Genomic DNA, 144,179 nt, shown 5'->3' on the forward strand with positions numbered 1-144,179 from the left:
CTCTCACCGCCTTCCAGAGGAGTGTGTCGTGTTTCTGGCGCACCTGTAATCAAATCGCTCGTCAGATGAGAGTAGAAGAGGAGCAGACTGCCAGGACCTCGACGCCTGAGTGTTTTACCAGTAACGGTACCTCTGAGCCCTCTCTGAGCCAATCTCAGTGTTTTCTTGTCATTGTTGGATATCAAGTGACGCTGCCCTGTCGTTCCTTGCTTTCAGATCTCTCTCCCGAGGCGTTCTGGAACCTCCTGGTGAAATTGTGGAACCATCCACAAGCTGTCCGAGCACCCAGACTCACCTGCTCCATTTGCATCATAAATCCTCCTGGGAATCCCTGACCGGCAGTCGTATCGCTCCTCCGTCCTGCTCTCCGCCTGGTCTTGCCTGTCCACCCTCCGACCCACTCCTCTCTGGTTTCCTGGCCTCTGGTGACGGAGCTCTGATCCCTCAGAACCCGGAAGGAATTACACCCTGGACACTTAAGTTATCCCCTCCATGCCACAAACCATCTCACGACAAGTAAGACCTTTCCAATATTCAGCCAACTCTCCCGTCGCCTATGATTCCTGAACTCATCATTTCTCCACCGTCTTTCCTCCCAGTGAGTGACCGGTTCCGTGAACCCAATCTCCCTCCTGCACGAGAACCGCTGTTTTCTTTCTTTGCACTGTTTTTCATTACTGTAGATAAACCACCGTTCACTTTAACATCCGCTCCTGTGTTGTGTTCTGCATGTGGGCTAGACATTTAACTCCCGACATGACAAGAGGAAGTAAGTTTTCAGCTTGCAGATTTATAAAAATAGCTGAGTCTATTCCTTGTTTCAAAGCATAAAAGTTTTAAAGGATGAAATCTAAACATTTTGAGTATTTAGATAAGATTTAAAGTAAAGTACTGATATTAATATTGGTTTACTTATAACAATACTTACACTTGTGGGAAAACTTCCAAGTAAAACAAGATACTTCTAAGACCTTTTGTCCTGATGGATGAACTGTCCAAACAAGTTACCCTATAAAGCAAGCACAGCAACAGTGTTAGCCAATGCAAATGCACCAAAAGCGGGTATAAACCCTATATAAGGGGAGAGAGAGAGAGAGATGTTTGGTTGGATCCTCCAGGTCGCATTGAGCCAAAACCGAGATGGACAAAGAACTCTGCAGCTGAAGAAGAGCCGGGGCCACAGAGCCAAAGACTGTCCTGCGCACGGGGACCAACCCATCAGCCCCGCAACATGTGGCTTCAAATCACACTTCTCTCATCGGCTGGTTTCAGACCCCAAGGACAAAAATGAAGACCCCAAAGGAAAAGATGAAGACCAAGGAAAAGATGAAGACCAGGGGTGCTCAGTACGTCGATCGTGATCTACCGGTCGATCGCGGGAAGATTTTGAGTGGATCTCGGCAGCAGGTGACAAACTGAAGGCCTCCAGGACGCTGAGACCAGAACTTCCTCCTCTGACAGGCTTATCAAAATATTCACTAAGATCCAAAACCATTGTACCTTCATTACAGAATAATAATAATTTTAAAAAAGTCAATGAAACGTGTTAAAATTAATATTCTCAGTAATTATTGTTAAGTTGCGTTCCAGATCCATTAACAAACAAAAAGGGACTCAAAAGACTGACTGATTGGCAGAGAAAGAGTTTAAATTAACTAATCAACCACCGCTGTGTTCATGAGAGGCTCATTAATAATCGATAACTAATTATCAAGCTTAGAAACCTGTCTGTAGTTTCTCATATTGACGTCATCAAACCAAACTTCTGATCTACCAGAACAGACCAGCACCTGCAGGCCTCAGGTTTGCAACCAGCTTCTGACTGAGAAACCAGTAACCTGCTCCCAGTGTCAGAATCTCACTGAGGGAGAAACTGCATCAGGTTTTCTATCACTTTATCATTTCTGATATAACTGATGTATATTTGTATAGAGAATGAGTCAATAAGGTTTAATTTACAATTTGTATGTCTTCGTGTCATGCGGCAAATCTCAGCCGGCTGGCGAGAGAAAAAGTAGATCTTGGTCTCAAAAAGTTTGAGCACCCTTGATGAAGACCAAGGCAAAGACAAAGACCCAAGTCCTGTGTGACCTCATCATCCATGCAGAGATGACAGCTCATCAGACCAACAGAGATCCCTGCCTTCATCAATCAACCTCCTCCGCCTGCTGCAACACCTTCTTCATCATCGATCCAGTTCTGGGGTTTGAAACACCAAACTTCGTCCATCTCTCTCAAAGGTTCCCTTTTTAGTTCCTAGTATCTGCGTTAGGGAAAGATAAGCTAGATTATTGATTTTACTTATTTGATTATTTCTGCTACTTAATTAAGCTGTACTGACCCTTGCAAAATTGCTTTACTAATAAAATATTTAGCATAAAGAAAATCTAAAAGATGTTGTGAACATTCAATTAATGAGTCACCTCAAAGTTCTTTGATGGTAGTAAAATAGCTGTGATGTTTGATTCTTGGGAAGAAAAGTAGGTCATGTTTTATAGGTTGTTTTAGCCCAAATTTAACACAACATCCTTGGGACTCGCCCGAGTCACTAAAACTAACCTGATTCAGTAACAAGTGCAAGTTGTAAAAAAAGAGAAAGAGCGACCGTTAACAGATGTAGCGGCAACGACAGCCTTCATTGCAAATTTGATGAGGCTGTGGAAAACCGCCCTTTAAGCCAACTGCAAACCACTTGCACAAGCGTCCATCAAATGTGGCATATACCAAGGAGATCCTCTGTCCCTGCTACTGTTCTGCATAGGCCTGAACCCCCTCAGCCAAATTATCAACAAGACTGGATACGGATACCGACTCAAAAATGGGGCCAACATCAGTCACTTTCTCTACATGGATGACATCAAGCTTTATGCCAAGAGTGAGCGAGACATCGACTCACTGATCCACACCACCAGGATCTACAGCACGGACATTGGGATGTCATTCGGACTAGAGAAGTGTGGTCAGCTGGTCACAAAGAGGGGGAAGGTGATCCACACAGAAAGGGTCTCACTCCCAGAAGGAACAATAGCAGACATAGAGGACAGTTACAAGTACCTAGGTATACCACAAGCAAATGGCAACCTCGATGAGGCCATAAGGAAAAGAGCCACAGCTAAATACCTCCAACGAATAAGGCAAGTCCTGAGAAGCCAGCTCAATGGCAAGAACAAAATCTGTGCGATAAACAGCTATGCCCTGCCAGTAATCAGATACCCTGCTGGAATAATTAGCTGGTCAAAGGAGGAGATAAAAGCCACAGATATTAAGACTCAAAAACTACTAACAATGCCAGGAAGGAGGCAGAGGACTAGTGAGTGTGAGAACCACTGTCCAGGACGAAACAACTAAGATCCATAAATACATCAGGGACAAAGCCTCAACAGACAATGTGCTCAGTGAATGTCTCAGACAACAGGGAACGGAGGTTGAGGTGTCAGAGATACCATCATGGGAGGACAAACCCCTACATAGGATGTACCACCAGCAAATAACCCAAGTGGCTGATATCAGTAAATCCTACCAATGGCTGGAAAAAGCTGGACTCAAGGACAGCACAGAGGCCCTCATCCTGGCCGCCCAGGAACAGGCCCTAAACACCAGAGCAATAGAGGCCCAGATCTACCACACCAGACAAGACCCAAGGTGTAGGTTGTGCAAGGAGGCCCCTGAGACAGTCCAGCACATCACAGCAGGGTGCAAGATACTGGCAGGGAAAGCGTACATGGAACGACATAACCAAGTGGCAGGCATAGTGTACAGAAACATCTGTGCAGAATTTGGACTGGACACCCCGAGATCAAAGTGGGAAACACCCCCAAAGGTGGTGGAGAACGCCAGAGCTAAGATCCTGTGGGACTTCCAGATCCAGACAGACAAAATGGAAATGGCGAACCAACCAGACATTGTCGTAGTGGATAAACATCAGAGGAAAGCCGTTGTGGTAGATGTAGCAATACCAAGAGACTGCAACATCAGGAAAAAGGAGCACGAGAAACTGGAGAAATACCAGGGCCTCAGGGAAGAACTGGAGAGGACCTGGAAGGTGAAGACCACAGTGGTGCCTGTGGTCATCGGGGCCCTCGGGGCAGTAACCCCCAAACTGGAGCAGTGGCTACAACAGATCCCAGGAACAACATCAGACATCTCAGTCCAGAAATGTGCAGCAGTCCTTGGCACAGCCAAGGTACTGCAGGACCCTCAAGCTCCCAGGCCTCTGGTAGAGGACCCGAGCTCAGAGGATAAGAACCACCCGCGGTGGGTGAGAAGGGAATTTCTAATAGTCCACTGGACTCACAGTTGCCATGTCAACTGTTTGGGATTCCCTCCGTTCTTACGTCACTGCTGCACTTTCTGATTTGCTACCTGCTGTGTTTGCTTTCTTTGTGGGTTTCTTTTCTGTTGCCACTCACCGTCCAGCCACCAGATAGCGCCAGACTCACCTTCCCGACGCTTTGCCGGCACCCTGCACACCTGAGTCGTATCAGCTCATCAGGCAGGGAGTAGAAGAGGAGCTGACTGCCAGTACTTTGGCCTGAGAGTTAGTCAGTAACGGTACCGCTGAGCCTCCTAGAGTTAGTCTCTGTTTCTCCTCGTTGATTTGATCTCCTATTGATTTCCCTTGTTGTTTCCTGTGTTATGGCCCAAGGCCTTTCTTCTGGGGTTTAACATCCCTATTCTATAACTTCTGATTGGTGCTGATTGGAAGTGGAGGCAGCTGGCCAGTGTCTCCAGAAGGACGTCAAATCCAGATTAAGGTGCACCATCCCTTCTCACACCAGTTAATTTCTTCTTTTGTCTCTCTGCCATCCTCTCCCCTTTTCTCCCCAGTAAGTTATGAATTTTGTTAAATAAATCCTATTTAAGTTATCCCATGTGTTGCTTCCTTTTAATTTGTTACGGTTCTAGAGCCAGGCCATAACAAATTGGGGGCTTGTTCAAATTTGTTATATTTTTGTGTTACAGTTTTTTTTTATTTATTTTTTTAGTTTGTTAATGTTAGTGTGGAAATCTTAAGTTTCGTTTTGGAGTAGTGGTTTTTCCTTTTTCTTTTTTTTTCTCTGATTTGGGGTAAGTTGTTTTTCATTTCAACTGATGGTAAGTGTTGATTGTGTGTGCAATTAGATATGGCTGATCTGAACCAAATCCTCTTTAGGCCTTAGCGTGTCTCCCCTTTGGGATCCATGCGCTCAAGATCATATGTTTGGATCATTTGTCTCGGGGGCACAGCCATAGTGTTAGGGGGGTTGCCAGTTTTCTGGTCGCCTTTTTCCACTCTACTGGTATTTACTGTATAAGTACCCACTGTCCCTGATCTATGAAAACTAGGGTTGAACTATTTAGTTTCAGATAGGCAGTCAGAGGGTAGGTTCGGGTTGGTTATTTTTTGTTGCACAGATTGTCAGCAATTTCCTTTAAACTTTGAAAAAAGAGGGAAAAAAAAAACTTGGTATTTTATTCTATGTTGCATGCCTTTGTGTTTTGTGTTTATGATGTAAAGCACTTTGAAATGCCTTGTTGCTGAAATGTGCTATACAAATAAAATTTGATTGATTGATTGATTGACACACTGTTTTGTGATTAGGAATTTAGTAATGTCTGTTGAAGACTTTAATAAATCTCCATCAGTAGAATTTTTGGAGCAGTGTTCTAGAGAACAGTTGGTATAAATTGCTGAGCACTATAAAATAAGTGTTGGTGACAAACAGTTGAAAGAAAATGTTAAAGCAATTGTAAGGGAGAATTTAATTGAAATGGGTGTTTTTTCTTTGCCTTCAGGGCCTGAAGATTTGGGTTCTCAAATTGTAAAACCTAAACTTTTGGATTTTGAACAACAAGAAAGCAACTGGAAAAGGAAAAGGAATTGGCTTGAAGAGTTTATGATAGCAAGCAGATTTGGATAAGGTTCTTGCTTTGGAAAAGATAAGACAGGAAGCTGAATTAGCAAGAATTAATTTAGTAAGTGAGAAATTAAATCTGATGAAAGAAGAAAAATTGTCTGTGGAATTTTGTGTTATGGACTCAAAATGTAAGGCCTCTGATATTTTAAGTGACTTGCGTTTGGTGCCTAAGTTTAGTGAAAAAGATGTTGAAACTTTTTCCACTTTGTTTGAAAGGGTTGCAGAGACAAGAGACTGGTCTGATTCAGACCGCATAGTTTTGCTTCAGTGTGTTTTGGCTGGTCGTGCTCAAGAAGCTTTCTTTATGTTTAGCTTAAATGATGGCCAGGATTATGCCAAGGTTAAAGCTGCAATACTGAAAGCATATGAATTTGTCCCTGAAGCATACAGGCAAAAGTTTAGAAACTGGAAAAAAGGTGACAAAACTTATGTAGAGTTTGCAAGGGATTTGGAGATTCATTTCAATCGTTGGTGCACTTCCTCTGAGGTTAAAACACTTGGTGACCTCTGTAATTTAATGGTTCTTGAACAATTTAAGAACTCTGTTTCTCAAGGCATTGCAATGTACATTAATGAACAGAAGGTAAAGCTGCAGTGTTGGCAGATGATTTTGTCTTGACACATAAAGATACTGGTGGAGAACACACAGATGGGATGAGTGCTCCAAACTGGCGTTCAACACGTTCTGGAGGGTTTTTTTCAGACCGCGGTAACGGTGATCTGGACAAAATTTGTAATTATTGTCACAGGAAGGGTCATTAGAAGAAATACTGTGCTTTCCTGAAATCCAAAAATAAAAATGGAACTCAGGTTAAACCAGCAGCACTCGCTGCATCAGTTTTTTAACGCGTTCCTAACAAAATGACTGAAGTGCCATTTGTCGGAAAACCTGATTTGGGTTCTTACAAACGATTTCTTACGGAAGGACAAGTTTGTTGAGTCGTGAGTGACGTCAGGGTGCCAGTTACCATCTTAAGAGATACTGGTGCATACGATTCATTCATTCTGGCATCAGTGTTGTCTTTTTCAGATGAGTGACCCTGGATTATCAATACCTGTGTTAGGTATGGGCATGTCTGTGGTTTGTGTTCCAGTACCTAAGCTCATGCTTCATTCAGAGTTGTTTGAATGAAGGTAGTGTTGGACCTGCACTACCTGTGTTGGGTGTTACTGTTATTCTGGGGAACAATATAGCTGGAAGGAAAGTCTGGCCTGATCAACCAGAGTCTCCAGTTGTTTCAGTGTCTTTGATCAGCAGTGATCAGTTAAATAAATCTTATTTAAGTTATCCCATGCGTGGCTTCCCTTTAATTTGTTATTGTTCTAGAGCCAGGGCATAACGCCTATCTTCAGGTGTTTCCCTCGAGACGCCCTTGATCCTCCTTGTGACGATCTGACCTGGTTTTCTGGACAAGACCTTCCTCGTGACGCTGTGGAACCTACCCACTCTTTGCCCGAGTTTCCAAATTCACCTCTTCGATCTGATTGCATGTTCCTCCTAGATTCCTCGGCTGGCAGTTGTGCCGCTCCTCTGTTTCCGCTCCACCTGAACTTACCTGTCTGCCCTCCGTCGCAGTCCATCGTGGCCTTTTGGATTCCTGTGGCTTAATGCTAGACCTCCTGGACCCACAAGGAGACAGACCCTGGACATTTCAGCAAACCCTCTCTAAACTACATACCTCATCTCCACAAGTAAGATCTCTCCAACTAACCTGTTAGCACTCCCTTCTCTGATGGCTTTGCTTCCGCCCTTGGGTAAAGTACAATTCACTATTTCCTGCTGTGCTTCTCATAGTGCGCCTACCGCTCTGTGAGCCCGTCCCTCCCCAGGACCGACCCTCCTTTGCTGTGAACATACTGTCATGTTTATATATCAATAAGGAGCACACCCTGGTCTAAATCACAGCATCTATAGAGGATAAATCTGCACTTTATCATTACATTAATATTGACTGGGGACTGCTTTAAATGAAGAGCTACATGCAAAATTAGAAAAATAAAGTTTTGTTTTATGCAATGGCATTCAGTAGTTGAACATTGTAAACAAAGCTTTTCATGAACAGGCAGTTATAGTTGAGGTCTTTGATCTTTTGGACAAATGTTTAACTCTTAAGCCAAATAAAGAGGAAAGAGGTTTTATTAAGAAGGAAAGTGACAAGATCAGGGTAGTTCAAATTCATCTTAAAGCAGACATCATGACCTTAGATCAGAAATATCCTCTCCAGAGAACCCTGCTGTCACTTCCTTAACACAAGGGGAAGAATTCTTCAAGATAAATTACACACACTTTACAAAAGGTGGAGCAACCAAACAGAACTTTCCTCAAGATGACAGATTTTATATAAGCACCTCTTTGAACAAAGATGTCAATGTGTTTTTTCTTTGCCAGTTAGGGTTTGGCTGTTCACTATATTGTTGCATAAAGGCATACATCTAACAACATCAATTTAAAGTCTGTTTAGCACTTTAATTCTTGTTAACACAAGAGAGAAAATTAGATTTTTGAAATACATGGTGAACATTGATTAGTTGTTCAGCCCAAGATTCTCATGTGTTGGTGTGTGTATCTTTCAAGGTTGAGATGGTTGATTTTATTTTGAAACGGTACAGGAAACAAAAGCAAGATTAACTCAGGTAACTTGCTTCCTGCTATTGCTACTTTATATAATCAAGGCAGTTAGGACATGCCTATAGACAAATACAGTTAGGGCCAGAAATATTTGGACAGTGACACAGGTTTTGTTATTTTAGCTGTTGACAAAAATATGTTCAGAAATACAATTTATATATAATATGGGCTGAAAGTGCACACTCCCAGCTGCAATATGAGAGTTTCCACATCCAAATCGGAGAAAGGATTTAGGAATCATAGCTCTGTAATACAGAGCCTCCTCTTTTTCAAGGGAACAAAAGTAATTGGACAATGGACTCCAAAGGCTGCAAGTAACTCAAAAGGCCTTTCCCTCGTTAACCTGTAATCAAGTAAGTAGTTAAAAGGTCTGGGGTTGTTTCCAGGTGTGTGGTTTTGCATTTGGAAGCTGTTGCTGTGACCAGACAATATGCGGTCAAAGGAGCTCTCAATTGAGGTGAAGCAGAACATCCTGAGGCTGAAAAAAAAAAAAAAATCCATCAGAGAGATAGCAGACATGCTTGGAGTAGCAAAATCAACAGTCTGGTACATTCTGAGGAAAAAGGAATTGACTGGTGAGCTTGGGAACTCAAAAAGGCCTGGGCGTCCACGGAAGACAACAGTGGTGGATGATCGCCGCATACTTTCTTTGGTGAAGAAGGACCCGTTCACAACATCAACTGAGGTCCAGAACACTCTCAGAAGAGATGTATCTGTCTCTAAGTCAACAGTAAAGAGAAGACTCCATGAAAGCAAATACAAAGGGTTCACATGTAGATGCAAACCATTCATCAATTCCAAAAGTAGACAGGCCAGAGTTAAATTTGCCCAAAAACCTCAAGAAGCCAGCCCAGTTCTGGAAAAGTATTCTATGGACAGATGAGACAAAGATCAACCTGTACCAGAATGATGGGAAGAAAAAAGTTTGGAGAAGAAAGGGAACAGCACATGATCCAAGGCACACCACATCCTCTGTAAAACATGGTGGAGGCAACGTGATGGCATGGGCATGCATGGCTTTCAATGGCACTGGGTCACTTGTGTTTATTGATGACATAACAGCAGACAAGAGTAGCCGGATGAATTCTGAAGTGTACCGGGATATACTGTCAGCCCAGATTCAGCCAAATGCTGCAAAGTTGATCGGACGGCGCTTCACAGTACAGATGGATAATGACCCCAAGCATACAGCCAAAGCTACCCAGGAGTTCATGAGAGCAAAAAGGTGGAATATTCTGCAATGGCCAAGTCAATCACCAGATCTTAACCCAATTGAGCATGCATTTCACTTGCTCAAATCCAGACTTCAGACGGAAAGACCCACTAACAAGCAAGACCTGAAGGCTGCGGCTATAAAGGCCTGGCAAAGCATTAAGAAGGAGGAAACCCAGCGTTTGGTGATGTCCATGGGTTCCAGACTTAAGGCAGTGATTGCCTCCAAAGGATTCGCAACAAAATATTGACAAAAAACTTTTTTGTTTGGGTTATGTTTATATGTCAAATTACTTTTGAGCTCCTAAAATGTGGAGTGTTTGTAAACAAATGTGTACAATTCCTACATTTTCTATCAGATATTTTTGTTCAACCCTTTAAATTAAACGTTACAATCTGCACTTGAATTCTGTTGTAGAGGTTTCATTTCAAATCCAATGCGGTGGCATGCAGAGCCCAACTCACAAATATTGTGTTACTGTCCAAATATTTCTGGCCCTAATTGTAACTGTTTGGGAGGGAATAACTGTTTCTGAGTTTGGCTATGTCCACACAGCAGGCCTCAATGCTCAATTCCGATTTTTTCCTTTTGTCTAATCAGTGTAGAATGTTGATAAAAATTCCAAGCAAGGTGGCCAAAAGAAAGGCCTTCAGTTTGTTAGAAAATGACATGCAGTTTCATAGAAGAAACACATGCTTAAAAGGCAGAGTAAACTAATTCAAATTAATAATAAAACTACAAATTGAGGCTTGTGTGTTTGTGTTATCATCAAATACCTTAAAAAGGCCACCATGACGTCTAAGACCTTGCTGTCAGTCAGTGTTTTTGTTACCCCTCCAGGGGTTTTGTTGAAGACAGACTGGGGTTGTAGATCATACTTTCCCATGATTGACCATGGCAAAGTATGCAGAAAACAGGGTTGTGAACTGTTATATGTTCTCAGGACACCAGAATGGAGACTTTGTTGTGGTTGAGAAATTGAAATGATATCAAGCAGTCATGTTGACTGTGAGTAATGACGGCAGCAGATCCTGCTGTCACGTTTGTTGAGTGAACCCAAAAGCAGCAGGCATGTAAAGAAGAGTTGAATTTCTCTTGTGAATTTCAATGAAAAGACGAACAAACCTGCAGCACAATTCAAAAAGGTAACAAAAAACAGAACCATGAAACCTGGAGGCAAGGGGGATGATGACAGGGAATGAACGAGAAAGGTGACGAGAGGATCCAGCGAATAGTGGGTAAGAAAGATAAGCTTATTTACTGGAGGTAGAATACTGAGACAAAGGATTTAGACTGATGAGATAACAAGTTGCAGGTGAGCGTGATAAGGAGGCAGACTGAGGATAGGAAAAGAGTAAGTGGCACTTAGAGTAAGGAAGAGTACACAAGAGAAGAGGAAATAAATGTAACACTAAAGAATGGCTACACTAACGACAAAAAATTAGAGCAACAAAGACTAACTAACAAAGAAACAAAACTAGAAACATCCAGAAGAATGAACTAAAGGAAAAGAGGAACAAGACAGACCTAACTAAAATAGGAAAGTAACACAAAATAATAAAACTAGAATGAAATCAAGCTACTAAAACAACTCAACAACCTGGAATTCCAACAGAGACAAGGAAATTAAAAAACAAAAAACACATGCATGAGGAAAAGGAAAGTCATGTCTGCTTTTATTTTTTAATTACGACAGTTTTGGTCCAAGATAACAAAGTTATATCCTTTACAGATGAGGTGCTTGCTCAACTGCTATTAGCGAACACACCCACCCTTATTCCACTCCTTCCAGCCATTTCCTTCACTGCAGCCAGACTGCTGCTTCATTTGTGTAGACTGTCCAGAGTCCACAAATACCGCTCTGCTTTTCTTCACCCTCAGCACTAATTCGAGTGACGACCTTGCATACTAAAGGTAAACAAAGTATTACTTTTCATTGATTTAAGCAGCAATACCAGGAGACCTTTTGTTTTATGCTTTCCATTTCCTGAAAAGGGCAAGATCAAAGTATAATTCCATCTGAAGCTTGTTTGGAGTAATCTGACATAAGAACATTGTTTACTTAGGTTATTGAAAACCCAGCAAAGGGTACTTGAACCAGATATTTAGTATCTTCCAGAACATAAAACATTTCAAATGTAAACTTTATCTCTGTGATTTAACAGTTTTTACCACTTGAACTACAGTGCTTATCACTGACCAACAGATGCATTTATGTTACATTTCTCTTTGTGTGAACACTATTTCGTAAAGACAAACTTATCTTAAGGCCATGGATCACTTTGCAACATAGGTGAAGAAGTCTGCCAGTGAAATCAACAAAATAAACTGCGCTTGGGTGTTGGACTAGAAGGTGGTGTATATATTTTAAATGCATGCAATGAAAAGTTTTGCTTCTTGAGTCATGTTCTTCCTATAGACAACAAATAAAGAGGCTGTTTGCTTGTTTTTAAAAAATATATTTTCTTAAACTAAACAGTAGTTGTTTTTCTTCAGCAGCACATCTGCAAAACAGCCACATTCCAACAGCCTCTCCTGGTCCTGCTCAGACATGTCGCTCCATAGCTTTGGGCTTGAGCCACTCTCCTGCCACGCCTGGAACAAAGACAGGACTCGTACGTGAAACTGCATTCATACCAACATTTAACCATTTTTGTGGGATAAAATGTTTCTACCCTTGATATTTTTTCACTATACACTGTTGGCTTATTTAAAAAACAAAAAGGCCAGTTCAATTCCTGTGTGCCTATGCATTCTTCCTGTCCTTATTGTGGTAATGTTACCAGGACAACCACATGGAATCCAATTATCAATAGAGGAAATGGAGTGAAAGAGCTTTAATGCAGACATGTAGCTGCATTTCAGCTGTGGGATATTATTACAAAAGCTTCCACTATAGAATCAATACCCAATGGCTTGCTCTACAGCTCACTCCTGTGTTAGTTGGAATAACATAAAATTGCTATTTCTGATTGCTGTTACTTTTATTGACATTATCAAATACTGTAAGTTTGTGAATCTTTGTTTGAAATTCATGTGCCGGTCTTGCTAGATTTTAAAAGTATATTTCAGCAATGGACTATTTGTCACTGGATGCTTAACAGAATGTTCACAGAGAACATATTTTTCATGCTTGCTATATTCAGTTTAACATGATAATAATGGGCAACTGGACTTTATCACATAGAACAACTTAGGAATAATTTATTCATAAAGAACAGTCATTATTTAACCATTAGCTGTAAGCTCTTAGGCTCTATCATCTAAAAGTCACAAGCTGACGTTTAGGCTTTGTTTATGATAACGGGGTAATTTTTTACTTCACATGTTTACTGCCTCATCAATCCAATGAGAACCAGCAAGAATCTACAATGAAAAAAGAGATTTCTTACAGGCCTGGTCACTCTGGTTGCGGAACAAGTCATTAATAGTTTCAAGCAGAACTAACTAAATGAAAATATAAAATATTTAAAATATTTATATTTTTCTTTGTCTAAGTAGAAGTATTTTTGAACAGAATTGAACAGAAAGTAATGCAGTACAAACTCTAAAAGCCCACATCTGCCAACCAGAAATAGTAAGATAAGAAAAATAATCAAAACAACAGTAAGCAGATTGATTAGAACTGAAGAAAATTGTGGTTTCACCACAGCTGCCTGTGGTTTTCTCGATAATACATTTCAGTGTTTCTTTGTATTAACATTACAAGTTTGAACATGCATTCTTGCAGAAATTGCTGTAAGTCCTAACAACAATGTGGTGAACATTTATGAGAAGAAAGGCAAAGACTGGCATAAGATTCACGAGCTGACTGAGCACAGTGGACGCATCACAGGTACTGTTACGCCACCTGAGGAGTACTGCATTTCACTGGTTTACACGTGTTGTGCTATAAGATGTGGACCTATTGTGTATGTAAAGGAGACAATAAATACCTTTTTAGAACCTCTGTTCAAGAAAAAGTTTGATGAAGGACATTACACAGATGTGTAATATTAACGTAATAAATCTAGTTTTCCTCCAGATAACTGGCAATTTAAGACTTACAGTGAAGTGTTTTTGCTAACAGGAGGATCTGCTGTCCACAGGTGTTGATTGGGCGCCTGTGTCCAACCGTATTGTGACCTGCGCCTCTGATCGTAATGCCTATGTGTGGACTCTGAAAGATGGTGTGTGGAAGCCCACTCTCGTCCTGGTGCGCATCAATCGTGCTGCCACCTGTGTGAAATGGTCCCCGCTGGAGAACAAGTTTGCCTTGGGCAGTGGAGCTCGGCTCATCTCTGTCTGCTACTTTGAAAAGGAGAATGACTGGTGAGCAGGCTTAGGATGATTATGATGACACCAAACAGAGGTTACGCGAGATTTTTTGTTGTCTTGCATTTTTGATGCTGTCAGTCCTAATGACTGACAGCAGTTGTATGTGATAAAGTCCAGTTACCCATTATTATCATGTTAAACTGAATATAGTACTTTTCAGGATTTCTGTCAGTCAGAATGACTGACAGCATCAAAAATAATTCCATCATATTAAATTTATACACACCAATCAATCCAAACCAATCACATGCTTGCTATATTCAAGCATGTGATTGAATATAGCAATCACATAACTCTTCCATATGTTGTCAGCAAGATGTATTTAATTCACTGTGTGAAAAGATGAAAAGGAAACAAATATATATACAGTGGAAAATGGAAAAAAGTTATGTTACAGTAGTACTATTGGAAAGACTAAACATTAATTTATGCCACAAAGTGTAATCAAATACATTGGGAAAGACCTTTTTCATGTACTATTTGCACATTGACCTTACAAAGCTGTTTATTTCCATATTTATTGCCAGTCTTGACATGATTTGTACTCCATAATCTTTTAAGTGTGGAGCATTATTTGACAAGCAGATTGTTAGGATTTTCAGCAGATCAAATCAGAGTTTTGTCTATCTCAGGTGGCTGAGCAAGCACATAAAGAAGTCCATCCGTTCAACAGTTCTCAGTCTGGACTGGCATCCCAACAACATTCTACTGGCAGCTGGGTCTGCAGATCTTCACTGCAGGTAAGACCAGACTCCTACCTTTATATATTAGCTAAGAAACAAAAACATTCACATTTTTTGTGACGACCCTTTCTAACTTTTTAAAAATTAGTGTTGCGATCTGAAAATGTTCATTTAATTACCGGAGATCAGTGTAGCTGTTAAAGCTGCTGCAAAACTGCTATAAATCAACAGATACTATAGCAGCTCTCTGTACTTCTCAGGATTTTCTCAACCTACATCAAGGACATTGAGGACAAACCAGGCCCCACAGCATGGGGGGCCAAGATGCCTTTTGGGGAGGTGCTGCTGGAGCATAAAGACTGTGGTGGGTGGGTGCACAGTGTCTCTTTCTCCCCTAGTGGGGACCAATTGGCCTTGGTGGCTCACAACAGCAGCCTCTCTGTGGTTGATGCAGCACAGGGGAAGGAGTGAGTATAGTTGTTACTTCATCTGAAAGACCAATGAGTGTTAAATAATGCAGTCAATGTTGTATTACAGCCTATCCCATCCTTGTACTCAGGGTTACCCAGCTCACCACAGACCTTCTGCCACTGCTGAGTGTTCTTTACGTCAACCCTACAGATATTGTTGCTGCGGTAAATTATACCTGCTCACTGCTTGTATGGATTGTGTAATACAGAAACATGTCAGTGTTTGAGATATTCAAATACTGGAGAAAATCAAAAAACTTACTAACCTGGGATCCTGACAACTACCAGTAATTTAAAACTTTAAAAATGCATTATGAACGCAAACATATTTTACCTGGTGGCTTTGACTGGATTTGTTCTTTGTCTATTTCAGGGCCACGACTGTTGCCCTTACCTGTTTACCTACACAGGTCCACATGCCCTGGAGTGTGTGAAGAAGCTGGATATCCCAAAGGAGACATCAAAGGGCAGTTTGTCAGCCATGCAGCACTTCCGTAACCTGGACAAGAAGGCCACTGAGGAGGATAACAATGAGTTGGAAACTCTTCATCAGAACAGCATCATGTAGGAAACACTGCCTCTTTCTCTCTCTCTCCCTCTCCGTTCTACTATCGTCATCAAACTTTAGTTAAACTATTTATATTTAGATAGATTGAATTCAATTTATCTGGCCAAAATTTAAAATATATACATATCCTCTAAAGGCACTTTGCAAAAAAATAGTTAATTCAATCCAATCATACAGGCAGATTCACAGTTAATTTCATACATTCCAATTTGAATGTATGAAATTAAATTAAATTAAATACAATTTCAGTTAATTATTTGAATTGGTCAAGTTATCTAAGAAAAGCCATCAAGTCAGTGACTTGCAATGTGAACACTTGGACAAAACCCATCGAGGCCTGATGTTCTCTTGCAGTGCAAAGGTTACTTCTTCAATGGATAGTGGTTGGTCCAGCATGCTTGATGCAACTTGACAGTGTTGGAAATCTTAATGCATCCTTAAAGTTATGCATGTCAGTGTCATGAGAAAAACAGACTTGTATAATGAGGACTAAAATAATCCAAAAACCAAATTGATAGGACCTGCTCACATCTCATCTCACATCTCCTTTCATAAAGGCGATGCAATATAATTAGTGTGCATGCAGCCTACCAGCCTTATTACCATGCTCTTAATATGTAGATCTAGTAAGTAAGAGGAGACGCATTTTGCCAAGATCTGCGGTTGTTTGTGTTTGATTTTAGGTTTTGTCATTTGTGCTCCTTAGGTTTTTCTATTAGTTCTCCCTCATTTACATTTTCACTTACTTCTTTAGTCTAATTTATTTCTTGTTTCTAGTTATTCTTTGTCTCTCTAGTTCACTCGTCTTTCTATGTTTTGGTTATTCCTTACATTAGATTAAATTCCTGTTCCCTGTGCATTCTCCCTCACCCTCCTGTGCCAGATCTTTCTTTCCCTCTTGTCAGTCTGCCTCCTGCTTCCATTACTCACACTTGCAACCTGTTAGCAATCAGCTCAGTTCCTTTGTTCCAGCAGTCAATCTCCCAGTATTTGATCACATCTTTGTCAGTCTATACTCACTGGTTCGTCTTGTCAACTCCCATCTCTTCCCTGTGGTCTCCCCATGTCTCCTGTCTTTGCTTTGGATTTCTTTTGTGCATTCCAGAATTTTGCATATTTGTAAGTTGGTTTCTTTATTTTCCCTTCCTTATTAAATCTACTACTAAACTTCAGGTGTCTCACCTGCTGCTATTGGATCCGCTTTAAAACACACCATGACAGTTTTGAGGTCAAACACAGTCTGTAAATCAGCCCTGCATTTTAAGGGATTGGCAGAAGCTTTATGCTGCCAAGTATAAAGAAACTTCTGCATCTTAACCAACCTGAACCACTTATAAGTGAGGAGAGAAAGAGATGATCTGATCTTGATGAAAAGCTTTTAAAGATTTTCACAAGAATTTGAGATGGGGCTAGAATCAGACTGGCTTCAAGTGATGGTGTCATCAATTGCCTTTGATGAAATTTAGCATCTGGTAAGAATGATGTATTGTCAATTTATTAAGCACTCCAAGACATAATGGCACCAAGCAGTTTTGGTTTTCAGTATTCTTAAAACTGTAAATTGTGTATACAAACTTAAAAAAGCATGGCACTAATATTACATTTTATTTAAGATAACAGGCACAGATCTGTAATTTCACTCCTTTTTGACTGACAGAACATCATGGAAGAACAGAGTTCATGAGGTGAAGCCTTGTATTGTATGAACCAAGGAAACGGTATAAGTTGAGGTAACTCAGCATCACTGAGTTACTTGGCATCACTTTGGATTCTTACAATGCATACCTTCTGCTCTGGCGCAACGCAAAGCCACTCCTTGACAGTTTTCCTGTAGTTCATGTCAGTCAGCTTTGGGTCAAACTGCCGAGCAGCAGTTGAAAAACATGAAAATAAGAGTGAGGAAGGCACCTGTTTGGACCTGTTAGAAAGACAATAAACATTTGAAAAATATTTAAACATGCTAAAATATTATGTACTGGTTATAGGTCTGAGAACAAACATAGAAACCGTACAGTTCTACTTGAACACTAACCGTTGAATTAATAACAGTTAGTGTTCATAAATATGCATCTTATGTTAGTTGACATATCACATTCTATCACATTCACCTAATAGGTCAATGTGATAGTTATTTTGCATCTAAGTTTTTCTATAATTTTAGACTTTCAACATTTGGTCAGTATTTGGGAGGTACGACTGGTTTGACTTTTGAAAGCATTTCTCACAACTGTAATGTTTTGACCTGCAGGCATCTGTGTGTTGTATCAGAGGAGAAAGCCAAAGTGGAAAAGTACAGCAGTGTAGGCCTGGATGGAGCTATGGTGATCTGGGATTTGAAGGTACAAAGTCAAGTTAAAGCTTAAGCAGCAATGGGCAGCCCTTGCTGCTCAGTGCCATTCCAACCTCAACTGCTGGAGCTCTCGAACCTCTTCCACCATCCTGTCACCTATGTGAACACTCACATCATGACATCTTCAAGAACCTGGGGGAAGTCCTTGCCGATCATTCGCCATAAAACACCCTTCCCATTTACTGGAAGGGTGGTTTTCAACCCAACTTTAAAGACTTGCCGCTAGATTTGTATTAAACTGGACGGAAGGTGAATTGTAAGATTCACCAAATGTGCTACTTCTCAAAGAACTTTGAAAATGATGTGTGTTTGCATAGGTGACAGGATGGTGGTGCTAGAGTTTTATTTTGAAAGCCTCCCCGGATGGAAAGTCTCCCTGGATGGGGGGAAAAGAGAATGTTCTAAGTGGGGGACAGCTGAGTTCGGTAACAGCTTATTGAAAGCGGAAAAGAAATAAAATGTCTGACACAGAAAGATTATTCTACAAAGGAGAATCACAGTATCTGGACGCCCACAAGTCTAACACAAGTACAAAGTGTTCTAAAACTACGAGTCCAATGTGTTCCACTATTGTTCGTTTTAGCTCAAGGCTTGAGGCAAAATTAAAACTATTAATGACTCTGTTGTTACAGTATTTGACATTATTATAACACTTTATGATAAAATTTATAACTGGTGCTACATTACAGTTTACCTGACAAAATGGAACATATTAATGACAATTATGGTCTCCTTTATGTTCATGACAGGTGTTATGCCATGTTTATGACAGTGTCATGTCAGTCTTATGCACGCCCCTTCAAAAACGTTACCACGTCCTGTTGTATGATGGTGTGTTGGGCTGGAAGCATCTCCAAGGCTGACGTTTTCAGGCTGGAGAAACAAATCAGGCAGTTCAGTTGGCACAAGGCTGGACTGTCTGGCAACAGTGGCAAAGAGGAGATTATTGTAGAAACTCTTGATTATTATGGATAATGCTTGCCAACCTCTCCACACTGTTATTAACAGCCAGAAAAGTGGGTTCTGTGGCAAAATGGCAAAGTCCAATCCTTTGTAATTAGATGATTAGTTTGGTGCATCAACTTTGTACCAAACTGGATATGAATGACCTTTATTAACCTCTAAGAGGCAAATAGAATTATACTGGAATTTGACTCCAGTGGGGCCCATGGAATACTCCAACAGTCATTTCAATCTGGAGAGACTCAGGCGGAGAAAAGGGAAACAATTAGAAGAGTTTATTCTAATTCTGTATTCTGTATGCTGAAAGGAACGCCCCCCCCCCCCCCCCCCCCCAAAAAAAAAGAGGTCGATGCTGGGGCCGAGGCTGGAGAATCACAGACAGAAAGCACTAAAGGAGAAGAGGTGCGCTGGCTTAGCTTGCATTGTTAAGGCCCAAAACTGAAGGAGGTGACGTTATGATGACAGGAGGGAAGAGAGAGAAGGGAAGGCAAAGATCAGCGGGAATGTAGCGGGGCAAGGGATGGTCGAACGCACAGCGCACATGGCATAGGGATTCACAGAACGCGGGGCAGGGCATGGGTTGGCCAGAACGCAGGGCAGGGCATGGGTTGGCCAGAACAGGGCATGGGTTGGCCAGAACGCAGGGCAGGGCTTGGGTTGGCCAGAATGCAGGGCAGGGCTTGGGATGGCCAGAATGCAGGGCTGGGCATGAAATGCACAGAATGCAGGGCAGGGCATAGGATGGCCAGAACATGGGGCTTGGGATGGCCAGAACATGGGGCTTGGGATGGCCAGAATGCAGGGCCTGGGATGGCCAGAATGCAGGGCCTGCGATGGCCAGAACGCAGGGCAGGGCTTGGGATGGCCAGAATGCAGGGCCTGGGATGGCCAGTACACAGGGCAGGGCTTGGGATGGCCAGAATGCAGGGCTGGGCATAAAATGCACAGAATGCAGGGCAGGGCATAGAATGGCCAGAACATGGGGCTTGGGATGGCCAGAACATGGGGCTTGGGATGGCCAGAACACAGGGCTTGGGATGGCCAGAATGCAAGGCATGGGATGGTCAGAACGCAGGGCCTGGGATGGCCAGAATGCAGGGCATGGGATGGCCAGAACGCAGGGCAGGGCTTGGGATGGCCAAAACACACGGCAAGGCATGGGATACATGGGAGACAGGACATAAAGTATGGGATGCTGGTAGATGAGAACTAGCTGGGGATACTGGAGGACGAGAGAGGAAGGAACGCCAGTGGAAGACCAGTTGGGGATGTGGTGGGGTATAGGAAGGAGGGATGAGCAGTGAGGGGATGGTGGGATGATGGGAGATAGGCTGGAGGCCGATTGGGGATGCTTCAAGGCGCGAGGTAGAGGGACACTGAGAAGGAAAGATAAAGCTAGAAGTTAACGTGAGAAGCAAGAGGTAGATTCTAACTAGGCTTTCTTGAGGTTAGAAGGAAGAGATTAGAAGGGGAACCCTAAGAGCAATGGACTGCTCTTTCAAGAAGAAAGGATACAGCGAAGGAGAAGATGGATTAAAGATGCGGGCAATAGATGGGTTGCTCTTGGAAGAAACCTGAAGACAGAAATGTGGAAGTCAAAGAGGAAGGTAGCATCGCAATATGGGGAAGGAGCACATGCTCGGATAAGGTAAACCAACCACCACCAGTGAATTGCACCACCAGGACCATTTATACGAGCTATGGCGATGGAGCGTGCAGCTTTAAATTTTGAGTGTGCAATTCACTAGTGGTGTTTGGTTCACCGGTGGTGGTGAGAGGGCTGGACAAATATAAGATGAATATGCTGAAGATGACCAGCATCCAAGCTGCTACAGGGTTGAGGAGGGAATTTCCTGGATGGCTGCAGATATAGCTGCTCCTATTCTAAATGACTTCCCAGAGAAATGGCTGTGGGGAGATTGTTTGTGACAAGGAGCAGTCTGAGGTGTCTAAGGAGCTAAGTAGCAGTCATAGGTGAGCCTTCCGGGGTGTGGAAGAGGGATTCAGAGAGGAAGCTTAACTTGCGTCTAAGAAGAGCGAATTCAAACATAGCCAGAAAGGGGCAAAAAGGACCATTTATAAGAGCTATGGCGATGGAGCGTGCACCTTTAAATTTTGAGTGCTTCAGGGCTAGACTGTAGAAATCTGGGTGGAACTTCAGATCTGCGACAGCTAGGTCACTAGAGGGGATGAAGCGATAAGTAGTTGTACATTTCCACAAACGAAGGAGTCTGTAAAAAGCTAGGAGGAAGGAGCTATACAGGCCTGCGCAAAGAGTGACGAGCAATTTTTTTAAGATAGGGAAGGTGATAGGTTTGTGGTCGTCAGGGAGCGTCAGAAGCTGATTAGCAAAGCCTTTCAGCAGAAGTTTAATGACAAGGTTCGAAAAGAGACTAAGAGAAGGGGCGGGGGCTGGGGGGCTCGTGAGGTTGATAGAACTCGGTGAAGTTGATAGAAGAAATTAATGAGCTAAGAAACTGCATATATAAGAGTGCTTGGAACGAAGATGAACGAAACCGTAAGTCATAAAGGTGACAACGGTGCTAATGAAGACAGGGAAGAGAGGGATGCCGTGAGATGAGCAAAATGTACTAAATTTGCACCAGGCGAAGTAGTAGAATTTAAGCGTGGAGGGGGCTAGACCACTTTTAATGTAAAATTGAGGAGATTGGAGCAGAGGTTGGAGACTGGAGGGGCGTCATTCAGGGAGAGATCCTCGAAGGGAGGAACAGGAGTCGGGAGGAGGTCGGCTGATGGGCAAAGGCGACAAAAGATCTGAAACTGAAGGCGAGAGAAAGTGCCAGCGATGGTGTTAGAGTGACCTGGAATGTGGCACGCCGATGGAATGAAATTCTTAATGACAGAATGCCAGGTGATGCAATGTAAAAAAGGCATGATAGATATGGAGAAGGAGCGACCTTTATTAATAGCTTCCACAATGGCTGCGTTGTCGCAGAACGCAACAATCTGCTTTCGTGCCCAAAAGCTGCCCCAGAGCCGGCAAGGCATGGCGATGGGGGCTGAAGAAGGCCGAAGACTCAGTTTGGGGAATCAAAGAGGGCCATTTCTCGGCGAACAACCTACCCTAAAAATACTCTCCGAACACTGCGGATGGAGCAGCATCTGTGTAAAAGTCAGCAAATAGAATGACGACATCATGGAAAAACGAAATACCATTCCAATGGCTGAGTAGTTTGGACCAGAAGGAGAGATCGGAGCGACAGCCGTCGTCTAATGAGACTTGATCGAGTAAGGAAGAGACCGAATTAGCTAAGTCCAGCTGTCTGGAAATAAATGAAAGCCCTTGGGGAATGATGCACATGGCAAAGTTGAGATGCTCGAGCAAGGATAAAAGCTCGCATTTAGAAAGTACTGGGGACAAGAGGTGGGACTGGGAAATTTCACGTATGTGGGATAATTTATCTAATTTATTCATTACAAGATGCAGGTAATGAAACCTGCACCTTCTCAGAGTCCAGGGAAATGCCGAGAAATTCTAACTTCTTGGATGGACCGACGGTTTTCTCCTCGGAGAGGGGGACGCCGACGCGATAGAACAGCTCCTTGAGTTTCTGAAGGTACGGGGACGTTTTGAGGGGTGGGTTGAAAAGGAGGTGAAGCACGGAGGGAAGCCTAACAATGTTAAGAAGAATCCAGCAAAGGGCTTCTGATAACATGTTAAATAGGCGGGGGCTGCGCCTGCATCCAAATGTTAGACGCACAAAGAAATAAAATTTGATGTCCCACTTAGCGCCTTGAAGGTGCCACTGAGAGGGATGGACACGCAAGATCTTATAGGCGTTGGTAATGTTGGCTTTGGCCAGCCACGTGCCCTGCCCATTGGATTCAATGAGGGTGATGGTGTGATCCATCACCCTATAGAGAAAATGGAGGCTTAGGGATAAAGAGAAAACTGAGGCTTAGGGATAAACTGAGGCATCTGTGGTAAATTGGCATTGATGAAGGAAAGCACAAATGGGAAATGATCAGATGCCTTCGTTAAAATTATTGCAGGTGGGAATGTTATTAAATACCTGCACTTTTCTCCTTTAATGGGGGGCCGAGATTGAGGAGAGGCTGCGGAGGTGCGGTGACGGAGAGACTGGGTTTGAAAGGGAAAGGGGGACAAAGCACTCTGATGTCCGATGGACCCGCACTGAAAGCATGAAATGGATTGCATGAGCATGAGAATTTTCATATCCAGGACAGACCAATTAGAGCTTAGACAAGAGTGGGAGAGGACTGCGGCAGCTTTTGTTGCAAAAGCTTTATGATATTGATCGAACAGCGAACGGGCATATATCATGATTGGCAATAAGAGCTAAATAAGCGTCTAATTCGACTCTGTTTAGGAGTAGGTGGAACAGATGACATCTCTACACACCCTGAAAGTTGCTAGGAACTGGCCAATAGAATGATCCTTCGAGAGGTGGGGATCGGAGGACTTGAAAAATTTTCGGATGAAACGACGCGTTGGTCGACTTTAGGGGAAGATAAAAGAATGGAAGCCAGATGAATGTTCTGTCCTTGAAGTATCTTAGAACATAGCTTGGGAGAAATGTTTGAACGTTGAGGCATGTAGGGTGTTCTGAGAGGGGGCGCCGGATGGTCCTCCAAGGGGGGAAGCTGAGGGGCAGACCGAGAGTTGGCGAGTATGGAAGTGGAGGAAGCTGAGGATGGGTAGCTGGTGTCCAGAGCATTGTGATGGAGGAGAGCTGACAGGGAAGAAATGGAACGCTGAAGAGAATCCATGGAGTTAATGAGCGCTGATGTGAGGAGGTGGGTCTGGTCAGAAGGAGGAAAGGACAGAGAGCGATGACCTGAAGACGGGCCTGGGATGTCTGGTGTTGGATCTGAAGCGTGAGTGGATGGGACCTGGAGCCGGAGGTGTAGGAGGCTCTAGTGACTGAGAAAGGGGGAGGCGGCTCTCTTCCCGCTGACTAGTAGAGGCGAAGGGGTGGGGGTGGACAAAGGGACGGAGAAGAGTCACCGAATGGCAGGAGAGTGGTGAATGAAGCTACTTGAGAGGACCGGAGGCCAGGGGTGAGAGCAATGCCTTTAGCTTGGAGGATGGAAGTTGGGGATAAAGGATTTGGACGTGAGGCCAGACGAACACTGTGGCGAATCAGGGAAGAGGTAGAGGAGCCGGGGGCCCCAGAGAGGCCACTGGATTATCCGGTAGAAGATCGGACTCGAATTCGGACATAGAGATTGCGTGCTGCTTGAGCTCTACTGGAAAGTGGAAGACGCCAAGGATGGAGGTCCTTATCAGCTGGGACTTGGACAGTGATTGGACGTGACATATCTTGGACCAACGTTGATTAATGTGATGACCAGGTGGCACCGGTTGGATGATGAAGGTGGGGTTAGAAGAGTCTTCCAGTTTGAATTTGCGCCTAGGCTTCATATTTCCCTGATATGTCATCTGTATCGGATTGTTTGTGCATTATAGGAATACTGGTACACATATTGGTGTGGTAGTTTCATGACATCACTTATGCGCCTTTCTCTCAAAGTAGAAACTGGGGATTATTAGGTGACTCCTCCAGCTTCTCCCTGTGTATAAGGTTGAAACTGTATACACTAACCCATGATAACCACTCATGATGCATTCAGAAGCCTATAGGATGTCCTCACCATGAAACAGGAAGTGAGAATAACTCCTTTGCACAATATCAGTTTTTAGCCAAACCTTAGAGATTTTTTGCTGGGTTTATACTGAACTGGACTGATTGTCATTTTCAAGATTCATCAAGTGCATCTCCAAGGGAACAAATGAGAGCATTTCTGACAGCAATGAATGGCAAGGCAGGAAAACCTACAGCCACCACAATCTCATAGCAGCTGTTTGCTGCTGTAATGATCATTATTATTGCTGATAGATAATCAAAACACTATTTTAGTATCATTTGACATGTTTTCTTCCTTGTTTTGCAGGATTGAATCAAGACAGGACTACTTTTTTCTAAAGGATCTGCAGAACCAATTCATTGTTTTCATAAACAGTTCGCAGTCTTTTGTTTTTCCTTTGAAGAACTGGAAAATACTATCATCACCAGGAGAGCTGTATTTTTATGTGGATGAAAAGAATAATAAATAAAGCTTTCTTCCTATTTTATATTGTAGCATCATTCTGTGGAAACAATCCTTCAGAAATGTATACATCAATTACATAACATTCAGTTTCTCATTGGAGACAAGACAATGTACACAGTGTCATTTATCATGTCTATGGGTAAAGAGTTTTTTTTTAAATCCAAGTTGACAAAAGTCAGCCAGCAACTTTTCAGGAATTTCTCTTCCAGACAGAGAATTTAGCAACCATGGAAATAACTCCTTACCTGGAAGAAACCATAACCTTGTTCAAAAAACACAGATGCATGATGATCCAGGACTTCTATGTAAAACAAAACATGCAGAGTTAATTACAGTAATTTGTTCTTTTTCCTTTGTTTAGTAATGAGATTATGTAGAAGATGGAAATCAAAATTGGTGGAAAAATAACTTTGTAGTACAAACCACTGGGTGAATATAGCAACTGAAACAATTTTATTTATTATTACTATTATTTTAACCCTCACTATATGGTACTGCTCTGTTTCCACATTTACAAGCACCATTTAAAAGCAGCCCTTGGCAACTCGCACACCTCCTTTGTAATCCAGGGTTTCTAATTGACCATGTTTCGATAATCTTGGTTCCAAGGACGTCCTCCATACACTTCAACATATATGCACAGATTACAAGTAATGCTGTCAATTTCTCAGTTACAAGCCAAGACAGAATGTCTCCATTCTACTGTCCTTGCGGGGAGGGTGTTTCATTTTTCTGGGTGCAGGTGTCCCTTTGACCACTAGATGTCCTTATTCAATCAGTTTTCACTGGACAGACGCTGCTTCGGGGGTCGGGTGAAGTGGGGGGTGGGGCGAGGGAAGGAAAGGAGGTTCTACTGTTCGTGGCTCGGACCAAAGCGCAGTCAGTGTGTTAACCACGCCCCTCTCATGAATAATAGCACACCTCCCGTTGAACAGGAGAAGGATGCGAGTGCCAGAAGGAAGTCTCCAGACGTCAGCGCTTGCTCACTCGTGGAGGGAGATTAACGGTTATAATATCACCATCCGTGAAGGATTAGGATACCCTTTATCTCCGGTGATGAAATGGGCGTAGGAAGACACTGGAATCCGCCTTGTGCTTCGACTCCGCTGGTATTTACGGAGGAGGATTCACTAAGGGGAGGAAAAGAGCACAGACGGCCGTGACCAGTCAGTCTACCAGTCAGACGTCGTTTTCATCGCACGTGTATTGAGGAAAGACAATAGTTGAGGTGGGTTCACTGTGTCTGCAAGGGTTATTTCAGTGTGTGTGTTTTGGGAAACGGAAGTGTGACCGATGTGCTTTGTGCCTGTGATTTATCACTGAGCGCCTGCGTTTGTTCTGCATGTTCGTGTGAACAAATTCTTCGCCATCACACCTTCCAAATTTATCAAAAAAAAAAAAAAAAAAAAAAAAATGCAGCCAAGCCTTTGTAATAATTCTACTCAAATCAAAAATTCTAAGTGAACTGAGGTTGATGTGCTGAACAGAATGATCTGGGTGTTTAATTTGAGATCAGTAATGTTGCTTGTGTTGATGAATATTATAGTAGTCACTTTGTGCTGATCTCAGCAGATCAGTGCGGAATGACCACAGGGAGTACATATCCCTTTAAAATGTGCAATGAATACATGAAGGTAATGCAACTATTTTCATATACTGTCCGTGATGCTAGAGTCTCTTTTCTGTGACATGGTGCCTGTAGTGTGTGTGAAAAAAAACAACAACACTGTAGTTGTTTTGGCTACTGGAAATAGACTAATGGTGTACTGGGCTGATGTTGGTGAGGCAGCTGGAGATTTGAAGTTGTTTTGACAGGAAACACAAATCCTTTGTTTGGATACTTCAGGAATAACTTTCACACTTGGAACATTTCTGGCACTGTAGAATTTCACAGTGTAGGTGATATGAACCTGAATTCATATCAAGTTCTTCTTATGTACCATGTTCATGGAGAATCTGACACTTGAACAAATTGTTTATTGAGGTCCTTTGTATTCCCCACCTTGTCTTGTTGGACACTAGTAATTCAAATGGATGTAATCCCATAGTAATCTCCTTCATCCTGCACTTCATTGTTGGCGTTTAACCCTGCTTTAACTTCCCCCCAAATATCCCTATGTTTAGTACTAGTTTAATTAGCTGACTCATACACCCCCCTTAAACAAATGAACAGACTACAATAGCTATTAGGTTGACTAGATTGAGTGATGTCCTTTCAATTTAGTTTGCAACTAAACTGAAAGTACATTGCAACATGTGTAATCTGAAAGCCCTTCTTAAGTAGAAAACTGCCAATTTATTCAAATCAAATTTTATTTGTATAGCACATTTCAGCAGCAAGGCATTTCAAAGTTCTTTACATCATAAACATAAAAACACAAAGTCATGCATTATGGAATAAACAATACATTGTTCCATATTACATTTCAAATACAATTCTAAACAGGTGTGTTTTTAGTTGAGATTTAAAGGAAGTCAGGGTTTCTGCTGTTTTACAGTTTTCTGGAAGTTTGTTCCAGATTTTTGGTGCATAGATGCTGAAAGCTGCTTCTCCTCTCTTGGTTCTGGTTCTGGGGATGCAGAGCAGAACCAGAACCAGAAGACCTGAGAGTCTGTAAGGTTGATACAACAACAGCAGATCTTTAATGTATTGTGGTACTAAACCGTTCAGTGATTTATAAACTAACAACAGTATTTTAAAGTCTATTCTTTGAGCTACAGGGAGCCAGTGGAGGGACTTTAAAACTGCTGTTATGTCTCTATCTTCCTGGTTTTAGTGAGAACAGGAGCAGCAGCTTCTGGATCAGCTGCAGCTGCAGGATTGATTTGTTGGACAGGCCTGTGAAGACGCTGTTGCAATAATCAATGCAACTAAAGATAAACGTATGGAGGAGTTTCTCTAGATCTGGCTGAGACATTAGTGCTCTAATCCTGGAGATGTTCTTCAGGTGATAGAAGGCCGATTTTGTAACTGTCTTAATGTGCCTCTGAAGGTTCAGGTCCGAGTCCATCACTACTCCCAGGTTTCGGGCCTGATCGCTAGTTTTTAGTTGTAATAACTGAAGCTGTGCATTGACTCAAGATCGTTCCTCTTTAGGTCCAAAAATAATGACTTCAGTTTCGTTTCTGTTCATCTGGAGAAAGTTTTGGCACATCCACACATTTATTGAAACAAAAAAATCCCTGTTGTTTATGTAAGATTCAAACCAGTTGAAAACTGAACCGGAGAGTCCAACCCAACTCTCCAGTCGATTCAGTAATATGTCAAAAGCTGCACTGAGGTCCAACAGAACCAGCACTGTGGTTCTCCCACACTCCGTATTTATATGGACGTCATTGAATACTTTGACTAGTCCAGTCTCCGTGCTGTGGTGAGCACAAAAACCAGATTGGAAAGAGTCAAAGCAGTTGGTCATCATGAGGAAACTATATAATTGTTTACACACAGTTTTTTCAATAACTTTGCTGATGAATGGGAGGTCAGAGGTCAGAGGTCGGCCTGTAATTCTGCAGTAGTGATTTGTCCAGATTGTTCTTTTTTAGCAGTGGTTTGATAACTGCTGTTTTCAAAGCCTGGGGGCTTGTATAAGTATCAATGCACTTATGAACAGCAGTACATTGATACACAGTTCAATCTGATTTATATGTAATTCTATGGTTGTTCATTCCAACACAACCAAACATGCTCTACATGTTCAATTCAATTTCAGTCCAATTCGGTTTATTTTTGGAGAGTCAATTTACCACAGATGTTATCTCAATGCACTTTACAAAAATGTGTTATTTATGCTGTGAACACACCCAAAACATTATCTTCTTATAAGAAACATTATTTATAAGTTGTATACTTCTTTGTATATTCCCCCAGTTGTTTTTCTAACAAGAGGTAGTTTGCATTTGCTTGTAGAATTAAATATCTGTTTTGAACTTTTCACATTTTTTAACTGTTTAAAACAAATCTATATTGCAGTCCAATTTATTTACGACAAAAAGCTACAATTATTTTTATGAGAAAAATAGTTTCTTTTATTACAGCTTTTAGAATGTAATTTATATAACTTATATAATTTATAATAAGCTATCTATATAACTTATTATTTCAACCTCGATGTATAGATTAAGACAAGAATACAGAATTAATACCTATCCAAAATTTTGGAGTACAATGTTTGGAGCTGGTGTCTAGAATTCAAATGATTCTGTCACGTGGCTTTACACGTAATTTTTTATCACTGCATTGTAAATGACACAAGCATGGAAGTGTTAGGATGCTAAAATTGTACATTGCCCAAAACCTTTTAAAACATCAAAAAGAAATACTCAGGAGAAGAACGGTGACCCACATGGTGCAGGCGAAGGTAGCCAGCTTGCTCTTGCCTACTTTACAGAAGTACTACCCAGATTTTGACGACTTGCTATTTCAAATACAGTCGTCAGACTACAGTTAGTTTTCGAAATTATTTTGCATTAATGAGCATTACTATTTTCTTTTGTACTTTAATTGTATTTCCTCTGTGCGTTTTGGGGAGTGACCGGCGTTCCTATGTGACAGTATCAGCAGCAAGATGCGCATTTTGTTGCTGGAAAAACAGAACCTATTTTGAGTTTCGCTCACCAGGTCCGATTATAGGAAGCTTTGGGTTTGTTTTTTTGCTAAAGTGGCTTGCGGATTTAATGAATCGAGAGTTGCTGTTTTGGGACTTGCAAATAAACAGACATAAGTGTTTTTTGAGTGTGCAGTGTCTTTGATGATCCACTACACTTTTCCGAATAATGAACCAGAGTCTAATATTATTTTAAAGTAGACTAATGCTCTCTGTCAGGATGCCCCCAGTGATGGAGTGTCTGCTTGTGTGCTTGTGTTACCTAGCTGTACTCCTTTCTAACTTTCTTTTGATGATGGCAATCAGGAATCGGCTGGTATAAGATTCTGATGGCATGAAAAATCAGCTTGTTAAAAAGAATAACCATTCTATTAAATCTGACAAGAACTCCTGACATTCTACAAACAAATTATGCAGAATATTCAGTGTTTGATGCTTTTTACTGCTCTGTTTTACAAATAATCTTTAAGAATTTGTTTGTCAATCAACTTTGCTGATGTTAAAATGTATTTATAACACATTTACTGCCCAGTACAGTTTCTTAGCAGAAACAAAGAAAGATTAGGAGGAAGTATTTGCCAAACAGTTTCTGTGTGTTGATGCAGTATTTATGTAAATTCATGTAAGTTAAATGTGAGGCCAAAAGAACAGATAGTTTCAGGGGGACACATTGGCCATCGGTTGAACATGCGTCCCATATGGGAACCCTAGTCTGGAGTTGCAGTCCTGACCTCAGGACATTTGATAAACATGTCTTTCCCCATTCTCTCTCTGCTTCTTTCATATCTCAATAGGGGTGCACTGTTCACTAGGCCAGCTGATAAATTGGCCATGATTTCCTCAATTTTGGGAGATGATTTATTAGCCAGTACTTACTTGTGAAACCGATCTTTTTCACCGATCTTATTTACCGCAGCAAAGTTTAAATATCAACCACTGTACTCTTTTACCCTGCCATGAGAGAGCTTGATTGACAGACCCAGCCACCATGTCATATCTGCACGCTTGTAGTTAAGAATAGTGCTCCCACTGTGTTCAACTCAGCAACTTTCTTGCTATATATAGCAACATTTCAGAAACACAAAAAGTTAGTATCAGCCAAAATTAGAATTGGCAGGTCAGGCTTTTTAAAGATTGCTGACCTCTCTCTGTCTCTCACATTGTGGTGGAAGATCATATCTGTGTTGTGAGGCAAAGACACAACACAAGTTTCCAAGTTTCTCACATCTGATGGACTTGATGGTTATATTTGCATCTTAAGTTTGATTGTCTTTGTAAATTAGATGCTGAAATATATACACTTAGTACATTAGTACATGTACTTGGGCAACATAATTTTATATGATTGTGTTCAATCACCTGAAAATATTTCTGAAAACAGAGTATTCATTACAATGTGTGGCTTTCTTTAACTTTCCAGGAGCTTTAATGTCTCTAAGCTTTGTTGATTTGATCCCCTCTCAGCATTTGCATTACAACTTTCCTTCAAACACAACAGCTGCATGACAGATGTTCAGAAAAAAGAAAAAAACTCAAATGAGACCAACTTTATACTAATTACCCACAGTCAAACACATAAAAGCTGTATGGTGACTGAGAAAGTGGAGCTTTTAGCAGCCAAAACCCATCATCACAAGGACAAATCAGAAACCCTGGTTGACAAAGGAGGTGTGTAAGATTATGTAAGCATGAAATTCTGCTTTTAAATGTGGGGACAGAAAAGTGCTCAGGTCAGCCCGAGCCAACTAGAGCATGCTAACCGAGTTCAAAAACATGCCTTTGGTCAGAATTTTTTTTTTTTAAATAAATCGGCAAACCCCAGGTCCATGTGGCAAGGCCATTCAAATGCACGGAAGCGAAGCTGGTGAGGCAGGCAGGAGCAAGCTGAGCCTCACCTTGGATTGTGCAACCTTTTGCTAACTGTGCTGGCTGCCATTCAATGGGAGAATGTTTCTGTCTGAATGTCCCAAAAAACTTGCTGAGCCCAGTGGTCCACTGTGTTTTTGTATTAAAAGATGCTAAATAGACAGGAAAAGTAAAAATATTACTGGGTAGTTATGGGAAAACATTGTCAGTAAAATGCTATGTAAACCCACAACTGGTTTTAAGAACAACTAATCAAAAACTACAATTAAATTGAATATCAATGATTTGCACTTCCATTTACAGGGACCCATAAATGCTAATATTTTAACACAGACCACAGATATGTAAAAGTAACATTTGTTTATTGAGATTATCAATTTGATTTGCTTTCAGCATACATCAGTTACTGGGTAATTATGTTTTGGGATGACATCGCCTTTGGGATACAATTTAAACCCACGACTATAGAGTCTGAAAACCAAAACAAACAAAAAAAGCAATTAAAATGAATATCAATTATTTGCTCTTTCCAATTTCCAAATCCAAATTTTTTTATTGAGAACATCAATACATTTGATGTAATTATTTCAGCATACAAAATGAAAAAAAATGTAATTGTTTAATATTTAAATCTAAGATTTTAAGGAGCTGGCAAGTTTGCTTTGTAAAAGTTCAAATAGTTGAGATTGTTTTGTTACTATGGCAACAATTTAATGACAAATTGAACCTTTGAGTTTGAGTTCAGTTTGTTCACAAATATATCTGTGAACTACTCCCATGTACAGTGGAATATACTAAATCCATGGTGAAATGCTGTGAAAGTTAGTGATGATTTTAGCAGCAAGTCAAATTCTGCTCAAGGCTTCATACTGGCCCTGCATGATGGGCTAAATCCGCTGCACTATGCATCTATGCTGGATACAAAGGGACAAACAGGAGATTTAATTTATGTGGCTCTGAGTTTTTAATAAGCACCACAGTAAATGTTTTGGTTGCCTGAGCAATATGGGAGGAGTTTGTCTGATCTCCTTGCGGCCTCCTTCCAACATCAGTTCTCCTCAGTAGGCAGAACAGCTTTACCACTAACCCACTGGCCAACCGGGACCACATACATGTTATTTATGTATGTGCAGTCGCAGCATGTTGAGATGTAAACATACATGCCACACATAGTTCTGTGTTCACCAAGACAAATCACTTTAACAGCTTGCTCATCGCACACCACTGAAAACGCAGATAAAGCCTGGTGGATTTATAATACACTTAGCGAAACTGTGGGTATTAATGAAATATCTTCTCTTCAGATCTTCTATCTAAAGGTTTGTCTTTACTGGTTGTGCAGAACCCCAAACTATAATACACATTTGCGTAATGGAAATGTAAATTCTTGAGCCCAATCAGCTGGAAAGCAAACTGTTTTCTTTTTGTCCTTTTTCCCCAGGGACGATCAGCACGACATATATTAATTTGCACCTATGTTCCGAAGCAGCCTGAAGATGCTGCTTGGAAGCAGGAGTCGCAAGCTGAACAACGGTCTGTACATCCATCATCTTTTACTTTGTTCAGATGTTGCTGTCTGTCACAATTTCCAGTGACTGTTGTTTTTAGGTAGTTGTCTGTTAACTAAGAAGATTTGGAAACCAAACCATCTATGCTAAACAACTTGAGCTCAGTCAAATTGGAACTTCTTTATTCCACACCTGCCTGCTGTTTTCTCTGGTCTTTTTGAAGCCTAATTGTGCACACCACTATATAGTTCTGTTCCTCTTTGGTATAAATCTGTCAGGAGTTGGCATCTCCAGTCTTCAAGTGCCAGTCTTCTGACACTTTTGAATGCATCCCTACTCATTCACACCTGAATCAAATGAACGTTTTTTGCAAAACTCGCAGACATTCCAAAGTGGTAATTCAGCTGTTTTTTAAAGCGTGTTGGGGCAGGGATTCTTTGTCTAAATCTTCAAATTTTTATCTAGCTGATTGTGCTTCCTTTCTGACTGATTTTTTGCTCACTAACAGATAACAGCAGCATTGATTCGGACACCTCAGACATCAGGATGACGAAGGGCTTCACTCGCTCACTGCCCTCCTCGCCCCTTCTCAATCTTCGCCTGGACAAGACAAATGGTAGGACTGGTTTTTCTGTCGATCAGCAGCAAAGACATACTCTCAACATTAAGTCAAACAGCCTCTGATAGAAATCTGTCTTAGCCCAATCAAAGGGGCTTACAATCAAACTATAATCAAACTTATAGCGGTTTAAACAATTTATATCATGATGGAGTATATTTCTGAGTACACCAGCAGAGACATAATAGAACAGCTCTGCAGTGTATGTGCATCCTTTTGTGTTTGCTGTTGGATTTAGAGCTGCACCCTCCATAAAAACCTGATGACCTTGAACCCTTCCTTCGATCATCTTTGTGCCCATTAGTGAGAGAGTAATCAATGAAATTTAACTCCTGTCCTGCCTTATCTCTTCTTTCTTTCCAGGGTTGATTTGAGACACTTTTTCTAAACATTACCATGTGGAGTTTTTGCGCTTTGGCCATAGAGGCACAGATTTATCCCACCAATACCAGACCCCCTCACCATAGTCCCGGTGACTGATCAACATGGAGGCATAAACTGAGTCATTATTAGATCGAGAGCAGCCAGACTAGTTTATTTAGCTAAACTATTATATTTTGCTAAATGTTATTGCTAAGTGGCACAAACAGGCCTTCTGATACACATTTAAAAATGTAAAAATAAAAATTGAAAACAATTAAAAAAAACCCAAAAAACTGAAAAAGCGCTCTAGGGACGTCAAGGATAAAAGGGGCGGGGGCTCAAGCCCACTTCCCCACGTGCCTGACCTTGGTGATTAGTTCATCCATCCATCCATCCATCTTCTGCAGCTTATCCGGGGTCGGGTCGGGTCGTGAGGGTAGCAGCTTAAGAAGGGGGGCCCAGACTTCCCTCTCCCCAGCCCTTCCTCCAGCTCCTCCGGGGGAATCCCGAGGCGTTCCCAAGCCAGCTGGGAGACATAGTCCCTCCAGCGTGTCCTGGGTCTTTCCAGGGTCCTCCTCCCGGTGGGACGTGCCTGAAACACATCAGCAGGGATTTGGTTAATTTTGTACTTGTTTGTTCTTTTGTTATGTTGTGTCTCCCTCATGTGGTAGATTTAAGTTACTCCACCCCTATTTTAGCAGCCTTTTGTTCTTTGTGTTTGGTTTGAGTTCAGTTGACCTCAGTTAAATTAGTTCCAAATTTGTTACTTATCTTTTTGTATGGAATCTTTCATCTTTGTTTACCTTTTTTTTTTTTTTTAAGAATTAAATTGAAATTTTTCTATTTTGAACACCTTTTTGTCCTCTTTTGAGTTTGGTCCCTCACAACCATCAATCCGCCCCATGACACTTCACTGCTGTCCGACCGTAACATTTGATGTGCTCCTCCAAAGCATTTCAATAAGACTGCAGGAAGGTTAAGAAAAATTGTCCAATTGGACTCAGCAAGCCGTAACTTGTCCGTGTAATGGGTAACAGAGTAGGTAGATAAAAAAATCTCTCCCACTCTATCATTGACTAACCAGACGTACACAAACCCTTCCATGAGTGTGAACATATGCACATACACACACATGTTTATGACTTCTTATCTTTTATCTTATGTTTGTGTGTGTATACTATACTAAATGTATCATAATATTTACCAACAAAGAGAGGTCATTTGTGGGAACCATTTCCTGGTCCTCACTTTTTTGAGTTTTAGGTTTATATGAAGAATGAAGTTTTTGGCTAGGAACAGAGGAGTAATGGATAGAGAAACTGAGTTAGGTATAAATTCAGCAAACTATATCCCATCCTTCTCCTCTTCAGAAAAGTATATTGCTGTTTATTTTTATAGATATTTACAGAATGTCTTAACTTTCATGGCAGCAATCCATTCTCTTTAGCTTCATCCATCCATCTCTCTGATTTCCTGTTCATTCCTGCTGTTTGCACTAACCTTGTGAATTTGCTGGTTAGGCTACTGCAGGTGGCAGTGCTCTTTCAAGGCTAGTGACATAATTCAGTTTGGAGAGGCAGAATAATTATTTTTTTCAAGTATTATATGTTAATTTACAAGACATTGTGACATTAGAATATTCCTTAAAGTACTGGCAAATAGGCTAAATAAACATATTTTGTTTATTGTTCACCCAGACCAAATGGGCTTTGTCCCAAAAAGGTTTTCATTTTTTAATATCAGGCGGTCAGAGAAGATTATGTATCATAAATATGACAGTAAGTTTAAGGGAGCTGTTCTTTACCTGGATGCTAAAAAGGCATTTGACCAATTGGCGTGGCCTTCCATCCTGACTGTACTTGAGGAATTTGGGTTTGATAGTAAATTTGTGTCTTGGATTAAAACAATGTATACTCAACCATCTGCCTCTGTCCTCACAAACCAGGACAAGTCAGAACCCTTTCTTCTACATTGGGGAACCCGTCAGGGTTGCCCCCTTTGTCCTTTGCTTTTTGTGGTCACTAGGGAGCCCCTCACCATTAGAAAACACTCCTTAATCAAACCAATTCAATTGAGAAACATTGACCATCACATTTCACTGTATGCTAATGATGTTGTCAGTCCCAATTCTCCTAGACCTTACTCGGTCATTTAGTGAGATTTCAGGTTATACTATTAATTGGCAGAAGAGTGAATTTATGTCATTAGGTGCAAGCCTTACTTCTGAATTCTTAGATAACCTGTTATTTAACATAATTGACTAAATGAAATATCTTGGAGTTATTTTGCCAAAAGACTCCAAACTAAATTTCAAATTGTACTTTTTCAAAAAAGTGGATAATCTTGGGAAAGATGTTGATAAATGGAAAACACCCACTCTTAATGATGGGCCACATAAATACAATTAAAATGGTGTCCTTGCCTATATTTTTATATCTTTTTCCGGGACTGCCTATTTTTTTTAACAGTCCTTTTTTAAATTGTTGGACTCAATAATTTTGCCTTTTGTCTGGGGCTTTAAAGCCTATAGAATATCAAAAACTCACTTATATAAACCAGGAGAGATGGGGGATTAGGACTACCCTGCTTTCAGCACTCTTACTGGACCGTGAATGCAAGGGCCTTGGTATACTGGCAGTAAGGTGATGCTCAAGAACTGTCTGCAAATTTTTTCCTTGTGGGTGGCTATTGAAAGAAGTACGTTGTTATAAACAGTTCTCTTTCGGCACTTCTTTTCTCAGCACCAATATCTCCTACAAAGAGTGGAATAAATAATTTGATTGTTTTAAATTGTTTGAAAATATGGAAACAAATTAAGGTATAATGTAACTTACCACAGTTCATGCCCAATTGACCATAACCATGGTTTTCCCCCATCTCTATCTGATATATCATTTAAAAATTGGAGTCTAAAAGGCCTAACTGCACTTAAAAAATTGAAAAACGTTTGCTTCATTTGCAATGTTGAGGGACTGTTTCTCTCTTTCGGATGCAAATTTTTCAGATATTTTCAAATGAGAAATTATGTTTGAATTGGCATCCCAAACTCTTCTGGAAGAAAATAAGATATGCTAAATGCTGTTGGGCTCTCCAGAATAAAAACAAAAAATCTCAAATTTTATTGACATCTCTGCAGAGCGAATTAATTTTACCACAAATTCCTTGAGAGCTGAGTGGGAGGAGGTGCTGGGTTTGCAGATTGGGAGTGAGGTCTGGGAGGAGGGTCTTGGGAGGATTCGATCATGTTCTATCAATGTAAAGCACCAGTTAATTCAGTTCAAGGTGTTTCATAGACTCCACTATTCTAAAATGAAATTGCACAGAATATTCCCCTCAATATCTTCAAAATTTGATAAATGTAAGTCTGGTGATGGCTCCCGGTCACATCTATTCTGGTCATGTCACAAACACAATATTGGTGTGACATTTTCAAAATGGTTTCTGAAGTATATAAGTGCACGTTGGCTTCAGACCCTCAGGTTACATTGTTTGGATATTCTTTTTCATTTAGGAACCGCAACATATCTATGCAAACCACTGTGGTGTATGGATTGGAAATAGCTAAGAAAGTAATATTAAGATTGTAAAAAACTGACAAGGTTCCTCAGTTTAAAATGTGGTTAAGTGATTTTACTGAGATTCTTCATTTGGAGAAACTATGGTATGATGTTTTGGGCTCCACTAATAAGTTTGTAGCATCTGGCAGCTGTTTTTGGACCATGTCCCCGACTCTCGCTCAGCCTCTTAGTATACCACCCATTATAGACTGCTAGTACTTTCCTAAAGTGCAAATGGCAATCAGTGCAGTGTAACTAGATATTTAGATAATTTCCTAGAGTTGTTTTTATTTTTAGTTATTATATGTTTTTATTTTCATTGTCGTATTGTTGTACTGTATATTTTCTTATATACATAAATATGTTTCATACTCTTGTGTATGATTTATATGTGCTTGATTTTGAAAACTTAATAAATATATATTTAAAAAATACTCATAAATTAAAATATAATTAATACACAATTTAGGACACCTGAAAGGGGGTAAATATGGTGATTCCTGGCCACAACAGAAGATTTGAAAGCAATGGGATAGGCCAGATATGAAAATCATGCCCTTTAACCTCTCTCATCTGAATCTCTCATCATTGAATCTGAGGAATCCTGGTGTTTTGGAACATTCTTGTGCTATTGGGGAAGAAAAAAAATATGCTACCAGAACATATGGTATTATTGTATTTATTCTTTTTATTCAATTAGTTATTAAAATATGGTACAAATTTTCAGGTGTCATTCTGATGTCATTCTTTAAGCACATAATTGCTGCACCTAGATCTGACAGATCATAGCTTATACAGATCTGACAGATCATAGCTTATACAGATCTGACAGATCATAGCTTATACAGATCTGACAGATCATAGCTTATACAGATCTGACAGATCATAGCTTATACAGCAGACAGTTGGGATGATGTGTGCGTCACTTCATCTGTCTTCTTACCTGATGAGCGCATCAGGATGGACCCATATCATGAGTCCAGACTACATATACTCATCAGACCATGTGACCTTTTTCTGTTGCTCCAGAATCATGTCTTTAGTCTTCTTCATAGATTTAATTTTTTTTTTACAAATAGACTCAATAGCTGTGTCTGCATTACCCATAAAATTGTGCAAATTGAAATTACAAATAAAAAATAACAATAAAAATTATAAAAATATTTTTTGCTGGGATGAGGTGATTTTTCAGCCATATCAAAAATAGATATATTTTACAGATGAATGAAAACTTTTTTTGTGCCACACAAATCAAGCGAAAACCACGAGGAAGACAACGGGAAGTATTCTTCTTTGTGGTTTGTATTTTGCCCTTGTTTTATTTGGACATTGCAGCTGGCTCCACCAGAGCTCCCACAGCATCACACAGTTCATTGAAAGTTGTCATTCAAAATGTGATTGAATGTGTGAGATTCCCAAATTTAATCCATAAAAGGTCAACGTCTCCTCTGATGGCTGATTATGAGCGCTAACACCATGGCTGAATTATGAATACAATCTCCTGGAACTGTTTATATTTGTCACTGCCATGATGTTCAATGACTTATTAAAAGTTTATACATGTGTGAGAGACACTGAATTTATTAGTTTATTAGGTACCCCACCCACTCTGTTTTGTTTATGATAAGTTCATTCATTGTTCATTGTAGTTTCTTAATTCCTTCTGAACTTGGTTTTGTGTCTGTCTTATGTATTAATCTTTGGTACTCATATTTCTGTTATTGTCAGTGAATGCGTCGCTGTGAGGTGTGTTCCTGGAACGTGCCGTTTGCTCGGCAGTATACTGTTTTTCCCGTTCTGCTGGGTAGCGTTAGGCACCGAGTGTTGACAGGCAGACTTTTGTATAAAGGTAAATAAAACTCTTTTTGTAATTCGCAAAGACAACTCTGGATGTCATCTGTGCTTGAGCCCAGCAACACATACATGATTTTAATTTTATTTTATATTTAATAGAAACCACAATTGGAAAAATCTGTTTTTTGACATTACCAGAATAAAACCGGATATTTGCTCACATTTGTAACTGAAACACTCTCATTGATCTGTGCATCTGAACACAACTGTTTAGTCTCAGATCTCTGAAGGTCCCTTTGCATTGAACACTTTCCTCTTTACCCATCGAAAATAACAAGTGTGCTGCATATTTAAAAATCCCACGACTTCCCCAAAGATCAAGATACTTCAGGTTCTTTCCAGTTCTTCATAATATGTTGAGCAATTTTTTTAACCCAATTCTTGTAGCTCCAATAATCTCCTGAGATGTTTTTGGTTTAATGAACTTTAATTTGAATTTCATAAAGCACATTAGCCTAATTTCTTCAACACGGTGTGTATTCCAACAGGGTAATTTAAGAAGTTAGTTGGAATTAAATGACTTGTCCTCAACCGAAACAAAATCATTAAGCCTTATTTAGCTGGATGCTTTTAGCCACTTGCTTTATTAAGTCCATTTGGACAGGCAATGTAGCATGTTGACTATGTTTTATTCTTACCAACCTATTTTTAGACTAAGAAATTATTTCATAAAAGCTTATCAGGAAGGAAAGACTTAATATATATTAAAAAAAAAAATCTGTGGCATCTACAACGGGTAGAAATAGAATGGCAGTGGTTGAAACTGCTGAAGGAGTACAATACTGATTTGTCTCCAAGAGTTTGGAGGCTTTGAGTTAAAGGATTTTTGACAGCAGAGATCACATAATTATTTTCTAATTTTTGTTCAAATGAGTGAGAATCCATTTCCCCTCCTGTGCTGTTTGTTGCTCCTCAGATGAGGCAGAGGAGTTGGGACCACCACCTTCAGCAGACGAAGCGGCTGATGCTCTGAGGACCCGGCTGGGCTTCCTCCTTGGGGAGAAGGTCACAGTTGTAGAGTCGTGTTTACCTTATGACAGCCCAAATGATGGACAGGTATGTATGTAACCCCAAACTTTTTCTTTCACATATTGTCATGATATTGGGATCGTCGCTCCCTCCCTTCCTCCCTTCTGCTTATACGGGGTTAGAGTGGTGGTCATACCCTGATATGGCAGCAGTCCAGTGACAAAATTTAGGGTGATATGAGACCGAGGACATAAGAATGGAAGTCCAGTGGGAGGACAATGTAAGGGTTTGAAAAAAGAATACATACTCACCTGTTAGGTGTTTAGAAAAGTCTTATAAAAATGTTATTTTTATAAGACTTTTCTGAAAATACATAATATCTGACACAACTAAACAACCGGCTTAATGTCATCACAAATTGACTGTGTCAATATGTGATGTTTGTACCAAGGCTACATTAATATCAGGTGAGTATGTATTCTTAGATGTCCTTATGCATGGAAGGCCACCTGAAATGGTGAGAAATGAGGGCAGTGATTCTACTGGTGCCATGGTGAGCAAAAAACTTTGAATGCAACCAGTGAATGAGACGGGAATGGACTGGAGATAAAGATGAAAGTTCTGTTTAGTGGACCATTACTGAGTTCTGGTTCATTCTGGAGTCCTTGATTTTTGGGAAAAAACCTTGGTCTTTGGGAAAGACAGCTCAAATGCTCTTTCCCAAAGACAGCATTTGAGCTGTCTTTTGTTGTAATGCATTTGTTGTAAATGCATTACAACAAATGCATTTGAGCGTCTTTCCCAATACTGGGGTCAGTGTTGTGCCCTCCAGTGGTCAAGATAAATGAGGGATGCCAACGCTTCCATCGCTGGATGGTACTTGTCACTGCAGTCCAGTACAAGCCAGGGAAGTCCAATGAAGTTGCTGATTGTTTATCTAGAATAGCAGAGGACTGAGGTACTGTGTTCTTAAGAGAGGAAATGTAATGAAGAGATCTTCATTGATGGAATTATTTTTTACCTTAGTCACTGTGTAGCACTTTAAGAGCACTTCACTAAAAACTAAAACTAGCATTTTATTTAGCACTGCACCTTAAGCATAGATTTGTGCATCAATAACAATTTGCACACAAGATGTTTTAACTGTATTTATTGAGTATTTGTAGTGACTAGCATGTAGCCTTTTGTTCTGCGCTGTGCACAGCTGCTCCTCATTGAGAAGTGAGGTGGTTGCCTGTGAAGGGACGATCATTGTTACTGAGAGCAAGAAGCTACTGGTTTGTAAAATTTGAGCAAATGTTTGTGCATAATAAGTAAAGTGTGGAGGTGCTAGGATGGAGTGACTCACCTGTCTTTTCTGTGTCCTCTCCAGGGTGATTGGACAAATGCTTCCCTGGGGTCCAGACACCAATCAAAGGTTCCAGAAGAGGCCATGGAAAAGTGGGAGGTGGGGAATTGTTTGTAGGTTTTGTTATGGTGTAAGGCTAAAACATAAAATCTTTATAAAAAGTAAATAGAATTGTGCTTGTATTTGGTAAAAGGCATTTTATATATTTACATAGGTGAAAATTGGTAAATTGATATCCCCTGTGATTTGAAAGTGGTGTGATCCTTCACAGCTAGAACTACTTAAGGCTGCAATTGTGCCTGTGCTGTTTTGTTCTTGATTCTGTGTTTTGGAAGAATAAACTGTTGTTGTTTCCATCTTATTCTGCCTCGACTTTCATCTCCACTATAAAACCAGCTGCAAAAGGCCACCTGTTACATGGACATAGATCCCAACATATATACAGTATAAGACTTCGCAGTATAAAAGCAATTATTGTGAATTAATACACGTATTGGTCAGTGTCTTTCCTTCCCCACAGAGGATGTCTCCTTCCTCCAGTCTGGCAAGCAGCAACTCCTCCCCCTGCACCACTCCTCAGCCTCACGCTAGGATGGAGGGTAACAATAATGGCAAACATGCCTCAGTCACCTCCCCCTCCTCCACACTGGAAAGCAGAGACAGTGGAATCATAGGTGAGTGTGACGGAGGAGCCGTCACGAGCTGAGACCTAATTAAAGAGTCTGTGTTAGCACGTCCGCGCACACGTACACAAACATGTACAACCGCTAACTTACTTTTTGTTGCAACTTAAACTGACGCAGTTCATCCTGATCTGTTATTTTCAGTCTCACATTTTCCCGGTTTTATTTTCAACTGGCTTTATTGTTTCCGGATTGTGGCGCACCAGGAGAGAGTAACGTGATGTGGTGATGTCATCAGAATGTGCTGGGTATTTTCTATTAAATTGACAATTGTATTTTGATAAGTTCATGTATTTTTCCCCCCTATTATTGTTTTGTATACTTTAAGAGTTTATTTGAGTTAGTTTTTTGGGTTGATTTGCTTGATTGGACTTTCTGTGGGTGGAGTCTGTGGCTTTAAAAGCAGAGAGCTCTGCTCCAGGGAAGTAGTCTGCAGCTAGACACTGAAGGTGATACACTCTGACCTGGAAGGTATTGCTGTTTTGATTTTAACCTGCCTTGGACGTCTTTTTGTAAATATTCTGCATCTGCCATCTTTGTTCACCGTATTAATCGATAATACATTCCACTGAAGTGATCTTCGGCCTTGGCCAGTCTTTTTTGGGGGGGTTGCTCAAGTCATAAGAGAACCATGTCACAGTGAGACATAAAAGGATTAAAAGGACTCCTGGAGCATCACCCGTAGCAGATGAATTACTCATTTTGAGAATTTCTGTAGTCTGCACGATCTTCATTTATGCATGAAATAGAAGTTGGAAATCAGTTTGGCAAGAGTGGGGTGCATTCTTAAATGTTTCATATCAGAGCATGTTTCACTCTTTAATGTTAACTTAAAGCAGTAAAACTAGTGTTTCTTAGCTTCTACAGTTCTTTGACAGGCCACCAGAGTCAACGGCGTAAACAAAATGACACTTAATTAAAACCTTTTTATATGACTAACAAGCATGCTCTGTAAGGACAAATAAACCATCATCGCCCAATTATACAGATTAAAAATAAACTGTTCTTATTTTATACATGTCAGTGACATGCAGTTTCACATAATCATCTATCCAGCCATCCATTGGCTTTATCCACATAAAGTGGACATTAGGCAATATACGAGGTACAACCTGGACAGGTTGCTCAACACAGACACACAGGACAACAAAGGTTTACATCAAGGCCGAAGGAGAATTTAGACACTGTGAGAGTAAGGCAGAGTACCCATGACCTCATTCAGTCAACTAAACTAATATGTATGTAACTTTTTGATATTATTGTGAAGTTTTTCATTTCTCAATGATATGAAGTGTCACATAAAATCCCTATAAAAGACATTCAAATTTGTGACATAATAAGAAAAGTTTATAAAAACTTTCACAAGACTTTGTGCTAAATTGATTACTGTTTTAAGGTTTTCACGTACATTTTTACAGTCATGCTGACCAGCTATTCTGCTGACTCTGCTGTAGAGCGGGAGGACGGCACCAAGTGTTCTAGTAACAGTCACCACGGCAGCACCCTCAGCATCTGCCAGCAGGAAGACCTGCCAGTGGTGGCGTCCACTTTGTCCTCGAGCGTGAGATCTACAAGTCGCACCAACGGCAGCTCGATGTACAGAATAGAAGACAGCCTGTATGCTTCTACTTACAGCCTGAACAAGCTCCACCCAAACCGAGGATCCAGCTGTTCACGCTCCTCTGGATCCAGCCACTTCATAGCCCTCAACCTCATTCCACGCCCCAATTCAGTCGCTGGTAAGATGTGTTGTAGTGTGTTCCAGTGTGTTCATGCACACATGCATATGCATCCCCTTCCCTCACACACACACACTCACACACACACACACACACACACACACACACACACACACACACACACACACACACACACACACACACACACACACACACACACACACACACACACACACACACACGCAGGAAGGAACTTCAGCACTTTTTCTCACAGGCAGCAGTCAGGAAAGTATTACTTCATTACCAGTTGCATTCAAAACAAAATTTATTTTGTTAGATATACTCACCAGAGCTGTGAAGCAAAGAGGATTGTTATCTGTCATTTTTAAAGCATCTACCTAAAATCAGAAGGCTCAGGTCTGAGTGACATTGTTTGTGCAGCACAGTCACAACACATTCTCCCTCTTGTCTTTTCCTCTAGAGCAAAAGAAGGAAATGACATTTGTACCATTTCTCTAACTCATGCTTGCAGGTGACAACACACAGCCAGTTCTTTAGACTGTAGGTAGGCTGACTGACTGGAGAAGATACATGTTTTCTATTTCCAGACACTATTACTTATTGCATTTTCTGAATTCTAAACATCCACATTTCTAATAATAATGTAAGCTTTTCCTTGGTGCACAAAGTTACATGCAAAAGTATTGATATCCTCTTGCTTGTATATGAGCAAAAGTATTTGGAGGACAAAGCTCTGCTAAAGTTTAGATCGAACCCAAAAACATCCTGTTCAACCCAGACCTAGCCAGACATTTTGTCTGAGCCTGATTCAACCCGATTGATTAACTTACAACTCAGTGTGCCATGTGTGCATTTAATTGTGCAGTGCACTGCGCTTGTTACAGTCAAATTAACTCATTACTTTCTTTTTTAACAAGATAAACTGTCTACTCTTCCATTAAAATATTTAATGCACCACGTCCTTCAAAGTTTGGAATGTTACTTTGAACCAGACATGCGTCAATGAATGTTATCAGATATTAGCCACTAATTACAGGTAGAATTTGACGTTGCCTGTTCTGAGCTCTGGCAAACATTTGACTCTGATCCCTGGTGTCTCCATCTCTCGTGCCACATTTCTGACTATGGTGCTACCAATTACCAGAGTCAACTTCTCAACTAGTGCGTCCGCATGGGAAAAATCTGTTAGAAACACGGACAAGTTGGTGATAATGCAATAGCTAGGTTCTGGGAATAGGCTATGCTAGAAGTCAGAGCACCAAAAGTCCACATGATTTATTGTTTGAATTTGGAAACACAAAATCTTTGAAATGAAATGAGTTTTGTAATTTTTTGTTTTTACTTGAAAAATATCTAGTTATACTTCCAGAACAGAACTGCTCTTATCTGTTTACACCTAAACACAAAATTAATTTGCTTGCTTTTCCAGCCACAAGTTCAGCCCACATTGAAGACCTAGCCTTTCTGGATGACCAGCAGAGACATTTAGCCTCAAAGATGTCCCTCAGAATGGCTGGAGAGAATTCTGGGAGTCGTAATCAGCAGGACCACGGCGGTAAAGAGTAGCAAATATGTTTGGAAATAATGTAAAATAGCAGTAATTGTACAATTTTCCTTTCTTCCATACTGCAGTTGATTTTACTCCTGTCCTCAACCTGAAACCACTCCATTTTGAGGTTCCTGGTCTGTTGTCTGATTGGCTGTTCATGGGCAGAGAGTGGCTCTTCCAGGAAGTTGACACCCATCTGCACGGCAATGACCCGACAACTAACAGAGGCATATTAATTACTGGCAACATTGGCTATGGAAAGACGGCTATCATTGCAAGGCTGGTGGCGCTCAGTTGTCATGGACACTACATGTGGCCAAGCACCACTAGCAAGCAGATCATACCCAAATGTAAGCATATTCAGATCTCCTTGGCTTTTGATCTTCTGTTGTCAATTTATTTAAAATTTTATAAAATTGCTTTAAAGTTTGGTCTGAAACAAACTGACCACAATGAATTTAAGCACCCAAATGGAAGAGTAGGAATTATGTCCAGCAATTACTCATGTGCACAGCAGGGACATCTACAATACGTCCACTTACAATGATGTTACTAAATCTTTTCACACTTCGTGTGCACATCATGAATATAATGTGTAACTTCAAGATTAATTACTGATTATTGTGACAAGGTGGTTCAGTTTGTGTTCACCACTTGTCCCTTATTCTTATTTCTGATTCATTTACTTTCTGTAGCTGATCATAATGCTTAAATTTAAACATTACTTTGCAACTTTGCTTCACTTACTATCCCGGGTTTGTTTGTGTTAGCATTATGTTGCAGTTTACATCTATTTATATATTTAGGTTAAAATGATTACTTTTTTTTGTTTTGTTTATTTTGTTTCACAGTATATTCATGGTATTTGGTTTCTTTTTTACTCACCATTGTTTATCCCTTGTCGCTCTGCAGCAGAGCAGGAGTAAGGGAGGGGCCAGCCCAGTGTTTCCTGCTTGATGACATCATTAATTATCTTGCTGGGTTCAACCAATTAGAGGGTTTTCTTTGAAGGATCACTTTGTTTTTTCTTTGAAGTAACTTTTTGAATTATCTTCGACTACATGGCTTATTTTTCAGACCATTTCATTGTGTAGATGAGTTTTCAAATTAGATTAATAATGTTCTTGTTTTTCTGTTGAGATTTTTTTTTAGCTTGTTTAATTGTGGCTTGGTCCACTCAGCTGCATGTGTGTCGCCAATTGGCTATAAAAACACTGAGTTCTTAGAAGCTCAGGATGGATGTCTGAGGCAAATGTACAGAGTAAAAGTCATCAGAAGAATTTGAAACCGGTGACTGATGCTGTTTGTTTGTTCACCTTGAAGACCTTTGACCACACTATTTTACAATTATGAAGGGACCACTGTCATATTCAGTTTTTGTCTTATGACTATAGTATCACTGTAATGACATGACCATCTCATTGCTGCTTCTGACATTCAGCATCTTGTCTTTTGAGGCATAAATCATAGAATAACAGAAAATACTGTGTAACTGTGAGGTTGTAGAAAAAATTATGCATGTTTTTGAACAAGATGTGACCTGCATTTTTACTCAGTCTGCAGGAGTTGATTTTAGAATCATCTTTTTGGTTCAAATAGATTTATAACTATTTTAGTGTATGTCTGTACCAGTTTTACCTACCTAGAGTCTGAAAATATGTTCTTACTTTGAAAAATAACTAAGGCTTTGTCAGTATGAATGGAGTGTCTATAAAATCCATCAGATATGAAGAGCCATAAACCAGAGACGAAATTTAATCCAACATTTTTATTGACATTACAGATGGAGAATCGGTTTCTCTCTCAACTATCTCTTCTGAAGGAGGAGGACGAGGAAGAGAAAGAGGAAGAGGAGGAGGAGGAGGAGGAGGAGGAGGAAGTCCAGGAACTCCAGAGAAGAAGAGAAAACAACAGGAGGCATTGTGGAGACTAGCTGGACAGGTTGCATTTCCAGTTCTGTGTCAAACTGTACTTGAAGTTACTCATTTACTTTTGTAAAGTAGTAACTGTTTCACTATTGGTTTTCTACTTTAACCCCTGCAACAAAGTAAAACGTTATACATACTCACAGCACTTGAATCTTTGTGCTATTTCAATCTAAAGGTTCTAATATACAAAGAAGGGCTACATTGCATATCCTAGCAAATAAAACATTTCTCTGCAAAATGTTCATGTTCTATTACCCTATATTTAACACTATCTTTCTTCCCATCAGTTTCAACCAGCTTCTCTGTCCCTTCAAGCTTCATGTTTCACAGTGACAATGGTGTTTCCGGGTGATTTTCCTGAATGCATTACATAGCGTTTTCCTGTCAACACATTCTTCCACCTGCGCTGTGGTTCTTTGCAGTTCCTCTAGGCCTCTTCATTGTTTTTCAGAATTTATGTCCAGACTCTCATTTTAGATATTATGGCCTCAAAGAACAGTTATATTGCTACTGAGATTCTTTTTACTAATTAGTCTCGGAACAAGTTAGCGACTATGACAATTGGCTTTGAGTGGAGACCACGAACCAAGTTTTCTTGTCCAATATCAGTGCACCTCACAAATGCACTTCAGAAAAAATACTACAATTTCATAAATACACTCATGCATATTGTGCAAAGCTTTCAAAGCTCACTTTAACCTTCTATGACTGCAGCAGGTTGGCAAACATTCTGTGAAGCAATGTACACTGAGAATGGCATGATACTAGAATTCAATAGTACACACACAAACATGTTTCACCAACCTCCTGTCAATGGGCACAATGCCATGTTGATTAGGTGACTGAGTCAGATGTGGACCTTTCAAAGTAAAACACTGACCTTTCTATTTCCGGGGGCATGGCTTCAATGATATCAGGATTTGACCATTGATCTCTTCAATCCCTGAAGGTTTGGTGTCTCAGTGAGTTATTGTGTACGATATTTTTGTATTTTATGGCAAGATTTATGGCAAGATGTATTTTATGGTTGAACCTTGAGGTCAGGCCACGCCCACTTAAGCATGAGTGATCAAAGTCATGAGAAGGAGTTCAATCAAATATAATGGCTGTAAATGGCCAAAAATTGGATCAAAATTGAAATTTCAATCTAAGACGTCCAGCTTCCTGTTTGACGTAAAACATTGGTTCAAAACCATCCATTCTGAGTGAAAGGTGTTGTGAGCAATCTGGACCAAAAACTTTGGACGTGCACAACCAGCCACTCACCCTCTTGCTAAGTTTAACTCATCACCTATAAAGAGCCATAGTTTGAGAACGAGCCGTCAGTAGCCGAGCAGCTCCCACATCAAAACAGGAGAGGCTCATGATGTGCTCTTATTTAGATAAGCTGATAAAATAATTGGCCTTGACTGTGAACATGTCACATACTTTGATGTGTTCACAGTGCGACTACATGTGATCTTCTTGGGGGCAGATGGTCTTGTTGTAGATTGTCACCGAAGGAGTTCTCCAGTTCAGCAATAACTTCATACATAGGGTGGGAGACACTGTCCAACAGTGATGTTGTCTTAGCCACTCCTGCTGTCTTCCATCACTTTCTCTGGGAAGGAGGCATCCTGGCACAGAACTGGCCTTCCTAGCAAGCTTATCCAACTGTAGCTTATCTCAGCTGGAGATAACTGCAGTTCCAACAGCATAGATGATATTTGAAGCTAAAGTTCATGTGTGAAACCAAATAAAAGAATACATTTGACAATATAGTAAATACTAAAGTTTGTGACTGTAAGTTAAGAAAATGTGAAACAGATTAAGCAGAGTGAATTAGAATGATTTACACAATGATTTCAATGTGTACTGAGCCCACCAGTACATGTCGGTCAATATGTGCATTTTAAGTATACAATTGGATGACAATAAAATCTGTCTTGGGTTGTTCTGTTGCATTTCTTTAGCAAGGGACAAGAAAAGACAGTCAAACTTGTGTTTGCTGATCTGTTTTGCAGGTAGTGTCCTATCACTTCTGTCAAGCTGATAACTGTTACACCTGCCTTGTTCCTGAGTTCGTCCACAACATGGCAGCCATGCTGATCACTGCCCCTCAACTGACCGCCTATCAAAAACTGTTGCAGCATTCGCCTCATTTGCAGAGCATCCTGAGTCTGCGCTCCTGCATTCAGGATCCAAGCTTAGCCCTTCAGAAAGGAATACTAGACCCCCTGGATGCACTCCACAAAGGTACATTATACAACGCATGAAAAGTCTGAACCAGATATTAATGGTTCAGACATGTTAGACTGAACCAGTCTGAACTGTTAAACCAACTCAAGGAGTTAGGGTTAGGGTTATTATAGGGTCATTATTTGCTAAAGTCATAAGGGGGGTACCATATATTTCAGCCTGAAATAATCTGTTCCCCCTCTATAACATAGGAACAAATTACTTTACCAGCAAGGATACAACTTATACACACACACCTTGATTATTTATTTATTTATTTTACAATTTTGTTAGCAGCCGATTAAACTGAAAGTTACAACCTTGACATGATTATGAGTTGTTTTACTGAGAAATTGATCAGAAGTGGCATGGAAATGAATGGATCCAGCTCTCTGGCTGCAGTGTGTGCTGCGTTTTCCTCAGTGTTACCTGATAAAGGCAAAAGAGACTCAAAAAATGTATAGGGCAAAGCATTGAGTTTAACTACCTCTGCCATAATAACACTGTTTGTTGGGGTTTGCAGTTCTTCCGCATGGGGGTAAGCTGCCATCATTTGTTATTTTTTACCTTTCAGAGAGAAAGCTTGAGATTGATGTGGATGGACTCATTGTACTGATTGATGGACTAAACGAGGCTGAGTTCCACCGGCCCGATTACGGAGATACACTGACTTCCTTTCTCTCTCGAAACATTCAAAAATTTCCTTCATGGTTGAAGGTCATTTCTACTGTCAGGACCAGCGAGCAGGTATGCATGCTCACTAAAAAGTACTGTACAAATATAATTCAAATAGGATCTATTTAATACATTCTTCAAGCTATGAAGTTTCTGAAAGTGCATACGCTCTTTTGTAAAACCATGCTGTACAATAGCTGAAGCTCCATTTGAATCTTTTTTTAAAGTTCAAATCAAAAAGTTCCTCAATTGCAATCATAATGAATAAAAAGTTCTTGCTGTTATCACTCTAGTGCTCTGCATGTCAGCTAACTGGTCTTCTTGAGGTTTAGGGGAACCATTTTATTTTTAATTTACCTGCACAGTGACGCAAGTTCCCGGCCCGGGGTCTTTCTGCACAGGGTTTGCATGTTCTCCCTGTGCATGCTTGGGTTCTCTCCGGGTTCTCCGGTTTCTGTGGAAACATGACTGTCAGGTTAATTGGTCTCTCTAAATTCTCCTTAGGTGTGAGTGTGTGTGTGCATGGTCGTTTGTCTGCCTGTCTCTGTATTGCCCTGCGACAGAGTGGCGACCTGTCCAGGGTGAACTCTGTGTCTCGCCTGCAACATTAGCTGGAGAGGCACCAGCATCTCCTGACCGCACTAGGGACAAGGGTGTAAAGAAAATGGATGCATGAATCACCTTAAGTGCATAAACGGTGATCCATGAGCTTTTCTGTTTGTGTTCTCAGAGATTCTGTCTTTCAGTTTCCCTGCTAATTCTGAAGTAATTAAAAGGGAATTTGCTATTTGTGGTTAATTAGCGGTAATTAACCACAAATACCAGATAAAGAACAAAATGTGCATTTGATTAATTGTATTTTATCTATTTTAACTTTTTGCAGTCATCTTAAATAATTTTTGTGCTTACATTTTTTTAGTAGGAATAGTTATCTGCTTTTTCCTTCATTCCTTTGTCATTTTTGAAGTGCTATGATTAAAATAAATGCAGATGTTTAATTAAACAATCAACCCGGAGGCGGCCATGATTGTGGCGGGGGACTTTAACCACGTGGAACTGAAGGCTGTGTTTCCCAAATTCCACAAGTTCATAAACTTTCCCACCAGAGACAATAACATTTTGGATCAGGTTTACTGCAATACCCCCGGAGCCTACAAGGCTGTAGCAGGTCCACATCTGGGCATGTCTGACCACATCTCAGTGGAGCTGATTCCTGTCTACAAGCCTCTGGCCTGCAGAACTAAGCCGACCACCAGAATAGTTCAGGTCTGGACTGAGGAGGCCTCCTCTGCACTTCAGGACTGCTTTGAGCACACAGACTGGAGTGTGTTCAGCAGACTTGGAGGAATACTCATCGTCCGTTCTGTCCTATATTCAGTTCTGCACCGATGCTGTCCTCCCGGTTAAGACCATAAAAGTGTTTCCAAACCAGAAACCATGGCTGGACAGCACAGTACGGGCCCTGCTGAAAGCCCGGGATGCTGCCTACAGATCTGGAGACAGGTTGGCTTACAGCAGGGCCCGGTCGGAACTGAAAAAAGGAATTAAGTAGGCCAAGCTCCAGTACAAACAGCGGATTGAGGAACACTTCATCAACAACAACCCCCGAAGCATGTGGAGAGGCATCAGGACCATGACGGACTACAAACACAGCACTCAGCTGACCAGCCGCGACCCCACCCTGCCTGACACCTTAAACAGCTTCTTTGCCCGCTTTGACACAGTGGGCAGCAGAGAAGCTGTACATCTACCCCGACTGGAAGAGCAGTACCAGCCTCTCGTCCTGCAGCAGCACCAGGTGACGTCCACCCTGAGGAGGATCAACACCCACAAAGCTACAGGACCGGACAAGGTGTCAGGCCAGACGCTGAAAACGTGCGCCGACCAGCTGGCAGGAGTGTTTCTGGACATTTTCAATCTGTCCCTGCAGTTCACCATGGTTCCTGAGTGTCTCAAGTCTTCCACCATCATCCCTGTACCGAAGAAGACGACCATCACCAGCCTGAACGATTACCGGCCCGTCGCTCTGACCCCGGTGATCATGAAGTGCTTGAGAGGATTCTTCTGAGGTACATCAGACACTTCATCCCTGCAGACCTGGACAGCCTTCAGTTCGCCTACAGAGCGAACCGGTCAACAGAGGATGCTGTCTCCATCACTCTGCACACAGCCCGACCCATCTGCAGCATCCCAACACTTACGTCAGGATGCTATTTGTAGACTTCAGCTCAGCATTTAACACCGTCATCCCAGACAAGCTGGTGCTGAAGCTACTCAAGGTGGGGCTGCCTGCTTCACTGTGCCACTGGATCAGAGACTTCCTCACCAACAGGCCTCAGGTGGTGAGAATAGGTGGCTCAACATCGTCCCCACTGGTCCTCAACACAGGCACACCGCAGGGCTGTGTGCTCAGCCCAGCTCTCTTCACCCTGTTTACACACGACTGCGTTGCCATCCACCCCACCAACACAGTCGTCAAGTTCGCGGACGACACAACAGTAGTGGGTCTCATTTCAGACAACAACGAGACCCACTACAGAGAGGAAATTCAGCAGCTCACTCAGTGGTGTTCAGCCAATAACTTGGTGCTGAACACAGGGAAGACCAAGGAGGTCATTGTGGACTACAGAAGGTCCAGGAGGACGGGTCACACTCCCCTTCTCATAGATGGAGAAGAGGTGGAGCGTGTGGACAACATCAAGTTCCTGGGCCTCCACATCACGTCTGACCTCTCCTGGAATACCAACACCTCCCACCTGGTGAAGAAAGCACAACAAAGGCTCTTCTTCCTCAGGAAACTGAGACGGGCTGGACTTTCCTCACGGCTGCTCGTGAACTTTTACAGGGCGACGATCGAGAGCGTCCTCTGCCTCAACGTGACTGTGTGGTATGGTGGCTGCACAGCACTGGAGAGGAAACAACTGACACAGGTGGTGAGAACAGCACAAGGCATTGTGGGATACCCCCTCCCAGACCTGGACTCTTTACATAGGCCGGGTCAAGAAGAGAGCTGGATCCATAGCCATGGATTCCAGCCACCCGGGCCACAGACTGTTTGTGCCGCTGCCATCAGGCAAGCGGTACAGGAATATACGGACTACAACAAACAGACTGAGAAACAGTTTCTTCCCCACAGCCGTCAGAGCCATTACTCCCTGCCGCCCCCTCCCACACATATCATAACCTCACATACACCCCCCCCACACCCCAACCCCCACACAGCCATATTGTTCTGCACTTGCACTGTCACATCATCTGCACTTTACCATAATTGGACCTGCTGCTTCTTTTTGGTGTGGTTGAGTGCCTTTAGTTAATTTTAGTTGTATATATTATTATTATTGTGTATTTGTTTATTTAATATTGTATTTTTTGACTTTTTGCACGGGAGTTGCAATAGAAATTTCGTTGAATCCTGTTCAATGACAATAAATGCTATTCTATTCTATTCTATTCTATTCTATTCTAAATTTATTCTTGTTTGAGTTAAAACATCTGCCTTATAATGTACAGAAGCTCAGTAATCTTAAATATCTTGTTTTAAATAGAATCAGAAGCAAAATGTACTGCCTGCCTAGAGTCTTGTGTTAAAACCTCACATTTTATTGCAAATAAAATACTGAATTAACATTTTTTAAAACTATTTTTAATTACTCAGGACATTGCGCAATGTCTGCCGTTTCACCACATCTCACTGGACGGAAAGGAGGAAAACAACGCTATAGACCAGGACCTGGAGGTAACCTGAACACCTCCTTTTCAGGTTGTTTCACTTTGATTTGTTCATATTTTGAAGTGAAAAGAAATTTCCCCCGTTATGGATTGCCTCTGTTTTTTCATTTTTTGGTGACATTGATTTGTTTTTGATCATTTCACAGTTTTTGATATCAGACAAAGATTACTTGAGTAAATCCAAATGCAGTTTCCAAATTTAGACTTCATATATTGAGGGACAAAATCTGCACAAAAAATATTTGCTCCCATTGTTGTCAAATAGTTTTATTGAGGAATCAGACATAAAGATTGGAACAAACAATACAAATCCATCCTCTTTTTGATGTGAGCATAAAACAGAAAGGCAATACAAAGTCAAAACAAAGGAAACATAATCAAGGACATTTCAAAACCCACCCACCTCCCCATTCCCTAGGACTTACATCTTAGCACACCGAGAGTCAAATCAAATTCTTTTCAAGTGGAGTTATCAATATATTGTCGAAGGGGTTGCCAAGCTTTATTGAATCGCTTTAAGTTATTTGTTAGTGAAAACCGTATTCTTTTCAGATGAGAGAGCCTTACCAGTTCCTCCAGCCACAATTTGACTGATGGAGCCACAGATTTTTTCCAAAACATCAGCACTAGCTTTTTTCCTATGATGAAGGCATAAGACAAAAGTTGTCGTTGGTATTTATTAAAGTGTGACAATTGAGCAGAAACTCCGAGTACAATCAGAAGTGGCTCCATCCTTAACTCTGTATGAAACATATCTGACAAAGTTTTAAATATGCCAGACCAAAATGGGGTTAATTTAGTACACAAGGAGTAAGAATGGAGAAGTGTGGCTTCTTCAATATGGCATTTGTCACACAGTGGGGAAGTGGTAGGGAAAATTTTATGTAACCTCGCCTTACAGTCATGAAGCCTGTGAATAATTTGAAATTGAATAAGACAGTGTCTAGAGTTGGCAGAACACTTGTGAATATTCTCTAGCGCAGCCTTCCGGAGTGCGTCGTTTATCTCCTTTCCTAATTCCTGCTCCCAGCCTGTTTTGTGGCCCTGCATGGACGGTGAGGATCTGGATAATAACACATTATAAATATGGAAGATTAGATGTCCTTCCCCACCACCAAGTTTAAAAAGTTCATCAAATTCACTGGGTTTTATATTTGCTCCCATTGTTAAGAAATAATTATAGTTTAATTTTGATCGCCACATCCTTGCCTAAATAGGGCTGTAGAATAAATCATTAACTAGTGGTCTGACTCCATTACAACTTTTTATTGAGGGAATTATATGGTCTGTTATTGATTAATCACAATTATTAAATCTATGGAAGGACAGTGTGGTTCTCGCCCTGGTTGTGGAACACCGGACCAGCTCTTCACCCTCAGCAGGGTCCTGTGCAAGGCGTTTCCCAACCGGTCTACATGTGTTTTGTGGTCCTGGAGAAGGAGTTTGACTGTGTCCCTCGGGGAGCCCTGTGGGAGGTTTTCTGGGAGTATAGGGTAGTGAGCCTTTTGATATGGGCTGTTAGGTCTCTGTATGACCGGTGTCAGAGTCTGTCCAGCATTGCCAGCAGTAAGTTGGGCTCGTTTCCAGTGAGAGTTGTGTCATGGTAAAAATTACTTTAACAAGAGTTTGGCTGAGAAGAAATAAGAAATGTATTTAAACCTTGCAAGGTGAGAACAGGACTAAAGAGTCAAAGGAGTTTGTCAAGTCTGCTCTGACCAACAGTGAATCTGGCTTCCTTTGATAGGTTCTGGTCAGAGAAGAGAGACTTGATTGGACAATGGGTGTGAATCCATGATTGTCATGTACCAACAATTCTGTGGAGCCCAATACAGATGGTCTGGCCATTTGTCTATTGTTGAGTAAAGGAGGTTATTCTCTGATGCTGAGGGCAGATAGGGGTACATTATAACTTTTTACATTACAGTTGGTCTTTGTTGCTCTTTGTCACCGATTCTGTTCATTGCTTTTATGGACAGAATTTCTAGGTGCAGCCGAGGTGTTGAAGGGATCTGTTTTGTTGGCCTAAGGATCGCATTTCTGCTTTTCTCTGTTGTGTTGACTGCCGAAGGAGGAACAGCTTATCCTGCTCTCTCTCTCGTCCTTACTGATAACTCTGCCTGTGAATTATTTTTAATTTTAAGGCGACAGTTTTTATAGTTATATTTACATTATTGACATCTTAACTGGATTTTTCCAAACCTAAGGACTGGGGGATTTTCTTACTTTTATTTTCACCTTACTTTTCTTTACCTCCAAGTTAAACCAGGGCAAAATGCCTCCGGCTGACCCCAAGGACATGAGCAGTTTTACAACGACTTCAGTCTATAGACATGAAGATTAAACTACTGGAGGTGAACTTTGAGATCAACGCTGCCTGTGGAAATGAAACAACTCTTCCTCAAATCAGCGGAGAGGTCGTGCGCCCTGCACCGAGCAGCTCACCCTGGAACACTCTGGGTGCCAAGCCGAAACGGGAATCTTGCACTGCTGATCCGATGAGACGACTATCAGGGAACCCCACACCTGGACAAATCAGAGTGGCCGGCTCTGAGCCGAAACCCACCTTCAACTTCAACACCTGCTCCGCCAAAGAAAGACAAACAAGCAGCTGCAACCAAAACGCCTCCACCGACCCCGCTGACCCCGCTGACCCCGCTCCCAGGGACAAAGCAACCAGCAAGAGCCTCAAAACATTCTGACTCTGTGGGAATCCCACTGAAAAACAGATTTTTTGCACTCCAGCCTGAGCCTCTGAGTGAAACTTTGCCTTCAAACATCAACAGTGAGGCAAGACCAACACATCCATCCCCAAAGCTCCAAAGGACAAAGCGACCACCAGAAAAACAAAAGGTATCCCAAAAGTGATTATTGTTGGAGATGAGGCAGTAAAGGGAATCAGTGTTGTTTGCAATCCCAGGAATGTACAATATTTTCCTGGTGACACTGGTGATTTAACCAACAAACTGCTCTCTGTAACCACTGATCAGCCAGATATCGAGACTTTAGTTGACCATGTTGGAGCCAACGATCTGGCAAAGCAAAAGTCTGAGATTCTGGAAAAGGACTTTAATATTCTTCTGAACACTATGGGAAAATTAAAAATGAAGTTATTTCTCAGTAGTCCAATCACTTCGATGGGGAGACAAAAAACACTCCAGGCTGCTCACGATAAACAAATGGCTGATTAAAACCTACTATACCTTTTGGAAGAGGAGGACGCAATCTTAATAAACATGGGATAAAGCTACTCGCTGCAAACCTTTTTATTTTATCAAAATGGGATTACCGCTCTAGAAGAACAGGCTCAAGGATTTCTGACTAGGATGGAACGCTCCCCGTATCAGGAGCACGATATTCCAAAACAAGCTGATAAATTGACTCCCTCCCTCTCTGCTCCTTCAGTCATTCACAGAATTCAACAGATATCAATGAAGAAATGTCTTCCGGACCAGAGTTTCTTAAATTTACAGATGGAATGAATCAACAGCTTCACCTCGGTTCGTCTCTCCTTAGCACTCACAAAGCAGACCTCACTACATTTAAGCAACCTGCCCCTGACTTTCCAGAGGATCCATCACTCTGCGTTTCTGAGGTCTGAGGCCGGGGACCAGATATTATCTTTACACCTGTCTCCATCCAGAATGTGTCTGGCCCCCGGGTACTGCAGAACAGGACATTACCTGTCCGAGTCACGATAAGAAAATTGACAAAAAACAGAAATATGAAATACAGCGGTCCTAATTCAAACCTCAGACTGATCCTCAGACTGATCCTCAGACTGATCCTCAGACTGATCCTGAGACTGCCTAAAGGAACATCAGACTGAAAAACTTTTTGCCTCCAATTCACTTAAAGTAGCTCTTTTAAATACCAGATCACTCTGTGGTAAAATTAATCAATGATTTCATCACCGAGTAATAATATTGATGTTTCTGACAGAAAAATGGTTGAATGACAATAATGACCAAATTGTACTAATTGAAACAGCACCTCCTAACTACAATTTTTTAAGTGAGAATAGAAAACATAAAAAAGGAGGAGGCGTGGCTTCTATATTTAAGAAAACCATAAATTGTAGTACAATCTCTTTGGGTCATTTCACCTCTTTTGAGTATCTTGGAATCAGGTTAAAGGCTACAAACAAACTTTGACACCAACTTTATACAAAACTCCAACATACGTGGAAAGTTTCTTTACTGATTGTGATTGTTTACTAATTGTTGGTAATTTCAATGTTCATGTGGATAAACCCCAAAACAGAGGGGCAAAAAAGCTTTTAATATTTTAGAAAATTTTGGTTTAACACAACATGTCAAACAAGCAACACACACTGGACCTGGTTATCAGTAAGGTGTGAATATTTCCAATGTCTCTGTAACTGATGTCGCACTGTCTGATCACTGCTGTTATCTATGAAAGTTATTTATTCTTTGACCAACTTGGACAAACAGCTACTGTCACAAAACGTTCTTTCACAGAAAACAGCAGAAACATTTAATCAAATCTACTCTTCCTCCTCACCCTTAAGCTGTAATGATGTAGATAAGTTGGTAGATGATTTTCAGTCTAAAGTTTTATATATCATTGATTCCATTGCCCAATTAAAGTAAAGGTTGTGTCTAGTGGGAAGAAATCTCCATGGAGAAAAGCACAAACAGTTCGATCTGCAAGACAACTCTGCCGCAGGGCAGAACGAAAATGGCGTAAAACTCAACTTCACGTTCATCATGACATCTATAAAGAAAGACTACGTAACTATCACTCAACACTAAAACATGCAAGGGAGGCTTTCTTTGCAGATGTCATAAACACAAACATGAACAATGCTGGAGCTTTATTTGCAACAGTTGACAGGCTCACAAACCCTCTTATGATGTTACCACCTGAACTCAATCTAATGTTGCCTGTAACAAGTTTTCCAGTTTTTTTTCAGAGAAAATTCAAAAAATCAGAGGATTGATCTGCACTGATTGCAATTCTCCGGCCAATTACTGATCTTTAAATAGTCTGACCTGCCAATTCTGGTTTTAGCCAATTTGATAGCCCTGCTTTTACCATTTGCATAGCCCCCTGGTGTTCACCAACCCTGGATGGAGGTTCCACTTAGGGTCCTAACCTGGTCATAACCTCTCCCCTTCTTTCACTTATGTCAACTCTTCATAAGTGAATGGAGGTGAGACAGCAATCTGATCCATTGGTAGGTCTGCCATTGTTTGGTCTTCAGTCTTCCTACTCAACTTACTGCCAGTTATCAAATGCATCACAGCTGTTGTTGCCTTAAGGGGTGGCACAGCCTTGGTGTGTTTGGGGGCAATTACTTATGCACATACTGTCGGTTGATTTGGATGTCTGTTTTCCTGAATAAAGAAATAGAAAACTACATTTTCGAGTCATTAATATTATGATGATGTATAACTCTGAAGTATGAAAATCAAGAACAGAAGAAGTCTGTAAAGATACTGTAAGATAATACTTTTTTGTAATTACTGTATGCATCTGGATTTTTTGTGATTCAGGATTACTTGATGCAGCGTATCCACAGCAGCCCTGAGATCCAGAGCAATGTGTCGCTGGGCAATGGTCGCCTTGACAGCACAGCACTGACCAAGATGATCAGCCACTTGAAGAGCCTAAGCAAAGGCTCTTACCTCTACCTGAAACTGACCCTTGATCTAATTGAAGGAGGTTACCTTGTTCTGAAGAGTTCTAGCTTTAAGGTGATGATAGAGTTATTGTCACAGAATGGGAACAAATGAATAAACTACATTTGCAAAGAAAGATGTGAGAATGCCAAACTGTGTGAAGTAGATAATCAATTGTGTTTGCTTGCAGGTGGTTCCGGTCAACCTAGCAGAAGTGTACCTGCTACAGCTTAACATGCGGTTTCCCACCCAGTTGTCTTTTCAAAGAGTACTCCCTCTGCTCAATGTTACTGTGGCTTCACTCTACCCACTGACCGATCAGCAGGTATGTACCAGTTTTTAAAGTACGTTAAAAACCAAACATTGGTGCCACTTTAGTCTACTGCAGAGGTAATCTAACTTCTGAATTCACTGTTTCCCAAGTTGTTTGAGGTGGTGAATGCAGGTTGCCTCAGTGGAGAAACATTCCAGTGGGGGGAGTTTATACATCGCCTAGATCAGCTCTCTTCTTTCCTGCTACAGCGGAGTGACGGCAGCAGGATGCTTAACCATGCCTCCTTCAGGGAGTGGCTAGTGTGGAGGGAGGAGGGACAGGATGACAAGTTCCTCTGTGACCCAAGGTAACCTAAGATGCAGCTGGACCCAAAGACTTATAAAGTTTAAGTGTGCATGCACAAAATATTTAATTGAACTTACTAAATATTTCAGTTATTTGCCTTACATGTAGCTGGTAAAATGACTGGTAACATTTTCGTATGAGAAACAAAATTCACACCAGATGAACAACCCAAGCAATCCACTTATAGAAAGAAACAAAGCAAGGTTGTTCAAATGGGATTATGGGTAAAAACTTGAAATTACACAGGAAAAGAATATTAAGCACATTACAGTTGAGTCAAAAGAAAATTCACACTTGAAAATGACCAAAATGGCCTCAAAGTGCACTCACAAGCCAATACTCCACTGTTAAAGAAAAAGCACACTGAACCATGTCAACTTTCTTGTATAAAATTTGGCGAACAAATTATATCATGGGAGAATATTGAAAGACTTCACAGTCTAATGAAATGAAGCCAAAGCTGAAGTCTTTCAATCTCATTGTCTCATTTGTCCAAAGTGAAGTTTGCAGACGAGAACATCATAACGTGTGGTGCCTGACAGCGTGTGGTACTGGCAGACCATATGCTTTCATAATGTTAAATGGTCAGCTATGCACCATTGTAATCGCACAACAATCAGATTAGCACTGAACTATGACAAAAGTCAGTGTCATGATATTGCTTTTTAGGTTCTGGGATGTTTTGATGTTTTCTCTGATCCATGTGTCTCTCTGCTTCTAGAAGTGGACACACCCTGCTGGCGTTCTGGTTCTGCAGACGAGAAGGAAAACTGAGCAGACAGCAGACGCTGCAGCTGGGACATCATATTCTGAAGGCTCACATCTACAAGGTCCGCCTTGACTCAGAAATAAATCTTTTTATTTAATCCTTTCACCTAAACCTGATAATTACTCTTTAGAAACTGATTATGGCTCAATTTTTGTTCCTTTACCTCATTTTCCTTTACCGGAACCCAGTTTCTACTACTACTCGAGTTACTACTACTTTCAGATAAAGTATGTTAACTAAGACTAGACACTGAGAATGGCGGTTGATTTTTGCTGAGTAATGAAACATTTATAGTAGATTCTATGCAGACACTAAAACATCATCTTAAGATTCTGAAAGCTTCTGGTAACTTGTCATAATACAACAATATTCCAAAACCTAGGTATTCAATTCTTTTATGTAAATCTATGTGAAGGATATTGACCTTTATATGTGGGCTATTTTCTGGATTGTTGTGGGGAAGACTTTTAAAGTAGGCTAACTTTAACACCCTTAACGTTTCAAAATGACAGTTCATAACAGTTACCACTGCAGGCTGATCTCAAACACGCAGCATATGGTACTGGCAGACCATATAAGTTCAGTCCATTTACCATTTAACATTCTACAACAAATCTGAATTTTCATTGCTTACCAAATCAAAGTTTTTTTGTATAACACATTCCAGCAGCAAGGTAGTTCCAGGTGCTTTACATAATAAAAACAAAAATGACAAAGCTATAAAGAAAACATCATGCAAACAATTGTTGGGGAAAAAAACAACCGAAGTCTTACCTTTAGGGGTGCACCTATTGCAATTCTCCGGCCGATTACCGATCTTTAAAAAGTCTGACCTGCCAATTCTGCTTTTGGCCGATACCAATTTTTTTTGTATGCAATACTGCTAACTATAGCATGACTGACGCCTCGCTGGCAACAGTGGGGTGACTATAGTGTATATATGTACATGATTATATATGTATGTGTGTGTCACTCTCTTCCAGGGCTTGAGTAAAAAACTTGGGGTTTCCTCCTCCATTCTTCAGGCCCTGTGGATGTCATACAGCACAGGAAGACTTTGCCCCGTTCTTTCGTCACTGCGCAACCTCTATACCCCCAATATCAAGGTAGCATAAAACACCCACAGCAACTTCTTTGTGCTTGTGGTGATGGTGCATGAACACTTTTTTCTCTGTGTCCATTCAGGTGACCAGGCTCCTGATAATGGGAGGAGCCAATGTGGATTACCGAACTGAAGTCCTTAATGGTGCCCCCTTATTGTGTGTCTATGCTCACCTTGGCCACAAGGATGCCGTAGCACTGCTGCTCGACCACAGAGCCCAAGTGATTTTTTTTTGTTTTTTTGGTTATGTCTACCTGAGATTATGGTAATGAACTAAAAGACTTTAACCAAACAGGAGGCCTGTGCATTTTATTTTTAGGTGGATGCTCAGTCACATGATGGTTTAACAGCTCTGGGATTTGCTGCTGCAGCTGGTCACTTGGAAATTGTCACCTTGCTGAGCCACCACAAAGCCAAGGTAGCTAAATTTCTTATTGAATAAAAAATAAGCAGAAGAAAAAAATTCGACAGAAAACTATTTTGTAAAACAGAACCAAACATAATACTGCTCTGAATATGGTCTCTGCCTTCCTAAACACTTAGATTGGCCACATGGACAGCTCAGGTCGGAGTGTGCTTGTTCTGGCAGCCCAGCACGGTCACATTGAGGTGCTGCGCTTCCTGCTGAAGAGCCCTGATTGGAGCTGCACTTCGTGTTGTAGCCAGAGGGAGACGAGCAGGAGCCAGGCTGTGCAGCAGGCTCTGATTGCAGCATCCATCATGGGGCATGTGGAAGTGAGAAACTCAGGCTAAGAGCATGTGACATTTGTACATGCTCTTATCATCAATAATGGTATGTAAATCTATGATGTGTAACATAATAATATGATGTGTTTCATGAAGATGGTGTCATACCTCCTGGATCTTCCAGAAGAAGATGAGGAAGAGGAGCAGAGACCTGAGATTAACATATCTGACTGTCTGTGGGGGGAGACGGGTATGATTCATAATAAATGTCATCAATTTAAGCAAAACACAGGTTCTGAAGAACCTCTGGACAAAAATTTTATGCATTAAATGTGTTATTGAATCGCATTTTAATACAGTACAATAACACATTTCAATGAATTTTATAAAAATTATGCAATAGTCCAAAACTAAGTAGTGGATAACTGAGAAGTGAAAGGAAAGAAAATATTAGGTTTCCAGCTTGGTTTCTAGATTAAAAAAATATGCGTCAAAAGACGATTTGATGGGATACTGGAAAAAACTATTGTTGTGGACAAGTTGTGCATGGAGTTAGCCTTTCATTGAAGCTTTTCAGGTCTAAAATAGCATCTCAGTGCTAAGCATGTTGCAGCAGCACAGACATCCATCCATGCTAATGTCAGCATCCACAGTCCACATTTCTAAAGGATTTTTTTTTCAAAGAAGCTCAGTTCCTGGGGTTCAGACCTGGGGTTCTTGAAAAATGTGAAAGCTGAATGGATATAATTGCACTTTGCACCAATCTGATGATGGATAACATAAATAGATTAAAACAATATCTTTGTTGTTAAGCTCATATTTTTATTTATTCAATAATTTTGCACCAAAGTAGTTTTTGAGTTGAAAATCTATATTTTTTCAGAATATGGCTTTAAATTAAAATGCAATTACTTTCCATTGATTAATTACAGACCCTGCAGTCACCACTTGTCTAAATGTCTTGAAGCAAACTGATTCTTTTATGTACAACAAGAAGAGTAGCTATGAATTGGATGAACAGATATGTGTTACCGAAGTGCATTTTGTGGTCTTTCATGCCCAAATAGACTGGTTGAGGCCAAGTATTTTATCATTGTTATTTAGTGTTGTTGAAAATGATTGGACTGCTGATTGACTAGTTGGTGTGTGTATCAGCTCTGACAGCTGCTGCAGGACATGGAAAGCTTGCTGTGTGTAGACTCCTGCTGGATCAGGGAGCTGCTGCTGAGCAAAGCAACAGGCATGGCATCACTCCACTCTTCAGTGCCGTGAGACGGGGACACACACGGGTAAAACCCATTTACCAGGTGACAGTTGGACTTAATCCTGCAGAGACCAAATCTCTGCCTCTTCCATTGTTTCTCCATCAGGTGGTGGAGCTGTTGCTGAACTACGGGGTCGAGGTGAACAGTGTGGACCAGCAAGGTCGAACTGCTCTGATGACAGCAGCCTCAGAAGGACACATTACCTCTGCCCAGCTTCTGTTGGATCACGGTAACATTCACCTCACAAGGCTTCTGAGTCCAAGTTTGGCGTATTGTGCCTTTGCAAAAGTATCCATGCCCTTGAGCTTTATTACATTTTGTCAATGTTTTCATAATTATTCTATTTCAAATAAAACTCTCAAATATGCTTTTTTAATTTTTTCATTGGTTTTTACTCTGATACTCCTCAATATAGTCCAACCAGTTGCCTTAAAAACCATCTAATTTAATCTGACTATTAATCAATTTGTTCTATGACGACCTCAGTGGGTTGTTGGGGAACATTAGAGAACCATAAAGACACCTATCTAACCTACCAGATAGTTTAGTTAGGTAGTGTTTGGGTCATAAATTGTATTCCAAACTTTGAACAAAGTTTTACTCAAACCTTCAACTGAGCATAGAAAGAAGATAGCACTGTTGGTGTACTAAGACATGGCTGTCCACCGAAATTTACAGGCTGGGTAGGGTAAGTTGAAGAAGCAGCAAATTGAGGCAATGGTAAGAGCTGCAGAGACATTCCTGGCGGGTGGACGTGTTGACATGAAAACTATTAGTTGTATACTCAATATTCTGGTAAGAAAAAAAATCACAGTGACACGTGGTTGTTGCATCATAATGTGATGGGGATCCTTATCAACAGCAGGGTCGGGGTTAAAAGCAAGATGGGCAGGAACAAAAGGTCCAGGAAGAAAACATGTTACAGATTGCAAAAAGCATGACTCAGGCAGAGTTTCACTTCCCAGCCTGACAATGACTCGAAACATACAGTGAGCGGGTCCATGTACCTTTCATTCAATTGTGTTTTTGAAGTAGAATCGAAAATTTAAAAATTACTTATTTCATCTGCAATGGTGACATGTTCAGGATGACCTTGCCCCTTTAGGGATAAGCATGTAAAATAATGGACGGATGGATACTTATTTCATTATTCATTTTCATGTGAGATTCAAATTTACAGCATATTGATAGTCAATGTAGAATCAAAAATGAGAAAAATAAAAAACAACTTTTTTCATTATTTATTTTCATGTGAGATTTAGGTAATACAATTCATTGCTGTTTCTTGTATGTTTGAATTTCTTCTGATATAAAAAATCAAACATTTATAAGTGTCCAAAATGCCAATTTTGATTAGTCATGACACATTATATATTTACATCCGTCCCCTGTGTCAGAAGCATCCTGAGACCCGGGGATCTCACAGTATTGACAGCATTTCTGATTGATGGTTGAAATATCTCAAATGGCTGAAATGTAAGGTTCTCACAATGTAACTTTGTCTCCAAATGTCTCCAAATTCACATAGATTATTGTGTGTCATGACCTCAAGCATACAATGGTTAATTCCTGTGCCATGGGATAATAAATGTAAGTGTCAGAAAGTATACTGCTTCCATATGAATATGAACTTTACCCTGTGTCAAAAGCCTACAGTGCAACCAGAGAGGTGGGGATTCCATACAGACATTTAGGAGTAGCCGCCTGTCATTCCATCCTCATTGTGGCACTCTGAAGACAGGGACCTCAGAAACAGGAACATTAACAGAGAGAACCAATGTATAGGGTTTGCCTGCAAAATAACACTAGCTATCCAAACAGCTAAACAGAATAAATGCAGAAACTTCACATTTCTGCATTTGACGATATCATTGATGATATCCACAAGATGTGATATCTTGTGGACTTTACTGACATTTTTCTGTGAAACTATATCAGGATAAACAAAGAAATACCTACAAGTATCACTGATGCAAAAACAACGTCAAAGTCACTGCACACACTGTTGCACACAGACTAGTAGTGGTCTTAGCTTTGTAACGGGCTGAGTTTACTACAAACACAATGATAAGTAATTTCTCCATAAATGAATGTCTTCAGTCACTATTATATGTGGTTAACTCAACTTTTAATATTCACAGATGATGCATTAGCAGGTAAGAAAACAACAGGGCTTTGCAGGGCTGAGGAGCTGCCACGTGGCTGCAACTGTGTTGTACTTCCTGTTTTTCTACTTCTACTGCTTTTTGATGACTAACCAAGAATGGAAAATAAGATAAGAGCAAAACAGTGAACATCACAACCTCTGACAGGAATCTCAGAAATCTCACAGGGAGTCTGGGAGCAGGCTGAGGACAGTCTGATGCAGGCAGGACCCATCTGATCCCCACAGCAGTGCCAGGTGTCGGGGACCTGAGGCGAGCTCACAAATAACAAAACACTGGAAGACTAGAAAATAAAACCCCCAACAAAACCATTAAAGACCCAGACAATGTGACGAAAACAAGTCAGTATTTGTCATTGTATTATAAATGTATACAAAAAGCTCAAAGGGTATGAATACTTTGGCATGGCACTGTGTACTTGCACATGGAGGGTGAGTAACTTTTCACCATAAGAATCAACTTCTAAGCTTACTGTTTGACACAGTAAAATCAGTAATGTGATTGTCATCTGTCTTCAAATTAGGGGCCTCTCTCAACCAGATCGATAGGGAAGGCTTGACTGCTCTGAGCTGGGCATCCCTCAAAGGCCAGTTCACATTGGTCAGGGAGCTGGTGGAGCGAGGAGCAGCCACTGACCATGCTGATCGCAGCAGTCGAACACCTCTGGACCTGGCTGCCTTTTGTGGAGACCCTGAAGTGGTTAGCTAAAACAGATACAGATGTGACTTCATATGGTCAGAGTGTATTCATTTTCTAAGTAAAGTTGGTGTTTACTTACATGTCTGTGCTGCTGCAGGTCCAGTATCTAGTGGATCATGGAGCGTTGGTGGAGCACATGGACTGCAGTGGGATGCGCCCTCTGGACCGAGCAGTTGGCTGCAGGAACACTTCAGCAGTTATTACTCTTCTCAAAAAGGGAGCTAAGATTGGTAGGAACATGACTCAGAATGTTTCGCTGCTATCAATAAACCGATGTTGACGGTGGTAGGAGCTCAACCTGCAGTTGTTGGGTTGTGGGTTTGATCCCCGCTCCACTTGCCTCTGTCACTGGGCAAAACACTTCACCTGAGGACCCGCTGGCTCCGGTGAATGGCATCCTTTCTTCTGTCAGACTTCCAGAGGGCAGTTGTGGCTACTGTCCGGTAGTTTGCCACCATCAGTTTAGTCTCAGTTATTCTTTAGTTTTAGAATTAGTTGTTGTTCCCTGGTGTTCTCTCCTTCACTCTTCTGTGCCACTTTCTTTCTCTCTCTACATTTTATTTATCAGTAGTGATGTGTCTTCTGTGCCTTACAAAGCAGATATCGGGGCAGGCTGTGACGTTTGAAGCCTCGCAAGTGGGCCATACCACATGACTGATGCTGGAACAAGTTTGTCAGTTTGCTTGTGGAGCAAAGTGTTGCTGTTTCACAATCACGTTTTCTTGTTTTAGGATTTTATTGCATGTGTGTTTGCAATTCATTGGAACATCTTTTTTCCGATCGAGTGAATTTTCCCTTGTCTGGCAGTGTTTTGATCTCTCAAAATAGTTTCACACTGTAATAAACCATCACCTATAATGTGAAAAAAACCCTACACAGTGGATACTGTGTTTTAATTTCTATTGTTTTAAAAGGATAAGTGTCGTGTCCAGAAACCTCATCTGTACTGAGGTATTATTTAGCTCTGCCAACAGCCCAAAATGCTAACCAGGTTGGCCAAGCTCAACCAAGTCATTTTAGGAAGAAAATATTAGACAGTTTGCATCCACTGAAATATTGGGAAGGTGACAAAATGTTTCATCTCAACTTCTGTAAACCTGCTGATGCGTATTTTGATATAGGTGCAATTTTAACTTTTAATGCATTAAAAGTGTCATTACTAACCGAGTGACACTTCATGACAACAGTCAAACATTCATAAACACTTTTTTAACAGGTGTTATCTTCATGACAGTGTCAGGTCAGTATTATGGACACCCCTTCAAATAAAGTGTTACCCAACCATCGACACATCATGACAGTAATGGGAAACGATTGAAGGGCTTTGCTTTGCAAGGTGCTAAAAATATCTGTTTTGCCAGTTCATTCTACAGCAAGCCAAATTCTTTTTTTCCATCTTCATCAAACTAAGTGTTTAAATATATTTATATTTCTTCATGTCTATGTGTGCTTAGGACCAGCAACCTGGGCCATGGCCACTTCCAAGCCAGACATTTTAATGGTGTTACTCAGTAAAATGATCCAAGAAGGAGACAGATTGTACAAGGTGAATACTACCACTAATGTCCAGGCTAATAACATGCACTGCTACTAATGTTTGCAGTAATTCATGTATGTATATTCACAGCAAGGAAAGGTGAAAGAAGCTGCACAGTCCTACCAGTCAGCCCTCCACAAGTTCCCCAGAGACGAGCTAAAAACCTTCAAAAAGCTCAGAGTGTGTGTGCTGCTCAACTTGTCCCGCTGCCGCCGTAAAATGAATGTGAGTCTCCATCTCCTGGGTTGTTGTGTGCATGTGTGTGTTTTTATTTTATTTTACTTTATTTTCATCCATGGTCATTTTAAGTAAATTAAAATATTTTTTAAAAGTAAATTTTTTTGAATTCACTAAGTGAGGCACATTAAATGATCACATTACATTATTTCCATACAGTGTGGAATTAGACCATGTTTTTATGCATTTATTTCTGTTTAATTATCTACATCACTGTACAGTTTTAAAAATAAGAAATGTTATTTTTAAATGTATGGGGCCATTCCTTAACTGTTATAAACTTGCCGTAGAACATTATCCAACAGCAGCTCTCACCAGACGGCTGATTGAAAATTGAGAAGCTTGTATGGTGTTACGTCCAAAAGGGCACAACATATTTGAGGACACAAGAAGGATTCAAAGAATATCGTTTTATTTTTAAACTCTCCTGATCTTTTTTTTCTGCTTCAATTTCCTGTGAAGAAAAAAAAAAAAGAATTAAATATCCTCATTTCCCTGTGTCCCAAAAAAAAAACATTCCAAAAGTATCAACAGAAAGGTGGACCTGGTGAGCCGGTGAAAAGAACAAAAAGGTACAGTAGGGGGCCAACCTGATACAGGGCCGTCGAAGGCCCTACTTGAACCGGACTATAAAGGAGAATAATCTACTGAAACAAAAGAATCGATAACAGGACAACCGGTCTCACCAGGCCAAAATGATCATAAAACGAAATAAAACCCAAAGACTAACAAAAATACCCCATGGCAGGCTTACATGGCGTCCTACAGCCACTGGAAACGTGCGCGCCTCGTCAGGACCCATTCTTGGTGGCGGTTGTGGAGCGAGCGGAAGAGTGGCAGGGCGAGAGAAAAGACGGTTGGGTGAGAGAAAAGACGGCAGGGCAAGAGAAAAGACGGCAGGGCGAGAGAAAAGACGGCAGGGCGAGAGAAAAGACGGCAGGGCGAGAGAAAAGACGGCAGGGCGAGAGGAAAGACGGCAGGGCGAGAGAAAAGACGGCAGGGCGAGAGAAAAGACGGCAGGGCGAGAGGAAAGACGGCAGGGCGAGTGGAAAGACGGCAGGGTGAGTGGGCGGCTTCCAAAACTGTCACAATCCAGCCTATTTATAGGCTGTCCAAGAACCACAACTTAACAAAGCCAAATTAATTACAAAAAGGAATTATCAATACGCTAAAATATATTAAACACAAAATCATTCAACTAAAGTCAATACAAAACTATTTAAGAAAAATAATAATTATAATGTGCCCGAGGTACATAACATATGGTTAGGCTGAACATGAATTCTAGAACATGAGTTCAAGACAACACACACTCACTCACCAATGGTCACAACTATTGCTGTCCATTGGTCCAAAGTGATCACACAGACACCTGAATAATACATTATGAGAAAAAGCCCCAAAATTCTGAGAACTAAAAAGAAAGTCTCAATAATAGAATATATTGGTTCAAAGAAATTTTATTTGTACAGAATTATGCTCCATTGAGCTTGGGCTGTATTCATGTATAGCAGTGACATGGGAGTTATTCTCAGGTGGAGCAGTAAGCAAGCTAGGTAGAGGCAGTACTAGTACCTTTTATTTTGAAATATTGGCCATTTTTGCACTGAAAATGTGAATTTAAATCCTGTTACGATATCAATCAATCAATCAATCAATCAAATTTTATTTGTATAGCACATTTCAGCTACAAGGCATTTCAAAGTGCTTTACATCATAAACACAAAACACAAAGTCATGCAACATAGAATAAAATACCAAGTTTTTTTATTATTTTTTTTTTCTTTTCTTCCCTCTCTTTTCCCTTTCTTCCCCCTTCCCTTTGACACGGAATTTAAGCGCCTGTAACCGCCGGACCCCGCCGTCCGTTTAACCACGGGTATTCGCCGGGCCCCGTTGCCCACAACAGGAAAAAAAAAAAAAAAAAAAATTACATACATATCCACAAAATCAAATCCATACATGTTACATTTCAAATGCAACTCTAAACAGGTGCGTTTTTACTTGAGATTTAAAGGAAGTCAGGGTTTCCGCTGTTTTACAGTTTTCTGGAAGTTTGTTCCAAATTTTTGGTCCATAGATGCTGAAAGCTGCTTCTCCTCTTTTGGTTCTGGTTCTGGGGATGCAGAGCAGACCAGAACCAGAAGACCTGAGAGTCTGGAAGGTTGATACAACAACAGCAGATCTTTAATGTATTGTGGTGCTAAACCGTTCAGTGATTTATAAACTAACAGTATTTTAAAATCTATTCTTTGAGCTACAGGGAGCCAGTGGAGGGACTTTAAAACTGCTGTTATGTCTCTATCTTCCTGGTTTTAGTGAGAACAGGAGCAGCAGCTTCTGGATCAGCTGCAGCTGGAGGATTGATTTGTTGGACAGGCCTGTGAAGACGCTGTTGCAATAATCAATGCGACTAAAGATAAATGCATGGATGAGTTCCTCTAGATCTGGCTGAGACATTAGTGCTCTAATCCTGGAGATGTTCTTCAGGTGATAGAAGGCCGATTTTGTTACTGTCTTTATGTGGCTCTGGAGGTTCAAGTCCGAGTCCATCACTACTCCCAGGTTTCGGGCCTGATCGCTAGGTTTTAGTTGTAATAACTGAAGCTGTGCATTGACTCTAGATCGTTCCTCTTTAGGTCCAAAAATAATGACTTCAGTTTTATTTTTGTTCAGTTGGAGAATGTTTTGGCACATCCACACATTTATCTGTTCTAAGCATTTATTCAGTGATTGGATGGGGTCAAAGGTCACCTGGTGACATCGTAATGTAGAGCTGTGTGTCATCCGCATAGTTGTGGTAGCTAATATTATTTCCTGTTATAACCTGAGCTAGTGGGAGAATATAAATATTAAATAAGAGGGGTCCTAGGATTGAACCTGGGGGTACCCCACATGTGACCTTTGACCTCTTTGATGAGAAGTTTCCAATTGAAACAAAGAAATCCCTGTTCTTTAGGTAGGATTCAAACCAGTCGAGCACCGAACCAGAGAGTCCAACCCAACTTTCAAGTCGATTCAGTAAAATGTCATGGTGAACAGTGTCAAAAGCTGCACTGAGGTCCAACAGAACCAGCACCGTGGTTCTGCTACAGTCCGTATTTATATGGATATCATTGAATACTTTGACTAGGCCAGTCTCCGTGCTGTGGTGAGCACGAAAACCAGACTGGAAAGTGTCAAAGCAGTTGGTCATCATGAGGAAACTATTTAATTGTTTACACACAGTTTTTTCAATAACTTTGCTGATGAATGGGAGGTTTGAGATTGGCCTGTAATTCTGCAGTAGTGATTTGTCCAGGTTGTTCTTTTTTAACAGTGGTTTGATGACTGCTGTTTTCAAAGTCTGGGGGAAAACACCTGATGTAATCGATGAGTTACTATTTGGATCAGATCAGTAGCAATAACAGGCAGGACTTTCTTAAAGAAATGTGTGGGTAGGACATCCAGACAGCAGGAGCTTGAACTTAATTGACTTATAATTTCTTCTAAGGTTTTATAATTAAGTAGTTGAAAATGGGTCATTTTTTCTGTATTTGTTTTGTTTTGGTACAGCAATGGTTCTGGCTTTGAAGTTGATGTGCAGATTAATCCTCTGATTTTTTGGATTTTCTCTGAAAAGAAATCAGAAAACGTATTACAGGCAACATTAGATTGAAATTCAGGTGGAAACGTCACAGGAGGGTTTGTGAGCCTGTCAACTGTTGCAAATAAAGTTCGAGCATGATTGATGTTTTTGGTTATGACATCGGCAAAGAAAGCCTCCCTTCCATGTTTGTGTTAAGTGATAGTTACGTAGTTTTTCTTTGTAGATGTCGTGATGAACGTGAAGTTGAGTTTTACGCCATTTTCGTTCTGCCCTGCGGCAGAGTTGTCTTGCAGATCGAACTGTTTGTGCTTTTCTCCATGGAGATTTCTTCCCACTAGACACAACCTTTACTTTAATTGGGGCAATGGAATCAATGATATATAAAACTTTAGACTGAAAATCATCTACCAACTTATCTACATCATTACAGTTTAAGGGTGAGGAGGAAGAGTAGATTTGATTAAATGTTTCTGCTGTTTTCTGTGAAAGAACGTTTTGTGACAGTAGCTGTTTGTCCAAGTTGGTCAAAGAATAAATAACTTTCATAGATAACAGCAGTGATCAGACAGTGCGACATCAGTTACAGAGACATTGGAAATATTCACACCCTTACTGATAACCAGGTCCAGTGTGTGTTGCTTGTTTGACATGTTGTGTTAAACCAAAATTTTCTAAAATATTAAAAGCTTTTTTGCCCCTCTGTTTTGGGGTTTATCCACATGAACATTGAAATTACCAACAATTAGTAAACAATCACAATCAGTAAAGAAACTTTCCACGTATGTTGGAGTTTTGTATAAAGTTGGTGTCAAAGTTTGTTTGTAGCCTTTAACCTGAATTCCAAGATACTCAAAAGAGGTGAAATGACCCAAAGAGATTGTACTACAATTTATGGTTTTCTTAAATATAGAAGCCACGCCTCCTCCTTTTTTATGTTTTCTATTCTCACTTAAAAAATTGTAGTTAGAAGGCGCTGTTTCAATTAGTACAATTTGGTCATTATTGTCATTCAACCATTTTTCTGTCAGAAACATCAATATTATTACTCGGTGATGAAATCATTAATTAACAGAGCTTTAGCACAGAGTGATCTGATATTTAAAAGAGCTACTTTAAGTGGCTTGGAGGCCAAAAGTTTTTCAGTCTGATGTTCCTTTAGGCAGTCTGAGGATCAGTCTGAGGATCAGTCTGAGGATCAGTCTGAGGATCAGTCTGAGGTTTGAATTAGGACCGCTGTATTTCATATTTCTGTTTTTTGTCAATTTTCTTATCGTGACTCGGACAGGTAATGTCCTGTTCTGCAGTACCCGGGGGCCAGACACATTCTGGATGGAGACAGGTGTAAAGATGATATCTGGTCCCCGGCCTCAGACCTCAGAAACGCAGAGTGATGGATCCTCTGGAAAGTCAGGGGCAGGTTGCTTAAATGTAGTGAGGTCTGCTTTGTGAGTGCTAAGGAGAGACGAACCGAGGTGAAGCTGTTGATTCATTCCATCTGTAAATTTAAGAAACTCTGGTCCGGAAGACATTTCTTCATTAGTATCCATTGAATCCTGTGAATGTTTGGAGGAGCAGAGAGGAAGGAGCGAGGGAAGCAGTCGCTCCATCTCCAGTCGATTTATCAGCTTGTTTTGGAATATCGTGCTCCTGATCCGGGGAGCGTTCCATCCTAGTCAGACATCCTTGAGCCTGTTCTTCTGACGCGATGATTCTGTTTCTGTCCTTGTTGATAAAATAAAAAAGGTTTGCAGTGAGTAGCTTTATCCCATGTTTATTAAGATTGCGTCCTCCTCTTCCAAAAAGGTGAAAGCACTGCCAATAGATCCAGAGGTTATCGATGAAGGTCACTGAGCTGGTAGAGCAGCTTTTAATCAGCCATTTGTTGATCGTGAGCAGCCTGGAGTGTTTTTCGTCTCCCCATTGAGGTGATGGAATGGACCACTGAGAAATAACTTCATACAAAGGTTTCAGCATGTTTAAAGTGAAAGATGCACTTTAAGGTTCTGTCTTGATGCAACATGAGTCACATGTGCAATGCTTGGCACTGAGACGTGTGTCGGAGCTGTGACAGAGACATCAACCAAGCTACAGCCTTGTAACCAATAGGAAAATCTGACTGCAGTAGCCACCGTTCAAGCAAAGTAGGGCAGCTCTAAGACATTTTAGGCTAAATATTGCAGAATGAAACAAATTTACACAAAAATGTCAAGGTTGTTAATTTATACAGTTTATGTGCAAAAAAAGAGAGTTGATTTGGGGTTTAGTTATTCCTCAAGAACAAAACTTTTACCAAAATGAAAAAGAATGTTCCCAAATTCTTATCCTAAACTGTATCTATTAAATTGAACTAATGGCTTTAGCTCATCTCCATGGGCTTTGGGTGATGCAGTGATTAGAGTGGGCTCCGTGTGTATCGGACACCCAGGTAAGATGAGCCATTTTTTTCTTATTTAGAATCGCTATATCAAGACAACCTCAGTTTGGTCTCCAGCTGATATATCTGCATATGTTTAAACATAACTGTTATGATAACACAGCGTTTTCAAAAAATGTTGTCTCATGGTAGGTAATGCAATGGTGCGATGTGCATAGAGCCATGAGAAGCAGCAGAACTGAATGCTTGTTTGAGAATCATAGCTGAGCCAGTGGCTCAAATTATCTCTGGTCAAATGGTTCTACCAAAACTACTATTTCAACTTTGTTTGGGTCTGCATCCAAAATGTTACACTTTTCTTTGGTTTATGACCTTATGTTGTAGCTCATACATATGTACAATTCATATCAAACAAATTTTAAAAATACCTATTGTGATCTAAACACATTTCTTATGAAACTTGTAATAGACTAAATTCACTTTCAAGAGTGAAAAATTGTTTAAGAAATAAAAGTCTAACCACTTTAGCCATCTGTTTCTTACATTCACAAGCTTCATTAAATTATGCCTTCCTCCTGTCTATAACATGTCATGCCATATCAACAATTTTTCTTTCTTCACAAAATTTCTTTGAAATGCTGAAACAAAAGGTGGCTCTAAAGGTTGTTTCTTAAGTCAAACCTTTGGCTCAGTTTACCCCGGTCTCCCTGCAGCGGCTGCAGCCCTGCTACGAGACTGTTCTTTTGCAGCATGTCTTTCTTCCTTCCACTTGCACCTTCCTGTCAGATTACTGTCAAATAAAGGCCTCTAATAATAAAATAATTCTAGTATTTTTTGAGTGGAACTTCTAATCTTTGTGTATTATTTGTGTGCTTTTTGTATAGGACTTCAACGCTGCTGAGGAATTTGCTACAAAGGCTCTAGAGCTGAAATCCAACTCCTATGAGGCCTTTTATGCCCGAGCCAGGGCTAAACGAAACCGCAGGTATCTATTCCATCACAAAAGTTAATCAGTTTGATTCAGAAATTGCTGTTTACATAAAATTCAATTGGCAAAGCAGGTCTCTTGACCTGGGGCTATTTGTCAAGTTAGTGGAATAGAGAGCATGAAAATATTCAGTGTATTTTCTTTCATTTGTTTGTGATCTCTGAATAAAACTATCATGCTTAAAATATAGTGTTCAGACATCCAGTGTGCAATGGACTCCGACAGAAAACACTGATTTTCAGTTAATGTTGGAATGCTGTTTGGTCAGTGATGTCTTCTAAACAGCACAAGTGGACAATTTTATCAGCACAAACGTGCTGACACTAATTTGTTTGACTTGAAGAACAATGTGGGGGTTGGTTCACCTTTCATGACTTCAGGAAACTTGCTAAATTACAAAGCCCTTGTGGCGCAAACATTTGGCACCAATTTTGTTGTAGTTGAAGAAGGTGGGGGAACTGGTAGACCTTTTGACCTTGAAAATTTTCTTAATATCTTCAAAACAAAAACAACACAAAGATTTGTATCATCACAAACATGGCAGAGTTTGATTGACACCAAGTTTTGATTTTGTACATGTGGGAAGGCTGGTTGACATTTTCTGACCTCAGGTTTTTTTACTCGAGTGAATTTGGACGTCTCACCTTCTTCAAATCAAACAGAATTGGTATCAAACTTTTGTGCTGCAGAAATTTTAGTTTGTGCCACTGTACTTTCAAGGATATTAATAAATGTTACCAATTATCCTGACTTCAAAATCTGTAAAACGTAGTTCTACATTAATATTTCAGTTCTTAATTTGTAACTTCAATTTAAAAGATGGGATCCTTGATACAATTGACCAAAATGAACTGCCTCTGGGGGTGGCTGGACTCAGACTTAGAGAAACGGTAGGGTGCTCCCTCATTCAGGGGAAGTTCAAAGGAAAGCTGGTGCATTAAGAGGACACAGTTGAGGGTGTATGGTTATGTACAAATGTTTGGATGATCACGATGGCTCCTGGGCGCCTCCCTTTAAAGGTTTTCTGAGCAAGTCCCAGTGGGAGGAGACCACGTCTGGCCTGGAAATGCCAGAATGAGCTGCACATACTCAAATGCTCAGTGTCAAATTGTCAGTGATTTTGACCCAATCTTGGACACGAGGAAGGTGGTATATAGGTGGATGGATTGATGGATGACTTTAATTCATATTTTACTTTCTCAACTCCTTCAAGTCCCTTTGCATTTGTTTGAACAATTGTAAGACATTTTGACAGAGATTTCTACTAGTGGTGTGTGATCGATCAGTCACTGATCATAATCAGTCAATTTTCGTGAAAATGTGTACATGACTGGAGTTCCCCGATCACTAGTTGTAGTTGCCGATCACAAAAACTGATCAATCATGTCTCACACTTTGCAGTCTGCAGAGACCACAGGGTCAACATATTGCCCTCTTTGCACAAGAGGGCAAATGCACAGCAGCAAATCTGAAGCAATGTGTAACTTTAATCCTCTGAGAGTGAATGGGGAAGTTTGTGTCTTGTGATAGAAAATGACCTTGGGGGAGAAGCATGTCATTGAGTTAAATGACCAGAGGTGGAAGATGCTGACTTCCGTCAACTGCTCTTGCTGATGAACTGCTGCTATTGGAATATAATCGCAAACATAGAGCCGTTCAGGCTCCACCAGACAGCCGACTCTCACATAGAAGGTCCGGTTAAAGCTGCAAGGTGTAACTTAAGAAAAGAAGTTTCTAGGTATTACAACTTTCACTATGTCCTAACATGAGGCAGAATCTGTGAAAAAAAAATCTAGTTGATTTGCTGCCTCCTTGTTGTCTTGAGGAATACGGGTCTTAGCACTGTCAGTCACTTTTGACATTGCACAACAGTTTGCACATCCTCTCAGTCAATTTTGATTTAGTAACTTAAGATTGTTTAATTGAATACAACCTGCATTTGACAAGACAACAAGGAGGCGGCAAATCAACTAGATTTTTTTTTTCACAGATTCTGCCTCATGTTAGGACATAGTGAAAGTTGTAATACCTAGAAACTTCTTTTCTTAAGTTACACCTTGCAGCTTTAACCGGACCTTCTATGTGAGAGTCGGCTGTCTGGTGGAGCCTGAACGGCTCTATGTTTGCGATTATATTCCAATAGCAGCAGTTCATCAGCAAGAGCAGTTGACGGAAGTCAGCATTTTTGCTTGACTTTTTTTTGTGAGATTTATTTGACTTTATGTATAGTATGGGATGTTACTGCCTATTGTATTGCTGATTGCATGTTGTCTAAATTACTAAATAGTGAAAGTCTTTAATTACTTGATTTTATGGTTCCATTTTGCTAGATTACTTAGCCAGTAGCATTTATACCTATATGACAAAACAAAGCAGCGAATCCATGTGGTCAGTATTGGTGATTGGCACCGACTGGTGATTGATATTGGAATCAGCAGCAGACATCCTGTTTGGAGCATCCCTGGTCTCTAGCACACCTGAAACAACTTTCTTTGGAGATTTATACTCAGGTCAATTATTGCCCCTCCATGGAGAGGCAAGACAAAAGAGGATAACAGCTAAAGAGATTAGAAATCACAGTGTGAAGTTACTTTTTTGTAGAAGAAATTGTATGAACGAGTTCAACAAAGTTAGAAGTTCCATTTTCTCTGTTTCTTTGATGTTCTTTAAAATGCTCCGTTTTGTTGTTGGTGTCCCTTCAGACAGTTCCGTGCTGCGTTGGAGGACCTGATTGACGCCAGCCGTCTATGTCCATCCAACAGGGAGATCCAGCGCCTTCTGTCACGGGTGAAAGAAGAGTGTCGGCAAGTTTCACAACAACAAGACCCTCCCTCTGCTTATCAACACCAGATGGCGATGTTCACTAATGAAGCCAGCTGTAGGGATTTCAACTGTCTTTGTGTGCAGACCATGGAAAGCTTTAACAGGGAAGACGAGGATGTGGAGAAAGAAAAAGATGGGGATTTCAGGGAAAATGAAGACTTTACGTCTTTTCTTCCTCCTCACACAGTTCACAGTCTTGACACCCATTGCTACACTGGACTGAAATCACCATCTTCTCTCTCTCCAACTCACATGCATCAGTCCCCCTCTTGTTCCACTCATTTAGCAGACCTCCCCTCCCCCTGTCATTCTTTGCTTCCTCCCGCTTCCTCCAGCCATCCTCAAGTTAGTGCTCCTTCATCACCCCTGCTGCATCCACAAAGAGCTAGTTCAATGTTTGAAAGTGGAGGACAACACCACCTTCAAACTGTCTCAGTGATTAGCCCTCATAATCAGGGCAGGCAGCACAACGACCTTAGTTCCGATCTGAAATCCAAGCTTAAATGCAGCCCTTCCAAAAGCCAGTGGCTCCAGAATACCAAGGCTGAGGTCGTCCTAAGCAATCAGCCAAGCTGCTCAGACCACTCTTTTTTGGTTTTACGGAGTCCTGCCTGCTCCGAGTTAACTCATCTTCCTGAAGAGTTAGCAGAGTTATGGGAAGGCTTTCACCCTAGACCGTTTGATGTCAGACATGGCCCTCTTGTCCGTGGTGGTGTTGGTTCCAGAGTGTCTCAAGTTTTGGACAATGTGGGTGTTTCACCTGTTTGCCAGATGCAAGCAACTCCTGTGCATGGCAGAGGAACAGCAGCGGGCCGAATGGCAGTAAATGTTTTTAGCCAGTCTCGACAGTCCAGCCGCAACCAGTCTAAAGCAGCTTACTACCCAATGGAAGTTACAGAGGCAACTATTGGCAATCAGTCACTGCAAGACTTTCACTATCAACTTCAGGGTGGACTTCATGTCCCAATTAATGTCCACCAAACATCCACCTTCACTCCCCCTCCCAGATCTGTTATACACTCCCAGAGTGTGAATGTGCACTTTTCTTCTAACATCGCAAGTGGGCTGCTAACTAATGAAGGTCAAGGTCTCAGGACCTCAGCCTCCGCCCAGCACATGGATCTGCCTTCAGAATCTATGGGAGACGCTTATGGTTGTCATGATGATCCTTTTCTTAATTCCTCTCTGCAGTCAGAGATCTGCATAACTGAGGGAGGGACATATCCTGGAGAGGCAGGACACTCTTCCAGGAACACACCTTTTATGGGCATAACAGACAAATCGGTACGGGTGCACCAGCAGTACCAGCAACAGGTTCCTTCTAGTTCAGCATCCTGCCTCAGCCTCTCTCGCTCCTGGGCCGTTTCTTCAGTCGACACAATTGTCATGTCACCTAGCAAAAGCCCTACCAACCAGAGAGGCTTGGCTCCAGAAGTGCCATTATACTACTGTAATTGTACCAACAACAACGCTGAAAACAGCCACCTCCACCTCACACAGGTCCAAATGGACCTGTGTGAGGTTGTCCCTGGTAACAGCCAATGGAATGAAGATTCAGGGCAAGTTTCAAGTCAGAAGCCTTCCTGTCTTGATGTGAAAGTTGCCCAAACACTGCCGGTTATCCAAAACTGCTCTGACAGGCCAGTAGAAAGGATTGTACCCACCTCTCCTGTCAAACCAAAAAGACCCTTTGTTGAGTCAAATGTGTAAAGAACAAAAAATAAAAAAGGTTTTAAGGAACTTATTGGGAAGTGTATTTCAAGTTGGGGTTTGGAATTAATAACTGCTTAAAATAAACTATTTTAAGGAGTATTCTGTGAAATGGAAACAGTTGAATAAGCATCTGAATTTTTCTCTCTTTTTCATTTCCCTTTTCTTTCATGCCTTTTCACAGAAAATAGCTCAGTATTATAGCAGTAAATAAATAAAGTAAATAAAGCACCACTGTTACTGTTGCAATGCCATCTAAAATGACATAGAGAGAAGTGGGCTGTAAAAATTGTTGTTTATCAGGATCTCACATCCAAAGTCATAGCTTAAGAAAATCAGACAATGCATTAAACACTACTTTGCTGTGAATAAAATGGTTTCTATTTATCAGATATTTTTTAATTGCGTCTGTATTTAACTATACAAAGATTTTATTTTGAAACTGAAATTTCATTTTTTTTGTGCTATGTGTGATGAAATTGTGGCATCTTACTTGGATAAAAAAAGTAAGATGCCACCCCCCAACAGGAATACACAACAATATTTGGTGGGCGTGGCCTAATTTCTCTACAGCACCCATAGAATATTTTAAATGAGTTGGAAGCAGTGCTGAGCTGCGGGGGCCGTTCGAGGTTGCTCGCAGCTTTAATTTAATTTGTTTATTTAAGTTATCTTCTTCCTTCTTGTTTATTTAATTATTTTTATTTTTTTGTTTGTTTGGAGAAGACAGTTTTAATATTCTTTTCTTTCTATTGGTTCTAAATTCTGCAGACCCTCCTGACTATTTTATAGTTGACATAGATTGGAAGAAACAACACACTTTTAATACCATCCCCCCTACTTCAACTAAAATGCTGGTTTCTGGTGCTTTTTTCCACCATGTGTTTTAAACTACAGTATAAATTAATTCAAATTTGAATAAATTAAGTGTTGAACCAAGTTTTATGCCTACAATAACATTGTTAGACCTAAGATGTGAAAATATGTTTATATGTAGTTTCTTTTGTATAATTTTTAAAAATGCACTCAGGAATTTGTTGAAATGTTTTTCTGTTTGCTATGCCCAACCTTTAAACTCAAAAAGAACTTTTTTTCCTGATCACTAACAAAGTAACCATAATTGCATTGCACTGACGACAACCCTCTTCAGAGTGAAAGTTACTTTGTCATAAAACACTTAGCAATTTTTTTATACTCAATGAGGTGTTTAAAAATTAAATCAAAGGGATGACAGATGTAGGAAGCTATATAAAAGCATTTGATTCAGGCTGTGAGAAATGGCAATGCTTCCAGTAAACAATACAATGGCTGAACATTATAAAACAGCAAAGTTTGTCTGTTTTATTCCTTTGATTTTTTTATTCATTTGCTTGAAACAGCTATTTTAGGAATGCATACTTCGCCGACTACACTAATGCTTATTCAAGATGTTACACTCCATAATTGTCTTTTTCAATAAAGATAGTTTTTAAATTACGTTCATATCTTTCTCTATTATGGGTTGGAATTAGAAGCTGATAAGAATCAGCAGCAAACAGTTCATCTCTAACTCTTTGTTGCAGGTTTACTTGAGCATTTAAATGCTAAGAAACCCCAAATATCTGACCATTTAAAATCCAGACACAGTCCTCCTCTTATACCATTTGTATGGACATCTGACCCTCTACCTGCTGGAACTGGGTTGGGCCAGTCTACTTTCTGTGTCAATTAGCAGCTTGGCAGCCATAGAGAAAGATATTTAAAGACTTAACACACTGGGTACAATATCTTCACTTACTTATTTTTGATTGCCTTCTTACATTTTGCCTCAAATTCATTTTGGATTTTGGGGAACATAATCTGACAAATATTTTGCACTCTTCTTCTCTTTCTTTTATGACCACAGGGTGCTTCATATGTGTCAAACTTCTACCTCAATTTCAGCAGTATTGTTATAAGAGGAAGTGTTTACCATGTTGTGTGCGTGTGTGTGTTTGTGTGTAAACACACGCCAGTAACCACTGCCAGTAATGATTCATACTGCTCAGGAGCTCCCAGTTGGGAAAGTTGTGCTTCAACACATTTTTACAGCTAAACTGAAAACTGTCCAGTTGGAACACTTCCACTCACCTTTAGTACCAGGACTAAATGCAACAACTCACTTGAACAGTGATATGCACATACATATATACGTGTGTTAGCATACTGCCACATGTCCATGCTGTAATAAAATATCATCTGCAATCTGATTAATGATGATAGCCTTTTGTTATCTTTAATATAACTAATAACTACCTCTAATCCAGGGCTTCGGTGTTCTTGTGTGTGTCTGCTCTGTCCATTGAAAGCCCTGGTCAGTTGGAGCAGAGGCAACTGCAAGTCGACATTCTTCAAAACAACAAATTAAAAAAATACATTCAAATAAATATACCACACACTAAATTGCATCTAAAAAGACAAGTCATTTCACACGCATTTTATTTTACATAGTGAGATTAGGACTTCTTTTTGAACAGTTACAATATTAAGTGGAACATCAAGATTAACAACATTCAGCAGTGGAAATTTGGCAAGACTCTGTTAGGCAGAGAGCGTTAATGGTTATTGTAAACACAAAGGAGCTTTACCTACTAATTGTGTTTCATCAGAAAACACATAACATTTACAAAGCAGTGATCACAGAGCCAAAACAAAATGACAGGGAACTTTTTGAACAACATTCAAGTTTAGACCTTTAAGAGAGGAATGACTGTTTCAGTTAAATCTGACTCTAAAAGTCATATGAAGCAAGATGTTTCAGGTTTCCTTCAATGCTGTTAATTGGGTTTGAATTTCTGTGACATATATCACATTCAATGGCATATAGTTCTGAAAAGACAACCCTAAGTTTGAAGGTGTTAACATACACATATGGTGGCTACTGAGATTACAAAGTTAAAAAGATAAGGTTTTAAAACTTAATACCATTCCTACAAAGTAAGAAACATGTTCAATGATGTCATCTTTAAAATACACAGATCTTGAAGTTAGGTTTTGTAAGATCATGTTGCATATTGTGCTTCTATTAGAGCATGAAACACAGAGCTTTTTCCTTCTGTTCAACATTTTTTTTTATATCATGAGGTCGGTATAAATAAATTGTGTCGACTCCGTGAGATCAGCTGAAATTGTTGGAACAAAGGCCAGTGAGTCAAACTAGTTATGTCAAACTAATGTTTGTAAGATACTAAGTAAAAGTAAGATACTTAGTTTTGGAGTAATTATCTTACTTATACTAAGTAACATACTTGAAGGAATGTCTCATACTTATATATTACTTCAAACTAGAGATCATGGATTTGTGCTTAGGAAAATATATGTTCTAGGTTTTCATTAGAGGCTAATTTTGTGGCAAATGAGTGTCTGCCCAATCTGGGCACAACACTGAAAGCATGCAGCTAGGAAGTTCTGTGATTGGCTGAACCCCTCCTTCTGCATATGAAAATGTTTCAAAGGTGTGTAGAATTCATTTAATGTTTTATGCACTCCAAAACCTCTGTAGTGTTACCACCACATATCCTCTTAGAAAGCTCCCCATTGACCAGGCACATGGAGTAGGAATTTTATTTCCAGCTTAACTGATTGATTTTCTTTTTCTTAATATTATTATTGTGTTTTCTGCTGCTGTTGTCATTACAGAGCAATTTATTTTAATCTGTTTATAATGTAACTGCTTTGATAAAGACAGAATTCTGTGATACTTCCTGAGTTGAATAAAGAAAATATTTAAAATTAAACTGTCTTGAATAAAATACTGATTTGGCAATCGCTCCTAAAACTTTGAAGTAGCTGACTTCTATGAATAAAGGGAAATAATTGCTTTTTTGAAATTAATCTTTAATACTCCTTTTTTTAGCACCAATAACTGTTGCTATTTTCACAAATGTAGTTTATGATACGTGCGTATTTCAGTCATTCTGTGTGATGCATCAATAGATTCATATTCTGTAGCACAAATACACAATTTTTCACTTTCCTCCCAGCAAACTAGCTGGGAGGAAAGTGAAAATAAAATGAGTTTTGTTTTCAGGGTAGAGAAAATCATAACTGCTCTCTGTTCATTATTTTATACTTTGTGAAAATCACAGCTTACACAAACATTGTTTTTTATGGGGAAGGTCCAGATGCATCAGTGTCAGTTGGAGCTTCAGGGTGTTGTTGGCACCCCACCCTCTGTCAGGTTCTTGAAGTGGACAGACAGAGACTCTTCCTCAGGGTTTGGGGGACGTCTGTACTCCTCCCTGGTGATCAGGTAAACTAACAGCACCCCATAAAGCAGCAGCAGGACCCCCAACATGTTGGCCAGCACCCCTTCTGGAGCAAACAGAGAGTATGTATCTCTGTGAACAGAAACAAAAACTATAATATAGTGAAGACAGCATGCAGTAAGTCAGCAACATTATATCCTTGCATAAGTATTCATGCCCATTTAACTTTTTCACATATCACATTAAAACGACAAAGTTGTACCTACTTTATGTCACAGACCAATACACCATCATACATTAGTTTGATATAGAAGGTCAGTGATGCATTGTTTCAGGGTGAAATACTGTATACTCCTCCTGGTGGGAGGGGCCCGGAACACCTTACCAGGGAGGCGTCCAGGAAGCATCCAAACCAGATACAAGACACCACCTCAACTGGCTTCGCTTCACATGAAGGAGCAGTGGCTCTTCTCTCAGTCCCTCACCTATGGCCAAGCTTCTCACTTCATGTCTAAGGGAGAGCCCAGACACTCCAGGGACGAAACTCATTTTGACCGCTTATATTCATGACCTCATTCTTTTAGTCATGATCCAAAGTTCATGACCATAATTGAGGGTAGGAACGTAGATTGACTGATAAATCGAGAGCTTCGCTTTTTGACTCAGCTCTCTCTTCACCACGATTGACCAGAACAGACCTCTGCAGACCCTGCACCAATCCGCCTGCCGATCTCCCGCTCTACGTTTCCCTAATTCGTAAACAAGAACCTGAAATACTTAAAACTATTCCACTTGGGGGAGGTCATCCTATCCGACCTGGAGAAGGCACTCTGCTCTTTTCCATCAGCCTCGAATCTGGAGGCACTAATTGTCATCCCGGCATCTTCACACTTGGCTGTGAACCGCTCCACTGAAAGTTGTAGATCATGACTTGATGAAACCAGTAGGACCATATCATCCACAAGCGTTATGGAGTGGGGCTGTTTTGCTGCGCTTCAATGGAACCAAATACTCGTAAAGTTGAAATAAATTTTTGATTTTTAAGAAAGTAATAAACATTGCTGTAAAAAATCTCTCCCACAAAATAGAAAAAAATGTTGATAATCCTAACTGACCTAAAATGAAAAAATGCGTATGTTATTTTATTTAGATACTGGTTTCAAATGTCGAAACATATTATTTTGGTTGCTTAACATATTTTTGAGCAGTTTGTTGTAATGTGATATTTGGCTCTCTACAATTACTACATCATCCACATTGGATCTAATATTTCATCTTATTCAATAAAATATTCTTATTGAATTTTAGAATATTCAATAATATATATACTGTGTTGCACAAATCTTTAACACTTACTCCCTCTGCAGGAGGCACTCTGGCGTTGTCATGCAATCAAAGCATCTTGTTTATTTGAAAAAACAAAACAAAAAAAACTTCTATAATCAAAGTCAGTGCCTACTATGAGTGGCACATGCAAACAGACACTTACCTAATGCTGAACATGAGTTTCTCTGTGATGCCAAGCAGGCTCGTCCCTATAGCCATTACCAACAGAGTGAGTCCACAGAAGACATGGATAGGCAGGTATGTGGCTCGCAACCATGACGATGCAACAGGAAAAAGGAAAAACAGCAAACCTAACACCCACTGGGATAAACAGACACATAAGCAATAAGTATGCTTTTCTTTTAAGCTGTATTGTATATGGGCCAGTAAAACATTCTGGAATATTTTCACATTTTGTGATGATACAACCAAGAAACATAAAAAAACGTGTTTTTTTGATTGTGAAGGGGCAGGAAAAAACATCTAAAAAATGTGTCGGATTCAAACACTTTAATAATTTAGGGCATTAACAGTCATTATGTAGTAGTGTTTTTATACTAGTTATGAACAGAAATACTGACATCTTTTGCCCTTTCATCTCTAAATAAATAATATAGAAAGATTAATTATATATTACATATAAATAAATAATTGTATAATTATATATGTAATTATTATATACATGGTGTAGTCCCACTTTCCACCGGATGGTGGTGGTTTTAGGGTGAGATGGAGAATTAGGTTTTGGAAAATTGCGTTTTGCCTTTAGGTCAGAAAGTTCACTATCCAGCATGTTGCAGACATAGATCCTTGACTGCTTGCAGCAAATTGAAAACAGAACCCTTTCTGTTGTGTTCCTTTGTTTTCAAGATTCTAATGACACTGATCACAAATGATGTCACTATTGCTGAGTGTTTGGACAAAGGAAGTGCAAACAGAATAGCGATGTTGCGAGTATTGTTTCAATGTTCTTTCCAGAAAACTTGCTAAGCCCGGTGGTCTGAGCACCGAGGCGGTCCACCGTGTTTTTGTTATTTAAAGATGTTAGGTGGACAGGAGAAGTAAAAATAAACTGGGTTACAGGAAAATACATATTATATATACATATATGAGTATATGTTACAGGAAAACATCACCAGTGAAATGCTAGCTAACCCACAACTAGTATTTCAGGTTTCACCTCATCTAACATGGAAGCTGTCAGAGGTGATGATGTTTTTAGCAACAAAAGGCCTCTTATAGCCTTGGACCGGCCCTGCATGGTGAGTTATTCCTGCAGTTCACTAGCGCTGCTCAACCAGAGCTAACACAGTGGGTTTTAAACTTTCACCTTGATGTGAAGTTCGCCAAAGAAAAATAATTCCACGCAGGGTGTTGATGTAAGTATCCAGACAGGTCAGTCTATGTCCAGTTTGAGTGGAAGGAGATGGATATGATCTGCGCTGAGGTAACTTCAGAGATCAAGCAGCAGCAGTGCAGGTGAAAATGTGCAGAGGCATTAGCTGTGTGATTGATTTGTTCTCCCACCTTTAAATGCATAAACTACAAATGTATCTTTTAGAAATAAATTTGCTCTGGCAGTGAAACCCTCAGAGCAACAGAGATGCTTGTATCCAGATTAATACAAGCAAAACTACTAATGGGGCGGCTAGTGAAACATGGCGGGCCACCAGGCTTGTAATGCACTGGGTGAAACCCTGATTTCATACAGAAGCTCAGTGTGGAAAGAAGGCACTAATTGCCAAGTTCCTCCGTGGAAATCAGTGTTCTAAATGTTTGATGTCATTTGCGATGAGTGCCATTGGACAACTACAAAAAGAAATCAGTTGTACACCATTTTAATTGATGGTGTAAGAATACAGGGGGTTTGATAGAATTACATGCCAAACTTTTCACTTTATTACCATCTAATAACATCATTATTTCACTATAATACCATCAATCATGATTACACATTTATGCACTACTTTGTTTGTGGGTGTACACATTTTCAAAGAAAGCAATACAATATTTTTTGCAAGGCACTGCAAGCATGTGAGTGTGTGCATTTATACCTGTAAGCAGAAGAAGATTAGGGTGGCCATGCCACACCAGCTGTGAAGAGAGTACATGTCTGGGATCTTGGCTGCTCTGTGAAAGTCAAACACAGCTACAAACCCTGGACACACAATATTTTACAGGACAGTTTTATGACAGGAAGTAATGACTTTTCCCTACAACGTTAAAGTTTACTGATTCAGCTTTCTCTTACCTATGATGCTGATGATGAGGGCGAGCAGGTGAATAATCCCATGAAGCAGCTTCACATGTTTTTTTGCTTCTTTACAAAAAACTCTGTAAACTAAAATAGCTAAAAAGAGAGAAAATAGGTCTTCATCAGGTGTGAAAAACAATAATGTTTAAAATTTATTTTACCTATACATACAAGTGCTTGCATTTCTTTACTGGTTTTAGAAGTGAACCATAGACTGTGTTTTGCAGGCTCAACATTTTAATCTATGTTTTTATGTTTCTGTGATACACAGAAACATGTTAAGAATTAATGTTTGTAATTGCTGCATGATTTTTATTAACGTTTGTGTTTCTGTAATTTTCCCAAAGAAGTTTAAAATCATGACCTGAGGCAAACCTAAGTCTCCATGGAGAAATGCACAAACAGATCTACAAGACAGCTTTGCTGGAGGGCCCAATGTAAATGGCGTAAAACTCAACTTCACATTTATTATGAAATCAAGAAAGAAACTGTGTAGCTTTCACTCAACAATAAAGCATGGAAGGGAAATTTGCAGAAACCGTAAACAAAAACTAACAATGCTCAAGCTTGATTAGCAACAGTTGACAGGCTCACACACCCTCCAGTGTCCTGCAATTAAATGAGGCCTGCAATGAATTTGCCCCCTGTAGTTTGCAGAAAAAATAAGAAAAACACAGGATTAATCTGACAATCAACACTAAATCCAGCACAAATGCTGTGCCCAGATATAACCAATGCGAGAGAAAAATTACTTTATTTCAACTATTTAGCTGTAAAAGTCTAGAAGACATTACAGTATAATCAATTAAGCTCAAGTTCCTGTTGTCCTGAGAAAGTTCTGTAGAAAGATGATTTAAGTTCACAAGCACAAAGATCGGACGGTTGCAAACGATAACGGACACACGTTCAACGGTTGCTCCTTCATAAAGACGTCCAGAAAACCAGACATTAAAGTTTATGTTCAGAAAGTGACACAAGGAGGGAGTAACAACAAGGAACTGTGAGAAGCATCAGAAGAGATGCACCACTGAACACCAAGTGCTCTTTCCATCAGTGGCTCTCCAAGTGCTAGATCCAAATCATTAATACTGTCAGCACACTCCTGTCTGGGCAGTGATTTTAACACATTTTCACTGTTTGATATGAACTTGTGTAATTTTAGTTTAGCTGTGTTACACAGCTCTCTTGCTTCTTTGACTAGTTTTATTGCTTCTGCTTCTGATGCAACACTTACAAGTCCATCATCTACATAAAAGTTTCTTTGAATGAACTTTACTGTATTTGTAGAGAACTTTCCCTCACCTTGTGTGGCTAGATGTTTTAAACCAAAATTGGCACAACCACGTGAAGAAGCTGCACCAAACAGGTGAACCTTCATGCGAAAGACTGAGGGGGGAACACTTAAATCACCATGCTCCCACCATAAGAAGCGTAAATAATCCTGGTCTTGAGGTGTTACATGGAACTGATGAAACATACGCTCCACGTCGCACATTACAGCCACTGAGCCCTTCCTCCCACCAAAGTGTTTGTGAAGTCAGGCCCTGTAAGCAGGTGTTCATTCAGCGAAGTGTCTTGATATTGTGCAGAGCAGTCAAAAACAACACGGATCTTGCCAGGCTTTTGAGGGCGGTATACCCCATGATGGGGAATATACCAGGCAGGGGAATTACAGATTTCCTTCTCCGGTATTTTCTCTGCATCACCACGTGCAATAATGTCCTCCATGAACCTTGCATAATCTGTGTAATACCTTTGATCCCTTATGAATCTGCGTTTGAGACTGTTTAAACGTTGCATTGCACTTGACATGTTGTTGGGAAGATTTGGTCTGTCACTTTTGAAAGGCAGAGGCATTTCATAATGTCCATCTTGCTTTTGTTTGATTCCTTCTTGCAGCTTTTTAGGAAGCAGACATCTTCTTGTGAAATGCTTGTTTCTTCCACTGTAAAATCTAATTCCAGTGCTTTGATTACCTCTGGACCCGTTACTTCTTTAATTTGTGTCTTGCAGATGTAATGAACTTTATTCTTTAGCTTTGTGGTTGGCTCAGTCTCTGGTATTACTTGCTTTACAGTGATGCGATGACTTACTCCAATTACATTGCTGCCTGCATCACACGAATCACAGTAACTTATGATGCTCCAACCCAAATTTGTTTTCTGGTTGGTTTTCTTCACCACATATGACTTCTCTGGGGATTAAGGCTTGTGTGCAATTATAGCCTAACAGGAGTCCTATCTCACATTCTAATGGTGGAGCAATGTGTTCAGTGAGATGTTCCAAATGTGGCCATGACCTTGCAGTGTCTGGAGTAGGAATATGGCTACGATTGACAGGTATAAAATCACGTGTGTAAGCAGCTGGCACAATGAGTTTCTTTTTGGAAAACAATCCTCTTATTTGCAGAGCTTCAAGTTTTGTACATGCTACAGTTGTTTTCTTGGATGACATTGTAGATAATTTGAGATTAACCTGGGTTTTAGCTGTGTCCAGGTTGTTTGCTACTTCACTGAGAATAAAAGACGAATCACTCTGTGTGTCCAGCAGAGCGTAGGTGAGTATTTCTTTGCTTGGCTCATTTTGTGTGGATACATAGACAGGTACTATTGCAGATGTCTGTGTGTTTCTACTTTCATGAGTCACTCTGTTAGATGTGCTTTCGTTGTTTCTTGTGATTGTGTTACTTGTTCCTGGGTTTCCTTCCCTTCAGCTACTTCTTGTTCTTTAGGTTGTTCTTTCTTTGTCTCGTGTCTTTGTCTTTCTTCATGCAGACATGTGGGATGTTGTTTTCAGCATGTGTTGCATGTCATCCGATTGCTGCAGTTCTTGGAGAAGTGACCACTATTTAAACAGCCAAAACATAGTTTTTCACCTTGAATGAACTTGACTCTCTCAGTGACTGGTATCTCAGTGAACTTACGACATTTGTGTAAGCTGTGTCCTGCTCTTTTACAAAATACACAAGAGATCATGCTTCTTTCTGTGGAGTTAGTTGTGAAGATGTTCGCTGTATTTCGCTTCTTATAATGGGTGTAAGTAGAGGTTTTGTCTTTGGTTTGTCAAAGTCACCTTGTCTTATAGCTTGATATGATGTAATGGGATTACATGCAATACTTGCCTCCATTGACAGGAATGTTACAAAGTAACTGAAACGTGGGAACTGTCTGTGCTCTAGCTGATACTCTGTAGCCTTTCAGTTCCATCTGTTGCTTAACCAGTCTGGCAGTTTAGCAGCAAGTCTTTGATTCTCTATTGCATCATTGAGGATGTTCAGGTTCTCATTGATAATCATTGCAGATTGACAACTTTGTAAGAAATCCACAAACTTTCTTAACTCTGCACTGTTTTTACCTTGGAGCTTTGGCCATGTGTGCAACTTGTCCCTAAAGGCCTTAGCAATAACAAAAGGCTCTCCATGACAATCATTGAGCATATTCCATGCTGCCATATAAGAATCTTCAGAGCCAATCAGAAAATAGCCTTCTAAGGCTTCTTTTACATACTTCTGTAAGAAAAATATCTTTTCTGCAATGAGAATGTTCTTTCTCTCTATTAGAGTCTGAAAAGATGCTTTCCAATGTTTAAACTTAAGTGGATCCCCACTAAATATTGAAGGCTCTGGAATTGGTAGCCTATTAGCTGACATAGCTTCTGCCAAAACTTTTACAAGCTCACCTGTGCTCTCGTGAACAACATTTAACTGTGGTGGTTGATTGGCAGTGTTCTTCACTCAGTTACCTGTATGTTTGCAGGATTCGGAGTGATTCTTTCTTGCTTTACTAAAAAGTAGTCTTCTTCATAAACTTGTAATTTTGCCTTTGCTGCATTGAGTCCTTTCAGATTTTCCAGTCTTTCAATTTCTCTTTTTAAGTCCTCAACTGATCTTTTCCTCGCAGCACTTTTCTCTTGTTGTCTCTTTATCACAGCCGCCTTCTCTTTTTCTCTTTTTAACTTGCGTTCTGTTTCCTCTCTTTCCTCTTGATGGCATTGTGACATCGCAGCAGCTTCTTGTTCTGCAGTTATGAGTTTGTCTTCTTCTTCTTCTATGGTTTGCATTTTTTCTCTAAATTTCTCTTGTTCAGCCATTATCTTAAGCACAGCCTTTGTGGCTTCATACTCTGCTGCAGCTTCTTGTCTTTTGGCGGAGGAGCCATTAGAGATAACTGAACTGGGTTTAAAATGACTATGAACTGAGACACTAGTTGAGCTAGAAGATGTAAATATAGAACTGGCATCAGGCCAAACAATCTCCTCCTTATTTGTTCCCTCAACAAATCCAGTGCCAATCCTGGATGTTTTGCAAAACTAACTTAGTCACTGATGTACATTTGTCTAATTTGGAACGTATATCATGAGGTGGTCCATCTATTGCTCTGTATTGATCATAAATATCATTAAGAGCAGCTAGTTCTCTGTCCATGTGACCTTCAAGAATGTCATATGTCATAAACAAAATCTAATGCTAAAAAATAGTAACTTATACGTTTGAATTTAAAACTAACTAATTCAAAACATGCTGTTTAATGCTTAAGGAAATATCTTAATGTGTTTAGATTATATTTTGTAAAAGACTTCTATAGTTTTTAATGTTTGCCTGAACTCTTGAACTCTGAGTAAAGAATTTATTATCCTGATAGCCAAAACGCTCCCTGTCTGAAAACCGTCCTTAGGGAGTATAAGACTGCCTTCTGATTAGAAATTTAGGTAAGTTTCAGAGAATCACCAGTTGTTTTAGTTTGGATCTTTATCTTATTTTCTCTTAACATAAAGGTTAGCCTGTGTACGATTGTGCTCATTTAAAATTCTATTTCAACACAGTCCAATTTGTTCTGATGTGTGGTTAATGGAACTTGTTAATGTGACTGCACATTAACCTGAAAATTTGAGGAGTCATCACAAAATACAAATATACAAAATACAATGTATTGAAAAATACATTGGTGTTATAGCCACAGTATTTGTTGCATTTCAGAGCAAACAAGAACTAGGCTATCAAAGAAATTAACAATGCATCTGTATGAGTAGGTTTGTCTGAGTTTATTTAGAGGCAACTTTTTGTGTACAACATTGTATGTAACAAGAGATCCACTTCCAGAAACATGAACGTTTTCCTTTCATTACAGCATGTCCACTTAGCTCATATCAGTTGTTGATTTCTGACAAAAAGGAAGAAAATATTGTGAGTAGAATAGTATACGTACTTTTCAATATAACTACATTAGCTCCCTTATCTGTTTATGCCTGGGTGAGGAAGCCACGGGGGCTTTACAACACGTCAGCTTCCCCATTACAGTCACCATCTAATATATAACTGACCTTTTCTTTTATTGACATAATGCAATTCAGGACTGCACCAGTTGGTCTAATGTGGTTATTCTCATTTGTGAAGCTACCAAAGGCTACAGACACCAAACAATTGAGCAGGATAATTCATATTGTTTTGTAGTCTGAGTAAAAAGGCATTATCAGGATCTGCTGCAGTGTGCGCCGTGCAGTGTCAACAAAATCTGCTATTCTCTTAGAAGTGTCAAACCATTTGTGGAGTTTGGAGAGAACTCAACTTATAAAAAAGTTTGAAAAAACAAGCATTAAAAGGAGTAGTTGGCTAGATCATGAACTCAGAAAGGAAGAAAAGAGATTTTACCATAACTGGTTCAAATCTTCTTAATATTGTATGGGGCCAGCCTTCCTATCAAATAGATATAGCATTTTACTGAAGGATGAGATTGCCAGTCACGCTACATTATGCAATATAGTTTCTGATAAAAAGTGAATAAAATCTTTGAAATGTTGTAGCCACCAACTAAGTCAAGAGAAAGTAGTATATTGAATTCACTGATATTTATTCAGGATTTATTGGGCAGGAAGCCTGATATAGCTCAGGTATTTATCTCATCAACTTCTGAGGACATTTTCTTGAACATATGGCTATGATTAATGTGAAAAGTTAACTTGTTTCTATTAAGTTTGAAAACATTTTACCAATAGTCAAATGTTGGTTTGGTCCTGGGGACTGCTCTGGAACCTCTGTAGATTGTACCAAGAGCTCAATAACATCAGAGACAACCTTGAGCACCTTCTTCAGACTGACAACAATGTCTTTAGTCAGAGGCTACTTCTACATCTCTGCTATACAGACTGTTACAGGAGATCATTCTGGCCCACAGTCATCAGCAGCTACAAGAAAACTTTTTAATTTAACTTTTTAATATGAGAGACCTGAACAACCAAAATGCACTTTGAACTCATCCACTTGTTGCGTCCTTATTTGATTTATTTTTAACCCGATTCTTCTTGTCTTTATTTGTTCTGATGTTGTGTGGTTAATGGTGATGTCACCCAGGCCAAACCAAACTTTTGCTTTATTAGATTACGATTGTATATTGAGGTGAAGGAGGCTGCTTGTCAGAAGGAAAATAGCTTTCTGTTCTTTTTGAGTATTTTTTCTTTCTTTCAGCCAACGTATTTAAGAATTGTTTTTATTTTATTTTATTTTATTTTATTTCTGGCTGTTATTGCCCACAAGACACAATGCATAATCCACTACGCTACATCAGCATGAGAACATCTTCATGAGATGAACATCATCTCGTGAAGATATTCTTCATCTTGTGTTGAACATCTCATATAATTGAGACACAGCATAAGACCTGATGTTAAATTGTTCACAAAATCAAGCTACATTTTTTTTCTGTTGTGTTACAAGAGGTATTTTTATAATTCTCTTCCTATAAAAAATATAAAGGAAGTACATGAGGTGTTGTAATGAGTTACAGCAACATTTGGGGGATTGATTTATTTTGGGGCTAATAAATAATTTTTGAATTGAAATGAATAAGTGCTACAGTGTAAAAAAACACTATTTAACCAGTCTGCTGTAGATATGCTACAGCATTGTCTTAAGGATGTACAGGCATTGTTCAGAGCAAATTTTAGCCTTCTCACAGAGAAGGCTCAGAGAATGATTTGGTGTGGTGTTTTGCGACTGTGGTTACAGTGGCTAATATCTGTTTAGCCTCAGGCTGCTGACCAGTTGAATTAGGAAAACAAAAACCAGATGCCTGTCAATCTGAAACTGATAGAGTGAGTCAGAATTTTATTGAAAAAAAATATTGACTTGTTCTGTGATGCTCTGACTGGTGGTAGAATATGTCAAATGCACAACTATTAGCTATTCACTCTATAAATTGGATCTCTATGAAATTGTGGCTGGAAGAAAGTCAAAAGAAGTTATTTTTGTAGTCTACCACACACCATGTACATGACACAGCAAATAGGATGAAGAGTTTGCTCTGGTCAGATAATAACATCAATTCATTCTTTGAACTGTGTAAAATTATACTGGACCCTAAGGGATGGTGAGGAACCGCATCAGATAAGATTTTTGACCTCACTAGTTGTTCCACCTGACTAAATGGTCTTATTTGGAACCCAGAAAATTAGTCAAAGTTTATTTATGGAGCACATTTACAACAGCCTCAGCTGACCAAAGTGCTTCACAACAAACAACATCACAGGTAGATAAATGATAAAATAAAAATAAAATTAAGTTTAGTAAAAATAATAAGACAAATATAAAATTGGCAGAGATAACAAAAGCTAATACCATGAATGAAAACCAAACAATTTAAAAATTTTAACTGCAACAATTTTCTTCCCTCCTTTTCCTTCTTTTCTTTAACAGGTGTTGAAGGCCAGAGAGAATAGATGAGTTTTCAGTCTGGACTTTAACTGACCGACTGACTGAGAAAGCTTAACAGAGAGGAAGACTGCTCCACAGAGAAGGCTCTGTCCCCTCTAGTTTTTAGCTTAGCCTTAGTGACTGTCAATAAAATCTGGTCTGTTGACCTTAGGGCTCTGGGTGGGCTGTAGGTAGGGCTGCAAGAACTCACTTAGGTAAGTATTTAAGCCCCATGGAGTTCAAACACTTAAAAACAATCACTAAATCTTAAATTTTATCCAAAAAGCAATACGGAACCGATTTGACTATTGGTAAAATGTTTTCAAACTTAATAGAAACAAGATAACTTTTCACATTATCATAGCCATATGTTCAAGAAAATGTCCTCAGAAGTTGATGAGATATATACCTGAGCTATATCAGGCTCCCTGCCCAATAAATCAATAAAGAAATCAGTCTTTCTTGCAAGTATGGCCAATAGTTGGATTCCTGAATCATGCTGAATTAATAAGATCTAGAGAGACAAGTTACTGGCCTTTATCACTTAAGATGTTCTTTGTATTCTTCAAATGCAAACAAATGGCATGTTGAAAGAGATGTATTCTGTGTGGACTAAAATAAAACGTATGTGTGGGTTTTCTCACCATCGCCATGCAGGAAAATCAGGCCTAGCACCATGCAAAGAGGGTGCAGGTTGAACTCATGAGCTGAACCATCCCAGGCAAAACCGCCTTGGTAGTGACCCATCCACACCCCGGTCAGAACCACAGACACAAGGCCGAGCACCTGTGATGCTCCCACCAGCCCCGCAAACACAGAGCCACCATGGTGGGGGATTAAATTGTCCATAGTCTGAGAGCTAGAAACACACAAAGGAGTTGACGCAGTCATTGATAAAACACACAACTTGAACAAAACAGTGTAAGGAAACCTGACATCAGAGACACTACAGTGCAATGTAAAAGTATTCATGTCCCTTTAAATTCTCATTACGTCTCAAAATCACACTGGGAAATAAGCTTGGGAATTAATATCTAATAAATCAACAAAAAGAAGAACGTGAAGTAAAAGACAAATACATGACGTTTATTTTTTTAATGAAACTCATAAAAGAGATGTGTACGTAGCATGGGGGTAAATTTGTCTTAATATTATTCAAACAATTTAATATTTAGACCACATTTTAATCGGTTAAAATGTGTCCAAAACTTTAGGAAATTGTAATGAATATTTTTTTTGTATTGAAATGTATAAAATAAGTTCTATCTAAAAAACAATTTAAAATTCAAATTGAATGAAAATTCACTATTTTTGTCTCATGAAGAGAAAAGGTTATTTGGAAAACATAAACCTTTCCTTGGGCTTTGCTGTGGTGGATGTTGCGGTTTCAACTCCCGGTCCTGGCGACCTTTGCTGTAAGGTCCTCCTCGCCCTCTCTCCTGTCTGCCAACTGTCAAAAATACGAGCCACTAGTGCCGCAAAAACTCTAAATAATTTATTGAGAAATCTTTGGTTCTCAAAATGTTGGTTTTGATGCTCCCTTTTTTTGGTTCAATTTTGGTTTTTGCTGAAAACATGAATATCCTGGGCTAATTGTTGTTGGCGCCACGTATAGTTGGAGCGGCTTACGGCTCTCTTTGCTTTTTGCTTCACAGATACTGCGAACAGCCAGTACACCCATCAGATGCTTTTAATTGGGAACAAACACCAGATATTTGTTTTGAGAAACTTTAATCTTATGATTAAAGTTAACATAGCATCCCAGACAACATAGACCACCAGGCTCTCTGTAGATGGTAGTTGGATCCAAGAGGTGGCGCAGACAGGAGGTAGAGGAAGCAGAAAAGGTGGTGCAGGATCCGGTGTCATGTGGTCAAATTGTAGGGAGTGGACTCTGTACCCATGTCTGAATTCAGAGGCTGCGTCCCTCAAAGGCTGGATTTATAGGCTGCTTTTGCACCATAGCCGCATACCGTGATAAGGCCTGTCCGAATTCAAAGGCTTCTCCAAATCTGGGCAACAAATGCGTCCTGCTTTTCCTCAGATTTGACATATGGCTCTGGTATGGGCCACCAAATCCCATGATTCATTGCAGGTCCAAACCGGACATTAAGGCAAAGCAGCAATGGGAGTAAAGGGTGGCAAATCATTTTGTTATATTACGCTTGATTTTTTTTTACAATGTTTTAGGCAAGAATGTAGTTATGTAAATCTAAATATTTGCTCAGGTCATCAATATGTCACTGTGTTTTACAGACTATAGACCTTACTAGAATATAGAGGTATTGAGCTTACTATAAGCTGCACCTACAGAATTTTTGAAAAAAATTGGAAAGGTACATATATAAGTTGCACCAGGCTACAAGCCGCTGATGTCTCCGCTGCTCTCGTCAACATCTTATGTTGAACAAATTCTTGTACTGAAGATGTTCAACGTCGGAGTGTCTTCATATAGTGAAGAACATCATGCTATTAAGATTTTCTTGAACATTTTGTGTTCAATGTGGGGAGTGAAGGATAAGATAATCTGCATCTTATTGAAAATGTTCATCATGAAAACATCATTATAAGATGACAAACATCTCCATCTCATGGGGATGTTCTTCATCTTAAGTTCAACATGAGGTGGGAAGAATGGGATGTTCTATAATGAAGATATTCAAGATAAGAACATCTTATAAGTTCAAAATCTTGCGTTGAACAGAAAATGTTTCTCTAGTTTTGAAGGTGCTCAGTGTAGCAGTGTGATGTTATTATACTAGATTGTTAAGTGAGAAAATATTCTGATAGGAAATTCAAAATAAAGGTCTGTCGTCCTTTAATCCTTTAATAATTTCAAATCAACATTATTTCGGGTTATGAGTAAAAGTCAGTAGCCAGAGAATCAACATCTTCTCTACCAACTGAAGAGGATGAAAATACATAACAGGAAGTGTCAGCTGACAGAGTTACATGAAGCCGTGAAAAAATCAGAAATGAAACAATTATGACTCGTGTTATGGCGATTAAAAATCCATTTGGACGACACGGCAAAACAGTCTAATAGTCTAGAGCTACTGGACTGTAGCAGCACAAAACAGCACAAAATAAGCGTCACTGAGGGAAATGGCATCAACATACAGGACACTGTTGCGCCAATGAAGTGCGCTTTCACCTGTTACCTGTCATCAGCAGAGTCTTATATTTAGTATTACGACAATCATTTCCACTGAAACCCATAATTAAAGAAACACCTTTTAGTTTGACGTAAAAACGACGAGACTTACTCCGCTTTGATACGTTAAGGACGTCAAATCCTGACTTCAGGTCCGCGTTCCTGCTGCTCTCTCTGCCTCTCTCTATTCCTCTCTCTGCCTCTCTCTCTGCCTCTCTCTCTATTCCTCTCTCTGCCTCTCTCTCTCCCTCTCTCTCTGCCTCTCTATTCCTCTCTCTGCCTCTCTCTCTCCCTCTCTCTCTGCCTCTCTCTCTTCCTCTCTCTATTCCTCTCTCTGCCTCTCTCTATTCCTCTCTATTCCTCTCTCTCCCTCTCTCTCTATTCCTCTCTCTCCCTCTCTCTGCCTCTCTCTCTTCCTCTCTCTATTCCTCTCTCTCTCTCTCTGTCTCTCTCTCTGCCTCTCTCTATTCCTCTCTCTCCCTCTCTCTCTGCCTCTCTCTATTCCTCTCTCTCCCTCTCTCTCTGCCTCTCTATTCCTCTCTCTGCCTCTCTCTCTCCCTCTCTCTCTGCCTCTCTCTCTTCCTCTCTCTATTCCTCTCTCTGCCTCTCTCTATTCCTCTCTCTCCCTCTCTCTCTATTCCTCTCTCTCCCTCTCTCTGCCTCTCTCTCTTCCTCTCTCTATTCCTCTCTCTCCCTCTCTCTGCCTCTCTCTCTTCCTCTCTCTATTCCTCTCTCTCCCTCTCTCTGTCTCTCTCTCTTCCTCTCTCTATTCCTCTCTCTCCCTCTCTCTCTGCCTCTCTATTCCTCTCTCCATGCTTCTGAGCGCAGAGCTGGGAGAGTCTGTGTGATCTAGAGGCGTGGCCCGAACTGAAAGCACGTGACCACAATACGGATTAACATCGTGACATCCTGTTTCTACACCTCTCAGTTGCAAAATACGTGTCAATTACAAAATTAAGAATATTCACAGACAAAATAATAAGTGGAACGTCATCACTACGTTAAGAGGTGACTGGAACGTGAGGACCAGTGTGGTAAAGGTGGGGGTGAGGGGGAGGAACCTCTCTGCACATCCTGGGTGCAGAGAGGTTTGTTGCCCTGGCAATAAAGAGAACGAGAGAAGAACAAACTGCTTCATCATAATATACTTTAGCACTTGTGATGGTTCCAGCGGTAGCCATTTTCAAACGACTGTAGTTTTGGGTGAACCTGTCCATCTGGGTTCCCCACAGCCCGACTATTGAACCCTAATTCAAAACTCAGGTAAATCTAGAATAAATTATTCACATTCAATGAAGAAACTTATTTCTCTGAAAGAAAATGAAACAGGCATCTCTCAAAAGATTAATAGAAACAAGCTTTTGGACCTTGAAAAAACAAACACATTAGCTAACTCACAACCTTCTCTTGCATGTTTAATGATTTTTTTATTAGTGCTAATTAGGATTTTCGTTATTAATTATTAATGTGAATTATAACAATATTGTAGTTGAACTAGCATTTTTTTTACCTATATATTGCCAAAAGTTTTAAGCTGTCTTGACTTACATAATTGAAATCCCATTTCTAATCCTTAGGGTTCAATATTCTGTTCTATTCCTTTGCAGCTAGAACAGCTTTAACACTTCTGGGAAGACTGTCCACAAGGTTTAGGAGTGTGTTGATGTGGATTTTTGACCATTTTTCTTTAAGCTTATGTAACCTTTTTAATTATTATGCCTTTTCGTCATTACTCTGCGTTGTGTGAATATGGACCAGGAGACAGGATGACACAAGATGAAGTTTATCTGGATGAAACAGGATATAAAATAATCAGGGACCAGGTTCATCACCGGCAGTACAGCACCTCGCGCCCATCTCTCATGAACTGGCCAACGGCCGTATTTTATACATTAACATTAGACAGAATTACAAGGAAATAAAACAATAAATAAATGAAACAATATGTACCTGGATGAAACAGGATATAAAATAATCAGGGACCAGGTTCATCACCGGCAGTACAGCACCTTACGAGGAATAGTATTTTATGTTAGCAACAAACTAACAGAACATTCCACAGGACCGTTACAATGTTCCCAGTGAACCTACCTCCCGCCCATCTCTCATGACTGGCAACGAGATATCTATGTTCACTATAGTTAACGTTGCCAACCACCAGCAGGGGGTGCTGTTTCACCCATTACATCTGAACCCAAACTTGGAAGTAAAGACAAGTGGAATTCTGTACAATATTTTAACTATGTTACACTTATTTGTGAGGTCACCTAACTGATTGTTGGAAAGAGAAGGCCTGTCTCTGACTCTCCTCTCCAATGTATCCCAAAGGTGTTCTAGCGGGTTGTGGTCAGGATTCTGTGCAGGCCAGTAAAGTTCATCCACCCTTCTGTCATCCAATGTCTTTATGAACCTTGCTTTGTGCTCTCGTGCACAGTCATGTTGGAAGAGGAAGGGGCCAGCTCCAACCTGTTACCACAAAGTTGAACAAACCTTTGTGTAACTTGAAAAAATTGCTGAAAATATTTTTAAAAGTTCTCTCTAGGTTCTCCGGCTTCCTCCCACAGTCCAAAAACATGACTGTCAGGTTAATTGGTCTTTCCAAATTCTCCTTAGGTGTGAGTGTGTGTGTGCATGGTTGTTTGTCCTGTTTGTCTCTGTGTTGCCCTGCGACAGACTGGCAACCTGTCCAGGGTGTACCCCGCCTCTCGCCTGGAACGCAGCTGGAGATAAGCACCAGCATGTCCTGACCCCACGAGGGACAAGGGTGAACAGAAAATGGATGGATAAATGAATGGAATATTTTTAAAAACCTAAAATGGGATAGAAATAAATGTACCACATCTGTACAGTCTAGTAGAACAGTTTCACACCGATTTTGATTCATGTGACCCAAGTCATGGGTCACATGACTTGAAAGCTATTGAAGAAAAAACATATTTTTTAAATATTAAAAATATTGAAAATGACTTAATTTTCAATAGAAATTAGTGTGCCTCATGTAATTGTATGATTTATCATCACTGATCACAAGGCAAGAGATGGGGGTTGTTGAAATAATATTTTAAATTAGCACAATACTACACAGGATAGTTTTGATACATATGAAATATACCATAGAAAGTTAAAATACATTCTACATTCACATAAATTTAGATAAAGATCCAAACTAAAACAACTGCTGAATCTCTGAACTTATATAAATTCTTAGGGAGGATTCTACAGAAAAGACAGGCCTAGAATCTCTTTAGACAGAGTCTGTCTGCCAGGCAATTAACAAATTCCTTAGCATGGTTCAAAAGTTCACTAGGATCTTAAAACTTTTTATAAATAATTTTATCTATATTAGAATTAACTATATTTCTTTAAGCATGTTTTTAATTAGTTACTTATTAGATCCAAACTTATAGTCATTATTTAGCATTACATTGTGTGCAAGCTTGGTTAAAAATACAAACTACTTTCTTGTGGAAACATTTTGAGGCACAGATAGCGCTGCAGCTGCAATCATATATCAAACTGGACAGCGGCTGATACGAGAAGGGTTTGCCGTATATCTGCTTTTGGGGCTCTTTAGCAGGAGGTAATAAAATTAACATTGAGACAGCACACACAAAGGAAAAGAACACACCTCCTAATGCATATATTTAAATGAGGAGAATATGCAGTCTATAAAAATGGTTTGTTTCACAGCAGAAGTTGGAATCTCTTTGTGCTGAGTGAGAGTTTCCCGGAGGATGCATCTTCTGTTATTCTTTTGTCTTTTTTACTCAGTTCTTTGTCTCTGTTTTGTAATGTCTTGGACTTTTGCTCTAGGTGAGATGCTTATTGTAAAGTTCTTCTTGGATTGAATTTCTCTGGATAAAACTCTGAATATCTGAAGTCTGACGTCGTATGATTGCTCTTTTCTCTCTGCACACTTACACAGACACAGGAATTTGGGACAAAGAATTAATTAAAGAGCTAAATCAAGTTCATCATCTTTTTAATTCTTAACAGGGTCTCGGATGGACCACAGGCAGACTCACTAGACTGAGCACTGGGGAACTCGGAAGGAGCAGATGATGATGAGGGCCAGCCCTCCTTACTGGGGCTGGTGGCCAGCTTACTGGGCCAGAGCTGTGGTAGGTTCAGGAGTCGTAGATGGGACTGGAGCTGTGGTACCTGACTAGGATGACAGTGGTCTTCCATCCATGATTGCCAGGGTAGCCTGATGTTCCAACTCCACTTCCTCCAACAGCTCCCCCAAGCCAGAACAACACAGTTGGTTGCTATGCCGAGACATCTTCAGACGCAGTAGGGTTTAGCAGTAGCATCAATATATTCTTTGAAGGTTGATTGTAATTCTTCAAAGTCCCTCTTGAATAGCATATCATCTGGGTTCATAATGTTGATTTTCTTATTTTCTGCGAACCTCACCATTACTTTTGGTGGGATCCTTCTGTCATGATTAGCAGTGTGAGGATTAAAGCAGTAGACCCAGGTTGTGGTGTGAAAAAATTATGATTTTTAATGATGAGCCTTAGTATACAAAGGCAGCATAAGTGAGCAGAGATTCCAGGAACTCAGACGCTGGTGGCAAATGTTAGTACATGGACATCAGACATATGACATGACTTACGACAAGGATCCAACAGAGAACAGGGGACTCAGGTGGGATTATATTCACAAGGGGTAACAAGGGAACATAAGACACAGCTGGGAGCAATCAGGGGCAGACGGGCAACACAGGAACTAAATTGACAAACAGAAAACCAAATCTTCACAGCCACCTATATCAAATCGAAATGGAATAATCAAGGGAGGAAATCCTATTTTATTAGGGGGGGCGGGACATAACAAAATATTCTTCAAATATTATTCAGATCTGAAAATCATCTGCAAGACATTGGCCACAACAAGACTTAGAAAGATAACCCAACATATTATACACCCTCACTAGCCTTGATTTATCTAAAAAAATGGAATTACCAAAATACAAGACTTGATTTTACTTAATTGAGATAGAATAATCAAGAAGGAAATCCTATTTTATTATGGGGCACAATTAAAAGGAAAAATCTTTTCAGAGCAATTTTATGGGTGTTAGTAAAGTTACAGTGAAATGTAACATAAAATGTTCCATTTTACATTCAAGCCGTAAGACCAAAATTGACTAGTAAAAGGCCTTACGTCGAAGATGGTAAAAAATAAAGGCATAATTTTCTGTTTTTCTATCTGCTCTGTTGCTCTCGGCTCCCACACCCTGAGCTATCGACTGCAGTGATCAGCACTTCCCTCCTCTTTCAAACCTTTTAAGGTAAGAGTTAATGATTGAAATATTTGCTCCCTTTGAGAAAAACAAAACTAAGTCTGTCAAAGCAATGTTGCCAGTTTTGCTAGTTTTGGTTTCCAGAATAATATGGCAGTTAATCATGAATCAGTCAAAGTAAAATCATGAACTGCAGTCTGATTTTCATTGTTCATGTGTTTCTTCCTATTGAGCAGTGAAAGTAAATAAAATGTGTAACATGTATTTTGCTTTAAGAATTTACAAACTGCAGGATTTGTTGTTTGTGCTGCAGAGCCATAGCTCCTCACTTCAGTGGCTCTATATATAATAGACTGAGATAAAAACAAGAAAAACAGGACAACTTCCAGGCCTCCCATGGAGACTTCGCCTTGACTCTGTGGGCAGGCAAAGCCAGCAGCAAGGTTTGGGCATTGTCTGACCCTGCCGCCGAGCCTGGCTACCACCATCGTTTGAAAGGTGAAGGCCTGCAGTGACCAGAAGACTTTGTAGAATACCCTCCAAACATGACTTGTGGTAAATAAGTAATTTTTTGATTATAAAAATACATACAAGTAAAAATTCTCTGACTAAACATACAATGTTTAGTTAGAGAATCTTACCACATTTACTCATTGTGAATTTACTTAATCAGGGAAAACACAAAACAATGTTGCATAATTTTAAAAAAATGTTATCCATAGCGTCTCTAGTTATAGGCCCATTTCTTAAAAAGTCTGACCTGTAAAACTACAGATAAAAAGAAAACATTTTGATGAAACTAGCAGTAAAATAAGAATTTTACTGCGAGATTTTTTTTATTTTGCAAGATCTAAATCTTCACATTTACACCCAGTCATATCAAAGGTTATTTGTATTCAAAAATAAGTATTATTTGGAATTTATTTCAGGAACAGCAACCAGAATCATTCCCTCTGTTTTATTGTCCTCTTGAGGGTGCTGTAGCCTTATTTAATTTAGTTTGTCAAGAGAAATATAATCAAGCAGCAGCAGTGTCTCTGTCCTCTTTGAGTTTTGCACAGAAAGACCATAAAGAGTGAATGGAAAACTAGAAAATTCCTGAAGAAATTTAACCGGGGTCTGCTAAAAATTAGCATCAGTGCTAAGCTTGGCTAAAAAATTACACAGTATTATGTGGAGAATCACAAGAATGTTCACCATTCAATATGTTAAAATGAGCGTATAAGCTAAACTTAGCCAAAATGCTAATGTTAGCATGAATACTGTCATTAGCATGTAGGGCATTGCTAGCATGTTGTTTGTAATTGACTTACTCCATTCATTATACTAAAAATTGTGAACAAGTAGGAAAAATAGCTAAAAGCTAATTTAAGGTAGAAGGCTAAAGCTAATGCTCTGCGAGAGAAAAAAATAATGCTGACTAATCTTATTGCACCGCCTAAGGCAGTGCATGAGTGGGGGGCAGTGAAATGCTAATGTTTGTGCTAATGTTAATGCACTGTCACCCTAACCTGAGAGAAAAAGATAATGCAGCTAATATCATTGCACTGCCTATGGCGGTGCTCTAACCTCAGAGCAATATGGAGGCTTTTATTTTGAAATTTTCATTAAACTTCATTTAACATTGCCACAGATCTGTACGCTTTCCACCGTGAGGAATTTTTAACTAAGCCTGTATAAGTTATTTTTTTAATGGTTGGTTAAAATCAGTTATAAAATGCCCAAACACAAGTAGTTCTAAAGAGCAGCTCAGTCCTCAGAGCTCTGCCATAGTAAAAACTACAGTGATGCGTTTTTGTAGTCCTAATCAGCTGCTCCGCCCTGCTGTGTTCCTTTGCTATGGTAATGGATCCGCTTGCCAGCTGTCGTGTGTGAGACAGAAAGAATTCTATCTTTGTGAGACACCCAGTCAATTTGAATGAAAAAAGCAGTCCGAACAACTCCTTCCCGTTCGGGAACTGTGATACGTATCGGAAAACCGTTTGAAGCGTATGAGAGGCCTATCGGTCGTTTCCGATAGTCCCGCGATTCATATCTGTACATCACTCACATTAATAACAGTGATGAGATAAAAATGGTGTGCGATGAGGTCTGACATTTTTCAGAAATACATGGAAGTCAGTCACTGCTCTCCTTATGCACTGCTATGGGTAGGCCCCAATTACAAAATAGCTTATCTTTATCACTAAAACCAGGAAGATAGAGACATAACAGCAGTTTTAAAGTCCCTCCACTGGTTCCCTGTAGCTCAAAGAATAGATTTTAAAATACTGTTGTTAGTTTACAAATCACTGAACGGTTTAGCACCACAATACATCAAAGATCTGCTGTTGTTGTATCAACCTTCCAGACCTCTCAGGTTCTGGTTCTGGTTCTGGTCTGCATCCCCAGAACCAGAACCAAGAGAGGAGAAGCAGCTTTCAGCATCTATGCACCAAAAATTTGAAACAAACTTCCAGAAAACTGTAAAACAGCAGAAACCCTGACTTCCTTTAAATCTCAACTAAAAACACACCTGTTTAGAATTGTATTTGAAATGTAATATGTAACAATGTATTGTTGATTCTATGATGCATGAGTTTGTGTTTTTGTGTTTATGATGTAAAGCATTTTGAAATGCCTTGCTGCTGAAATGTGCTATACAAATAAAATTTGATTTATTACATTGAGGCGTAGCTTAATTACAAACATTTGTATAGGAGTGGCAAACAGAATACACATTCTCAAGGTACTGTCTTTGCATCTCCTGACGTTACAGTTGTTTGTTGTCTCGTGTCCTTCTGGGTCATCATCAATGTTCCCTCTAATTTTTCATGTGTCTGGGCGTACACGCAAGCTTCCTGGGCACACTGAGGACCACTGTGAGCATCATCAGTGCACACGACGTGGCCACGCACAAGTATCATAAATCTGGGATCATAGAAAGTTGCATTGCTTATTAGAAAAATCAAATTTAATTTAAGTGATTTGCTCAATTAAAATAACAAAAAAAAAAGAGAAAACATTGCTGTTCATAAGATGCATGCTATAAGTAAGAGTCCTGCTTCAGCCAGGGTGAGAAATGAGACATTACACCTTTCAGACATAAATGTTTGTTCATATTAAAACATTCACATTTTGCACAATGAAATGTTTTCTGTAGCTTGTGATGCAGTATAAATTCTTGTAAAATATTTAATTACAGTTTTTTTTACGTCTGCCCTTCTCACATCTTCTCACTTCTCCAGTGGTTGTTCACTTAGCCCAGGTTGATGGTCAGTCTGCTTCTTGCTTTACATACTTGAATTCAGCATATTGACTGTTAATGGCCTCCATAATCTGTGGGTGGAGGAGAATGGCCTCATACTTCTTTGCCAGTGTACGAATGTCTGCTTATCCATAGTCAAAAGTCTGAACTCAACATTTCAGTATCAAATGCAGACCATTCCTTTCATTTGATTTGATTCCATTTGATCTTAGAAGAAGTGCATTTCTTTTTTTTTACTTTGGCTTGGTGAGTGGATGTCCCACGTAGACATGATAAGGTGATGGCTTTCACGTTTCTTAACTCTACCGCACTATTCTCACCTGCACGGCCATATGACCAAGGCACGTAACCCACGTACACACAGCCAATCAGCATGTGCTGATTGCCTGCGTAGCGAAAGTGAACCGTATCGTATCAGTGGCTGGATTCCTGTCACTCATTGAGTTCGATCGCAAAGTAGTACGGAAAAAAAATTTTATTGGTCCATAGTCAAAACTGATGTCTGAGCTCAATGTCCACTTTACGTTGGACTTTATTTTATGCGCTACATAGATTTTCTTGTGCGCTAAGAATATCTGAGCAGTGTGCGATTGTGCAGGCGCGCAGTTTAGAGGGAACATTGGTCATCATAAAACTAGAGTTTCTCGGAAGATCTCCCCTTTGATCCACTCTCCTGCTAGATGTCAACTCTTTCCCCCTGGTTGGCATCTGTGGTCCCCTTGTCCTCCTGCCAGGGCAATTGTGACTGCAGGCATCCTGCTCCTTTCCCGGGATTCTCTGGTTCAGTTCCCGTCCCCCTCCGGGGTCATAAAGTTCAGTTCTCAAGACTCTGGGTTGTATGCAAACAACCCATTCTTCCTACCAGGCTACCTGTCTCCTGGTCTCCTAAGTGACAAACTCATTGTTTCCTTCAAAGACAAAAGAAACACAGATCTCAGGGGCAAACAAAGGTTTCTCAACCCTTATAGTCTCCTAATCTTGAATATTTATATTTGTATTTATCTAAAAACTCTCTCTTTGTGCCATTCATTCTTTTAATTATTTTCCAATTTTTTTCTATTTTAGTTTCATTCTCTATTGTGCTACAAAAGTTTCTCCAATATTCTCTTTTTGCATTTTTAATTGTTCTCCTTACCATTGCTTGCTTTCTCTTATAATCATTTAAATTCTTATAGATTGGATTACCTTTTAGTACTTAAAATGCTTTATTTCTTAATCTTATTGCTTTTTTACATTCATTTGTCCACCATGGGACCATTTTCTTATCATTTTTACACCCTGCTTTCTTCATAGAATTATCTGCTGCTTCCATAATTATCTTCCAAATTTTTAAATTTACATAATTTATATCCATTCTCATATCTACTTTTTCTAAGTTTATTTGAATCAAATATTTAAATTCAATCCAGTCTGCCTTCTTAAAATTCAGTTTTTATTGATCTTTATATTCTCATTATTTAAAGTTAATCCCACTCTTATTGTAATGGGATAATGATCGCTACCTATTGTTGATTTTTTTATCAATGAACCATTCACAAATACCAGCTAAAACATTTGAGATAATTGTTAAATCAATAGCTGATTCCATCCCTGTTCTTAATACATACAATATTTTTTATTTCCATTAATTCTTCTATAACTTGTCCATTTTTATCATTACATTTACCCCACAAAGTACCATTTGCATTAAAATCCCCACACCAAATTACTTTACCTTCCAAATATTCATTTAACTCTTACATTATTTATGATAATGTTTTACATGGATTATAAAAAATATTATTTTAAATTTACCTTCTTGTTCCCATATTTCAATTACTATACATTCAAGTTATTTCCCTTTTCCTAATACCTGATATTGTATCCCTTGTTTTATAAGGGATTGTTAGGAAAATGATCTAAGTTAATTTACTTTTATTTGAAAGGTTATGTTTTTATATTATTATTCTGTGTGGTGTTTTCTTGACTCCTTTCTTTTATGGTATAATCTTAACTGTTTTTTCAGGTTTTCTCTTAAGGGTTAGAAATGTTCACACATTCTTGTGTTACGAGCTGCTTTGATTATTATCTGTGTCCGGAGGGATGAATTTATAGAGGTCATCCTTGTGTCCTGGTAAGGGGATGTCAACGGAAGACTCCCAGAACATCCTGTGGGGAAGTTTATTGGTCAGTTGTTTGCATGACTGAGTGAAAAAGCCAACCTCTTTGTTTGTTAACATGATAAAAGGCAGTTGGGGACTGAGAGCCGGCGGAGTTGATCCCAGACAATGTTTGGCAGCGGTTCTCCGCGTTGGGCTATCCTCTTCTGCAGTAAAGTCATTTATGTCTTTGGTTGATTCTTGCAGGTTGGGAACAAAATAAACCCAAGAGGGATCTTGTTGATCTCTTCTTACACCATCATATTCTTTGATCACAAAATCTAATGTTTTAACCATGTTTCCTGAACACAAATCATTTCTGGTTGTTCTTCAAGACTATCAATATGACCTTTAAGTTCCTGTCCGCTAGCAATTAAACTTCTTGCATTCCATTGTAATATTTACATGAATTACTTTCACCTGATGGTCCTGGTCTCCATCAGGTGAAAGTCTACCTCCTATCTTTTGTTCATGTTCTCCTCTTTTCCTGTGGGGAAAAGAGGATCATGTTTCTCTCTCTATTATTTTAATCTTCTCAGTTTTATACTTGGCTTGGTTAGCGCAGTTGATTACATATGCTACAAATAATATTAGTTTTTCTACTGATATTGTAATATTTTCTTCTGACTGTACTTTGCTTCGCTGTGGAATTTGACTCGCTGTTTGTTCAATCTTTCTTGTTTCTGTTCCTTCACATTTTTAACTGTTTCTGCAAAGCTTATGTTTTTACTCATTTTAAAATGTATGATTACTTTGTCTTCTTCCTTACTTCACATGCTCCATATGTAACTCTAAGTACATTTTTCTTGTACTTCTTTACATTCTTCTAACTTGTGATCTTCACCACATTTTGGACATCTCTGCTTCCCTTTGCAAACTGCTGCAATGTGTCCTTTCTGACCTTTGACATTTGAAACTACAAAGTGGTGGAGGGATATAAGGTTCATCCTGAAAACATTAACTATGTTAATGTTAATGTTTTGTGGCAACTCTTTTTCTTCAAATTCAGTGAGAATTGACGAACTTCCTACTTTTTCTCAGTTTATTGTTTTTTACAATCTCTTCAAGTTTTTCACTTTTGCACCTTCAATACTTAATTTGATCAAGATCTACACCTAGAGGGATCCCATATATCACTCCTCTAATTTTTTGATTTTTTTCCTAAAATTTTTTTCTCCAACAATTTTTTTTCATATATTATCCACATTTAATGCCTTATTCTTTTGCTCTTCATTTTTACAAACTACCAATAGGTTTCCATCTCTCAAAATCATCTCAACATCTCCAATTTTCTTTTTTATTTCTCTTGATACCACAATGGGGCTGATGTTATCTTGCTCTTCTTTGTTCTTAAGTTTTAATATTATTTTTAAATTCCTTTCTCATAACTTTACTCCTGACTATTCTTTCTTCTTCTGAACTACTTCCTCCCAGTTCTCGTTTACTACCTTGAATATCACCAATTCCCTTTCCCTCATCTGTTTTATTTCTTCCACATCCTCTCTCTCTTCCTCTCCCCACTGATGTCCACCCTTCAAAATCCATGTTTTCCTCATCTTCTATCTCCATTTCCAATCAAACCATTCACATACCAGTTTATGCTCAAATTTGTCTTTTCCAAATCCAATATGTGTTTTGTTTTTCCCCTCCCCACGCCGTTACACAAGCCACCAACTTTTCGATTTTGGCACCAAAAACTTCCGCTTTTATTTGACCGACCGTTCTCTGGCTGGAAAACGTGTCCCACTTCTCTGTTGTTCCTGGTTTCTGTTATTGTTCTGCTCTGGCTTCCTGCGTTCTCTGTATAGTTTTTGTTGTGAGGTTTTGCTTTTTCATGCTTTGTTGAATCTTCAACATCCACTCAATGTCTCAGCCTACTGCATTTGGGTCCATCAACTACTACACTTCATGACACTTATTATTTTTTTTTTTTAGCTTAATCCATCCTATGGTCCAATATGTGATCACAATTAGAACAATGCATTTCATTGCTTGTGGTCACTCAATTCCATTCAGTTTATATATGTAGCGCCAAATCACAATGTCAAGTCAAGGCACAGTACAAAAAAACAGTAAAAAAAAAATATTAATTTAATATTATAAATATAAACAAAAAAGAAAACAAAATGAAAATATTACAATCCCTTACAAGTTCTGGGTGGGTGAAATGCACCCACCTTGCTTGTTTGAAAATTCCCTTTGTTTTCTTGTCCTCCTGAAAGGTAGTTTGAAAACTACACAAGTAGTTTGAAACTCATGTTTCAACTGCTATAGTGTGACTTTTATTGATTTGATAGTGGATTGACAGGAAAGAAGGTAATGAGAGAAGGGAAACACGTGACGAAGGTCGTCAGGCCGGGAGTCGAACCTGCGATAGCTGCGTGGAAGATTAATCAAAATCAAATCAAATCAAATTATTTTTGTATAGCACATTTCAGCAGCAAGGCATTTCAAAGTGCTTTACATCATAAACACAAAATCATGCAACATAGAATCAACAATACATTGTTCCATATTACATTTCAAATACAATTCTAAACAGGTGTGTTTTTAGTTGAGATTTAAAGCAAGTCAGGGTTTCCGCTGTTTTACAGTTTTCTGGAAGTTTGTTCCAAAAGTTTTGGTGCATAGATGCTGAAAGCTGCTTCTCCTCTCTTGGTTCTGGTTCTGGGGATGCAGAGCAGAACCAGAACCAGAAGACCTGAGAGTCTGGAAGGTTGATACAAAAACAGCAGATCTTTAATGTATTGCGGTGCTAAACCGTTCAGTGATTTATAAACTAACAGTATTTTAAAATCTATTCTTTGAGCTACAGGGAGCCAGTGGAGGGACTTTAAAACTGCTGTTATGTCTCTATCTTCCTGGTTTTAGTGAGAACAGGAGCAGCAGCTTCTGGATCAGCTGCAGCTGGAGGATTGATTTGTTGGACAGGCCTGTGAAGACGCTGTTACAATAATCAATGCGACTAAAGATAAATGCATGGATGAGTTTCTCTAGATCTGGCTAAGATATCCATCCATTTATAATTCCTGCACAGTAAATCAAAGTCACAAAGATAAACCTACAACAATTTTGTCATGTCTTGGGCTCTTTTATGGTTAGCTTCTTCTTCTGTGTTCCTTAGCCTCTGTTAGGACTCTGGGTTTTTGGGTTTGGTTTTGCTTTTGCATCTTATTTATCATTATGTTTTAGTTCACTTTACGTCAGCCCTTCATGGGTCATTTCAGTTTTATTATTTGAGGTTATCTAGTGTGATTAGAATTGTCTTGTTGTTGCTTTCCTTATTTTCAGACCTTCATTGAGTTTCTTGTTAGGTTTATTCTTTAGTTATGTAAGGTTCTGTTATTCTTATATGTCTGAGTCTATGTCAAACGTTCTTTATTGATTATAGTTTATTTTTATTTAATCCTTCTAGTTGTTCTTTATTTCATCCTCCCTTTAGTGTTTCTTGTAATGCTTATTTCTTAGCTATTTCTAGTGATTCTAGTTATTTTTGTTATTCTAATTGAATTGTTTCTTAGGATTAGTGTTTATTATCATCTGTCTCATTTTTCCTTTCTAACTTTGTTTTTGGATTACTTCCTTTATTTTTCACCTATTTCACTGCTTCAGCATGAGCAATTCTCTTATCAGTTTTAATTTTTTGAATTTCAGCTGCTTCTTTTCTTATTATGCATTCTGCATAAGCTGCAGTATGACTTCCTCCACAATTACAACATTTAACTGGATTTTCTCCACATTCCCCATGAGGGTGTTCATCTCCACATCTCCCACATCTTTGCTTTCCTTTGCACAGATTTGCCATATGACCATATCTTTGGCACATATAGCATCTGAGAGGTGGTGGAATATAAGCTCTTACATTAAAACTCATGTATCCAATCATTACTTTATCAGGTTGTACTTTATCTTTGAATTCCAGTAGTACAGATGTGCTGTCCGTTCTCTCCCCATTTCTAAAAGCCTGCAATCGTCTTATGCCTGTAAACTCTCCTCCTTTTATTACTTTCTTTAGCTCTTCCAAGTTTTCTCCAACAAGAATCCCTGAAATCACCCCTTTTACTGTTCTTTCCAACACTCCTCTTTTACATACCGTTTATTATTAATGCCTTATTCTTTTGTTCAGTATTCTTACAGATAATAAAAAGGCTCCCATCCCTTAAAACTTTGGCTAGTTCCACATCGCCAATAACTTTCTTTAATAGATTTGACAAACTGTCGGGCTCACCCCAACCATACCCTGTCCAGCCTCAAATTTCAAAATAACTTTAAAGTCTTCCATCATTATTTTCCTTCTTACTTCAACACCTTCTTCCTCATCCTCAAAAGATCTTTTACCTGCACTTAGTCATTTTTTAACCTCATCTTTCCCTCCTCCCCTCTTTTGTTTTCTACCATCGACCATCCTGTGTCCATATTTTCATCTTTTGAACACCCCCCCACTACAACTAGATATCTTGATCCACTCACAGTCCAGATTATGCCAAAAACTGTCTTAGAAATCAACTCATTACTTGCCAGAATAACACTTAAACTCCTCCACTCTCAAAAATCCACGCTCTCCAATCCCACACACCTGCATCGAATCCCTCCGCCGCTTCGGCTCACCATCAACGAATGATAGGAACAGATGTGTTTAAGTCATGGGAGAGTGAGTGTGGAACAATGGATCTGAGCTCACTAGCCAACTGATTGCAGGTGTGAGGGCAGAGAGAGAGACAAGTGGCACAGCAGGTGAGGGAGAGCACAGAGGGAACAAGGAAATAAATCTAACTCTAAAGAATTACTAAGAAAAACTGATTCCATTTCTGGTATATATCATTAATTGTTCAGAGCAAGCAAGAACTAAAACTGAAAAAATAAAAATTATAGTAAAGGCAGCAGCAACATTTTTCAGTGTCAAAGATCTGTCATGGGAAAAAATTCATGATGAGGTTAGACAAGGAGAAAATGAGGCGCCTCAAATTGTTACATAATTCTAATAATACAATGGAACACTAGAAGTTTAATAGCTAATGGTCAGGAATGTAAAGGCTTCATTAACAAATTAAATACAAAACCAGACATAATATGTATTCAAGAAACATGGCTTAAATCATCATTGCAATTCACTACACATGGTTACTCAGTTGTATGCAAAGATAGAATAAATGGAAATGGAGGAGGATGTGCCATATTTATAAAAGAAAACATAAAATTTATTCACTTGCAAATAAGTACGGATCTAGAATTTGATGCGGTTAAAATTTGGTCAAATAATGGAAATATTAAAATAAAATATTATTATTCTTGTGAAAACATAGATAGATCAAAACTTGAAAAAATCCTTAAACACTGGGGAGGGAAAATAATTTGGTGTGTCCATTAAAAAATGGACATAGTACTTTATGGGAAGAACAAGACGATTATAATGGTGGGGTCTTAGAAGAAGTGATTGAAGAAATGGAAATGGTGGTATTATATAATGGTGTAGACACTCGCATGGATTTGATAACAGGTAGAGAATCAGCTATTGATCTGACTCTGGTATCGCAATCTTTGGTGGATAGTTGCAGCTGGAGAGTATGTAAAAATAGTACAATAGGAAATGATCATTACCCAATTTTTGTTAAAGTAGAAACAAGTATAGAAGAAGAACGGGTAGAACAAGGGAAATGGAGATTTGGGGATACAAATTGGGAAAAATGTAAAGTAATTAGTGAAGTTAATATTGTATAGATATAAATAAACCAGTAAATGAATTAAATTTAGAAATTAGTAATTGTATTGCTAATGCAGCAAAAACAATCATACTGAGAAGTAAAGGTGTTTAATAAAAAGAAGATGGTTCCTTGGTGGACTTCAGAGTGCTCACTAGCAATTAAAATAAGAAATCAGGCTTTTAAAACCCATAAAGTTATTTGCTTTCAAAATCTAATAAATTATAAGAGAGAACAAGCAGAGGTCAGGAAGATTATAAGAAATGCTAAAAGGGATTATTGGAGAAAATACTGTGAGTCATTAGGGAAAAATACTGCATTAGACAGGGTTTGGAAAACCATTCAGAAAATGTCAGGTAAATCAAAAGAATATTTTTTCCCAGTAATAAAAGATAATGGTAACTTTATAATAGACAATAAAAATAAAGCAGAATTATTAGCAAAAGTATTTACTAAAATACATAGTATGAAAAATCTTAGTAGTAAAGAAAAGAAAGGATGGGAAATGACATTAAAGAATCACAATGAACTGCTATGTAATGATGAAGATGACAAGAATATTATAAATATGAAATTTTCTTTAATAGAATTAAATAGATCACTAAAGAAATTCTAGTAAACAAATGCCTGCGGATGATCAGATCAATTGTATTATGTTAAATAATTTTAGTGAAGTAAGTAAGAAGATATTATTAGAAATGTACAATAAAATATGGGAGGAAGGAATTCTACCGGATAAATGGGAAGAAGCTATCATTATTCCTATTTGTGACGTCTTGTATTGGTAAAATAATGAAAAGAATGGTGAATAACAGATTAATAAATTTTGGAACATGAAATTAGAAGGGCACAGGTAAATAAAGAGATCCTAACAGCAGTTTTCTTGGATATCGAAAAAGCATAAGACATGTTATGGAAAGAAGGATTATTGGTTAAAATAAACCAAATAGGTTTAAGGAGTAAATGGATTGAAAGATGTTTTACCAGAAGGAATATGAAAGTAAATACAGGTAGTGAAGTGTTGTGGACAGGCGTAGTGGGGATCACGTGATGTTGTTAGTGATTATAGATCAGCTGTTGCTCACCTGGGTGATCTTAGTGAGTGGGTGATGGGGAAGGTTTACTTTTGCTGACCGCATCAATTTAGCACATTTTGTCTTTATTCACTGTTTTTTCTACGGATCCGTTTTTATGCTGTGTGGACACTGTGAAGTTTTGGATATTGACAAAATAAATCAACTTAAATGCAACTTGGATTGCGTTTTTGATCAGCTGGCGCGTCAACAAAGATTCCCCTATTCAGCCGCTCGGCGACCTGGTTTGACAGTCACTAATATTTGTCAGCAAAAAAAAAAAAAAAAAAAAAAAACGGCGATAGAAACAACAACGGAGTTTGTCTCACAGCTGGACGCCAACGCGAGCCCACGCCACCGCCACGACGCCCGCGAAAGAGAATCGTTTGACAGGGAAGTAGAAGACGACAGTGGTATGTAACCCAAATGTTTGGTGCTGCGTAAAGCTTTTAATCGCAGTTTGGTTCTGCCACATGAAGCTGTTGTGGTGACACACACCCCCCGCTACGTTTTGCTGTGGGAATGCCGAATCTTGGTGTGTGCTGTGGCTCTGCGTGCGTTCAATAAAGTTTAAGGACGTTTTCTGAAAGTTTCCTTTATTTGGATAAAAATGAGTGGATTATCTGTTGTCGAGAAACCTGATAAGGATAAAAGAACGATCGTTCTCACTGAGAAAGCTCTCGTAAATGAAATTGAAAGTCTCCAAACAGAGCGGAAAAAGCATGTGAAGAAAATGAAAAGTGTAACATCATCTCTGAAAGAGCTAATGCAAGATGATAAGAATTATTCACAAGTAAAATTACTGCTGGATGAGTTGACACACTTGTTTAAAGATGTCATTGTATTGCATGAATCCTTGGTGCCTTTAATTCCTCCTGATGAGAAAGATAAACAGAATGCATGGTTTTCAAGTATCACTGAATACAACAAAGTATGTATTGAGGATGTTGAACTATTGCTTTCTGAAATAAATAAATGTTCAAGCAGACCATCCTCTGACATTAAACTGTCACAGGAAGCTCCATCAGAAGAAGTGGAGCTTCAAGAACAAATGGAGCCTCAGTTGTCTGCCAATCTCCAGCATGACATTCAAGATGATGTGTTGCCATCTGACAGTGTTTCAAATCAAGGAAGCAGGCCAAGCTCCAAAGTATCTTCAACTTCATCTGCATGTCTCAGAGCAGAAGCTGAAATGGCAGCTTTGCTCGCGCGTCAAAATATGCTCAAAGTAAAACATGCTATTGAAGAACAAGAGGAGCAACTTAGGAAAAGGAAAGAACAGCTTCAACTTGAAGCAGAAATAGCTGCAACTGCTGCAAAAGTAAATATGTTGAAAACTGGATCTGCAGTGCAAAGCTCAGCTTCACAGAAATCTAATGGTATGGAATCCTATTTTAAAACAAAAGAAAATGCTGTTGAAACTCTTAATGCTAAAATGTTTGTTCCACAGACAAAGAGAAATGCAGTTAATGAAAATGCAGAGTTTCAAATAAAAACAGTGCAACAAAATGTGACAAAGAAAAGGTTTGCACCTCCTTGTTTTGGACCTACTCGTCCTTTAAGCGGAACATTATCAAATATGCCGCTGCAGCAAGTTGCCCAATCAGCAACCAATGAAAATCTGTTATCCATTATGGAGAAACAAAATGAATTAACTTGCATGTTGGTTCGTCAACAAAGTCTGTCTTCGCTACCCAAAAGAGAAATTCAACCCTTTCATTTTCAGGCCTTTATGCGCTCATTTGAACAGGTCATTGAATCAAAGACTGATGATCCTGATGATTGCCTGCATTACATCGCACAGTACACCAGGGGGCAGCCCAATGAACTTGTCAAAAGATGTCAACATATGTCTGATGGTGGTGGATATGTAAAGGCAAAGACTATGCTATATGAGCATTTTGGAGATGGATATGTTATTGCATCTGCTTACCTGAATAAAGTTCATTCGTGGCCATTGATTAAATCAGAAGATGGAAAATCTCTTCAGGCATACTGTTTGTTCTTACATGAGTGTTGTAATGCAATGGAGGATCTTCATTATCTTTCTGAATTAAATACACCTGCTAATATGCTTGCTGTGATTAAAAGATTGCCATATAAATTGAAAGATAAATGGCGAACAGTAGCATGTGACATTCAGGAGAAGCAGCATCAAAGAGCAACATTTTTTGACATTGTTTGCTTTATTGAGCGTCAAGTCAAAATTACTACAGATCCTGTCTTTGGAAAGTTAAGTGATGCTCCATTAATAAATTCATCAGCTAAGAGCACAGATGGAGGGAAACGTTTTTCTCGTTCAAGAACTTCAGGAAGTAGTTTTGGCATCACTACCTCTGCTGTTGAGAGAAATAATCCATCAGAGGCTCAAGACCATCACACTGATGTGAAGATTTGTTTGTTTTGCAAAGGTGGACACAAACTGGAGTTATGCTCTTTTTGAAAGGAAACCTCATAATGAGAATTTTATTTCTTAAGAGAAATGGCGTTTGTTTTGGTTGCCTGTGTACAGGGCACATCAGTAAAGAATGCAGAAAACGCCTTTCATGTAAAATCTGTGGTTTCAGACATGCAAGCATACTCCATATTCACAATAACAATAAGAATGAAGTTCAACTTGTTGCTGAAGGAGCGAAATCTCCTGACACAGTTCAGACGAGTGGTCTTACTGGGGCTGGTGGACAGGACTGCAAGCTTGCTATTGTACCAGTCAAGGTGAAATCAAAGAAAGGTCAACGGATACTGGAAACGTATGCCTTTTTGGACCAAGGGAGTTCAACATGCTTTTGTACAGTGGGTCTTTTGGATAAGCTGAATCTCATTGGGAGAAAAACAAAGATTCTCTTGTGCACCATGGGGCAAGAGAAAGATGTGGACAGTTTCATTGTACCTGAACTTGAAATTGCTGGATTGGACAGTGACATGTATTATGACATGCCTGACCTCTTTACTCAGCACAAAATGCCTGTAGATCTGAGTAATATTCCAAAGCAACAAGATCTGGCTAATTGGCCACATTTGAAGTGTGTTCATTTGCCAGAGATCAAAGCACAGGTGGAGCTTTTGATTGGCATGAACATGCCCAGAGCTCTAGAACCATTGGAGGTCATCGGGAGCAAAGGTAATGGACCTTTTGCCATTAAAACTGTGCTCGGCTGGACAGTGAATGGTCCAATTGAACGAGAATGTTGGGAAAGAACAAGATGTCTGTCAACTGTCACCATGAATAGTGTTTCTGCTGTCTCCCAATGGAGATATGTGGACACAAAAAATAATCCTGCAGACATTGCTTCCAGGAGTATGAAGGTAGAGCCTTTTCTACATGACACTACATGGTTATCTGGCCCTGCATTTCTTACACAGCCAGACAGATTGGCCTGTAAACCCAGAGAACTTACAGGAACTTCCACATGAAGACCCTGAAGTTAAAGTATCTGCTTCTGTCGGTGTGTTCCCCAGACAAGATGACGATCATCCTCTGACCTTTTTGATTCGTCGTGCTTCATCGTGGACTCGTCTTGTCAGAGTGATGGGTTGGATTTTGAGATTTAAAACATTGCTTTTGCATCACAAAAGAGAAAAGACATATTTTCCATCTGCATCTGAAACAACCCAGTCTGAAGCTGCTCATCATTGGGTTGAGCTACATACTGGCTTTCTTTCATTGGGAGAGATTGAGGATGCTAAGATGCAGATAATCAAGTTCTGCCAGAAGGAAAGATATTCTGAAGAGATCTCCTGTCTCCAAAAGGGAGAGAATGTTAAACGAAGCAGTCGCATATATAAGTTAAATCCTGTGCTGGTGGATGATGTGTGTTGGAGGACGTCTCAGTAAGGCTGCCATGTCTGAAGATTCTAAACATCCTATCATTGTAGCTAAAGATCTTCACATTGCTTATCTTATTCTCCAATATATTCATAAAGAGGTGGGTCATGGAGGTAGGAACTTCATGCTCGCAAAGCTTCATCAGAAATATTGGATTCCTGGTGCTGGTACATTGATTAGTAAGATCATGTCAAGGTGTGTGACATGATGGCTTTGTGGAGTTGCAGGCCAGCAACAAATGGCTGACCTGCCTGAAAGCAGTGACCCCTGAAACCCCCCTTTAGTTTTGTTGGAGTAGATTATTTTGGTCCATTTGAAGTGAAGCGTGGAAGAAGTCTTGTGAAGAAATATGGAGTTATCTTCACGTTTGGCGATAAGAGCAGTACACATCGAGGTTGCTTCATCTCTCGACACAGACTCTTTTATTAACGCCTTACGACGTTTCATTGCAAGGAGAGGCCAAGTACAAGAACTGCGGTCCGATAATGGTACCAACCTTGTGGCTGCAGAGCGAGAACTGAGACGAGCTATTGAAGATTGGAATCAGGAAAAGATCTCTGATATGTTGTCACTGAAGGGAGTGAAATGGATCTTAAATCCTCCAACTGGGTCGCACCACGGTGGAGCATGGGAGAGATTGATTCGTTCCATCAGAAAGGTTCTTACTTCCACTTTGCAAATACAGCATTTGGACGAGGAAGGTCTGCAAACTGTTCTTTGTGAAGTGGAGTCAATCCTCAATAGTAGACCTATTACATTGGAATCCACTGATCCAAATGATCTGGAAGCTCTAACACGAACATCTTCTCCTACTCAAGTCTAACCCAAGTTTTCCACCAGGTTTATTCCAGAAAGAGGATGTTTATGCAAGTAAACGATGGAGACAGGTCCAATACATATCTGATCTGTTCTGGAAAAGATGGATTAAAGAATATCTGCCTCAACTTCAACAGCGCCAAAAGTGGATGAAAATTAGACGCAACTTTGTTGCTGGAGATGTGGTTCTTATAATGGATGACTCTGCACCTCGTGGTTCCTGGATCATCGGCAGAATCACAAAAACTGTGCCAGACAAAAATGGACTTGTACGTCAGGTCTGGATTAATACTCCAACCAGCCACTTATGCAGACCCATCACAAAGATGCCTTCTTCAGGAGACTTCCGACCAATGAAGACGATGCATTCGACCGACCTCTTGACATGACCTTTTGACTTGACTTTACCACAACTAGATGTACATCGCAGACTGACTATATTTAGGCTAAGTGCTTTTGTAAAAAAAAAAAAAAAAAAGGGGGAAAAGACGTTTTGACTATTGAAAATGACTTTCATGGACTATTTGAATGTAATGTCTCAATGTGAGTTTTGATGTCGTGTATATCTTAGGTAATGGTGTTGAATGAGTAATTATTACTGTGTAATGATGTAATAATTAGGGGCTGGAATGTTGTGGACAGGCGTAGTGGGGATCACGTGATGTTGTTAGTGATTATAGATCAGCTGTTGCTCACCTGGGTGATCTTAGTGAGTGGGTGATGGGGGAAGGTTTACTTTTTGCTGACCGCATCAATTTAGCACATTTTGTCTTTATTCACTGTTTTTTCTACGGATCCGTTTTTATGCTGTGTGGACACTGTGAAGTTTTGGATATTGACAAAATAAATCAACTTAAATGCAACTTGGATTGCGTTTTTGATCAGCTGGCGCGTCAACAAAGATTCCCCTATTCAGCCGCTCGGCCACCTGGTTTGACAGTCACTAATATGAAGTAAGTTCAAAACATTAAATCGAAAACGGTACTCCTCAAGGAAGTATAAGTCCTATGTTATTTATTATAATGATTAATGATATTTTTAGTAAAATAGAGAAAGATTTTGGAGTTGCATTATTTGCAGATGATGGCCTTATTTGGAAAAGGGGGAAAAAAACATAAAATTTATAAATAAGAAAACATAAGAGGTGATACATAGTGTAGAAGCTTGGGCTTTAGATTTTTGGTATCTAAATCTAAGTTTGTTACATTTACTAATAGGAAAACAAATATTAAGGCAAATCTTAAATTGTATGAAAATGTTATAGAAAGGATAGATCAGATTAAATATTTAGAAATTTGGTTTGACAAAAAACCTGCATGGAAAATGCATATAAAAAATAATTGAGAAAAGTAAGAAAATCCTAAATATAATGAGATGTTTAAGAGGTAGAGATTGGGGAGCTGATAGGAAACAGCTCCCAGTGTAGGAAAGTGTAGGAAAGCATTAAAAATAATATACATTGTACTAATTAGATCAGTAATTGATTTTGGATGTATTATATATAATTCAACCTCAAATAGTTTACTAAAAGAAATAGATAGAAAACAATATCAGGCATTAAGAATTTGTTGCAGAGTAATGAAAACAACCCCAGTATCAGCGTTCCAAGTTGAAATGGGTGAGATGCCACTGGAGCTCAGAAGGAAACCGTTAGCCATAATTTATTGGGCAAATATTAAAGGACATAAGGAAAGTTATCCTCCAAATGTTATGTTCCAACCTTGTCAAGAAAAAGTAAAAAATAAGAACATTAAAATTTTGGATGGATTCTTAATAATGAAATAAATGAGGTAGGAATAAATCATTATTTAGTTCGTCCTGTGGTGAGTATTGCTAGTACTCCACGTTGGTTAAATGAAAAAGCTGAAGTTGATTTAAGTTTATTGGAAAGAGGGAAACAAATAGAAAAGAAAGAGGTGGAAACTTATCTCGGAAAAGAATATTCAGAGTTTATACAAATATGTACAGATGCTTCTAAAATGTTCAATGATAAAATTGGGATAGCATTTGTAATTCTGGACTTAAATATTATGATGAATAAAAGAATAACAGATAGATTTACAGTCTATACAGGTGAATTAATGGCTATATTAATGGCTCTAGAATGGAGTGAGGAAACGAGAAAGAAGATATGGATTTGTTCAGATTCAAGTATTAAGTATTTTAGAACAAAATTCAGAAGCAATACAAGATATCATATTGGATATTAATCAATTTTTAAAATAAAAGAATATGGATCACAGGTTAAATTAGTTTTGGATTCCTGCTCATATTGGAATAGTAAGAAATGAGTTGGCAGATAAATTTGCTAAAAAATGCAGTAAAAAGGGATAATGTTGAGCTTATTATCAAAATGAGCAAAAATGAGGTCAAAAGTATAAGTAAAATGTATATTAAAAAGAAATGGCAGGAACAATGGGATAGAGAAGAAAGTGCAAGATTTTATTATAGCATTCAAAAAAAAGTTGGGGAATGTAGGAAAGGTAATAGGGATAAAAAAAAGATCTTATATTCACATTAAGATTTGGGCAGATGGGATTAAATAGTACTCTGAAAATATTTAACAAACATAGTACTCTATGTGTAAATATTGTGGAGAGCTAGAACAATACAGCATATTTTCATAGAATGTAATAAATATATCCAGGAAAGAGAGATGTTAATCAGAGAATTAAATGGGAACAAAAGTAAATTAGATATTAGAAATCTGCTGCAAAAGTCATCTGAGGATATAGTTTTTAACGGCATTTTTAGTTTTCTTAGGAGGTCAGGTCTTATGGGAAGATTATAGTGGTTCTACACTGACCCATAGTCCAGTCTGGAAGGTGGCGGTAATGCACCTATAAGTTTGCCAACTGCCATAAAACAAAAAGAAGAAGTAGAAGATGAGTCATTGACGGTCCCTCCTGTTAAACCTTATTTTCCTGTTGCTTCCCCATGTTATCATACTGGCTTTTTGTTTCTGGATTCTTGTATATTTGTTCTTCTCTGGCTCTTTGTGATTTTTGTAAGTATTGTTCATATTTTATTAAACATTCATCATCAACTCTCTGCTCCTCCTGCAGCTCCTGCAGCTCCTGCAGCTCCTGCATTTGGGTCCTACTTTAAAACAAATAACGACAAATTCAAAATGTGTTGTGCAGCTTTTCGCTTATTTTGCCAGTTTTCTTTCACATTGAAAAACTAAAACAACAAGGGTTTCATTACGTTTTGCTTATTAGCCCTGATAGAAAACCTTATTAAAATGTCTAGGCCTGAACCTACAGTTTATCTTGTAAAAACATGTTTTTCATGCTCCTCTTTTCACTCCTAAAATTAATGCACTGATAGTTATAAAAATGTTTCCATTCCCCTAGACTACTGCTAAACATTCTTTTCCAGTTTATTTATATTCATAATTTTTTTTAAATATTTGAACCCAAGGTCTTAAACTCAGGTTTTATAAAGATTGCAACAGTTCTTTGTGTTATGTTGGGCATGACTGGAAAATGACTGAAGTACATCCAGAGACTGCAAATGCACTGCAAAAAGTCATTTTCAGTTTTCAGCTTGCAGAAGTTTTACAAGGTAATCATGTGACATCATGGTTTAACAAAACTGCAATTTGTAATGGTTTCTTTCCTGTGGTAGCTGGGGACAAACATGTGAATCATTTTTATTGCTGCTCAAGTAAAAGAGCAACTTGTAACAACTATAGTTGTCTCCTAAGACAGTCTAAATTATTGCTAGTGATGTCACAAGTATGCGCCTCTACTCACCTGTTGGAAGTGTGGGAGAAACGTGCTGCTTATGGATACCTCGACTGAGATGGGCCTATACATTCTAACTCCCTTATTCGTAACTTTACAGAGTGTTTGGACTCTGCTTATTTTATATTTGATAATACAGCAGGTGTTCTAGCAGACTTTGTAAGGTGGGCGTAAGAGTGTTTATTAAAGGGCAAACACTGTGGAATTCCTAGTACCAGTGTGATTGTGAGTTTTTGACTGTCCTGCTGATTGTCTAGCACCTCCTCTCCATCCTGGAACATAACACGAACTTTACAGTGAATATATAACAGGTCCACAGAGTCCATACAAATATCCTGATTTGTTTAAATTATTAAAGCTGCAGTATATAACTTTGGTAAAACAAAAATCAAATGTATACACAGTCTAAAAAGCAAGACCTATTCTTACTGAAATTATGTTTGTATGTCTCACTAAACTGTTGATTCAACTCAAGGTGAGTAATGTACATATTTAGCCAGAGTGATGTACAACAATAAATTATTGCCTAAACTGGAGATGAATATTTTTATTACTGGAGTGAATGCTTGAACACGTGCAGTAAGCTTCCAGAGCGTTTGTGGACTTGCACATTGAAAAAAGCAGAGCTTCTCTAAAGGCGAGTCTTCAAGTGTCACATATGCCTTTCACATTTATTTTTAAAGGTTTAGTTTTCTTATAAAAGATGATACCTAAAAGTATTTGCTATTGTTCGCATATGCATATTAGGCCAATAATAGCTAAAACTACTTTAGCTATTGTTTCAAGTTATCTAAAATAAAGCTAGAACTGCTTTACTCGAGTCTTTAAAGTTTTTGTCCATGATAAGATCTCTGACCAACAGGGGTGCTGTATGGGGAGCAAAAGTTAAGGGCCCCTGATCAAGAGGGAGCCCTCCATAATTTTTGAAATTTTTTTTTTGTTCATAGAAATTAAAAAAATGGAGCCCTTTCAATTACAAAATTAATTATATTGTGTTTTCTAAAATAGTTTTTTGCAGTAAAAAATGAAATGTTACCCCTCCCACACCAAAAAAGAACAGAGAGAAGGGTGGATGATGTGAGCAGGGCATACACATGCTTGATTTACACCACTGAGAGCCTTCTCCTGGCTCTGATTGGTTGTTTCTGATTGACTGTTGTATTTCAGCAGTTAATACTGGGAACACTGGGAGAAGGTTACTATTGCAATCATGACAGTAACAGTTTTAAAACATGTCAATGTGAGAAAAGTTTAATTTAGCTGCTATATGGACGTCAATGTCTCTCACACCAGCACCCCTCCGAACCCCACTAGGGACAAGGGTGAAAGAAAATGGATGGATGGATCTCAATGCTTTGAGACAAGAGCAGAAATAGATCTTCAGAAAACAAAATGTAGATGCAAAGCTGTGCTTCCAGCAATAAGCAACAATGAATTGAGTAGATCCGAGACAAAAATCCAGAAAATATTGAATTATATTGAGGTGGTCAGTCACATGCCTCTGTTCTGATTCGGGCCACTATCTGACTGAATCCGCCTCTTTCTGCGGGCCTGCCTGTCTCTCTCTGTCTGTCTCTGCCTGTCTGTCTCTCTCTGTCTGTCTCTGCCTGTCTGTCTCTCTCTGTCTGTCTCTGCCTGTCTGAGGGCCTGCCTGTCTCTTTCTGTCTGTCTCTGCCTGTCTGCCGGCCTGCCTGTCTCTCTCTGTCTGTCTCTGCCTGTCTGTCTCTCTCTGTCTGTCTCTGCCTGTCTGTCTCTCTCTGTCTGTCTCTGCCTGTCTGAGGGCCTGCCTGTCTCTCTCTGTCTGTCTCTGCCTGTCTGCGGGCCTGCCTGTCTCTCCCTGTCTGTCTCTGCCTGTCTGTCTCTCTGTCTGTCTCTGCCTGTCTGCGGGCCTGCCTGTCTCTCTCTGTCTGTCTCTGTCTGTCTGTCTCTCCCTGTCTGTCTCTCTCTGTCTGTCTCTGCCTGTCTGCGGGCCTGCCTGTCTCTCTCTGTCTGTCTCTGCCTGTCTGTCTCTCTCTGTCTGTCTGTCTCTCTCTGTCTGTCTCTGCCTGTCTGCGGGCCTGCCTGTCTCTCTCTGTCTGTCTGTCTCTCTCTGTCTGTCTGTCTCTCTCTGTCTGTCTCTGCCTGTCTGCGGGCCTGCCTGTCTCTCTCTGTCTGTCTCTGCCTGTCTGCGGGCCTGCCTGTCTCTCTCTGCCTGTCTCTCTCTGTCTGTCTCTGCCTGTCTGTCTCTGCCTGTCTGCGGGCCTGCCTGTCTCTCTCTGCCTGTCTCTCTCTGTCTGTCGCTCTCTGTCTGTCTCTGTCTGTCTGTCTCTCTCTGTCTGTCTCTGCCTGTCTGCGGGCCTGCCTGTCTCTCTCTGTCTGTCTCTCTCTGTCTGTCTGTCTGTCTGTCTCTGCCTGTCTGCGGGCCTGCCTGTATCTCTCTGTCTGTCTCTCTCTGTCTCTCTCTGTCTGTCTGTCTGTCTCTGCCTGTCTGCGGGCCTGCCTGTCTCTCTCTGCCTGTCTCTCTCTGTCTGTCTCTGCCTGTCTGTCTCTCTCTGTCTGTCTCTGCCTGTCTGCGGGCCTGTCTGTCTTCCTCCATTGGTTTGCATCAAGTCTATTTTTAACACCAGCAGACTGGTCACGTGGCAGGGGGAGGGAGGACGTCAATAATGTTGTTGTTGGTGGGAGAGAGAGAGAGCGCGAGGCAGAAGGAACGAAGACTGTAAATATGGAGGAGGTGAAATGGTAGGAGGTTCAACGCATCCTGCCAACTAGCTTTACACCTTTCCGTGGCCACCTTAAGGAATATAGGATTCTGCGCTGGCGGAGAGTTGGGGGGCGGGGGTATCGTGCACCGAACCTCGGCGGTGACCGCATCCGATAGGAAGCGACCTGAGCTCCGCTGAAACTCACGGTACTGTGCTGTGCGGGCTCCAAGAGGGAGAGCGAGCGTGAATGCGTGTGGCGGTTCTGCGATATGCTTCGCTAGTTAATTAAATGTTTGTTTTCACCACTGTTCGAAGCAATGACATTTTAGACTGCGACCACAGACCAAATGTGTTGACGTGCACAGAAAAGCTACAGCTAGCTAAAGGACAGAAGCTTTTTCTTGGCACATCAAGTAACTTAGCAGCTATTAACCGGGTAACAGGACAGGATGTTTGCTGTTGCAACACGCTCTGGGAACTTTCCGTGGAGACACCAGCTAACTCGAATGCATCTAACAACTGACAGCCAAAGGTTATCCACCAGAATCTACAGTGCAAGCATGCAGCTAACTGATGGCAGCAATTAACTCTTTTGATGGCTTAGAGCTGATTATAAGCCAACATGTAATCGATCGCAGTCTAACATCAGTAGGATGTGCAACTACCAGCTCACTTCTTCAAGGAGACAGTGTAGGTTACACATGTATATATGACTGAGGTTCCTAAGAATCTAATACACAAGCACAAAGTCTTTAATATTTACTTAAAGCCTGTTTCCAGGTTTTTACTGACCAATTTCTGAAACCATTGTTTATACATCTATTATGCATGTCCCATTTAGGACCGGGCAGTAAATTGATAATGTATATTGCAATAGACACGTGATCAGAAAGCATGTCCAATGGAATGTTCTAATTTCAGTAAACTGCATCCAGAACCACACAGCACTCTGGGAGATGTAGGCCAAGGAAGGGCATTCTTCACTCAACCTCTCACAGACAGCTAATCAAGGTTGGTGACATCCTTGATTAATACTTAATACAGATTAATACTTTATTATTATGTGTTATAATCATATTATAATTATTTTGCATTAATCGGTAAACTAGCAACAATTCACTGACTAACTAACATTTTGTTTCATCACAAAATTGCTGTTTAAAAATAAAATGAATGGGTTAGAGTGAATGTAGAAAAGGAGTGCAACAGCATGAGAGGAAATTGTGCATAACACAAAAAATGTCACATCACCAGTTTGACAGTATTTCAGACATTTAAAACAAACAAATTAATAATTTCTGATATCAACTCCTATCAAACCCTTATATCATGGTATGTTTATGAAAAGACTAATAACTATTATTCTTTTCATAGTTATGCAATATGTACATATTGTTTCTGTCTTTTGCTTTATTTCCTCTAAAGCGTATATTACGACTTAATGTCTGTATGTTGCGAGTGTGTAAAAGTGAAGTCAAATACTTTGTGCACACAGTCTTGGCCAATAAAGCTAATTCTGATGTATAAAAATGTAAATTTCCAAATTCATTTAATTGACTGCTTTGTATTATGTCCCTTACAAAAATGTCTCCACCCACATGAATCTGTAAACATTAGTCATGTTAAAACTATAAATTTAAATATATTTTAATGGGACAAGTAAACCCAGACAACATAGTACATAATGTGATATGGAACCATATGATACATGGTATTACTTCAATACCCCCATTTAAAATTCAATGCTATCAATAGCATTCAGATACTGAATAACTGTGTAAATCAGTCTCAGTATAAATTCTGAACATCAATCTAAACACTCCATCACCAAGATGATGCATAATGGTAGCAGCAACATGCGAGGGATAGGGGACAATTCCCATAGAAAATCTATCAGCGACCTCACAAAGCTTTAAGACCTGGTTCACTTTCTTAAAGGACAACCATTCTAAAGTTAAATTAGCTTCAATTGAGCAAAAATAATTTCTACGCATCTGCAGCACATTTTCTAGCCATCATATTATTATTGTGTTGGAATGGCAAAGAACTATCTAGATATCTGTTATTGTATTTCAGCTACACAATACATTGAATTGTAATAATATTTGGAATACAAATGTGTACAATATCAGAATGGCAAGGGACAGCTTACCAAATATTACATCCAAATATTGGATGTAATATTTGGTAAGCCAGGATATTTTGGAGAAATGTACTGAAAATAACACATTAAGCCCCGTGGACAGACGTTTACTGTCCTTTTGTTATGGACCACTGGTGTTTGGGCATTTAGTTTGAAATAATTTCAATAATGATTATTTCTTATTAGTTTTTCCATATTTCTTGTTATGCTAGTTCTTGTATTTTATTTTTTCAACAATCTTTGTTTTTGATTTAATCATAGTAATTCCCCTCTCCCCCCATTGACCATGTCCCTAGATATAAACTTTTGGGAACACTGTATTTGATGGGGATGAACATGAAGGAGTCTTTATGAATATCTGACTGTGGTCATGACGTGTCATTTGGTAAATAATGACACTTTTAATGCAAAGTTGCTATAAAAGTTGTATTGAAAGTCCATTAAAAGTTTGGATTAAAGTGTCATAACATACAGCGAAGTTGGCAGTTCATGACAACAGTCATAGACATTCATAAAGCCTCCTTCATGTTCATGTCATATTTATGAGAGTGTCATATCAGTCTTATGCACATCCTATCAGATAAAGTGCTACCAAACGTTCTAACCTCCCTCCATCCATGTAAGACACGCTTATGTGTACTTATGTCTATGTGTTTTTCTCATAATTATCAAATGCCACTTTTTATAGTACCTCAACATGAAAGTTTTAAAAAATAAAACACATCACCAACTTCTAACTGTACATTAAACCTTTATTCCCATCATTAATAACAAAATATCAAACTGAACCCCTTTGTACCTGCAGCATTCAATGTTTTGTTTGTGTTTCTCATCACAAGTTGTGCAGTGCTTTGTCTGGAGACAAGGAGAACTTCAACAGTGTTATTTTTACCTGCAGAAAATACATTTTCCCCCTTTTTTTATTTTTTATTTTTTTTTAGCATTTTTATATGCAAAAAAACAACATTGGCAATGACAGGCAAGCAGCTTAAGCTCAATGATAACTACCTGATTAAATCACACTTAAATAAATAAGTGAAAAATATGCAATAACTTTAATAAGTAATTGTGTTAACACAAGTTAGCTGTGACTGGAGCTTGTAGTCAGCAATATCGCTTAGAATTTCTGGTATTCAAGTCCAAACTTAGTTTAAGGCGGTAAAACATATTGCTTGTGTTTTCGCTCTTCCACATACTTTGCAGATTACATTTTTCTGTTCCTATTCTGATTATTTTGCCTCCTTTGATCTTAAAAGACACAATCCTTTAGACCCCACAGGTTTACCCCAGCCACGTCCCAGTGGAGCTCGGGACGTGGCTGGGTAAAAGGTGTGCTTTTACCCTTCCTACTGTGTGACAGCTAGGATGAATTAGAATATATGTGTGGACTGAAATTATGTTTTTGTAGAGTTCCTTGTGATGACACTTGTGAAATGACGCAATGTAAATTGAATTGAATATTGAGTAATAGTATTGCAATTTTATTAGTTTGCTCGGTAGTTAGTGATGTCTGAAATATCAGCATCGACACTGGTGACTGCCAATGTTAGAAATTTTTTAACCTATCAGTATGGTTCCAGTAAGTAAACTGAGTTCATATTAATAATCAATTTTGATTTCTATTTTATTGTGTTTCTGGAGCAGGAAAGGGTTAGTCATGTGTTAATTTGTTTAATAAAAAGAAAACAATGGTAATCTACCACAAGAGTAGTGTATTCTAAAAAAAGATGTTTTTCACATATTTGTTAAACCTGTCACTATATTTTGACAGATAATCTGTAAAGATTTTCTGTGAAAAGAATTGAGCTCCTCAGTCTTCTCCCAGTCCTTCCAGAACTAACTACAGAAATGTACTGATCCTTGTCAGAAACAAGCTAAATATGCTTGTGTGTGCGCGGCTCACAGCCTCCTGGCTTCCTTTATTTTGAAGGTATGGAGGTAATCCAGTAACAAAGTCAAAATAGTAAAATGAAACCAAGGTTGTTTGGTCTCATACAAACAACCTTGAGATTAGGATGAAAAAAAGGCATCAGTGTAAACAGAGGACATCATTCATGAAAAATTGAAGGAGTCCAGAAAATGGTTGATTGCCAGTTTCATTGTGACAAGCAGGGACATATTCTTTGATGTCTTTATGGATGGATGACCACTAGAACTTCCAGTTGATGAGGGTGATGGTTTGACTGACTTCAGGGTGGAAAGAGAATTTTACTGAGTGAACCCAGCGAATGAGTCAGCCACAGATTCAGGAGGGAAAGTAAATCTTGTTAGGGAGGCCAGTACTAGGATCAGGTTCATTCGGTTGAGCTTCAGTGATGATGCCTTTGATTTCCCATGTGACAACTCCAACAGAACAGATGGGTGGAAGGACGAGAGCCAGGGTTTTATCCTTGGAGTCTGGTGAGAAGTTAACAATTACCCACATTGTATTTGCTTTCTGTGAGAAAACAACTTGAAGTCATGCAAGTCTGTGGAAAACGAACTCTTAAATGGCCTATAGTCCAATAATGGACATTGAGCCGTCCACCTACTGCTCTGGTGAACATTCCTGCATCCAACTTGCCAATGTCACACTCCTGCATAATTTGCAACATTTGAGGCATTATGACTTGTGACAAAATTTGACATTCAGGGGTGGCCTTTTATTGTCCCAGTCCAGGGATTGTCCAGTTGTTGCTAATTTTGTCTGATCACCCACTGGACATGCTTCACCCATGCACAAAAAACAACTCAGAGTGATGCTCCCTGACAGCAAGTGCGATTAAAAATTATACACAAATCAAGAGAAATGTTATTTTTGTACAATAAAATGTCAGCAAATGCTCATCTACAGTTGTTAACTCCACATGGCAGCAATATTTAAAATGGGGCAATTTTATTTTTGTTCAGTATAATTAGTTATCTAGAGGAGATCTTTGTGACAGCACAGCTTCATCCCCCCCCAAGTCAGAATCCTCCACCTCAGAAATAAACTAAAGGTGGGGGTTGGGCTGAACAAGGACTGGCACTTCAGAGAATGTTTTCTTGAGTTCAAGGAAACCTTTGTTGGCATCCAGGGTCCAGATGTAGCTGATCTTGGTTGAAGTGAGAGATGTAAGGGGTGCTGCTGTTTGGCTGTAGTTCCTGAAACAGTGAAACAGTGGTAGAACTTTGTAAATCTCAGAAAACATTGTAATTGTTTATGGTTGTTGGAAATGTGCCAATCCAGCCAGTCCTGAAAAGGTTTGGTTTGTGCATACCTGTTTGCCCTAAAAATGTAGCTCAAAAAGATAGTTGATAGTTTGTGGAACTCACATTTTTGTGCTGTCAGATAATCTTTTTTCCAAGAGGCATTGAAGGACGAGGTGGGTGTGTTTCCTGTGGGTCAAAATGTCATCAATGTAAACAGAGGATATCATTGATGAGATTTTGAAAAACTCCAGGTGCATTTCACACAGTGGGGTCTGAAAGGCAGTCTTCCACTCAACTCCCTGGCATATTTGATAGACATGGACTGGTTCAAAAGCAGAGAAGATGAAGTAAAGGGGGTTTATTTTTTGATTATCTGGTTGAGCCCCCTGTGATCAACACAGGACTCAAGGAACCCAATTTTCACCAACAAAAGGAAGCCTGCTCCCACAAGTGAAAATAAGTAGTAGATATTCCCTGTACCTGTATTCCTAGATTGATGGATGTACTTTTTTATGGTCTCACGTTCTGGATATGACAGATTTAAGAGATGACTGGACACCGTTTATGGCACAATCATACAATCGATGGGGAAGCAGAGAGAGCTTTGGATGTACTGAACACTTTTTTGAAATCCAGTATTCATCAAGGACATGCTTCTTTTGGGCAACTGGGAACTGGCTTGGAGAAAGGTCAAACAGACAGTAGGTGATCCAGCACTCGATGTGGGATTCAGATCAGTCAAAATGTGGATTATGTTTGCTCCTCAGCAAACAAAACCCGTTACACACAGTCAGTGACAAAAAACGCTGTACATTATAAAAATAAGAAAGACCAGAATATAACCACCTGCAAATTTTAATTACTTACCCAGTGAAAGCTATTGTTTCACCAGGTAAACAATGATGCATGAATGGCTAGAGGGCTGTTCACAGCCCCTCTAGCCCGTTAACTTCTCCAGCCAGTAAGCATCCCACAATGCAACTGTACATATAAAATTTATAGTACCGCTGTAAATTTCTGCACGGTTATAGCATGATCGGATCCTATATGCTATAACCGCATATAGGATGCGGTCCGATCAAATCCTATATACTTTCCATTCTCATTTCGGATCACAGTAAAGAGCTTTATTTTCAAAACCCAGCCACCTTATTGTAGTTTTTACAAACATTTGTTACAGTGTAGAAAACTGTCAAATCATCAGGCTTCACCATGATTGTCTAAGCCAAGGGTGCCCAAAGTCAGTTCTCGAGGGCCGGCATTCTGCATGTTTTAGTTCTCTACCTGGTTTAATGCATGTGGATTCAATGATGGCTTGTTAGAAGGTCTAAGAAGAACATTGACGTGCTGAAAAGGGAGCAAACTAAGACATGCAGGATGCTGGCCCTCAAGGACTGACTTTGGGCACTCTTGGTCTAAGCCAGTGCTTCTCAATTATTTTCCGTTACGCCCCCCATATCAAGAAGAAAACTATTCGCGCCCCCACTCCCCACCGTGACTATCCAGGTCTACTGCAGGCAGTATCAGCTCCTCTGCTATGGTGTGGGGCTTTTTGCACTGCGCAATTTGGTACGCCACCTTATATGATGCTAGCAGCGCTCGATGGTTTACTGAAGTAGCCTTCACAAAGCGGGATGACTGTTGGCAATATTCAGCACGTTTTCGCTGAAAAAACTCTAGCGGCTTACCGCCGTGATTGGAATGTAACGTATTTAAGTGACGCGCTAATTTATTTGGCTTCATGCTGTCCGCTGCGAGCATTTTTAGACAGCAAACACACCGGTCTTTCCTCTTCTCCAACTGTAGTCACAGTGAAGCCAAGCGCTAAATACGCTTCGTCGTATTTCCTCTTCTTAGCTTTCGGTTGACTTTCTGTTGTCTCATTATCTTTGTCTCTCTCCGCTTTTCTTTTCATCCCTGTTAAAAACTTTTTCATGTTGGGGGTATGTTGAATAACAGAAGCCATAGACAGAACGCAGTCGGAGCTTTTTGTTGACTTAACACTGCTAACCAAGGCAAACCTGTTGTCTTGTAAGTCGTAAAATGTTGCACTGTCGCAAACGTGACAGAAGTAACAATGAGAGCGCCACTGCTGCCTACTGTGCGCAGTTACACTTTATACTAGTACAGCCAAAAAAAAAAGCCTGTTCCCCAGGATCACACGCGCCCCCCCAGGTATCGCACCACGCCCCCCAAAGGGGGCGCGCCCCACTATTTGAGAAGCACTGGTCTAAGCAATGACATGACCATAACATAAATTTTTGTGTTAAAAAATGCCTAGTTTCTGAGAGACTGAATTCTGGGTTTTCATTACTTATAAAATATTCACTTAATTGTGTCACAAATGAGTAAAATGAATTCTGGGACCTCTTATATAAGAACATCTGGAACAGCAGTGTGTGTGCATGCGTGCGCGTGTGCGTGAGTTTGGAGAGCAGGAAGCCTATGTGTAAATTGTTGCGTATTTTTTGGCATCTTAAAATGAACATGTTACAGAGGGACTGACGTTACATCAGATTTTTGCATATCTGAAAGCAGGAGGACCAGCAGGGAAATTACCTCTAAATCCTCTGCTCTCTCCCGATCTCTATTTCTCACATTTGCTATTTGTTTAGGGAGGAGGTGTTCAGGTGAACTGTTACCATGGCAGCTAGACCCCCAGTTGCCAGGCAGCACTTCCTGCTCTTCTGCAGAATGGGAGGGGCAAGGTATTTTGGGAAATGCTGGTGTGAAGAGGAGGAGGTGGTAGAGAAATAGAAAGAGGACCGATTCCCAGTTCTGGGTACTTTAGCAGCGGTAGAAGAAAAAAAAGATGCTACAGCATTTCTTCCTAACATGAGTTTGGGTGTCATGTCATTAGGTCATTAGCATTAGCATTAGGGTGATGGAGCAGTTGGGCAGCAGATTATACTCAGAACTATTGTAACAGCTTGGATCCAGTGCGGTTTTTGTCCTGGAATTTTGGTTGTATGTAATATACAGATAACATATCCCAACTTGGTAAATCTTTCTCAAGTGCCCCATATGTTATATAAAAATTGCTCAAACAATTGAAGAAACTGATAAAGCCCCAAAACAAACAGTTGTTGTTGTTTAGGTGAATGTGACCATGTGTAAATCAGTGTTATGAGATGCGATCAGAATTTCTGCTAAGTCACATTGAAATTAGAATGTAAAAAAACAATTTGTTTATTTGTAGAGTTAATGAGGTGTGTCATCAGCATTATATAATAAAAAGTTTAGATCAGGGATCTGCCACCTTCACGGTCCAAAGAGCCAGGCTGCAGACCCCATGTTATATAAACTTGTGTGAAAAGGGTAAATGGCTGTCACTTTGCCCATTGTTACAGTTTTTGTCTTGGACTGTTCATGATTGACAAAATATAAAATGTGGACTGGTATATATGTTTAAAATCTCAAATTTTGTCGTCAATGATGTCAACAACTCTATTTGTAATTTGTCAAAAATACTTTATGGAAATAAGTATAAACTAAAAATTTAACTTTATTTAATGTGAAAAATATTAAAAAGACAGTTTAGTGCCATAAAGGCAACACAGTTAGTAAGCAGAGCAGGAGGCTGTTAATGTGTGCACCTAGTCAGAGTAAGTTATCTGCAAATACTGGATGAAGGTGACATGATGATCCAGATAGAAAAACCTTAGCGAGATATGAGCATTAAGTAGTTCTGACCAGAGTTTAGCCTGCTCTTAGGCTATCTGTGCATGTTTTGATATCCTCAAGGAGGATATATATTTATTTTGAGGATGTCAATGTTTGTCAATTTTCCAGGAATCCTTTCTCTTCACCATATCATTACTTTAGCAGTAGGTGGAGCCAGAGGACCAGGGGGATCTCCAGTTAGCTTCAAGGTACATCTTGTTTTGCAATTTAGAATCTTGCAATAAACCAAACATAAATCACAAAAAAGTTGTTCAGGGTTTAGTGATGAAATGTACCAAGGTAAATTTGTTTGTATACATATCAAACATTTGTATACATATTAGTCCAATTTCTTTGTATATTTACTGAGATATGCTGTGAGTGTGAAATCAAGAATGATTTGTATTAAAACAGTTAATTGCAATTTTATCTCCAACGTTTGAAACTAGACATGCATTGTGGATGCATGAAAAAACATATCTAACCATAACTCCAGGTTAAAAGTTGATTTTTGTTGTAATTCATATTTATTGCATGAAGCACTTTATGTGTGTCATGGATTACTTGATTTGTAGAATGTAATAACTAGGAAAACAATTTTTTCAGCAGACCGTTGTCCCTACATGCTCATCCAAGAGTGAAAGTCAATACAAACTGCTGGGTTTACTTAGAAACTTTTTAAACTACTTTGAATAACCAATAGAGCATTTGGTTATTGGCAACTAGAATCAATTGGAATGCATTTATGATTGAATTTAAATTATTTTTTTGTAAAGTGCAGTGAGATGACATGGTTATGACTTGGTGCTATATAAATGAACTGAACCCAAAGCGCTTTAAGCGCCATTCAGTCATTGACTGAATGGAGCAGCCACAGTTGTCCTGGGGAAGTCTGACAATTTTAGTAAAATTTTAAAGATGAAAATGAAAATTGTAAAAATGATAGTACAGGCAGCATAACAAAAATCTGTTTTTTGCATCCTATAATAGCAGTTAGCACGTATAGCGGTCCTAATAATAGTAGTGTTTGTATTCTGGATAGAAAGGTAGAATTTTACTTTATTGGACACATTTCCTTTAAATGATTGATACATATTGATTTAATAAGAAAATTTAACACCTTTTGTACTGCAAACTTGTGTTCAGTTTCCTGTTTGCTTGGAAAGATGTTCTTTCCGCTTTTAGTAGTGGAAAGAACAGGTTAATCTACACATTTGCCGATCTTTGTGTTGTTAGAGCTTACAAAGGTTTCAACAGTTGTTATAATGCTGACTAAGTGCCTGCTGCTTAAATGCAAGACACAGTAAGTGCTGTAAAATGATTCAATATGTTTTTGTGCATATTCCACAGGTAAACTCCACATTGAGGCCTTTTAATCTACCTGTTTGTCCTTTTGATGTCCAACTCATGGATGATTCAGAAGACCCACTTTAACAGAAGCATATGCAGGGCAGAAGTCCAGGCTCAGCCTTCATGAATTCATCCCACGAATCCAGTAAGTATCTTTCAAGTGGTTAAGAAATGACACCATGTTAAATCTTGTTGAAACTTTTTCCAGCTGTATTGTTAAATGGGGGAAACTGTGAAATAACCTGGTTATCATATAAGTGTTCACATTTAGAGAAACATCTCACTGTTCATTTTCATCATTTAGATTTTTTGTTGTCACACCTATTATAATTGATGTGAAATCACCTAAACCTGCGGGTACTTTTATACAGGTTACAAACAGAAATATCTTGTTCATTCTGTATCTATTAATCAAATGTGAGAATTTTAAAATGTCTTATTTTATTAGTTTTTTTGTTTATCTAAAATGATTCCAGACCAGTGATGTGACCATTCCTGTTTTATCCCCAAATTCCTCTTGAGCTGTTGTGTTCATTTTCTAATTTCACTGCACTGTGATATATATACTCAGGCATACTGTGTGTATTCTGTGAACTGTGCAGATTCTGCAAGCATTGCCTGCAGAAAATTCACAGTCAAGTGTATTGATTTCCCACATTTCTCAGGACAAATTCCTTAATTTTCCGCAGTCTGAATAGCTATTAGCAGGTTTGATGCGATAGTTGAATGCCTTGGCCCATTCAACGAGGGCCTTCAATTTAATACACCACTATTAAATTGAAGTGGCCAAACCTGTTAGCAGATTTGATAAGCGAGTTGAATGCTTCGTCCCATTTCTTTTAGACCAGGGTAGCCAGAACACAACTGTCAGTGCTGCATAGAGAGCAGCAGTCATACTAGTGCAGCATGAATGATCTGCACCGTAATCTGTCCAGAGCCTTTAGATATCGTTTTGCACCTATTGGAACTAAACGATAGAGTAGTGGAATGGTTATCTTCACCAATTAGCTTTCAGATTCGCCTCCCAACTCTTGCTTAAAGGCCTAAGTTATCTAATAGGAGGTTTCAGAGCAAATCATTAACCCCAAAGTTTAGCTAACAAAGAGGCACTTCCTGCGATGCTCATAGTAATCTGTGTGAGTATATTTTTATTTTTTGAAATGCAATGGCTACAAATGGAGAAATTGATTTGATATCAGAAAAAATTCAACATCCAACTGACTTTTTCTTAAAGGTCCACTATCAGACTCACTTGAACAAGCTATATAATGAACAAGCTATATAATGAACAAGCTATATAATGAACAAGCTATATAATGAACAAGCTATATAATGAACAAGCTATATAATGAACAAGCTATATAATGAACAAGCTATATAATGAACAAGCTATATAATGAACAAGCTATATAATGAACAAGCTATATAATGAACAAGCTATATAATGAACAAGCTATATAATGAACAAGCTATATAATGAACAAGCTATATAATGAACAAGCTATATAATGAACAAGCTATATAATGAACAAGCTATATAATGAACAAGCTATATAGTACGTCTTTGGGATAGGCAAAACATGGGCATTACATGTGATGTTGGCAGAGCTGAACAAACCTTTGTAATACCAGACTTCATTATATATTCTTTTTGTTTACTGTCGTATTTGTGACTTGTACACTTGTCTGGATATAGTGGTGCATTAAATTGAAAGCCCAGGTATCAAATGCACGGTCTGCCACTGATGATTCCTAATTTTGACATGAAAGTGATTAGTTCAGTGTAATTTGGTTGTCATGGTTACAGCTGTAGTATGCACACACAGACAGCACTGTGGTTCTAGGGGTTGATGCACCGCTAATAGAAACGCAGAGATGAGTCATCCACTGAGGCTCAGCATTACACACATGTACACACACACCTTCGGCTGATGTGTTGGAGACTTCACACGTAAAACAGATCCAGTCACATCTTTTCTGCCATCAAATTTGTTTCGGATCACAACTTATGGTGGGAGCACACGTCTTGAGTAAGCTGTGACAGCTCTGGATAATAGAAGCACAACAAAGCAGTTTAGGTAATAATGCAGCAGGGCACTTTCAGTTATCCAGTGCTATTTATGCTTCTGCCTATTTCTGTTTATTTGGACACCGCTACTGAGTCAACCCTAAAAATGCGCTCTAAGACGCAATGAGCTGTTTAGAAGATGAGGATGATGATGCAAATATCATAATTTGTGAAAAGATGAGTGACAGCAGCAACAGGTCAGCGAGTGCCAGAAGCTGTCAAATGAAGAGTTACCAAACTGAATTAAAGCTGCACAGCGGCGTCATGCGGCCCTCGCAGCCAAGCACCGCACCGGGGCTTCCGGCACTGCAGGCTGCCCGCCACCCACCATTCACCGCAGAAGCTGTCGCGCAGTTTCCGCGCCCGTCCACCAATCATATTGATACATTCGGCAGCGTTCACCAAAGACGCACAAAAAAATCTGGTACAGATCAGTGGATGCAGCGAGGAGATACAGCTGATGGATTGACCTTGGGGGCGCAGCGGAGTCAAATGACATTTAAATGCTGTTGGGCCCTGTAGATGTTAACAAAGGTCATACATATCCAGTTTGGACTAGCTCCAAACTGGATATGTTTGATCCATGGATGATCCATGTGTGATTTAGAGAAAATCGTATTAAATGGCGAGGGACTAATATTTGCCATTTTGCCATGCCCACACGGTCTCAGGCAGCAGCCAGCAATGACAAAGTTTATCATCATTTTATGTCAATTTGCACTGCATTAAATCCATCTAATTAATACAGTAAAAGTAAGACAAACAGCAGAAAAAACAGGTGACTTCCTGTGGGGAAGTGGGCGGGGCTAAAGTAATGTCGTCAACTGACCATGTAAATCAAATCAAATCAAATTTTATTTATTTCAGCAGCAAGGCATTTCAAAGTGCTTTACATCATGAACACAAAACACAAAGTCATGCATCATGGAATAAACAATACATTGTTCCATATTACATTTCAAATACAATTCTAAACAGGTGTGTTTTTAGTTGAGATTTAAAGGAAGTCAGGGTTTCTGCTGTTTTACAGTTTTCTGGAAGTTTGTTCCAAAAGTTTTGGTGCATAGATGCTGAAAGCTGCTTCTCCTCTCTTGGTTCTGGTTCTGGGGATGCAGAGCAGAACCAGAACCAGAAGACCTGAGAGTCTGTAAGGTTGATACAACAACAGCAGATCTTTAATGTATTGTGGTGCTAAACCGTTCAGTGATTTATAAACTAACAGTATTTTAAAATCTATTCTTTGAGCTACAGGGAGCCAGTGGAGGGACTTTAAAACTGCTGTTATGTCTCTATCTTCCTGGTTTTAGTGAGAACAGGAGCAGCAGCTTCTGGATCAGCTGCAGCTGGAGGATTGATTTGTTGGACAGGCCTGTGAAGACGCTGTTGCAATAATCAATGCGACTAAAGATAAACGCATGGATGAGTTTCTCTAGATCTGGCTGAGACATTAGTCCTCAAATCCTGGAGATGTTCTTCAGGTGATAGAAGGCCGACTTTGTAACCGTCTTTATGTGGCTCTGAAGGTTCAGGTCCGAGTCCATCACTACTCCCAGATTTCGGGCCTGATCGTTAGTTTTTAGTTGTAATAAATGAAGCTGTCCATTGACTCAAGATCGTTCCTTTTTAGGTCCAAAAATCATGACTTTAGAACTTTAGAACAGATAAATGTGTGGATGTGCCAAAACTTTCTCCAGATGAACAGAAACAAAACTAAAGTCATGATTTTTGGACCTAAAAAGGAACGATCTTGAGTCAATGCACAGCTTCAGTTATTACAACTAAAAACTAACGATCAGGCCCGAAACCTGGGAGTAGTAATGAACTCAGATCTGAACATTCAGAGCCACATAAAGACGGTTACAAAGTCGGCCTTCTATCACCTGAAGAACATCTCCAGGATTAGAGGACTAATGTCTCAGCCAGATCTAGAGAAACTCATCCATGCGTTTATCTTTAGTCGCATTGATTATTGCAACAGCGTCTTCACAGGCCTGTCCAACAAATCAATCCTCCAGCTGCAGCTGATCCAGAAGCTGCTGCTCCTGTTCTCACTAAAACCAGGAAGATAGAGACATAACAGCAGTTTTAAAGTCCCTCCACTGGCTCCCTGTAGCTCAAAGAATAGACTTTAAAATACTGTTGTTAGTTTATAAATCACTGAACGGTTTAGCACCGCAATACATCAAAGATCTGCTGTTGTTGTATCAACCTTCCAGACTCTCAGGTTCTGGTTCTGGTTCTGGTCTGCTTTGCATCCCCAGAACCAGAACCAAGAGAGGAGAAGCAGCTTTCAGCATCTATGCACCAAAAATCTGGAACAAACTTCCAGAAAACTGTAAAACAGCAGAAACCCTGACTTCCTTTAAATCTCAACTAAAAACACACCTGTTTAGAATTGTTTTTGAAATGTAATGTTCTTGTGTTTATGATGTAAAGCACTTTGAAATGCCTTGCTGCTGAAATATGCTATACAAATAAAATTTGATTAATTGATTGATTGATGAGCACAAAAACCAGATTGGAAAGAGTCAAAGCAGTTGGTCATCATGAGGAAACTATATAATTGTTTACACACAGTTTTTTCAATAACTTTGCTGATGAAAGGGAGGTCAGAGGTCAGAGATCAGTCTGTAATTCTGCAGTAGTGATTTGTCCAGATTTTTCTTTTTTAGCAGTGGTTTAATAACTTCTGTTTTCAAAGCCTGGGGGAAAACACCTGATGTAAGCGATGAGTTACTATTTGGATCAGATGAGTAACAATAACAGGCAGGACTTTCTTAAAGAAATGTGTGGGAAGGACATCCAGACAGCAGGAGCTTGAACTTAATTAACTTATAATTTCTTCTAAGGTTTTATAATTAAGTAGTTGAAATTGGGTCATTTTTTCTGTATTTGTTTTTTTTTTGTACAGCAAAGGTTCTGGCTTTAGAGTTGATGTGCAGATCAATCCTCTGATTTTTTGAATTTTCTCTGAAAAAAAACTGGAAAACTTGTTACAGGCAACATTAGATTGAGTTCAGGTGGTAACATCATAAGAGGGTTTGTGAGCCTGTCAACTGTTGCAAATAAAGCTCCAGCATTGTTAATGTTTGTGTTTATGACATCTGCAAAGAAAGCCTCCCTTGCATGTTTTAGTGTTGAGTGATAGTTACGTAGTCTTTCTTTATAGATGTCATGATGAACGTGAAGTTGAGTTTTACGCCATTTTCGTTCTGCCCTGCGGCAGAGTTGTCTTGCAGATCGAACTGTTTGTGCTTTTCTCCATGGAGATTTCTTCCCACTAGACACAACCTTTACTTTAATTGAAGCAATAGATTCAATGATATATAAAACTTTAGACTGAAAATCATCTACCAACTTATCTACATCATTACAGCTTAAGGGTGAGGAGGAAGAGTAGATTTGATTAAATGTTTCTGCTGTTTTCTGTGAAAGAACGTTTTTGTGACAGTAGCTGTTTGTCCAAGTTGGTCAAAGAATAAATAACTTTCATAGATAACAGCAGTGATCAGACAGTGCGACATCAGTTACAGAGACATTGGAAATATTCACACCCTTACTGATAACCAGGTCCAGTGTGTGTTGCTTGTTTGACATGTTGTGTTAAACCAAAATTTTCTAAAATATTAAAGCTTTTTTGCCCCTCTGTTTTGGGGTTTATCCACATGAACATTGAAATTACCAACAATTAGTAAACAATCACAATCAGTAAAGAAACTTTCCACGTATGTTGGAGTTTTGTATAAAGTTGGTGTCAAAGTTTGTTTTGTAGCCTTTAACCTGAATTCCAAGATACTCAAAAGAGGTGAAATGACCCAAAGAGATTGTACTACAATTTATGGTTTTCTTAAATATAGAAGCCACGCCTCCTCCTTTTTTATGTTTTCTATTCTCACTTAAAAATTGTAGTTAGGAGGCGCTGTTTCAATTAGTACAATTTGGTCATTATTGTCATTCAACCATTTTTCTGTCAGAAACATCAATATTATTACTCGGTGATGAAATCATTGATTAATTTTACCACAGAGTGATCTGGTATTTAAAAGAGCTACTTTAAGTGAATTGGAGGCAAAAAGTTTTTCAGTCTGATGTTCCT

The 144,179-nt window shown here is 39.6% G+C and overlaps 4 protein-coding genes across 9 annotated transcripts in view; 3 read left to right on the forward strand and 1 right to left on the reverse strand.

Moving 5' to 3' along the window:
- Positions 1 to 11,509: 11,509 nt before the first annotated feature.
- Positions 11,510 to 25,208, forward strand: zgc:86896 (uncharacterized protein LOC415190 homolog). 2 transcript variants are annotated; one of them, XM_055024485.1, is made up of 10 exons: positions 11,510 to 11,653; positions 12,236 to 12,354; positions 13,470 to 13,574; positions 13,828 to 14,050; positions 14,689 to 14,796; positions 15,000 to 15,206; positions 15,299 to 15,374; positions 15,583 to 15,773; positions 18,026 to 18,116; positions 25,028 to 25,208. In XM_055024485.1, exons 2-10 carry the CDS (start codon positions 12,291 to 12,293, stop codon positions 25,031 to 25,033), a joined length of 1,071 nt encoding a protein of 356 aa, XP_054880460.1. In that variant the 5' UTR covers positions 11,510 to 11,653; positions 12,236 to 12,290; the 3' UTR covers positions 25,034 to 25,208. The 2 variants fall into 2 exon arrangements, with proteins under 2 accessions (XP_054880460.1, XP_054880459.1); XM_055024484.1 differs by having other exon boundaries at positions 11,513 to 11,653; positions 12,239 to 12,354.
- A 758-nt stretch (positions 25,209 to 25,966) lies between these two features.
- Positions 25,967 to 82,040, forward strand: LOC129354931 (protein TANC2-like). 2 transcript variants are annotated; one of them, XM_055024482.1, is made up of 30 exons: positions 25,968 to 26,414; positions 33,098 to 33,189; positions 33,673 to 33,780; positions 40,474 to 40,613; positions 41,899 to 41,973; positions 42,395 to 42,548; positions 44,012 to 44,296; positions 45,687 to 45,812; positions 45,890 to 46,156; positions 47,590 to 47,747; positions 49,738 to 49,969; positions 50,526 to 50,698; positions 54,285 to 54,365; positions 59,875 to 60,075; positions 60,191 to 60,325; positions 60,424 to 60,620; positions 61,341 to 61,449; positions 62,372 to 62,494; positions 62,574 to 62,711; positions 62,810 to 62,908; positions 63,034 to 63,225; positions 63,334 to 63,427; positions 64,333 to 64,466; positions 64,548 to 64,671; positions 67,131 to 67,306; positions 67,404 to 67,536; positions 68,761 to 68,852; positions 68,934 to 69,068; positions 75,928 to 76,028; positions 78,734 to 82,040. In XM_055024482.1, the coding sequence occupies exons 2-30, from the start codon at positions 33,132 to 33,134 to the stop codon at positions 80,562 to 80,564; spliced, it is 5,871 nt and encodes a 1,956-aa protein (XP_054880457.1). In that variant the 5' UTR covers positions 25,968 to 26,414; positions 33,098 to 33,131; the 3' UTR covers positions 80,565 to 82,040. The 2 variants fall into 2 exon arrangements, with proteins under 2 accessions (XP_054880456.1, XP_054880457.1); XM_055024481.1 differs by having other exon boundaries at positions 25,967 to 26,414; positions 64,333 to 64,671.
- Positions 82,041 to 83,004: 964 nt separating this feature from the next.
- Positions 83,005 to 100,025, reverse strand: LOC129354934 (transmembrane ascorbate-dependent reductase CYB561). Of its 2 annotated transcripts, none has more exons than XM_055024487.1 (6): positions 99,321 to 100,025; positions 96,699 to 96,913; positions 88,368 to 88,466; positions 88,171 to 88,274; positions 86,280 to 86,437; positions 83,005 to 84,896 (listed from the first exon to the last, which is right to left on the reverse strand). In XM_055024487.1, the coding sequence occupies exons 2-6, from the start codon at positions 96,901 to 96,903 to the stop codon at positions 84,794 to 84,796; spliced, it is 669 nt and encodes a 222-aa protein (XP_054880462.1). In that variant the 5' UTR covers positions 96,904 to 96,913; positions 99,321 to 100,025; the 3' UTR covers positions 83,005 to 84,793. The 2 variants fall into 2 exon arrangements, with proteins under 2 accessions (XP_054880462.1, XP_054880461.1); XM_055024486.1 differs by having other exon boundaries at positions 83,005 to 84,922.
- A 27,624-nt stretch (positions 100,026 to 127,649) lies between these two features.
- Positions 127,650 to 144,179, forward strand: part of hdac5 (histone deacetylase 5) — a 75,270-nt gene continuing 58,740 nt past the window's right edge. For 2 of the 3 annotated variants that reach the window (XM_055024500.1, XM_055024501.1), the window contains exons 1-4: positions 127,650 to 127,894; positions 128,610 to 128,699; positions 136,795 to 136,874; positions 138,016 to 138,160. Coding sequence is in view for 1 of the 3 variants with exons in the window: in XM_055024503.1 (XP_054880478.1) it covers positions 138,109 to 138,160 (52 nt within the window). In the remaining 2 variants the exon portion in view is untranslated. The remainder of the gene's footprint in view (positions 127,895 to 128,609; positions 128,700 to 136,794; positions 136,875 to 138,015; positions 138,161 to 144,179) is intronic. The other variant, XM_055024503.1, reaches the window with a different exon arrangement.

This window comes from Poeciliopsis prolifica, unplaced genomic scaffold (assembly GCF_027474105.1).
Source record: "Poeciliopsis prolifica strain line A6 unplaced genomic scaffold, Auburn_PproV2 SCAFFOLD121, whole genome shotgun sequence".
Taxonomy (NCBI): domain Eukaryota; kingdom Metazoa; phylum Chordata; class Actinopteri; order Cyprinodontiformes; family Poeciliidae; genus Poeciliopsis; species Poeciliopsis prolifica.

Excerpts from the sequence above, each read along its gene's own strand:
- LOC129354931 (XM_055024481.1), top strand. The coding sequence starts at position 33,132 with ATGTTCCGAAGCAGCCTGAAGATGCTGCTTGGAAGCAGGAGTCGCAAG. Across the intron at positions 44,297-45,686 it reads ACGCCCCAATTCAGTCGCTG|CCACAAGTTCAGCCCACATT; the intron begins GTAAGATGTGTT and ends TTGCTTTTCCAG. Across the intron at positions 63,428-64,332 it reads CTGTCTGTGGGGGGAGACGG|CTCTGACAGCTGCTGCAGGA; the intron begins GTATGATTCATA and ends TGTGTGTATCAG.
- LOC129354934 (XM_055024486.1), bottom strand. The coding sequence starts at position 96,903 with ATGGACAATTTAATCCCCCACCATGGTGGCTCTGTGTTTGCGGGGCTG. Across the intron at positions 86,438-88,170 it reads TAATCTTCTTCTGCTTACAG|TGGGTGTTAGGTTTGCTGTT; the intron begins GTATAAATGCAC and ends TGTTTATCCCAG. Across the intron at positions 84,923-86,279 it reads AAACTCATGTTCAGCATTAG|AGATACATACTCTCTGTTTG; the intron begins GTAAGTGTCTGT and ends TTCTGTTCACAG.
- zgc:86896 (XM_055024485.1), top strand. The coding sequence starts at position 12,291 with ATGTCGCTCCATAGCTTTGGGCTTGAGCCACTCTCCTGCCACGCCTGG. Across the intron at positions 13,575-13,827 it reads GCACAGTGGACGCATCACAG|GTGTTGATTGGGCGCCTGTG; the intron begins GTACTGTTACGC and ends TGCTGTCCACAG. Across the intron at positions 14,051-14,688 it reads TTTGAAAAGGAGAATGACTG|GTGGCTGAGCAAGCACATAA; the intron begins GTGAGCAGGCTT and ends TGTCTATCTCAG.